The sequence below is a fragment of the Mobula birostris genome, chromosome 10 (assembly GCF_030028105.1).
Source record: "Mobula birostris isolate sMobBir1 chromosome 10, sMobBir1.hap1, whole genome shotgun sequence".
In the NCBI taxonomy this organism is placed as follows: Eukaryota; Metazoa; Chordata; class Chondrichthyes; order Myliobatiformes; family Myliobatidae; genus Mobula; species Mobula birostris.
The window spans coordinates 136,724,613-136,868,791 of record NC_092379.1 but is presented as its reverse complement, the minus strand read 5'-3'; the positions used below and the strand labels follow the sequence as shown (position 1 = coordinate 136,868,791).

At 42.5% G+C, this 144,179-nt stretch overlaps 1 protein-coding gene across 1 annotated transcript; it reads left to right on the top strand.

Annotated features, from left to right (window-relative positions):
* The first annotated feature begins 42,700 nt into the window (after positions 1-42,700).
* Positions 42,701-137,136, top strand: LOC140204364 (uncharacterized). The gene is given in 14 exon segments (XM_072271041.1): positions 42,701-42,981; positions 82,148-82,224; positions 95,322-95,484; positions 105,027-105,159; positions 108,223-108,381; positions 109,578-109,646; positions 114,163-114,354; positions 121,039-121,138; positions 123,249-124,829; positions 126,563-126,744; positions 127,291-127,408; positions 130,086-130,088; positions 134,887-134,924; positions 134,926-137,136. Coding segments are annotated over 14 exon segments (2,982 nt in total). The 5' UTR covers positions 42,701-42,943; the 3' UTR covers positions 135,055-137,136.
* Positions 137,137-144,179: the final 7,043 nt, after the last annotated feature.

Genomic DNA, 144,179 nt, shown 5'->3' with positions numbered 1-144,179 from the left:
TATTGACAATTACATCCTCCAAATCTTCATTTTCATTGTAACATTCAAGATGATTGTCGATACCTTCAAATTCTTTGTAGTTCCTAACTCGTTGAAGTTGTGAAATCATTTCATTTTCACACCCAGCTGTTTCTGGCATCTCCAAGTCTGAATGCTTCAAACCACAGTGAGGAAAAGAGTTTAAAATTATCTTACCACTTATTTCTCACTGACTATCTGTGATAAAAATAAGTGCTTTTTGAATGGAAACACACACAACTGGTGCTGTTTAAAAACTGTTCAGTCTAAGCTTGATGTAGCATTAACGGCCACACGGATCTCATAGTACATCATGATGTTCTTTATCAACCATAGCTCTGCATTCAATACTATCATCCCCTCAAAACTAATCAATAAACTTCAAGGCTTTGGCTTCAGCACCTCCTTGTGCAATTGGATCTTCGATTTCTTCACTTGCAGACCCCATCAGTTCTGATTGGCAACAACATCTCCCCTACAATCTCCATCAGCACAGGTGTACCACAGGGTTCTGTGCTTAGCCCCCTGCTCTATTTGCTTTACATTTATGACTGTGTGGCTAAGCACAGGTCAAATGCCATATTTAAATTCGCTGATGACACCACTGTCATTGGCCAAGTCAAAGGTGGTGATGAATCAGCATATAGGAGGGTGATAGAAAATCTGGCTGAGTGGTGCCACAACAACAATCTCTCACTCAATGTCAACGAGACCAAGGAGCTGGTTATTGACTTCAGGAGGAGGAAACCAGAAGTCCATGATCCAGTCCTCAACGGAGGATCAGAGGTAAAGACAATCAGCAACTTTAAATTCCTCAACACACATCAGAGTTGCTGGTGAACGCAGCAGGCCAGGCAGCATCTGTAGGAAGAGGTGCAGTCAACGTTTCAGGCCGAGACCCTTCGTCAGGACTAACTGAAGGAAGAGTGAGTAAGGGATTTGAAAGTTGGAGGGGAAGGGGGAGGGGGAGATCCAAAATGATAGGAGAAGACAGGAGGGGGAGGGATGGAGCCAAGAGCTGGACAGGTGATTGGCAAAAGGGATACGAGAGGATCATGGGACAGGAGGTCCGGGAAGAAAGACAAGGGGGGCGGGACCCAGAGGATGGGCAAGGGGTATATTCAGAGGGACAGAGGGAGAGAAAGGAGAGTGAGAGAAAGAATGTGTGCATAAAAATAAGTAACAGATGGGGTACGAGGGGGAGGGGGGGCCTTAGCGGAAGTTAGAGAAGTCGATGTTCATGCCATCAGGTTGGAGGCTACCCAGACGGAATATAAGGTGTTGTTCCTCCAACCTGAGTGTGGCTTCATCTTTACAGTAGAGGAGGCCGTGGACAGACACGTCAGAACGGGAATGGGACGCGGAACCAAAATGTGTGGCCACTGGGAGATCCCACTTAACCTTCCTTCACTCTTCCTTCAGTTAGTCCTGATGAAGGGTCTCAGCCTGAAACGTCCACTGCACCTCTTCCTACAGATGCTGCCTGGCCTGCTGCGTTCACCAGCAACTTTGATGTGTGTTGCTTGAATTTCCAGCATCTGCAGAATTCCTGTTGTTTGACTTTAAATTCCTCGGTGTTATCATTTCAGAGAAGCTGTCCAGGACACAGCACGTCCTTAGAAGTTTGCAAAGGTTCAGAATGACATCTAAAACTTCCGATAATGGCTGCCCACTCCCTCCCCACAACCATTCCCATTTCCCTCTCTCACCTTATCTCCCTACCTGCTCATCGCCTCCCTCTGGTGCTCCTCCCCGCTTCACTTTCTTCTATGGCCTTCTCTTCTCTCCTATCAGATTCTCTCTTTTCCAGCCCTTTATCTCTTTCACCAATCAATTTCCCAGCTCTTTACTTCAGCTCTCCCCTCCTCCCAGTTTCACATATCACCTACTACCCTGTATTTCTTCCTCCCCTCCCCCACCATCTTATTCTGACCTCATCTTTTTTTTCTCCAGTTCTGAAGAAGGGTCTCTGCCTGAAACGTCGACTGTTAACTCCTTTCCATAGATGCAGCCTGGCCTGCTGAGTTCCTCCAACATTTTCTGTGTGTTGCCAGGGCTTTATCTGTGATGGACTGGGCCGGATCCACTGCATTTTGTAGGATTTTCCATTCAAAGAATCTGGTGTTTCCATACCAGGCTGTGATGCAGCCAGTCAATATACTCTCCCCTACACATCAATAGAAGCCTGTCAAAGTTTTAGATGTCATGCTGAATCTTCACAAACTCGTAAGGAAGTGCTGTGCTTTCTTTGTAATTGCTGTTATGTGCTGGGCCCAGTACAGCTCCTCCGAGATGATAACACCAAGGGATTTGAAGTTGCGGACCCCGCCATCTTTGTTCCTCTGATGCGGACAGGCTTATTGATTTCTGGTTTCAATTATCAGTTCCTTGGTCTTGCTGACATGGAGCAAGGGGTTGTTTTCATGGCACCACTCAGACACATTTTCAATCTCTCTCCTATGTGCTGATTCATCACCAGCTTTGATTTGGTCTACAGCAGTGATGTCATCAGCAAACCTGATTATGGCATTGGAGCTGTGCTTAGCCACACAATCATAATTGTAAAGTGAGCAGAGCAGGGGCTAAGAACACGTCCTCGTGGCAGCGATAAGAAGAGAGCGTGTCCTGAGTGATGGGGGCCCTTAATGATGAATACTGCCTTTTTGAAGCATCATCTTTTGAAGATACTCTCAGTACTATGGAGGCTCTTTCTGAGTTTACAGCCCTCTGTAGCTTTTTCTGATCCTGTGTGGAGACCCCTCCATATTAGACATGAAAGGCTCGGTGGCCTCTTATGATCACGAGTTACAATAGTTTCCTGCACATGACGTCACCTTCCAGTGATCCACTCTCCACACAGACACTCCCCTGAAATCACTGTTTTCCATATACGTGATTAAAAGGCAGCTGAAAGATCGTAAGAATTCAATGTAAGCCTAGACTCAGCAGATAACTGCATGTTACAAAGAAGGCTCCATACTGAAATACAGGTCAAGTAGTCAGCAAGCTACCAGCTCTGGCAACGTTCACTTCCACACACTGAACGTGTTTGTACTCTGCCCTGTGTGTATTATTTTGACCCCAGAGGCAGCTGAAAGGATTAGTTATTCCCTCACATAAGGCTGTGCCAATACTTCCAACTCAGAACCAGAATCAAGTTTAATATCACTGGCATATGTCGTGAAATTTGTTATTATGTGGCAGCAGTACTTTGCAATACACAATAATAAAAACTGTGAATTATTGTAAGAAATATATATATACACACTTATTAGATAAGTAGTGCAAAAAGAAAATAATAAAACAGTGAGGTACTGTTTATGGGTTCAATATCCATTCAGAAATCAGATGACAGAGGGGAAGAAGCTGTTCCTAAATCATTGAGTGTGTGCCTTCAGGCTTCTGTACCTGCCCCCGATGGTCACAATAGGAAGAGGGCTTTTTCTGGGTGATGGGGGGTCCTTAATAGACAACAGGCTGGTACTAGTTTTCTGCCAAAGCAGCCCCTCTTTTGGTTGGTAGATTCAGCGGTATATTCTTGATTAATTCTGCGAACTAATGTACAGTGCATAGGAATTGTGTAACTATCTGGTAAGAATGGAAGGGTATAATAAGAGGGTAAGATATAGATGTGGAATTAAGCCATTGGCCTTTCGAGTCTGCTCCACAATTCATCTAATATTCAGTTGAATTTATCTAATATTCAGTAGCTGATCTTTGTAAATCCACTGGGGAGGCTGGAGGCCCAACGTCTGCAAGTTCACCATTCCACTGAAGATCGGAGGCTGAGAGGTGGCCTGTCCTGGGGTTCAAGTTCAAAATAAGTTCATTATCAAAGTGCATATATGTCACCATATAAGATACTGAGATTCATTTTCTTGTGGGCATACTCAAAAAATCCAAAAACCACAATAGCATCAATGAAAAGCCACACCAACACGGAGGACAACCAGTGTGCAAAGGACAACAAACTCTGCAAATAAAAATAAACAAATAATAATAATAAATAAATAAGCCATAACTATTGAGAACGAGATGAAGAGTCCTTGAAAATGAGTCCATGGGTTGTGGGAACAATATAGCGCAGAGTCAAGCGAAGTTGAGTGAAGTTATCCCCACTGGTTCAAGAGCCTGATGGTTGAGGAGTAATAACTGTTCCTGAACCTGGTGGTGTGAGTCCTGAGACTCCTGTACCCCCTACCTGATAGCAGCAGTGAGAAGAGAGCATGGCCTGGATGGTGGGGATCCCTGATAATTGATGCGTCAATGCTCCGCGTAGATGTGTTCCATGCTGGGGAAGGCTTTACCATGATGGACTTGGCAGTGTCCATTACTTTTTGTTGGATTTTCCATTCAAGAGCATTGGTGTTTCCACATCAGGCTGTGATGCAGCCTGTCAATATACTCTCTACCACGTATCTATAGGAGTTCGTCAAAGTTGATGGGCGATGGATTGATAGATGGTCCTTCTCTCAATTCCCCTGTCTCTGCCATGTCTGCTCTCAGCATGAGGCTTTTCACTCCAGAATTAAGGTGATGTCCTCCTTCTTCAAAGAAAGGGACTTTCCTTCCTCCACCATCAATGCTGCACTCAACAGCATCTCTTCTATTTCATGCACGTTTGCTCTCACCCCCTCCTCCTGCCACCCCACCAGCCTCCATGTCCAGCTCATAATTCAGCATAACTTCTGCCAGCTCCAACAGGATTCCACCACCAAGCACATCATTCCCTCCCTCCCCCACCCACTTAATGCTTTCCGCAGGGATCGCTGCCTATGCGACTCCCTTGTCCATTCGTCCCTCCCCACTGATCTCCCTCCTGGCACTTATCCTTGTAAGCGGAACAAGTGCTAAGCCTGCCCTTACACCTTTTCCCCCACTACCATTCAGGGCCCTGAATAGTCCTTCCAGATAGGGCGACACTTCACCTGTGAGTCTCTTGGGGTTATCTACCATATCCGGTGCTCCCGGTGTGGTCTTCTGTATGTCAGTGAGACCTGGCATAGACGGGGAGACCGCTTTGCTGAGCACCTACACTCCGTCCACCAGAAAAAGCAGGATCTCCTAGTGGTCACCCATTTTAATTCCACTTCCCATTCCCATTCTGACATGTCAGTCCATAGCCTCCTCGATTGTCACAATGAAGCGACACCTTATATTCCATCCGGGTAGCCTCCAACCTGATGGCATACACATTGATTCCTCGATCTTCCAGTAATGACTGCCTCCCCTCTCTCCCTCATCATTTCCCTCTCTCACCTTATCTCCTTACCTGCCCATCACCTCCCTCTGATTGTCCTCCCCCTTCCCCCCTTCCATGGTCTTCTGTCCTCACCTATCAGGTTCTCCCTCCTCCAGCCCTTTATCTCTTTCACCAATCAACTTCCCAGCTCTTTACTTCACCCATCCAACTCTCCTGGTTTCACTTATCACCTACCACCTTGCACCTCTTCCTCTCCTCCCCCTGTCTTCCTGCTCTGACCTTTCATCTTTCTTTCCAGTCCTGATGAAGGATCTCCACCCGAAACATTGACTGTTTTCTCTTTTCCATCGATGCTGCCTGGCTTGCTGAGTTCCTCCAGTATTTTGTATGTGTTGCTTGGATTTTCAGCATCCGCAGATTTTCTCTTATTTGTGACAGATAAAGCCCTCCCCACTATTGAGCACATAAAGTGTTCTCACAGGAAAGCAGCGTCCATCATCAAGGAACATACATCAAAGTTGCTGGTGAACGCAGCAGGCCAGGCAGCATCTCTAGGAAGAGGTACAGGCGACGTTTCAGGCTGAGACCCTTCGTCAGGACTAACTGAAGGAAGAACTAGTAAGAGATTTGAAAGTGGGACGGGGAGGGGGAGATCCAAAATGATAGGAGAAGACAGGAGGGGGAGGGATGGAGCCAAGAGCTGGAAAGTTGGTTGGCAAAAGGGATATGAGAGGATCATGGGACAGGAAGCCCAGGGAGAAAGAAAAGGTGGAGGGGGGAAAAACCCAGAGGATGGGCAAGGGGTATAGTGAGAGGGACAGAGGGAGAAAAAGGAGAGAGAGAAAAAAAAATGTGTGTATATAAATAAATAACGAATGGGGTACGAGGGGGAGGAGGGGCATTAGCGGAAGTTTGAAAAGTCAATGTTCATGCCATCAGGTTGGAGGCTACCCAGACGGAATATAAGGGAACCCTCGCCGCCCAGGTCACGCTCTCTTCTTGCGGCTGCCATCGGAAAGAAGCTACAGGAGCCTCAGGACTCACACCACCAGGTTCAAGAACACTTATTACCCCTCAACCATCAGGCTCCTGAACCAAAGAAGATAACTACACTCGACTTCACTCGTCCCATCACTCAACTGTTCCCACAACCCAAGGACTCACTTTCAAAGATTTTTCATCGAATTTTCTCAATGATAATTGCTTATTTATTTATTTATTTATTGTTATTTCTTTCCTTTTGTATTTGCACAGTTTGTTGTCTTTTGCACACTAGATGAATGCCCAGGTTGGAATGGTCTTTCATTGATTCTATTGTGGTTATTATTCTATAGATTTATTGAGAATGCCTGCAAGAAAATAAATCTCAGGGTTGTCTATGGTGACATATGTGTACCTTGGTAATAAATTTACTTTAAACTTTGATTTAAGAGACCCTTGATAGGCACATGGATGTGAGAAAAATGGAGGATTATGGGCTGTGTAGGAGGGAGGGGTTAGATTGATCATTGAGGAGATTTATATAGGCTAGCACAGCATAGAGGGCCAAAGGGCCAATACTGTACCACACTGTTCTATGTTCCATGAACTCAATCATTTTCACCTTATAACTCATAATTTAGGCTAAATACCAATCAAGTCACCAAAGAAACACATTCAGTTTTTCACTATTCCATTTTACTAACAGCGGAAGGGAAATACTGATACACATCACTATGGATTCTGACAAAATGTTGTAGACCAAAACACAGACTTTACTTTCTCTCAACAAATGCTGTGACTTTCTAGCACTTTCACTTTTTAGTTCAGATTCCAGCATCTGCAGCTTTGTTTTTTGTATATTTCCATTCCACAATAACCATTAACCCATGCTGTATATTCCAAATGTCTTTATTAATTAGAAACATGATTAACTACATCTGAATTCTTAATCAGTGAAGTGTGTTTTTGGCAAATTCATTGTGTCATTTGAGAGTGTTTATTTGCCTTGAACTTGCTTTTGTTTGCCCTTATGTTTGCTAATCTCTTTATTGATTACTCTAAGTGCTAGTGAGGTAATTCTTTTCACTATAGAGAGCTATCTTGGCAGGAGTTGACAGACATTATGAATTGCAATTGGACTTTTGACTATGCTGACATTTCCGGGTTTGTAATATTTAATGCTGCCACTCAATTTCTGTTGTAATCATTGCAGAGTCTTTTTTTTTGATGGGTTAGCTCTTACATCACTTTATTTTCATTTCCACTTTCATCAAAGCTAAACAGGCCAACTTCTCTTTATAAAGCTGGGACAATGGCTGAAAGCACTTCACAGCAAAAGAAAGCGAACAAAATGAACACTAAACTGATCATGAAAGGTTCTGTGGATGCTGGAAATTCTGATCAACACATATGAAATGCTGGAGGAACTCAGCAGGCCAGTCAGCATCTACTATATGGAGAGGAATATACAGCTGACATTACGGGTCAAGCCCTGATGAATTCTTTCAGCATTTTGCTCAGGACACCAAAAACTAAAGAAGAGAATGTTGGGAGAGAGGATCAACTGTTTGATCCGAGAGCTGGATTTTTAAGGAGAATCCTAGTGGAAGAACTTGAAAAACAAGGATTTGAGGACCTGAGTCATAGGGAAAGGTCGAATAGATTAGGACTATATTCCCTGGAGTGCAGGAGAATAAGGGAGATTTGATATACAAAATTATGAGGGGCATAGATGGGATTAATTCAGGCAGGTTTTTTTTCCACTGAGGTTGGGTGAAACTAGAACTGCAAGTCATAGGTTAAGGGTGAAAGGTGAACTATTTAAAGGAAACTTCCTCACTCAGAGGTTAATACGGGTGTGGAATCAGCTGCCAGTGGAAGTGATGGATGTTGGTTGGATTGCAACATTGAAGAGAAGTTTGGATAGATACATGGATGGGAGGGGTATGGTCCAGGTGCAGGTTGGAATTAAGTACAATAACAGCTCAGCACGGACTAGATGGGCAAAAGTGCCTATTTCCGTGCTGTTGTGCAGAGATTTTAGATCTTACTCTTTCTTAATCTTAAAAGAAAGGGTGAAAGGAGTGAAGTCTAGGCTGCTAAAGGCAAGTTATGATTTATTTATTCATTTTTATTTATTTAGTGATGGATCGCGGAGAAGGCCTTCCTGACTAATTGAGCCACATCACCCCAGCAACCCCAACAACCCCGGTTAACCCTAACCTAATCACAGGACAATTTACAATGACCATTTAACTTTTGGACTGTGGAAGTAAACCGGAGCACCCGGGGAAAAGCCGGGCATTCCACAGAGAGGACGTACAGAGACTCCTTACAGAATGGCACCAGAATTGAACTCCAAACTCTGGATCGCCCAGAGCTGTAATAGCATTGTGCTAACCACCACGCTACCGTGGGGTGACGAGGAGGGCAGTGGGAAGATGGAACTGGAATTGGAATTAGTTTAATGTTGACACAGTGAAAATTTGTTCACACAAATCAAATCATTACATTGTGTGTTGAGGTAGAATAAGGTTAACCAAGGAGTAGTGATTTGGACATCTCAGGTTGAAGAAGGGTGTAGAAATAAGGAGGTGTGAAGCCATTTGGACAGGATCTATAACTTTGAGGCACTGATTCAAGATTCAAAGTACATTTATTATCGAAGTGTGTATACAGAATACAATTCTGAGGTTCGTCCTCCTGCAGGCAGCCATGAAACAAAAATTATGGAACCCGTTCAAGGAAAACGTCAAACGCACAACATGCAAAAATAAATTGGGCAAACAGCAGAAAGCAAGTGGACGACACTTAGAAAATGAAATATCAGAACAGGAGTCTAGTAGTATTCAGTTTAGTTCAGTTCAGCGTCATGCTGCTAGCCCACTGCAGGCCACAGGGCAAAGCATTCTTCACTGAAGTGCTCCAGACTGCATTGATAAAAATGCTCAAAATCACCCAAAGAGAGAGTAACCAGAATCCAGGAATACATGCAACATGAACCCCAAAGACCCCCAAAACAAATCCACAGACTGGTAAACACAAAATAATCTGCAGATGCTGTGATCAAAGCAACACCTTCAGTACGCTGCATGAACTCAGCAGGTTGGGCAGCATCAGTTAGAAATGATGAGTCGACGTTTCGGGCCGGAACCCTTCATCAGGACCGAAATGTTGACTCATCAGTTCTAACTGATGCTGCCCGACCTGCTGAGTTCATCCAGCGTACTAAAAGTATTCCACAGACTGGGATACAATTTTAGGTCAGGGAGAGGAAGGGTAGGAGCCAGAATTCTATGGTAGACCTTTAGAAAAATAGAGGATGAAAAGTTTGAGGTGTTCCTTGTTGGCTGTGAAAGCATGATTGGAACTTTAAGGCTGCCTCCTCAAGTTCAGAATCATGTGATTGACTTCCCTCTGAGGTTGCACTGTAACACTTGTAATGCTCTCTGAGTTTGAGAGCCTGTGCAGTTTCACACACACATAGTTACACGAGGATGCTGGACAGTTCAAATCGGTAACTTGCAGAAGCAAGTTATCAAAACAGTAGAGGAGGAAAGCCTGGAGTTTGAACAGAGAGCTGAGATTTCACACAGTTTGGCTCAATTTGAGCCGCACCCAGGCTGTGAGTAATTATAATAACTTGATTTTACCTGTTTGACTGAATGGGAGGGATTTGGAGGGATATGGCTTGCAGAAACAGGAATATAGCCTGCTCCTATGCTGTACAGTTCTACATTCAGTAGCCACTTTATTAGGCACCTCCTGTATCCAATAAAATGGCCACTGAGTGTATGTTCATTATCTTCTGCAGCTTCAGCCCCTCTTCTTCAAGGTTTGACATGTGCACTCAGAGATGCTCTTCTGCACACCACTGTTGTAATATGTGGTTATTTGAGTTACTTTCGCCTTTCTGTCAGCTTAAGCCAGTCTGGCCATTCTTCTCTGACCTCTCTCATTAACAAGCTGTTCTCACCCACAGACCTGCCACAAATGTAAATCATTGTCACTCACCAGAGTTCTTCAGCAAGACTTTAGTGCAGTTTCATATTAGTTTCCACAATACCTCAGTGGCCACTTTATTAGGTACAGGAGTGGAACTTCATTGTGGTCTTCCATTGCAGACCATCACCTTCCTGTCAGCTTGAACCAGTCTGACCATTCTCCTCTGACCTCCCTCATTAACAAGGTGTTTTCACCCACAGAACTGCCACTGACTGGATGTTTTTCCTTTGTTTTATTCCCATCGTTCTCTGTAATCTCCAGAGACTGTTGTGTGTGAAAATCCCACAGATCAGCAGTTTCTGAGATACTCAAACCATCCCATCTGGCACCAACAGTCATTCTACGGTCAAAGTCACTGAGATCACATTTCCTCCCCATTCTGATGTTTGGTCTGAACAGCAACCGAATCTCTTGACCACGTCTGCATGCTTTTATGCATTTAGTTGCTGCTACATGGTTGGCTGGTTAGATATTTGTATGATATCATTAGATGAACAGGTGTACCTAATAAAGTGGCCACAGAGTGTATGTTCTATGTTCCCAGCTTTTCCAGCTGCCTTGCCTAGAGCAGAGGGTTAACAAAGGCTCTACTCCTGATGAGCCAGTGTGTAAACTCTCAGTCTAGGTCTGTTATAGGCAATCATCATCATCATCATTATGCCGTGTCATATGGCATTTTGGGTTGGGACACTGAGTTATAGGGACGTAGAAAAATGAGGGAAGATCTTGGGGAGATCTTAGACAGATATACAGAAGTATGATGGGTATCCTTCATTTGTTATGTGCCATGTCGTATGACATGGTCTATGACCGTTCTGGGCAAACTTTTCTGCAGAACTGGTTTGTCATTGCCTTCTTCTGTGCAGTGTCTTTACAAGACGGGTGACCCCAGCCATTATGAATACTTTGGAGATTGTCTGTCTGGCGTCAGTGTTGCATAACCAGGACTTGTGATATGCACCAGCTGCCCATATGACCATCCAGCACCTGATCCCATGGCTTCACGTGACCCTGATCAGGGGGCGGGGGGGGGGGGTGGCGATAAGCAGGTGTTACACCTTGGCAAAGGGTGACCTGCAGGCTAGCAGAGGGAAGGAGCACCTTACGCCTCCTTTGATAGAGACATAACTCCACCCGGCCACCCATCTTGGATAATATGCCCAGAGATACCATCAGCATCCACCTCACATTCTGGTGTTAAATGTACGGTATATTGGTAAATAAATTGATTTATTATTGTCTCCTATACTTTGTTTTAGCCTGCTATCCATGCAGGTCATTTCATTACATAGTGCATTGAGGTATTGTGAGGAAAAATAATAACAGAATGCAGAATAAAGTGGCTATATTTCATGAGGAGCTTGAGGAGATTTGGTATGTCACCAAAAACACTCGAAAATTTCTACGGATGTACCATGGAGAGCACTCTAACTGGCTACATCACTGTCTGGTATGGGGGTGAGGACGACTACTGCAGTCCATCAAAATAAGCAGCAGGAAGTTGTAAACTTAGTAAGCTCCATCATGAGCACTAGCCTCCCTAGTATCCAAGATATCTTCAAGGAGCGAGCCTCAAAAAGGCAACATCTATTATTAAGGACTCCCATCACCCGTCTCTCATTGTTACCATCAGGAAGGACGTACAGAAGCCTGAAGGGACATTGTCAACAATCCAGTAACTGCTTCTTCCCTTCTGCCATACAATTTCAGACTGGACATTGAAACCATGAGCACCACCTCACTACGTATTTTTTATTTCTAGCTTTGCACCACTTATTTAATTTTAACTGTTTTATAAAATAGTTAAAATATTTCGTTTATTCACATTTTTCCTCTGTTATTATGTATAGCATTGTACTGCAGCCTCAAAGTCAACAATTATCACAATGTATGCCGGGATGTTAAACCTGATTCTGAACAGTGTTACAAATACAGAGAAAGGGGCAGTGCAGGTGCACAATACAGTGCAAGATACTAATAAGTTAGATTTGAGTTCAAAAGCCCATTTTATTGTACAAGAGGTCTGTTCAATAATCCCACAACATCAAGATAGATGATGTCCTTGGGTCAAGAGATGCATAGCATTTGTATCTTCTGTCCATTTGTAGCGGGGAGAAGAGAGAATGACAGGGGTGAGTGGGTTCTTTGGCTGCGTTACTAAGGCAGCAACAAGTGTAGACAAAGTCCATGGAGGGGCGGCTGGTTTTTGTGATGTGCAGAGCTGTGTCCACAACTCGACCAGCCACAGAACTCCAGGTCACAAATTAATTAAATTTGGTGCAAAAGACCCAGAGAAAAAAAAACAAATAATGTTTCTTGGTTTGATATCAAGAATGCGCACATTAGAATGGTATTCCGACTATTTAGGTCAGCTGTATTTCAGAAGCCACATTAAAGAGAGGAGATGGAAGTGTTTGCCCAAAGTTACACAGCAAGGAGATGAAACAGCAATTCTTCATTCAGATTACAACGGGCAAATCTGCAAATGAATGCAGCTACATCAACAGAAAAAGGCAAATTTTGATCAAATGCTTCCTGCATGACTTAGTCAGTATGTGTTCGGGAATTAAACTGAGCTCCTTTCTCAAAGGGCAGGCACAGGCAGGGTGGGTAAAAAAGTCTCCTCCTTTGTCCCTAGAATATTTTACACTATCATTTTTCATCTCAACCTGAGCCAGAGGAAATCGATTTTGAAACAGCTCCAGCCAGGGGACTCCAGGCAATCTTGGCATTCAGCATCTACAGATAAATACCGCTTGAGTAAAACAAATCCTTACTTTCTTTCCAACAATGTCCGTAACCTGGTTCCAGTGAACATTAGTAGGGAAGTTCCCAAAATCTAAGCATTTTAATGTGTTTGCTGAGTTCATAGCGTCTTTTCATGGCCCATGTTCCTTCCATTCCTCCAAGCTGGCCACTGACAACAAGTTATTTGTTGGGAGACCTTGATAAAAAAAAATTGGCAGTTTTTTTCTCAAGAACCAGATGGTATAGCGGGGGAGTGTAGGACCAGAGAGGTCCTTGCTGCCCAGAAAATAAAGACATCCCTTTAGGACAGAGTTGAAGAGGAATTTTTTCAGGCAGAGGGTGGTGAATCTACAGAATTTATTGCCACAGATGGCTGTGGAGGTCAAGTCATTGTGTATATTTGAACTGGAGGTTGATAGGTGTTCTTGATTAGTAAGGATAAGGGAAAAAGGCAGGAGAATGGGCTGAGGGAGATAATAAAACAGCCACGATTGAATGGCAGAGCAGACTCGATAGGCTGAATGCCCTAATTCTGCTGCTATGTCTTATCATCTTATGGTCATAGCTACCAACCTATAGCCAGAGGCAAAGCTTATTAAAGCAAGAAGAAATGGATGATTCACATTGAGGCTTCCAGCCAATATGTGTTCCTTATTCATTGACTACTGCTCAGCCTTCAATGCTAAGCTACCAAATAAGCTCATCTCTAACCTCCTACACCTTGCGCTTGTAGCCCCCATCTACACTAACTTCTAGGCTACTTGACTGACAGACCTCAGTTGGATAAAATTGGTCATAAAGTTTCATCCACCCTGACCACTTACACTGATTCTCCCCAGGGTTGTGTGCCCAGTCCAACGTTCTACTCCCTATATGGCCATAACTGTGTGGTCTGTTCCACCACTGGCTTAGTCTCAAAGTTCACCGATCACCCTACTGTTCACCGATCAGCCGGATCAACCACAATGGGACGGAGTACATGAAAGAGCTTGTGAACTTAGTCTCATGGTGCTAGAATAACAACCTCATCGTCAAGGACCACACCACCAACCAGGCCGTGCTCGCTCCACGCTGCTGCCATCAGGAAGGAGATACAGGAGCCTCAGGATCCACACCACCAACTTCAGGAACCATTATCATCCCTTAACTATCAGGCTCTTGAACCAAATCGGATAACTTCACTCACCCCAACACTAAACTGTTCCCATAACCTATGAACTTACTTACAAGGACTTTTCATCTCATGTTCTTGATATTTATTGTTTATTTGTATTTACTGTGAATGCCCACAAGAAAATGAATCTCAGGGATGTATGTGGTGACATATATGTACTTAGATAATAAATTTACTTTGAACCTAGTCTTTATTGTCAATAAGGCTCAAGAGATGATTGGCGACCTAAGAAAAGAGGAGGGTGAACTCCACCCTAGTCTCATCAATGCAGGGTTAGTAAGCTAGTGAAGTCATGTCATTCAACAAGGTAAAGACTATTACAGACATCCCACCTCTCCCGGAAGTTCTGGGAGTCTCCCACACATTGATAGTAGCTCCCTGATGCCCGCAAATTATATACAATATCACGGAAATCAATTTTTTTGAGAGCGAGCGCAAGAAAGCAAGAGAGAGCACAAGAGCGACCACGAGAGAGAGAGCGCGAGAGCGAGAGAGAGAGAAAGACAGAGAGAGAGAAAGAGAGAGAGAGGGAGAGCGCGAGAGCGAGAGAGAGAGAAAGACAGAGAGAGAGAAAGAGAGAGAGAGAAAGAGAGAGAGAGGGAGAGCACGAGAGCGAGAGAGAGAGAAGAAAGGGAGAGAGAGGGAGAGCGCGAGAGCAAGAGAGAAAGAGAGAGAGGGAGAGCGCAAGAGCGTGCGAGAGAGAGCACGCGCCATGGCAGAGTGTTCCAAAAAAAGAAAATATAAAAAGTACATCACCACAGACTACACTAAAGTGTACCCCTGCCTAATAGGGGTCAAAAATAATGACAGTGTTGCTTGCTGCACTGTTTGCAACAGTGACTTTTCTATTGCCCATGGTGAGTTAAGACTGTAAAAGACATGTTGAGGTGAGTTTAACAGGTGTCATTCGTTCATTAGTATAGCTAACGTTATTTAAACTAGCTGGATAGCTGCTCAGGAGCTACTCTATTGCAGACATCTCACCTCTCCCGGAAGTTCCGGGAGTCTCCCGCAAATTGGTGGTGCTACCTCCCTGAAATGAGTTTTTGCAGGGTGGGATGTCTGCTATTACGACAAGCAGCATAGCTGAGATCAACAAAATCATGATCACATGATCTTTTTTTTTTTGCTGCCCTTTGTAGTTTTGGTCCCTGACCTATAGGAAGGATATCAAAAAACATTGAAAGAATACAAAGAAAATTTACAAGGATCAAATCAAGTCAAATTGAGTTTAATTATCATTCAAACCATACATAGATACAGCTGAACGAGACAATGTTCCTCTGCGGCCAAGATGCAAAACAGTCCAAATAACAAGCAAACATTCAAAAATAGCAAGTAACATAATTTGAAATATTGAGAAAGAAGCATATTCATTAAAAAAAACATATGTAGCCCAAGACCTTGGGTGACAATGTCCAGCAATCAATGTTACAGTTTCCCGGCAGTGTACAAATGCACACAATCCAGCCTGTTATTCCACCGCTCGAACACAGGAGGGCAGCACCAATGGGCAAGGCCAGGCCCCAGCTGAACTCAACCACACTGTAGCGCTTCCACATCTCTCACCTGGTCTGCAGTAGCAGGCAAGCCCAAGGCTTGACGCCCAGTTCTCACTACAATTGAGGCTACACAGCTCCCATATTGACTGTTCCTCCACCAGACAAGGGCACAGATCTGTGGCAGTTTACATTATCACTGTCCAACAGAGTCTTGCGATCGCAAATGAAGCGTCTGAGGCAATCTCCCACGGTTATACTGCACCAACTCTGATCTTCCGAGTAGCGGGCAGTAACACGGTCTGCAACCAGGTCAGCTCCCCCGAACCCAAACCGGCTCCTCTGACACATCAGCATGCTCCTCTGATATCTCGGCTCCTCCGATATCCCAACGTGCTCCTCCAATATCCCAATGTGCTCCTCTGATATTCCAACAGGCTCCTCCGATATCCAAACGTGCTCCTCCGATATCCCAACAGGCTCCTCCAATATCCCAATGTGCTCCTCCAATATCCAAACGGGCCCCTGCAATATCCCAACATGCTTCTCCAATTTCCCAAAGTGCTCCTCTGATATCCCAACAGGCCCCTCCGATATCCCAACGTGCTCCTCCGATATCCCAACGGGCCCCTCCGATATCCAAACGTGCTCCTCCAATATCCAAACGTACTCATCCAATATCCAAACGTTCTCCTCTGATATCCCAACAGGCTCCTCCGATATCCCACGTACTCCTCCAATATCCCAACATGCTCCTCCGATATTCCAACAGGCTCCTCCGATATCCCAACAGGCTCCTCCAATATCCCAACATACTCCTCCGATATCTAGACGTGCTCCTCCAATATCCAAACGTGCTCCTCCGATATCCCAACGGGCCCCTCCGATATCCCAACGGGCTCCTCCAATATCACGACTGGCTCCTCCAATATCCCGACCAGTTCCTCCGCTATCCCAACCAGTTCCTCTGATATCCCGACGGGCTCCTCTGACATCCAGACCGGTTCCTCTGATATCGCAACCAGTGCCTTCAACACCTTGGCTGACCCCTTCAACATCTCGGCTGACTCCTTCGACAACTTAGCCGGCTCCGCCACCGACACTAGTCCAGCTACTCCGATCAATGAGCAGCTCTCTGATGGAGCAGTTCTGCACTACCCGACGTCCTTGGAGTAGAATTGTCTTTGGATCATAAAGCACAAATTTTACAAAGGGAAAAACGCCTTTGGTTGGCCTTCATGAGGCTGCCGCGTTCGCACGTGCCGCCATCTTACTGGAAGTCATGCATAATGGACGTTGCCAAATCTTAAAGTCTTGAATGATAGGGAAAGGTTGAATAGATTAGGACTTTATTCCCGGAGTGTAGGAGAATGAAGAAAGATTTGACAGAAACATACGAAATTATGAGGGGCATAGATAGTGTATGTGTAAGATGGGTTTTCCCAGTGGGGTTGGGTGAGACTAGAACTAAAGGTCATACTGTAGGTTAAGAGTGAAAGGTGAAATAGAGAACATGAGGAAGATTTTGTTCACTCAGAGGGTGGTTTCAGTTTGGATGGAGATGCCAGCAGGAGTGGTGGATGTAGGTTTAAGAGAAGTTTGGACAGGTACATGGATGGGAGGGGTGAGGTCCAGGTGTGGGTTAATGGGACAGATCCTGTAAAGACAGTAGAGAAATAAGTGGGGTGAGTAAAATCATTAACTTGCTCATCCCCAGTCACCCATTGAAAGTGGTGGTGAGCATCCTTCTTGAACCACTGCAGTCCCTGAGATGTGGGTAGACCCACAATGCCGTTTGGGAGTGAGTTCCAGAATTTTGACCCAGTTTGAAATAAATTACAATAGGGGACACAAGGATGAACTGTGACTGTCATGATTTGCTGGAATGGAGAAGAAGAATTGATGGGCCAAATGAGCTAATTCCACTCCTGTGTCTTGTTGCCTAATATTATACTCTTCTTATCCACAACAGAAATGTGACCTTTAAATATATAGCTTTTTATACTGAGTTATTTTTAAATGCAATATTGTGCAAAATAAGTCAATACTGGATTGACTTTTGTATTTCATTGCAATTCATTTGATATTGTTAAAGGTGAAAATCTGGGGTGAAAGGTTAGAGCAAAGGTCAGAATGTAGTGTCATGTTCTAATGAAGAAGTTTCTCGGGAGATTATTCTTCAGTGAGTTTAATTGATTGTTCATTGGCACTTAGTTGGCTGGCAGCAATGGGTAAATAGATACAATAGGTAATTTGTCTTGTGTCATCATTTACAATGTTTACTTGCCATGAGAAATTGCGGTATTGGGAAACTTGGAAATTGGGCTCAGTTCTGTAAAATATCCCCAATAAAATAAAAAAAATTAGAGTTATCACTATTCCATCAAAGGTTATGATGAGAAGGTGGGGGAGTGGGACTAAATGGGAGAATGGATCAGCTCATGATAAAATGGCGGAGCAGACTCAATGGGCCAAATGGCTGACTTCTGCTCCTTATGGTCTGTTCCGTCTCACTGTGTTATAAGTCAGAGTGACTAGCAGGTCTGTTGATAATAATAGTGAGCTCACAGACATAAGTCCACCTCTTCAGGATTGAAGTTTATTCATCATGTGTATATCAAAACATACAGTGGAATGTGTCGTTTGTGTTAACAACCAACACACCTGAGGGTGTGCTGGGGCAGCCCACAAGTGTCAGCACACATTCTGGCACCAACATACCATACCCACAATGCTCGGCAGAAAAACACAGAGCACAACAAGCAGCAGAATGACAACAGCAGAAACAAGCTCCATTCCTCCCTCTTCACCATGACCACATAGAGTGTTTTAACCCCAGGACAGGCCTCCAGCATCCAGAGGACTCAGGCTCAGGCCTGCAGACAGCGGGCTTCGATCTCCCCAGTGGGCTTGTTGTGATTCGCAGACTCGGCTCCAGTCAATGGGCCTCAGCTACCAGACTTCTGATTCGACCTTGATCCACAGCATTGGTGTCAGGACATGCTGATCACCAAACACTAGGCCTCAAGCTCTGGACTCAGTGATGATAGGACCCCTAACAGTAGGCCTCAAAACTCTGGTTTCACTGGTTTCATGGAACTGGCCGCTCCTGCCCCCAACCTCAACTACAAAGGCAAATTACAGTTCTTGGAAGTTCATTCCAATCCAAAGGAAAAGGACAGACAGAAATTAGAGGACTATGATGATCTCGTATAATTCAATGCATCATGCAGTCAATGAAATGCATGTCTTTAGAAGGGTAGTTACTGCAATTGACAAACAACAACTTCCCGAAAAAAGCTGTGAGATAATAATTAGTCCACCTGCTACTTGAGTCATGTTTGGAGAGGGATGAATATTGGTCAGAACGTCAGGATGAACATTTCTATTTTTTGACCTCATGGTGTCATGGGATGGCTCCAATCAACCTATAGACAGGACGGTGAGTTAAGGAATGGCAAGGGTAAAAGGACCCTAATGGCAGTTGTATACGCCTCCACACAGCAGGCGGGATGTGGATTACAAATTATAGCAGGTGATAGAACAGGCATGTCAGAAAGGCAATGTCATGTTAATCATTGGGGATTTTGATATGAAAGTGGATTGGGAAAACCAGGTCAGTACTGGACCTCAAGAGAGAGAACTTGTAGAATGTCTAAGGGATTGCTTTTTAGAACAACTTGTTGTTGAGCCCACTAGGGAATCGGCTGTACTGGATCGTGTGTTGTGCAAGGATCCAGCGGTGATAAGAGAGCTTAAGGTTAAGGAATCCTTAGGGAACAGTGATCACAATATGATCAAGTTCACATTGAAATTTGAGAGGGAAAAAATAAAATCCAACGTGTTGGTGGAATAGAGGAAATTACAATGGCATGAGAGGGGAACTGGCTGAAGTTGACTGGAAAGGGACATTTGCAGGAAAGACAGCAAAGCAGCAATGGCTGGGGTTTCTGTGAAAAATGAGGGAAGTGCAAGACAGATATATTCCAAATAAGAAGAAATTTTCAAAGGGAAGAAAGACACTACCATGGCTAACAAGTGGAGTCAGAGCCAAAGTAAAAGCAAAAGAGAGGACATACAAGGAAGCCAGAGCTTGTGGGAAGATAGAGGATTGGGAAGCTTTTAAAAACTTGCAGAAGGAAACTAAGAAGGTTATTCGGAAGGAAAAGATGAATTATGAGAGGAAGCTGGCGACTAATATCAAAGAAGATACTAAAAGCTTTTTTAAGTATTTATAGGGTAAAAGAGAGTAGCTATATGACCAATACAAAATGATGCTGGAGATAATGTAATGAGAGATGCAGAAATGGCAAAGGAACTGAATGCGTATTTTGTATCAGTCTTCACAGTAGAAGAAGTCTGCAGTATACCGGACACTCAAGAGAGTCAGGGAAGTGAAGTTTCTGCAGTAAAAATTACGACTGAGAAGGTGCTCAGGAAGCTTAATGGTCTGAGGGTGGATAAATCTCCTGGCCCTGATGGAATACATCCTTGGGTTCTGAAGGAAGTAGCTGGAGAGGTTGCAGAGGCATTAACGATGATCTTTCAAGAATCGATAGATTCTGGCTTTGTACCGGATGACTGGAAAATTGCAAATGTTACTCTGCTATTTAAGAAGGGTGGGAGGCAGCAGAAAGGAAACTATAGACCTGTTAGCCTGACATCAGTGGTTGGGAAGTTGTTGGAATCGATTGTTAGGGATGAGATTACGGAGTACCTGGAGGCACCTGACAAGATGGGCCAAAACCAGCATGATTTCTTGAAAGGAAAATCCTGCCTGACAAACCTACTGCAATTCTTTGATGAAATTACAAGCAGGGTAGACAAAGGAGATGCAGTAGATGTGGTGTACTTGATTCTCAGAAGGCCTTTGACAAGGTGCCGCACATGAGGCTGCTTAGCAAGATAAGAGCCCATGGAATTACAGGAAAGTTACTATCATGGGTGGAGCATTGGCTGGTTGACAGAAAACAGAGAGTGGGAATAAAGGGATCCTATTCTGGCTGGCTGCCGATTACCAGTGGAGTTCCACAGGGGTCGGTGTTGGGATCGCTGCTTTTTACGATGTATGTCAATGTTTTGGACTACAGTATTAATGGATTTGTGGCTAAATTTCCCGATGATACAAAGCTAAGTGGAGGAGCGGGTAGTGTTGAGGAAACAGAGAGCCTGCAGAGAGACCTCGATAGTTTAGGGGAATGGGCAAAGAAGTGGCAAATGAAATACAGTTTGGAAAGTGTATGGTCATGCACTTTGGTGGAAGAAATAAACGGGCAGATTATTATTTAGATGGGGAGAGAATTCAACATGCAGAGATGCAAAGAGACTTGGGAGTCCTTGTGCAAGATACTCTAAAGATTAACTTCCAGGTTGAGTCGGTTGTGAAGAAGGCGAATGCAAGGTTAACCTCTTCCTAGAGATGCTGCCTGGCCTGCTGCGTTCACCAGCAACTTTTATGTGTGTTGAATGTAAAGTTGGCATTCATTCCTAGAGGTATAGAATATAAGAGCAGGGATGTGATGTTGAGGCTCTATAAGGCACTCGTGAGACCACACTTGGAGTACTGTGTGCAGTTTTGGGTTCCTTATATTAGAAAGGATATACTGACATTGGAGAGGGTTCAGTGAAGATTCATGAGAATGAAAGGGTTACTGTATGAGAACATCTGGCAGCTCTTGGGCTGTATTCCCTGGAGTTCAGGAGAATGAGGGGGGATCTCAGAGAAACATTCCGAATGTTAAAAGGCCTGAACAGATTAGATATGGCAAAGCTATTTCCCATGGTAAGGGATTCTAGAAGAAGAGGGCATGACTTCAGGATTAAAGGACGTCCTTTTAGAACTGAGATGCGGAGAAATTACTTTAATCAGAGGGTGGTAAATCTGTGGAATTTGTTGCCACGAGCATCTGTGGAGGCCAAGCCATTGGGTGTTATTTAAGGCAGAGGTAGATAGGTTCTTGATTAGCCAGGGCATCAAAGGGTATGGAGTGAAAGCAGGGGAGTGGGGATGTCTGGAAGAATCAGATCAGTCCATGGTTGAATGGCAGAGCAGACTTGATGGGCTGAATGGCCTCCACATCTTATGGTCTTATGGTCTAGGACCTAAGCCGAACAGTGTATCCAAAATAGCATTCCTCGTGTTCATCAATGTAATCCAACCCCAAAATAAAACTGGACAAAGGTGAGGTATACATTTTCATCCAAGTACATTTCTTTGGATTGAACAATGATTCCATGAGGCAAGTGCTACCCCGATCTCTATGGTGACCATCTGATGAGCTATAGTTGCATTGTGGGTAAGTTGCTGGTCCTGTGTCAGAGATCTAGGCCATTGATACAGAGACAGGAGTGTGACTTTCACTATTTCATGTCAGCAATTATAAATAATAAAATCAATATGGAATTTAAAGAAAAGATCATTCATGGTGACCAATGTTATATATAACAAAAATAAACCCTCTGCTTTACCATCAATCTTTAGGAAACAAAATTCATTGCAATGCAGACAAAATGCTGGAGGAGCTCAGCAGGCCAGGCTACACCTATGGAAATGAACAAACAATTGATGTTTGGGGCTGAGACCCTTCTTCAAAATTCACTGCTTGCATTTGTTCTATTTGTCACTCTGTTGTTCAGGGACATTTAAGGACAGACAATAAATTCTGTCATGTGTAAATGAATAAATATGGCAAATTATAAAAATGTTATTGGCAACATGAGTCTAACCCCAATTGTGTACTCATCAAACCACACATTTATTCAGCACAGAAACAGGCCTTTTGGCCCATCACTTCTGTGCCAACTTTTCTGTGGTAGTGTGGGACCGAAGGCTCCTCCCTGATGGCAGCAGCCAAAGAGAGCATGGCCTGGATGGCAAGCCATCAAAATACCTCACTCAAAGGACATCTTCCTTAAATGGCCCGCACATTCATTCAAGTAAAGCAAGTAACTGTCACATTTGAATTAAGTTGCATTAGTAAGCAATGTAATTTAAAAAATTATGGAATTAGCCTTTTGAGATGCTTTTGTTTCGATGAAGTATCATGAATATTAGCTCAAACAGGAGACGTCCTGCATTTCGAGTAACAGGAAGCATTCATCTTCCTGCTGATAATTCCACATGTTTACACACAGTTGATAGACGGCTTCCTTTCATTAGCTTAATGAGTAGCTTCTCTGTGCTGTCGCTACAGACCCTCCTATGAACAATGGAATATTAAAAACAGTTCAACATTCTAACGAGAGCCACATCCATATTAAACTGAGAGATCATAAAAGTAACACTATAAATTAGATCATCTGCTTCTTTTATCCAGTTTCTACTTCGTATTATTTTCTAGAACTCACACAAAATTAACATTTCAAAGTAATATGGGAAACTAACATCTTAATATATTTATCTTTGTTTTACGGCTGAATTGCAAGGGAGAATTAAGGTAAATTTATTATCACAGTACATACATGTCACCATATACAACCCAGAGATTAATTTCTTGCAGGTATACTCAGCAAATCTATAGAATAGTAACTATAATAGGTTCAGTGAAAGATCAATCAGAGTGCAGAAGACAACAAACTGCGGAAAATGCAAATATAAATAAATAGCAATAAATAACGAGAACATGAACGTGAAGCCACTTCAGCTGAAGACTAATTCTCTCCATGGGGTACAGTCCTCTATGGTTACATCGCATTTGGTACTGTTTAGGTGAGGCCACACTTAGACCATAAAAATTATAAGACACCGGAGCAGAAGAAGGCCATTTGACCTATCGAGTCAGCTCCACCATCATGGCTGGTTTAATGTTCCTCTCAACCCCATTCTCCTGCCTTTTCCCTGTGACCATGACACCCTGACTAATTAAGAATCTATCAACCTCTACTTTAAATATACCAAATGACTTAGGCCTCCACCATCATCTGTGGCCATGAAGTCCACAGATTCACTGTTCTCTGGTTAGCACAATGCTTTACAGTATCAGCAACTTGGGTTCAATTCCCACCCTGCCTATAAGGAGCTTGTACATTCTCCCCATAATCATGTGGGTTTCCTCCAGGTGTTCCAGTTTCCTCCCACATTCCAAAGTTGTACCGATTAGTAGGTCAGTTGGTCATTGTAAATTGTCCCATGATTGGGCAGGGTTAGATTGGGGGTTGCTGGACAGCAAATCTCGAAAGACCAGAAGGGCCTACTTGGTGCTATATCTCTAAATAAACAAACAAACAAACAGGCCTCCACAGCCAACTATGACAATGAATTCCACAACACACTCTGGCTAAACAAATTCTTCCTCACACCTGTTCTAAAGGGACACCCTTCTATTCTGAGGTTGGGTCCTCTGGTCCTAGACTCCCCCACTACAGGAAACATTCTCTTCACATCCACTCTATCTGGATGTTTCAATAATCGCTAGGTTTCACTGAGATCCCCACCCCTATTTTTCTAAAGTCCAGAGCCATCAACCACTCCTCATCTGTTAACCCTTCCTTTCCTGGGATCATTCTGGTGAACTTCCTCTGGAACTTCTCCAATGCCGGCACATCCTTTCTTAGATAAGGGGCACAAAATGACTCACAATACTCCAAGTGTGGTCTGGCCAATCCTTGTAAAACCTCACCTATGTATGAAGTGTTGTTTTAGCCTCACTTGGAGTATGTTTTATTCTTACAGTTTTAGTTACAGTTTGGTTTAATTGAGCTACAGTTCTAGTCACCCTGCTATAGGAAAGATGCTATTGAGGTGGAAGGAGTGCAGAGATTATATAGTACATAGTCGTTGCCAGGATTCAAGGGATTGAGTCTTGGAGAGAGGATCACCACGTTGGGACGTCATTCACTGGCGTGTAGGAAAATGAAGGGTGGTCTTAATAGAGTTATATAAAACCATGAGAACCATAGATACAGTAAATGCATGCAGTGTTTTTCCCACAGTTGGGTATTGAAAAAGTAGAAGATCTGAACTTAGGTGAGAAAGGAGAGATTTAATAGGAATCTGAGGGGCAATTTTTTAATCAGCAAAATGGCCAATATATGGAATATGCTGCCAGAGGAAACCGTTGAGGCAGATACAGTACTGTGCAAAAGTCTTAGGCGCATGTGTATAGCTAAGGTGCCTAAGACTTTTGCACAGTACTGAACATTAACAACATTTAAAAGCTACTTTGACAGGTACATGGGTAGGGAAGGTTTTCAGTGATATGGGCCAAACGTAGACAAACAGATCCTGCTTAGGTGGAAATCTTGGTTGGCATGGACCGGATAGGCCGAGCAGCCTGTTTCTGTGCTATATGACTCTATGCCACTATGCCTCCAATATTTGGTTTCAGAAGCGATCAGTCGGTTGATATGGATAATTAACCTTTAAACAGTTAACACGTGTTTGTGATCCACGATGTGTCACCACAAGAAGAGAAAGAAAGTACAAACCTGCATTCTCTGAAGTAACTTTGAAACTGTCCTGGACACCTTACAATCAGTGAAGTACCTTTGGGGTAAAGTCATAGTTGAGAGGAAGTTTAGCAGCATAATACTAAAGTAACATTGACACGGACAACCACAGGATCCCAGTAAAACCCAACAATAGAATCATCGTATCTTTTGGCCCATCTCATCCATGCAAACACCAATACCCATCTAGGCTAATCCCATTTACCTGCCCTTATCCCTCTGCATATTTCTTATCCAAGTACCAGCCGAAACACCTGCCTTCACCACATCCTCTGGCAGCTCCTTCCAGATGCTCATCACTTTCTGCATGAAAAATTACTCTCAAATCTCATTTGAGTTATTTGAATTATTCATAGAACACTACAGCACAGAAAGAAGCCTTTCAGCCCATCTAGTCTGCACCGTACCAGTAATCCGCCCAGTCCCATTAACCTGCACCCAGAACATAGCCCTCGGTAGCCATATCATCCATGTAACTATCCAAATTTCTCTTAAGTATGGAAATTAAGTCCACATCCATCAGTTGTGGTGGAAGCTTATTCCACGTTCTCACCACCCTCTGTGAGAGGAGTTTCCTGTTCTCCTTAAACATTTCACCTTTCACCCTTAACCGATGACCTCTGGATGTTTCACCCAACCTCAGTGGAAAAAGCCAGCTTGTGTGTACTCTCACTATACCCCTCATAATTTTGTATACCTCTATCAAATCTCCTCTCAAACTTTCACATTCTAGGGAATAAAGTTCTATCTTTTTCAATCTTTCCCTATAATAGACCTATAATAGATATAGACTTTCACCCCAAGGTCCCTCTGAATGTTAGTAAATTTGCATCTGATTGGTTGGAAACACTGATTGTTCAATATCAGGCTCACTCATTAGTGTGGGATGTGAGTTAGGGTCCAGAGTACCAATGGGCTGTGTGACCAGATCCAGGGATCTGGAGTGCAGCTAAGGCTGGGGTCTGGACTGAGAGCTAGGTGTGCTGCCAGACACCAGTGGTCACAAACACATCTACAGGAGGTACTGCCACAAAAAGGCAACGTCTATCATCAAAGGTCCCCAACATCTGGGCTATGCCATCATCCCACAGCTATCAGGCAGGAGTTACAGCAGCTGGAAGTCCCACACCACCGGGTTCAAGAACATCTAGTAAAGGCATCCGAGACCATGGATCTGTGCCTGGAAAGTCTTCACTCTCCAGGGCACAGGCCTGGGCAAGGTTGTATTGAAGACCAGCAGCTGCCCGTGCTGCAAGTCTCCCCTCTCCATGACACCAATGTTGTCCAAGGGAAGGGCATTAGGACCCATACAGCTTGGCACCAGCGTCATCGCAGAGCAATGTGTGATTAAGTGCCTTGCTCAAGGACACAACACGTGGCCTCGGCTGGGGCTCGAACTCACGACCTTCAGGTCGCTAGTCCAATGCCTTAACCACTTGGCCACGTGCCCACAAGAACATCTAGTTCCCTTCAATCATTCATTACTGGAACCAGCCGACACATCCCTAATCATGACCTCAATATGGCAGCACTTCGACCACTTTGAACTGCAATGGACTTTGATTTTTTTTAAGTTCTACTGGTGTTCTTTCTTGTAAACTTCTGTATAATCTATGTTTAATTTATGTTTTTTTAATTTAAGTAGAGTAATGGAGAGCAATGCACTGTATCGTAATTTAATCAGGATATCTAATTATTATTATGGTCCTGCTATGGGGGCTTTCTAAATGCAAACTGGCTGCTAATTTTATTTATTTATTTAAAGATACAGCACAGGCAGGCCCTCCTGGCCAACCAAACTGCTTCCACCTATTTAATCCGAGCCCAATCACAGGACAATTTACAATGTCCAATTAACCTGCTAACCAGCATGTACAAAATGCTGGAGGGACTCAGCAGGTCAGGCAGCATCTATGGAAAAGAGTAAACAGTGCTTGGATTTCCAGCATATGCAGATTTTCTCTTGTTTGTGATTGGAAACCTACTAACCAGTACGTCTTTGGACTGTGGGAGGAAACCAGAGCACCTGGAGGAAACCCACACAGTCATGGGGAGAAATTTCCCACATTACAACTGGATCCATACTTTAACAATAGTAATCATCCGTAAAATCCTTTTAGACATCATGAGTTCAGAAATGGAAAAGAAAAGATTGTTTTTCTGTATCACTTATCAGAGGATTATGTTTTCCTCAAGGCCCTACAGCGCCAGAGACTCCAATTGGTTAGTAACTATCTTTTGACACGCCGATATCCATCTCACGGTAATAGAATGTTGCTGAATTTCAAGAACTGGATATTTTGTAAAGATAAAGGTATTTATCACACGTACACTGAAATATTGAAACATGCAGTGAAATACATCATTTTGCGTCAACAGCCACCGCCGTCCGAGGATTGTGATGGGTGCAGGATGCAAGTAGTATACCATGCTTCTGACACCAACATAGCATGGCCATAATTTACCAGCCGTATGTCTTTGGAATGTTTGCGTGGAAAGAAAAAGGAGAGTTTCCTGGTTTGCAACACACAAAAATGCTGGAGGAACTCAGCAGGCCAGGCAGCATCTATGGAAAGAAGTACAGTCAACATTTCAGGCTGAAAGCCGACTGTAAATTTTTTCCATTGATGCTGCCTGGCCTGCTGAGTTTCTCCAGCATTTTGTGTGTGTAGCATGGACTTCCAGCACCTGCAGATTTTCTCTTGTTTGGAGTTCCCTCATGTGGTCATGAAGACAGCATACAAACTCCTTACAGACGGTGATGGGAACTGGACCCCAATCGCCAGTGCTATGAAGCATTACTCTTACAGCTTTGTTACCATGCTGTCTCCAGCGCGGGGGGGGGGGTGGGGGGAATGGACTGTAGAAACAGGTTTCTGTCAGTGACAGTATGTATCAAGATGTCTGTATGAGGAGCCACTTTGATATGTGGTCACTTAGAAAATTACAGCACCAATAGTAGCTCATATAGTAGTCGAAACTTCTCCGAGTTGGGTCGTCACCTTGTCGAGGTGGAGAGGCAGGTGAGTGCCTGAGATCCCAAGAGTGTCTGGAGCTTAGTTGCTGGTAGGGTTACGGAGCTTGATGGTAAGGTCAAGGGGGAGGTTCCAGACAAAGAACAATACAACCAAAGCCCCAATGGTGGAGCTGGTGGAATATGATGACAAATCACTACGGCACTGAAGGTGGAGGAAGGCTGTAGCAGGGAAGGGCCCCCAGTCATTGTGCACTCCGCCTCTGGACCCTGACCCTGATCTGTCAAGGACCGTGTGGTACCTCCCCATGCAACAGCCTCCCCATGTTAAAACAAACTCACACCCAGGCATTTTCCATTAAGGGAAGGCAGCACAGTAGCCTAGCGAGTGGTTAGCACAAGGCTTTACTATACAGGCGACTCGAGTTCAATGCCTGCTGTTGCCTGTAAGGTGTTTGTACGTTCTCCCCTTCACTGCATGGCTTTCCATCGGGTGCTCCGGTTTCTTCCCACAGTCTAAGGATATACCAGTTGGTAGGTTCATTGGACATTGTAAATTAGACCATAAGACATAGGAGCAGAAGTAGGCCATTTGGCCCATCAAGTCTGCTCCGCCATTCAATCATGGCTGATCCGTTTTTTAATCTGCTCCTCAACCCCGGTTCCCAGCCTTCTCCCCGTAACCTTTGATGCCATGTCCAATCAAGAGACTGTCAATCTCTGCCTTAAATACACCCAATGACTTGGCCTCCACAGCTGCATGAGGCCACAAATTCCATAAATTCACCACCCTTTGGCTAAAGAAGTTTCTCTGCATTTTTGTTTTGAAAGGACGTCCCTCTATCCTGAGGCTGTGCCCTCTTGTCCTTGACTCTCCCACCAGGAGAAACATCTTTTCCACATCTACTCTGTCTAAGACTTTCAACATTCAAAAGGTTTCAATGAGATCCCCCCCTCATCCTTCTGAATTTCAGCAAGTACAGACCCTCATATTTTCCTCATATGATAACCCTTTAATTCCTGGAATCATCCTTGTGAACCACCTCTGGACCCTTTCCAATGCCAGTACATTTTTTCTAAGATGAGGGGCCCAAAACTGTTCACAGTACTCAAGGTGAGGACTCACCAGTGCTTTATAAAGCCTCAGCATCATGTCCTTCCTCTTGTATTCTAGACCTTGAAATGAATGCTAACATGGCATTTGCCTTCTTCACCACCGACTCGACCGGCAAGTTAACCTTCAGAGTGTTCTGCACAAGGACTCCCATGTCCCTTTGCATCTCAGATTCCTGGATTTTCTCCCCATTTAGAAAATAGTCTGCACATTTATTTCTACTACCAAAGTGCATGACCATGCATTTTCTAACATTGTATTTATTTGCCACTTTTTTTAATCCATTTTCCTAATCTGTCTAAATCCTTCTGCATCCTACTTGTTTCTCCAACACTACCTGCCCTTCCACCAATCTTCCTATCTGCAAACTTGGCAACAAAGCCATCTATTCCATCATCTAAATCATTTATATACAGCATAAAAAGAAGTTGTCCCAACACCGACCCCTGCGGAACACCACTAGTCACTGGCAGCCAAGCAAAAAATGATCCTTTTGTTCCCACTCGCTGCCTCCTACCAATCAACCAATGCTCTAACCATATTAGTAACTTTCCTGTTATGCCATGGGCTATCCCATAATAAGGCTAGGGTTAAATCAGGGGATTGTTCAAAGGGCTGAAAGTGCCTATTCTGTGCTGTATCTCAAATTTTAAAAATCTCTTGGGAGAACATTGTACTTGACCTGAGTAGTCACACTACTACTAGTAATGTATAAATGATATGAACGTCTTTGCTGGTTCCAGTGAACAAAGTGTGACTGTTCTGAGTGGGAATGCTGTGCATTAAATGACCTGAAGAAGCAAATCTATATGTCCCTTTGTTTTCTCCACAGACATCCAGAAAGAGGATGATTGATAACATCAGGATTGACTTACCAGTGGATCTAACTAGTTTAAAGTCAATATAACAGCCATTCATAACTAATTCAATTGTAAATTAGTAGATAATAAGCTTCAAGAAATAATTAACCTGCCTCGTCAACATGTATATAAGCAGATTTTCACCATTGAGTATCCACTAACAATGTAAATGTGGCTGAGATTAATGTGCCCTGGATCAATTAATGTCAGTAATAAAACCATCAACCAAAAAGAAGAAATTCTGGAAAATAAAACACTGCTTTGTAAATCTTAAACTCCTCCATAGAGGTGCTTTAAATCATACTGCAACAAAATCACTTTGTATGCACTGAATATTCTGGCATACCTCAATATTTTTTCTGCTCAGGAAGTGGCAGACTAAGTACAGTACATACTGAGGAAGTCGGAAATGAACCAAAATTCCATCCATCCCACCAAACTCACAGGCCTTCAGTCTGGGAAAGCACAATTCTTTCCAAGGAATATTGAAGCAAAGGTAGAACAGGGAACATGCACTCAGTAGTCACTTTATTAGGTATGTCAAGAGATTGCTGTGTGTAAAGATCCCAGAAGGTCAGCAATTTCTGAGATACACAAACCACCCCATCTGGCACCAACAATCATTTCATGGTCAAAGTCACTTCGATCACATTTCTTCCCAATTCTGTTATACAGAAATTTTATTTCCCTCACCACCAGGTTCAGAAAGAATTATTACCCCTCAACCATCAGGCTCCTGAACCGGTACGGAGAACTTCACTCACGGCAACTCTGAACTGATTCCACAACATATGGACTCAATTTCAAGGGCTCTACAACTCATGTTCTTAGCTTGCTTTATTTATTTGTTTGTTTATTTATTCATTTGTTTGTTTTTTTACACAGTTTGCATAATGGTCATTTGTCAGTCTCTGTTTCTGTGCATTTTCTCACTGATTCTATTGTAATTCCTTGTTCTACTGTGAATGCCTGCAAGCAAGTAAATCTCAGGGTAGTACATGCTGAAATTTTTATACTTCCATAATAAATCGGAAACTTTTATACAAAGGTATGTGCCTAAAATGAAGAAAGAGCAGTAGATGTAGTGTATATGGATTTCAGCAAAGCACTTGATAAGATACCCCATGCAAGGCTTATTGAGAAAGTAAGGAGTCATGGGATCCAAGGGGACATTGCTTTGTGGATCCAGAACTGGCTTACCCGCAGAAGGCCAAGAGTGGTTGTAGACAGGTCATATTTTGCACGAAGGCTGGTGTGCCTCAGGGATCTGTTCTGGGACCCCTACTCTTTGTGATTTTTATAAGTGACCTGGATGAGGAAGTGGAGGGATGGGTTAGTAAGTTTGCTTATGACACAAAGGTTGGGAGTGTTGTGGATAGTGTGGAGGTCTGTCAGAGGTTACAACGGGACATTGACAGTTTGCAAAACTGGGATGAGTAGTGGCAGATGGAGTTCAACGCAGTAAGTGTGAAGTTGTTCATTTTGGTATGTGAAATATGATGGCAGAATATCATATTAATGGTAAGTCTCTTGGCAGTGTGGAGGTTTAGAGGGATCTTGGGGTCTGAGTCCATAGGACACTCAAAGCAGCTGCTCAGGTTGACTCTGTGGTTAAGAAGGCATATGGTGCATTGGCCTTCATCAATCGTGGAATTGAATTTAGGAGCAGAGAGGTAATGTTGCTGCTATATAGTACCCTGGTCACACCCCACTTGGAGTACTGTGCTCAGTTCTGGTCGCCTTACTACAGGAAGGATATGGAAACCATAGAAAGGGTGCAGAGGAGATTTACAAGGATGTTGCCTGGATTGGGGAGCATGCCTTATGAAAACAGGTTGAGTGAACTCGGCCTTTTCTCCTTGGAGCAATGGAGGATGAGAGGTGACCTGATAGATGTGTATAAGATGATGAAAGGCATTGATCGTGTGGATAGTCAGAGGCTTTTTCCCAGGGCTGAAATGGCTGCCACAAGAGGGCACAGGTTTAAGGTGCTTGGGAGTAGGTACAGAGGAGATGTCCGGGGTAAGCCTTTTACACAGAGAGTGGTGAGTGCGTGGAATGGGCTGCCGGCAACAGTAGATACAATAGGGTCTTTTAAGAGACTTTTGGATAGGTACATGGAGCTCAAAAAAATAGAGTGCCATGGGTAACCCTAGTAATTTCTAAGGTAGGGACAGGTTCAGCACAACTTCGTGGGCCAAAGGGCCTGTATTTTGCTGTAGGTTTTCTATGTTTCTATGTTTCTATGCAAAATGGGCTGCCGGGGTTGTGGTGGAAACACACAATAAAGCATTAAAGAGTATTTTAGAAGGTACATAGATATGTATGAATGTGCACCCTCTGCCTGGGTGAAGTGGTCCTGATGAAGGGTCTCAGCCCAAAATATTGACTGTTAATTTCTCTCCATAGATGCTGCCTATCCTGCTGAGTTTCTCCAGTGTTTGTGTAATGTGGGTCATGTACAGGGCGGAAAGATTTAGTATAATTCAGCAGCAACACGCAAAGGAGATGGAGAAACTCAGCAGGTTAGGCAGAATCCATGGAGAGAAATGAACAGCTGACACTTCTTACGCTTGAAGGCCTCCTCAACCCAGTCTTCCAAAGGCACTAACAAGAGAAAATCTGGAGATGCTGGAAATGCAAGCAATGCACACAAAATACCGGAGGAACTCAGCAAGCCAGGCAGCATCTATGGAAAAGAGTGAACAGTCGACATTGGGCCAAGACCCATCCTCATGAAAGGTCTTGGCCTGAAACGTCAACTGTTCTCTCTTTTCCATAGATGCTGCCTAGCCTCTGAGTTCCTCCAGTATTTTGACTATATTGCTTCCCAAGGCACTGTCAGTTCTACCTTGACCACCTGCTTCGAGGTTTCTGACAGAACGGTTATGTCACAAAGAAATTCCAGTTTGTCCAGCCTCTCCTGATTGCTCATTCCCTCTAATCCAGGCAGCATCCTGGTGAACCTCTTCTGCATCCTCTCCAAAGCCTCCACATCCTTCCTGTAAAGGGGGTGACCAGAACTGTAAGAGGGCATGGATGAGATTTATTGGTTGCAGGGGTGAAATGTTTGAGCTGTGGAGGATGGCCTGGAGGGACTGGCCTGCTTTCTCTGGAGCAGAGGAATGCTGAGTTGAGTTTTGAAGGAGGTTGCCTGGTCCATTCAGCCCTCTCCACACACTCTTCCATTACCCTCCATGGTCCTCCAATCACCTCCTGTCTTCTCGTTCATCTCTCTCCCACTCCTCTTTACACTGATTGCCTTCCCTCTCCACTCCTGGTCCTGACAGAGGGCTTCAACCTAAAGTGTCAACAATCCCCTCTCCCCCCGCCCCCCCACCCACAGATGTTGCTCAACCTACTGAGTTCCTCCAGGAGATTGTTGCTGTAGAATTTTTGCAAAACTTTACAATTTTCAACACATCCCCAGTTTTGGGGCTTCTTAACTAAGAAAGTATCTCGGAAGGAACCAGGGGAATTTCATGAGAATGATCCCAGGAATGAAAAGGTTAACATATGAGAGGTGTTTGATGGCTCTGAAGCTATAGTCACTGGAGTTCAAATGAATGAGGGAGGTCTCATTGAAAGCTATTGAAAATTGAAAGATCTAGATTGAGTGGATGTGGAGAGGATGTTTCTAATACTGGGGGAGTCTAGCACCAGAGGGCACAGACTCAGAATACAAGGACATCCCTTTACTTCAGAGATAAGGAGGAATTTTTTTAGGCAGAAGGTGCTGAATCTGTAGAGGCCAATTTATTAGTTATATTTAAAGTGGAGGTTGATCGGTTCTTGATTAGTAAGGGTATCAATGGGGAGAAGGCAGGAGAATGGGGTTGAGAGGGATAATAAATCAGCCATGATTGAACAGTGGAGCAGACTTGATGGGCTGAATGGCCTTATTCTGCTTCTGTATCTTATGGTAACTTTTTCGTGGTGAGTGTTCCTTATTTCCATGGTTTTGCATATGAAGGCGTATTTCTTAACATGACAGCAGAATGAATATTTAACATTAACTTTAAGCTTATGTGTCCTTATTTCACCCTCCCAAAACATCAACTGCTATAAACATCTTGAACAACTCACTTACTTCATCCATTAATCCTTTATATATAATTAAACAAAGTTCATTCTTTACAATACCATGCCTGCTAATTTGAGAGTATGATTGTTTTTATCAGCAGAGCGCAGAGTAGGCCATTCTGCCCTTTGAGCCATGCTACCCCAGCAACCCCCAACAAACCTGATTAATCCTAAACTAATCATGGGACAATTTACAATAACCTATTAACATACCCAGTACGTCTTTGGACTGTGGGAGGAAACTGGAGCACCCAGGGAAAATCTCATGCATTCTATGGGGAGGACGTACAGAAACTCCTTACAGAACAGTGCTGGAATTTGACTCCACACTCTGGAATGCCCCAAACTGTAATAGTGTTGCACTAACCACTATGCTACCATGGATTGCGGTGAAGTTAGACTGCAATCCCACCAAAACCACTTTATCCTTCCTCAGGTGCACTGTATATTGTTAGTTGATGGTTTGAAATTGAGTTTATTGTGTTAAAAGATTAAGAGATTAGAGATTATTTTATTTGTCACATTGGAGGCGGATACAATAGGGTCTTTTACAATAGGGCGTGGAAGGCTATGAACGACATGAAGGAAATCTGGAAGTCGAACCTGACCAGAGGGCTTAAAAAGAGGATCTTCATAGCAGTCACAGAGTCCATTCTCACATACGGATGCAAGATGTGGACACTCACCAAGACTATGCGAAAGTTTCTAGATGGTTGCTATACACAAATGCTCCGGATGGCTCTTGACGTGAGTTGGCAACAGCACATGATGAACGTCGAGCTCTATAACAACCTACCGATGCTCACCTCTAAAATCGAGGTGAGAAGACTGCAACTAACAGGGCACTGTCTACGCCACCCCGAGCTACCTGCCAGCCTTGTCATTATATGGGAGCCCAAGCATGGGAGGATGAACCCTGGGCGTCCTCCCAAGACTATGGTCAATACTCTCCTAGAAGGCAGCGGCACAGCTAATGTAAATGAACTGAACACTCACTGATGAGGGAGAGGGAGAAGTGGAAAGTCTGTCATTGTGTCTGATGCTGGCCCCCTAGGCCTGAGTTGATGTAGTAGTTTTGAGAGACCTTTGGATAGGTACATGGAGCTTAGAAAAATAGAGGGCTATAGGTAAGCCTAGTAATTTCTAAGATAGGGACATGTTCAGCACAACTTTGTGGGCCGAAGACCCTGTGTTGTGCTGTAGGTTTGCTATGTTTCTATGTTTACATCAAAGCAGTCAGTGAAATCCGACATTTTTGCATCAATGACCAACAAGGTCTGAGCGTGTGTAAAGGGGGCAGACTGCAAACGTTGTCATGCTTCCAGTGCCAACATTGCACACCCACAACTTACTAGCCCTAACCTGAACCATTTGTCTTTACAATGTGGGAGGAAATTGGAACATTTAGGGAAAACCTATGCGGTCAAGTGGAGAACATTTAAACACCTTACAGACAGTGGAGGATTCAAACCCAGACCACTGATCACTGGTGCCTTAGATCAGAGATGCAATGGATTTTCTATAGTCAGAGGGTGGTGGATCTGTGGAATTCATTGCCACAGATGGCTGTGGAGACCAAGTCGCAGGGTACATTTAAAGCGGAGATTGATAGGTTCTTGATATGTCAAGGTGTCAAAGGTTACGGGGAGAAGGCAGGAGAATGGAGTTGAGAAGGGTAATAAGTCAGCCATGATGGTATAGTAGAGCAGACTTGATGGGCTGAATGGCCTATTTCTGCTCCTATGCCTTTTGGTTTTGCTAACTGCTTGGATACTTTTCCTCAAAAACCTCACCTTTTGCCCAACCCTCTTCCTTTCTGGTTTGTCTAAGTTATTAATTATTCATTCTTGCTGCAGATGACCCTTACACCCCTAATGGATACACGATCCTGATCATTTTTGCATCAGACGTATTGGAGTCACAACCCTCCATTCTGCCTGACAGATTGAAGACATTATGCTGAAGGGATTATTTTTCAGCCTTTGCAATGGGTTTCTGGCTGTCCTCCCATCTGCCACTTAATGTGAACACTTACTGTCAGTGGCCACTTTATTAGGCACCTCCTGTACCCAATAAAGTGGCCACTGAGTGTACGTTCATGATCTTCTGCTGCTCTAGCCCCTCCACTTCAATGTCCAATGTGTTGTGCATTCAGAGATGCTCTTCCGCACACCACTGTTGTAACACGTGGTTATTTTAGTTTCTGTCACCTTCCAATCATCTTGATCCAGTCTGACAATTCTCCTCTGATCTCTTTCATTAACAAGGCATTTTAACCCAAGGAACTGCCACTCACTGGATGTTTTGTGATTCACACCATTCTCTGTAAAATCTAGAGACAGCTGTGTGTGAAAATCCCAGGAGATTAGCAGTTGCTGAGATGACCAAACTACCCCGTCTGACACCAGCAATTATTCCACAGTCAAAGTCACTTAGATCAGATTTCTTCCCCATTCTGATGTTTGGTCTGAACAACAACTGAATCTCTTGGCCATGTCTGCATGCTTTTATGCGTTGAGTTGCTGCCACATGATTGGCTGATTTTTGATATTTGCAGGGATGTGCAGGTGTACAGCTGTACCTAATAAAGTGGCCACGGAGTGTAAAATATTGTGGCCTAATTCATGGCAAACCTTTCTGCCATTTTCTCCTGTGTTCAGTCCCTTGGGTTGTGCTGGGACAAGGTTCAAAATATCCTTAGGCTTGACACTTAATTTTGATTTGCTCTATCGTTCTGGCCTGTAACATCCATTATAAACTGCAACAATTTTCTGAAAACTCTGCTATCCTCGGTGTCTGGAACTTGTGCATTTCCCTTTTTTTTTGATGGAGCCATTATGTGAAATGCAATGCAATAAGATCATGGAGTTGTACAGAAAAGATACCGACTGTTTTAGCTCAGCATATCCTTGCAGAAAATTATACCTACCCAGAGCTATACGCAGGATGTTGGAGGTATTCAGTATGTCAGGCAGCATCTGTGGAAGAAATAGAGAGAGAGAGAGAGAAATAAAGAGAGAGAGAGAGAGAGAGAGAGAGAGAGAAAGAGAGAGAGAGAGCCGAAGTCTTTGCACAGTGCTGTAAGCTGCTTTTTATATCATTTCCTGTGTGGGTTAATTTTGATTTGACTTGAAGTACATGGTGGAAAGCCAGCCATCTCTATCTTCGCTTTATTTCACCATTGAAACAGCAGCATCTGTGAGTCCTAAGTTTTTGTTAATATGGATGAACATTCAGTACATACAGTACTGGGCAAAAATCTTGGGCGCCCTAGTCATATACATATGCCCAAGTGTTTTGCACAGTGTTGTATATGTAAGGTCAATTAGATAGATTTTTGCATAGCAGGGTAATTAAGGCTTATGGGGTAAAGACCATAAGACTATAAGATATAGGAGCAGAAATAGGCCATTTGGCCCATCGAGTCTGCTCTGCCATTTCATCGTGGCTGATCCAATTTTCCTCTCAGCCCCAATCTCCTACCTTCTCCCCATATCCTTTGCTGCCCTGGCCAATCAAGTATCTATCAAACTCTGCCTCCACAGCTGCTTGTGCCAAAGAATTCCACAGATTCACCACTCTCTGGCTAAAGAAATTCCTCCTCATCTCCATTCTAAAAGGCCGCCCCTCTATTTTGAGGCAGTGTCCTCTGGTCTTAGACTCTCCCACCATAGGAAACACCCTTTCGCATCCACTCTCTCAAGGCCTTTCACCATTTGATAGATTTCAATGGGGTCACCTTCCTTCTTCTGAATACTAGTGAATACAGGCCCACCCAAAACCATTAAATGCTCTTCATGTTTGATGAAGACCATAAATAAAGTTCTTCAGTAAGAGCTTAGATTAGTGGCCAGTGCGAACATCAGAAGCTTTGAGAGGAGGGGACTTCAATCAAGTCCACTGCCTAAGGATAAAAGGCAGCAACGGGTCACTACAGCAAAAAAGAGCCTTGAGCAGTGGCCTATCCGTGTTTGGGATTAATTAGCAAAAGCAAGTTAAAGGAAGGCGGGGCAAGCACAGGGGCCATCGTCTGAGTGGTCATAGTTAAAGCTCTTCAAGGCTTCAGCGGCTTTGGTCAGAGAAAGCAAAGGAAAGAAAAGATCAAGTTTTTTCATTCTCCTCTTTATATCTGCTCAGCTAGGACAGTAGAGATGCCAGGCAGGATAGTGGAGTGCTCCACTTGCAGGATGTGGGAAGGCAGGAGGACCTCCAGTGTCCCTGACGGCTACACCAGCGAGAAGGACATCCAGCTGCAGCTTCTAACAAACCATGTTAAGGACTTGGAGCTGAAACTGAATGAACTCCAGATCACTGGGGAGGCTGAGAGGGTGATAGATAGGACATACAGGGAGGTCACAGGAAACTGAGTGATGGTCAAGAAGAGGAAAGGGGTTAAGAAGCCAGTGTGGAGAACCCCTGTGGCCATCCCACTCAAGAACAGGTAAATTACTTTGGATACTGTTGGGGTGGGAGGGTTGACCTAACAGAGGAAAGTCACAGTGGTAAGGTCTCTGGCATTGAGTCTACCTCTGTGACTCTCTGTGACTCAAGAGGGAAAGGGGGAGAGGAGGCACACCGTGGTGATAGGGGATTTGTTAGGGGAATGGACAGGAGGTTCTGTGGACAAGAATGAGATTCCCAATTGGTATGTTGCCTCCTGGGTGCCAGGGCCCAGGACATCTGGGATCTAGTCCTCAGCATTCTTAAGTGGGAGGGTGAACAGCCAGAACTCGTGGTCCATGTAGGTACCAATGACATGGGTAGAATGAGTGATGAGGTTCTGCATAGAGAGTTCAAGGAGTTAGGTGCTAAGTTAAAGGTCAGGGCAACCAGGGTTATGACCTCAGGATTGCTACTCATGCCACATGCTAGTGAGGCCAGAAGTAGGAAGATTATACAGTTTAATACGTGGCTAAGGAGTCATGTAGGAGGAAAGGCATAAGATTTTTGGATAGTTGGGCTCTCTTCCAAGGAAGGTGGGGCCTGTACAGAAGGAGTGGTTTGCTCCTGAACTGGAGGGGGACTAATATCCTAGCGGGAAGGTTTGTTAATGCTGTACAGCGGGGTTTAAACTATCGTTGCAGAGGGATGTGTGTACGTAATAAAGAACTTCAATTCCCAGTGTGCAATGTTAGTGGTTCACCCAAAGTGGAAGTGACGTTGGTGAACTGGGAGCACGCGCTGAAGTGTGAGGCTGGAAGCCATGACTGTCTCCTATTAATAAGTGTGTTAGAGTTAAAGAACAAACGTAGCAGTAGGGAAGGGAGCATCTGTGGAAAGATCAAAAGGGTCGGTGCCACAGGTCTTCCATTTGAGGAGTTGTGCCTCTTACTCATTCTGTGGCCTCTGCCTCATCTCCTGGGTGAACCCATATTTTACAAACACAAAAGATTCTGCAGTTGCTGGAAATCCAGAGCAACTCACACAAAATGCTGGAGGAACTCAGCAGATCAGGCAGCATATTTGTAGAGGAATAAACAGTCGATGTCTTGGACAGAGACCCTTCATCAGCATGTGCTGATATGCTTCTTATCCTCAAAGGTTTTTCACAGTAGGATGGTGAAAAAAAGCAACCAGAATACTTTCTGTACTTTGTTGCACTCCTAACCTTAAAAAAGAGAACATATGTTGCCTGTTGCAGGTGGATTAATAATCAGATGCCATAGATTTATAGATTTAAATTAGTTATCAAAGAAGACCATAAGACATAGAAGCAGAATTAGGCCACTTGTCCCATCAAGTCTACTCCATCATTCAATCATGGCAAGATAATTTTTTTCTCCATCCTCTGCCCCACTCACTGGCCTCCTCCCCGTAACCTTTGATGCCATGGCTAATCAAGAACCTATCAATCTCCACCTTAACTCAATGACCTTGTGTACACAGCTGCCTCTGGTAACAAATTCCACAAATTCACCACCCTCTAACTAAAGAAATTTCTCCACATCTCTGTTTTAATGGATGCCCCTCTATCCTGAGTCTGTGCCCTCTTGTTCTAGACTCCCCCACCATGGGAAAAATCCTTTCCACATCTATTCTGTCTAGGACTTTCAACATTCCAAAGATTTCAATGAGATTCTCCCTCATCCTTCTAAATTCCAGAAAGTACAGGCCCAGAGACATCAAATATTCCTCATATGATAATTCCTCATATGATAACTTTCCATTCAAAGGCATTGGTGTTCATTGATAAGGTGAATAGCCAATGTCTTTTTTTCCCCTAAAATGGGGCTGTTCATAGCCAGAGGGCATAGTTTAATGTGAAGGGGGTTGGGGAAAAGATTTAAAGGGGACTTCAGGGGCAGGTTTTTTTGTAAATGGATTAAGGTGACGGAAGAAGTGGTAGAGGTGGGTAGAATTAAGACATTTAAATGACATTTGGACGGATACACAGATAGGAAAGATTCAGAAGGAAATGGGACAAACCCAGGCAAATGGGACTGGCTCAATTGGGCAACTTTGTCTCTTTGCCATTCCACTGTCAGGCTGAAGGTACCACAGTACAAGAACAAGGACTTTTCGGCTGGGTAACAGCTTCTCCACCCAGGCTGTGAGACTTCTGAACACTCTGTTACCACCCAGTATACGTTCTTTGTGACAGCACAGTAAGTTCAAAGTAAATTTATGATCAAAGTACATATATGTTACCATATACAACCCTGAGATTCATTGTCTTGAATACTCAATAAATCCATCATAGAGTAACAATCATAACAGAAACAATGAAAGACCCCACCAGCCTGGGCGTTCAACCGTGTGCAAAGAACAACAAACTGTATAAATACAAAAAGAAAGAAATAATCATAATAAATAAATCGGCATGACCTGAGTGGTGGGGGTCCCTGATAATGAGGCATTATACTGTTGTTTATTTAACTGTATACAATATTGTACATGTACTTTATGCCAACTTGTGTATCTACAGAACACTCCTTATTTATCTGCTAATATTATTTCAATAATATTAACAGATAAATGTTAATACTATCTTATTGGTCGTATGGGATGTATGTATACTGAGTTTTGCACCTTGCTCTCAGAGGAATGTAGTTTCATTTAGCTGTATACATGCGTATGGCTGAATGACAATAAACTTGAACTTGGTCTACACAGAAAGGCTGGGTCGAGGGGCTTGATTCTTTGCTGAGTAGCTCTATGACTCTCGGGAGTTATCAGGGCATGGACCAATAGCTTTTTCTTAGTGAGAACTGCTTTGAAAACAGCACTAAAGCCCCACCACCCTTGACCAGAGTGCACTCATTTGAAAGTTGTTGGGAGCTGATTATGTGAGGTTTTTTTTATAATGGATAGTTGGACAGGACCTGAAGAGGTCGCAAACACAAGAGATTCTGCAGATGCCAGAAATCCAGAGCAACACATACAAAATGCTGGAGCACCTCAGCAGGTCTAGCAGCGTCTGTACCTACCTACTGCCTACTATGCTGTCGGCATTTAGGGCAGCAATGAAAGTCCTCCATCTCTGGTGATGTTCAAGAGTTTCTTCATCATATCAGTAGTTTGGTCTTCACTACTGTCAGTCATGCAAGTTCCGGGTGGAGACTCAGGAGACTCCAATACAGGAGGAATCTTCATTGTTGTTTCCATAATAGTTTTGTTTGACTAGTCAGGGTTGTTAGTCTTGAGCTGAAGCCTCAAGCCTGTAGGACTGGCGGAACACTCTTAGTCTGGCCTCTACCCTTAACTTGTTTGGCATGTGTTACCCCAGCAAGAGCCAAAGCATAAAGCTCTGACTCCAGCTAATATAGCTCTCAGGGTCATTGAGGCACATAGGCCTCCAAACCAGGACAAGGTTGTGGTCCTCTTGGAGAAGGCAGCGTCTATGGAGTGGATTAAAAAGGTCAGCACATTGTGCCGAGACTCGTCCTTTGGAGAAGTTGAAGTAATGAGACTAAAATGTAAGTAATCTAAAGAGCTTGCACAGGCAAAGTGCTTAACCAAACATTGACAGGAAATACTAAATGCAATTAAAGAAAGATCTTATGCAGACTTTTAAAATGGGAATGAAGCTAGGAATGGCAGTTTTAAGCCCAGCGAGTGACAAACCCATCCTCGGCAAAAACACATCATTTCCACATTTAATCAAGTACATCATTTTGCAAAGCAGAACTCGATGGGCCGAATGGCCCCATTCTGCCCCTATATCTTATTCCCTTAAGAGTAACACACACAAAATACTGGAGGAACTCAGCAGGTCAGGCAGCATCTATGGAGTGCATTAAACAGTCAAGGTTTCTGGCTCAGACCTACCATCAGGACTGGAAAAGTTACATTCGTGAGACTAAAGTGCAAGTAATCTGTCCTGATGAAGGGTCTCAGCCTGAAATGTTGACTGTTTATCCACTTCTATAGAGGTTACCTAATCTGCTAAATTCCTCCAGCATTTTGTGCCTGTGCTTCTGGATTGCCAGCATCTGCAGAATCTCTTGTCGTTATCATTTCCTCAATGCATTTTCCCCCCTTTTAGCAAGCAAGGGAAGTTATTGACTGTATTGATAAAAAAAAACACAAAGTCAAGCTACATATTTGGCCTGTTAGATATCATGGGCTTGGAGAGTAGAGTCGCTGGGGAGGAGGTCGGGTCCCTCGGGAGTAGTGGCAGTGTTTACATGTGCAGAATATTTTGGAGGCTGCAGCGATCCGGCGAAGGGGGCCCTCTTATTCGTGTCTTTCTTGAGAGTGAACAGTGCCTAGAGTTGGCTTGTGATCAGACACATTGTGGATTCGGGGTGTGGGGCCAGTTTACTCAAGACAGAACCGCTGACCGGGAATCATGTCTTGGAGAGCGTGAGTGGGGAATGCGCTCTCTCTGACCAGTGATGGCGGGGCTTTATTGCTGTCTTCGAGGCGGTTCGAGGTAAGAAAAAAAGTTGTTTTATTTTCTTAAAGAGGTTGAAAACGTTGTTTATATTGTGCGGGAACAGAAGGTTTCTCCGCAATTCCGCGTGAGTTACAGATACCCAGTAACCAAGTACAATTTAGTAGGAGGGGACGGACTTTTACAGCACGGAAGATTTCTCTGAACAATGAACTTATTGAAAGAAATATTTCTGGTTGAAATGAAAAATTTTCTTTTTGGGGATGGTTTTGGGTCATGACAGTGAAATCTGAGTTTATTTTGCCTCTGCTTTACCGGGAAGGCGATGGGAAGTGTCGGCGTTACTTTAAAAGCGGCCATAGTATTCAGACAGTAACAACGAGTGTCCCGCTCTCTGGGAATCCTTTATCACCAGCCTCTCGCTGGTCTCGCACTTTCTGAAGTTTAAATCAGTAACTCATTATGGACACTGACTTGGATGTGGAACGTGAATCACTTTCGAGACACCTCTTGTCCTACAGCCCGTCTCGCTGACTACAATAATAAAGCGAAGCATTCTCCTAGTGAACAGCGAATTTTTACAGGATAATGATTCACAGAGGGAAGTTTTCGCTGCATATTTTTTGGTGGCGGGAGAGATAACATTGATTTTAATAAGAACAACCAGCCCCGCAGAGACGATAAACTGCCCGCTCAGATAGAATGCAAAAGCCAAGAATCCTGTTTTATTATTAATTAGGAGGATTTTAAAACGAGAACGCTGGTCCCCAGTTATCGATTCACTGGACAATTAAGAGTTGCACCCTCTGGAAGTGATGACTTTACAAGCCGAGTACTGACCCAGGGTTATCAAGCACCCTGAAAGAGAAGGAGCGTGTGAGGTCGCTGACTTCGTGCTGGTTGCAAAGGATGAGAAATGCCCAGACCATCCGGCTAACTATGCCAATAGATAATAGTTGAAACCCAAGTCAACTGTTCCTGCCGCCTTCCGATCTCACTGGTTATCCCGAATGCCTCTGGAATCTCCCCTCTCAAAGTGTCATATAGACTGTAAAAACATAGGAGCAGAGTTAGGCCATTCGGCCCATTGAGCCTGTGCCCGCATTCGATCATGGATCCCTCTCGTGCATTCATGTTCTTTATTCTTTATGTTTCTTACAGAAAGTTGGACAGGTACACGGACCACTTGGGCTGTGGTCCAAGTGCAGGTAGATGGGACTAGGCAGAATAATAGTTTGGCATGGACTCGATGGGCCAAAGGGTCTGTTTCTGTTCACTCCCTGACTATGTATTTCTAAGCGATTTTCCTAGCCTCAGTTCACCGTGGATTCTGTTTAAACTTCTCCCTGCCCCAGTACACCTACTTACTGCTTACTGCCCAATATACCAACTGGTGTTTTGAGCAGCTATGGAGGTTCTCCAACATAGCTCTCCAGATCATTGAGTCATCGAGGCATGCAAGCCTTCAGACCCACTGACAAGTTTGGTGTCTTCTTGGAGGTGCCTCAGTACAGTGGCCAACCTAATCAAAGACACCACCCACCTCAGATTTCTCTCTTCTCCCCTCAGGCAGAGGATACAAAAGCCTGAAAGCACCTATCACCAGGCTCGAGGACAGCTTCTACCTGGCTGTCGTAAGGCTAGTGAATGGTTCCCAAGTATCATAAGATAGATTCTTGACCCCACAATGTATCTTGTTAGAACCTTGCACCTTATTGTTTATCTGCTCTGCGTTTTCTAGGTTAGTTTCCCTTCTACTGCCTCAATGTACTGTTATAATGAAATAATCTGTATGGATAGCATGCAACACCAAGGTTTCACTGTCCCTTGGTCCATGTGACAATAATGAACCAATTTACCACAAAGCACATTGCAGTCAATGAAGTATGCAGAACTGGGGCGGCCCAATGCTTTACAGGAACAACCTCCTGGGATTCGGTTCCCTGCACTGCCTTCAAGGAGTTTATATGTTCTCCCCATGATCATGTGGGTTTCCTCCGGGTACTCTGGTTTCCTCCCACAATCCAAAGACCTACCGGTTGGAGGTTAATTGATCATTGTAATTGGTCCTGCGATTTGGCTAGGGTTGCTGGGCTGCAAACCTTGAAGTGCTAGAAGGGCCTGTTCTGTGCTATATCTCAATAAGTCAGTAAATAGATAATTTAGCTGATGATACCTAATTCATTCTGCCTGCACAGTGTTCCTATCCCCTCACTGCCTGCATATTCACATGCCTATTTAAGATCCCCTTAAATACCTCTATTGTATCTGCCTCTCCGGCAGCACTTTCCAAGCTCTTACCACTCTGTATAAAACAAAACTTGCCCTCACAAATCTCTTTTGAACTTACCCCCTCTCACCTTAGGTATATACCCTCTAGTTTTAGACATCTTGACCCTGGGGAAAAGATACCAACTGTCTTCGCTGTCTGTGAATCCAATAACTTTATATAATTTTTGTCAGCAAGTTGACAAGGTCCATGTGCGAGCCGCAGACCCTGCTATATGTGGGGCAGGAGGGAGTTAATGAGTGGGCAGACATCACGTGAAGTAAGTCCTGTGTGTCTTTGGCCAGCTTTTTGCTTGGTCTATACATCCTCCCCTTAACTTCAGAGTGTCAGTGCCTTCCCGATGCCTCTTCTCCATTTTGAATGATCACAGACCGGGGGCTCATGTGAGTCAGTATGGATGTTGTATTTATTTCAAGAAAACCTTTGAGAAAATCATAGAACAGAAGATTCAAACATTCAACAGTTCATTTATTATCGAAGTACGTATGCAGAATACAACTTTGAGATGATTCTTCTCCAGATAGCCACGAAACAAAAACAAGATCAGAACTATAGTTTACATGCTAATTGTTAAAAAAAATCTTCATAAAAAGGCTTTGAGTAAAAGCAGACTCCTGAAAGAACATCATTAGTTTCACTAACCCTCCCCGCTTGACCCTGAAGAGAGAGACTGAGCTCCAGACAGTTCTTTAGACTATTAAAATTCCTCACCAGAACTTCAGTACAATCTTGTTCACTTCGGTTTATCTGGTGGCCAGATGAGTTTCCGTGGAGTGGCTTAGATCTGTTTTCTTATTGGGACAAGGAGCTTCCCAAAGTCAACCCAAGAACACAGAGCATCTCCAACTGACAGCAGACTGACCCTGGAGCAGAGCGCATGACCTGCCTGTTGGGAGTCAGGCATGTAACTGCTTGAATTACCAGCTTTCTGCTAATTAGTTTGCAATGAACAAACATTTCTTGCCACCAGCACTGAACAGCTGGTGTCCCCTTCCTGGAACCTTCCTGCTGGTTTAATATGAGCAGAATTTCAAAATAAAGATGCTACATTTTGTTAGCTTTATACAGTGTTTAGTCTGAATCAGGATCCGGTTTAATATCACTGACATATGTCATAAAATTTGTTTTGTAGCAGCAGTACATCGCAATACAATATAATAAAAATTATAAAGTACAGTAATATATAAAATTAAGTAAGTAGTGAAAAAAGAACAAAAAACATGGTCCATGGGTTCATTGGTCATTCAGAAATCTGATGGCGGAGGAGGAGAAGTTCCTGAAACATTGAATGCATCTTCAGTCTCCTGTACTGCCTCGTTGATGGTAATAATGAGAAGAGGATGAGTCGTGGGTGATGAGATCCTTAATGATGGATGCTGCCTTTTTGAAGCATCATCTTTTGAAGATGCCCTGGATGCTGGGGAGGCCAGTGTCCATGATGGAGATGGCAGAGTTTACAACTTTCTGCAGTTCTTTCTGATCCTGTGCAGTGGCCTCTCCATACCAGATGGTGATGTAGCAAGTTAGAATGCTCTCCACAGTCTGGTTAACGATGATGGAGTGAGAGGAAGCATTAAATCTTAATAATAAATGAGACACAGGCAAAGATAATCTTCAAGATTTAATCGTTAACTTACAAAGTATCTCATCTACAACCAATCCCACTGAATTAAAAAGATTGAGGTCATATAAATTTATCAGAAATGCGTTCAACAGGGAGTGGAGAAAGTTCACTGTGAACACTATTAATAGGGCCAGTTGTGAAGTTAGGAACTGTGTACTTACTTACTGCCTGTTAACGCCGCTGGTATTTAGAGCAGCAATGAAGGTCCTCCATCTCTGGTGATGTTCAAGGCTTCCTTAATCATGTCAATAACTTCCTCTTGGTTTTCACTACTGTCAGTCATGCAAGTCCCTCGTGGAGACTCAGGAATACCTTCGCACTCAGATGTAGAAGGATCCTTCTTTGCTGTTTCTGTAACAATTTTGTTTTACCAGTCAATGTTGTTAGCCCTGAGCTGAACCCCTGAACCTGGAGGCCCAGTGGACCACTCTTAGTCTGGTCTCTACCCTTTGACCTGTTTGGCATGGGTGACCCTACCAAGAGCCAAAGCTTAAAGTCCTGACTCCAGTCAACATAGCTCTCTGGGTCATTGAGGCTTGCAAGCCTCTAAACCACAACAAGGTTGTGGTCCTCTTGGAGGAATTCAATGTTTAGTGGGCACCTTAAATATTGTCATAAATGTTTGCTGGCTGCATGTGAGATGGATCATAGGAAAAGTGGATTTTCTATTTGTGAGTGGATAACTCCGTTCACCACAACACTCTTGATTCAATGATCCATGGACTCACTTTTAAAGACCCTACAACTCATGTTCTCAGTATTTATTGCTTATTTATTTATTTATTATTATTGTTGTATTTTTTATTTTTCTCAGCTGAAGCTGGTAGACCTGAGGTACAGACTCAGCCAAGCACACTCATTTCTCAATCACTGTGAACTTTCAGATTAATCTAGTGGTGCATAACTATTGCTGTGTAGGCCTAATTGTTTAATACTACTATGTAGTGACTTTCGGATAATGCCAGTTGTAGATATTACTATTGGGACAATGTAAACCCTGTTCATATTCCATAGTCTTTCAATTTCCTCTTTTAATTCAGCATATTTCTAGTGATTTTCACTTATTTCTGTATGTCACGTGTGTTTGGAATGGCTACATCCATTAAGTAAGTTGTTCTTGCTTGTTAATCTGTAATATTATATCCAGATGGTTATTAAAAATCAAGGGTTCGCAAACTTTTTTATGCCATGGACCAATACCATTAGCAAAGGGTCCATAGACCTCCTGTTGTAGATTGTCCTATCTGTAATAGTGGATCAGTCGTAATATAATTTGTATGACTCTGACTCTAAAACTGGATCAGGCTTGCATTCATAGTCGAGTATGGTTTCTTTTACAAGTTTGAATTTTAAAGCATGATTTTAATGAATGAAGTTTGTTACTTGATTATGCCTGTGTAAGTAATCAGATGAAGTTAAACTGCTGCAGGGTCCTGTAATGTGTTGGATTGTTTCTGGTTTCTCTTCATATTTTCTGCATTTGTTGTCTGATGTTGTTGGCATTTTGTTATGTATTTTTGATCATTTTTTGTGTGAACCACCTGGTCCTGTATTGCCACAAGGAACCCCCTCAGTTTCTGGGAAGAGTTCTACAACTTTGAGCAGATGTTTGACACTTACTTGTCGACCTCTAGTCTCCTCAGATCGTGGGGATGTCTTCCATGTGGATTCATGCTTTTCCACTGGGTAACTTTTTCTTCTGTAGTGATAATTTCTTCATTTTTCTGGGTTGTGCTTTCTTTTAAGTTTAATGGTATGTTTTTTTTATGAGAATTGCATATGCTTGTGTGGAATGCTGCATCCTGTTTTTATTGATGAAAATATATCTGATTCTGATATCCTTAGAAGTTTTATATGACTGTGTGTCAATTTTTTTATGTTTGTTATTCCCTTTCCCCCTTCAGTCTTAGGTAATGTTAATCTAAATGCATTTGAATGTACATAATGTTCTCTGAAATTTGTCGTTTCAGTTCTTATTTTTCTTTGTGAATTTTCCAAATCAGTTTCAGACCAAGATATTATGCCAAAGGACTATGTTAATATGGGAAAAGCGAGTGTTGCCTTTCTTATATTCTAACCATTGAGCTCTGTTTGGCAGATATTCTTAAGCCTTGAAGTAAATTCTGTCAAACTTTTTCCCTTATCACACTATGATCTATTTTCTACCTTGTTCATATCCCAGATACTTATATGTTTTATATTCATCCACTGGTTGTAATGCATCCTTCTGCTCTGTTTTATGTTCTACTAGCTCTGTTGCACTTTTCTTTGTATTTAACGTTCTGCACTTATCTAGTCCAAAGTTCAAGTTTATATCTTTAGAAAATAGTTCTACTATTTGAATTAATTGTTTTAGCTTTACTGATGAAGGAGCATACAATTTCAAATCACCCATGTATAGAAGGTATATCAAGGACTAATTTGTTTGTGTGTCTCTGATTCGATCCCTATTTTCATCTGATTCTGTAAACTAGAGAGAGAGTTTAAAGCTAGACAAAAGCACAATGTGCTCAGAGAGTCACTCTGGAAAATGCCTCAGTTTATTTTGATAATGGTGTTTTTTTTGGTTTTTTTTTGGAAAGGGTGATTATATTACTCCAATGCAATGCCATAGGAACTTCACAAGTATTGGGTGTAGTTTATAGATACAGTATTCAGAACTTCTATTAACCATTATTATTACTATTATTACTGTTGTTATTTTCTTTATTTTTGTATTTGCACAGCTTGTTGTCTTTTGCATATTGTTTGTCTGCATTTATTATGTGCGCTTATTCATTGATTCTTTTGTGTTTCTTTGTATCTACTGCGAATGCCACAAGAAAATGAACCTCAGGGTAGTATATGGTGGCATTCTAAGTCTGCTTTGAACTCTGAACTTGAGCATGAGAGCTACAGATACCATTGTTGGGCTTCTGGTCTAACCCACTGCAATGACAGATGTTTTTATCTCTTGATTAACACCGATGTGGATTTGAGATAGCGACTTGACTTTGCCTTTTTCCCACCGTGGAGAAATCTTGTTCATATAAACACAGTGAATGTTAGCTAAGAACTTCAGGTTAATTGATAAATTTCACAAGAATGCTTCTATGTTGCTCTTTCCTTGGCTTTACATCTCGAAGATGGAGACCAGGATAAGTCACGCAAAATTCTAGTGGAACACAGCAGGTCAGGCTTCGTCAATGGAAAGGAATAAACGGTCGACATTTCAGGCCAAAACCCTTCATCATAACTCATTGCAGGGTCTTGGCCCAAAATGTCAACTGTTCATTCCTCTCCATAGATGCTGCCTGAACTGCCGAGTTCCTCCAGCATTTTAAATGTGCTGCTCTGGATTTCCAGCATCTGCAAAATCTCTTGTGTTCTGGAATAATTCATCTTGCTTTCATACATTCATCAGAATGAAGGGTTCATTTCTTGGCACCTACCAGGTTAAATTGTAACACCTACTCCTTCCCACATCTTCTGCCCTATATGTGGTACACCGATTGACCACAAGACATCGGAGGAGAATTCGGTCATTTGGCCCATCGAGCCTGCTCTGCTATTTGATCATGGCTGATTTACTTACCCTGTCAACCGCATATTCCAGTCTTCTCCACATAAACTTTGACACCCTAACTAATCAAGAATCTATCAATTTCCGCTTTAAATTCATCCAATACATCCTACACAGCCATCTGTGGCAATGAATTTCATAGATTCGCCACCTTCTGTCTATAGAAATTCTATAATGGGCATTGGATTTATTGGGTATGTCTGGTGTCATCTGTCTATTTTGCTGATAAATTAACTTTTGAACTGTATTTAAAAATGCAAACGCAAGGAAATCTGCAGATGCTGGAATTTCAAGCAAAACTGACGAAGGGTCTCAGCCTGAAACATCGACTGTACCTCTTCCTAGAGATGCTGCCTGGCCTGCTGTGTTCACCAGCAGCTTTTATGTGTGTTTTTTGAACTGTATGAAGCTTTTAAGCGGCTTTTAATGCTTCTCTTCCCAATTTGTTTATTATAAATGATAAAACAAAATTTCAGGTTATCTTGCCAGATATCAGAATATGCTGGACAGCAGACGGACTGCTGAGGTCCAGACATAGAATGATCCATTTCCGGGGACGTCATAAAGGAGACACAAAGGAGACTGCAGATGCTGAAATCTGGAACAATGCGCACAACGTACTGGTGGGACTCAGCAGCTTACGCAGCATCTATGGACGGGAATGAATTATAACGTTTCGGGGCAAGACTCGGCTCCTATTAAATACACATTTCCCGTAATTCCTCATTAATCCCATATATTTGGATAAGGCAGAATAACAGTTTGGCTCAGATTCGATGGGCCGAAGGGCCTGTTTCTGTGCTGCAGTGATCTGTGACTCTTGAAGTGTCTTGACCCAAAACATTGACTGTTCATTCCCCTCCATAAATGCTGCCTGACGTGCTGAGTTCTTCCAGAGTTTTGTGTGTTACTTAGAGGAGGTTGAAGTACCTGTGAAAAGGACCAAACACACCTCCAAAGCATTTATTGAAACTTTTTTTAACCTTCTCCCAGTGACCACATGAGCTTCCCCTGGGTGCTCCAGTTTCCTCCTACATCCCAAAAACTTGTGGACCAAACGGGCTGCTTCTGTGCCATGTCTCTCTGATTACGACCCAGTCCATCACAGGGAAAGCCCTTCCCACCATTGAGCACATCTACATGAAGTGCTGTCGTAGGAAAGCAGCATCCATCATCAGGGACCCCCACCACTCAGGACCTGCTACTGTCATCAGGAAGAACATACAGGAGCCTCAGGACTCACACCACCAGGTTCAGGAACAGTTACTACCTCTCAACCATCAGGCTCTTGAACTAAAGGGGATAACTTCACTCAATTTCACTTGCCCCATCACTGAAATGTTCCCACAACCAACTGACTCACTTTCAAGGGCTCTTCATCTCACTTTCTCAATATTCTTTGTTTATTTATTTATTAGTGTTTATTTCTTTTTGTATCTGCACATTTTGTTGGCTTCTGCACTCTCGTTGAACACCCTAGTTTGTGTGGTCTTTCATTCATTCTGTTATGGTTCTTTTTCTGTAGATTTATTGAGTATGCCCACAAGGAAATGAGTAACAGGGTTGTATTTCGTGACATACTGTATATGTACTTTGATAATAAATTTACTTTGAACTTTGAATGTTGTACTTTAATTTCCAAATATAATTAAATTTACTTTGTTACACTTATTGGGATTGAATCATTTTATATAATTTATATAATCACGCTCAAAGCCCAGTTGAAGATATATTTTTAACTGATATAAACTGAAAAATCACACTCAAAGCTCAGCTGAAAATATATTTTTTAAATTATGTTTTTGCCAATAGAACTCCTTCACAATAATACACATAAGCCATGCAAAGTTTACGGCTTTCATTCATATTGCTAGCAAAATGCTGCATTAGGCAAGTAATAAATCCTAGTCCCTTGTGGGATACCCTGCTCAGTGGCAGGCTGGTGGTAAATTTGAAAAAACATAACATGTTGAATGTACATATGTAATTATAACCAATTTCAATTCAGTTGCACTTTGTGGGGCTTATAAATTTATTCAGAATTTGATTGAATTTTTATGTAATAAAATAGCTCATTTAATAAAAATAAATTAAAAATTAAAAAAAATACAAACCCAGTGCCTGTCCAGACACCGATCACTTTCAATGAATCTTCATCTCATGTTTTTGATATTTATTGCTTTTATTACTATTATTATTTCTTTTTTTCTTTTAATTTTTGTATTTGCACAATTTGCTGTCTTTTGCATTGGTTGTTTGTCCATTATGTTGGGGAGGTTTTTCATTGATTCGATTGTGTTTCTTGTATCTACTGTGAATGCCCGCAAGAAAATAAACCTTGGTGTTGTATTTTGTGACATATATGCACTTTGATAATAATTCACTTTGAACTTTGAACCTTGAATACGTAAGGCAACTGACCAGCACTGCTTGTAAATATAAATGACCAGATGAAGTTTAAAATCATGCGGGCAGAGTATTCCTGAGGATTTTACCGTAATCCTTACTGTGCTTGGAAAGCCTACTCTTAGACAGTGCGCCGATTCCTAGAAATGGCTTAAAGACTTGAGTGCTTGGTGCCAACCTGTGCCTGTAGTATAAACAGGGAGTTGCACTTTTCTACTTTATTTGAAAGCTGTCATAGTTCAATTGTGCTTGAGATATTGATGTACAAGAATTGTAATAACTCCGGTACTGAGCTAACTTAAATTTCCCATATTTGGGGTTGGAATAGTTGTGGTGGTTTTCCCCCGTAGCTGAGTGCAGGAGTTGAAATATTATATTGCAGTTGTACAAGATGTTGGTGAGACTGAACTTAGAGTGGTTGCCCCGTTATAGGAAAGAATTATTTTATTATTTATTTATTTAGAGATCCAGCACAGTAAATGGCCTTTCAGGTCCAATGAGCCCATGCCTCTAGTTACACCCATATGACTAATTAACCTACTAACCTGTACGTCTGAAGGATTATAGACAGGGTGGCTGCATACCGTCTTTTTCCAGGAAGAGGCACTAAAAACTGGAAGGCAGAGGTTTTAATTGAGAGAGGAAAGATCTAAAAGGGACCAGAGATGCAACTTCTTCATTCAGAGGGAGGTGAGTACTGTATGTGGAATGAGCTGCCAGAGAAGGTGATTAAGGCAGGTACAATAATAACATTGGAAAGACGTTACATGAGGAGGACGAATTTAATGGGATATGGTACAAATGCAGGCGAAGAGATAATTTCAAACAAGGTTGAAGCAACATCAGATGCATGATAACTCTGGCAGGGCTTGGAAAGCATTACTTCCTACAAAGCAAAACCCAACATCGTGAATGGCAGCGATGCTACACTACCAGCTGAGCTCAATGCCTTCTATGCCCACTTTCAAAGGGAGGACACAACTACAGCTGTGAAGATCCCTGCTGCACCTGATGACCCTGTGATCTCTGTCTCAGAGGCTGATGTTAGGCTGTCTTTAAAGAGAGTGAACCTTCACAAGGCGAAAAGTCCCGGTGGAGTACCTGGTAAGGCTCTGAAAACCTGTGCCAACCAACTGGCAGGAGTATTCAAGGACATTTTCAACCTCCCACTGCTACCGGGGGAAGTTCCCACTTGATTCAAAAAGGCAACAATTATACCAGTGCCTAAGAAGAATAATGTGAGCTGCCTTAATGATTATTGCCCAGTAGCACTCACATCAACCCTAATAAAATGCTTTGAGAGGTTGGTCATGACTAGACTGAACTCCTGCCTCAGCAAGGACCTGGACTCATTGCAATTTGCCTATCGCCACGATATGTCAACAACAGATGCAATCTCAGTGGCTCTTCACACGGCCTTAGACCACCTGGACAACACAAACACCTATGTCAGGATGTTGTTCATCGACTAGCTCAGCATTTAATACCATCACTCCCACAATCCTGATTGAGAAGTTGCAGAACCTGGGCCTCTGTCCCTCCCTTTGACAGGCTGCATCACTGTCTGGTATGGAGGGGCTACTGCACAGGACCAAAAGAAGCTGCAGAGGATTGCAAATTTAGTCACCTCCATCTTGGGTACTAGCTTACAAAGTATCCAGGACATCTTCAAGGAGCGGTGTCTCAAAAAGGCAGCGTCCATTATTAAGGTCCTCCAGCACCCAGGGCATGCCCTTTACATCACTGTTACCATCAGGTAGGAGGTACAGAAGCCTGAAAGCTCACACTCCGCGATTCAGGAACAGTTTCTTCCACTATGCCATCTGATTCCTAAATGGACATTGAACACTTGGACACTACCTCACTTTTTTTTGATATATAGTATTTCTGTTTTTTGCACTATTTTTAATCTACTCAATATATGTATACTGTATAAAGTATACTTAATAAGGTTTACTTATTTTTTTTCTTCTATTTTATGTATTGCATTGAACTGCTGCTGCTAAGTTAACAAATTTCACGTCGCATGCCGGTGATAATCAACCTGATTCTGATTGTGATTCTGATTCTGATTCTGAAATGGGACTAGCTTGGTGGGCACCATGGATGGCATGGACATGTTGGGCTGAAGGGCTTTTCCACTGCTGTGTTTTATGATGACTCTCTAGTTGTAATAACGTCACGAATGCTGTGGCTAGGTTATCCTTGGTGAATTAACTAGCATGTAGTTCCGAGGAAGTCTTTCCAAGTTGCTTTCTATATTTCTCTGCCTGATATGCTTTCATTTGGCTAACCTCTCTAATCTGCCCCTGAGAAATTCCTTCACAGGAATTCCATTTACATTCATTCTATCCTCCCAAACATTTTCCAGAGATCAGGGTATTCAACCTGGTGTTCACTGACCCCTTGGTTAGTGGTAGGGGTCCATGGCATAAAAGAGGTTGGGAACCCCTGGGTCAGACACACTCATCAATTTCACATGCCAGATGTCCCCTTACATCCCGCCTCAATCAGATTCTTGTGACATTACCGATGAGACAACCAGGCTCCCTGTCTAGGTACCTCCTTAGTTTTGACAAGCATTCAAGCCTGAAGGGTATTATTAATGGATAGACCTACAACACCAGGGTCATAAACAGTTATTACCCCTCAACCATCAGGTTCTTGAACCACGGGGCATAACATCACTCACCCTAACACTGAGATGTTCCCACAGCCTATGAACTCACTTTCAAGCACTCTTCATCTCAAGTTCTCAATGTTTATTGCTTATTTACTTATTATTGTTTTTTTGTTTATTTCTTTTTGTATTTACAGTTTGTTGTCCTTTGCATGTTGGCTGTCCGTCTTGTGTGCGGTTTTTCACTGATTCTATTGTTCCCTTGTATTTACTGTGAATGCCCGCAAGAAAATGAATCTCAGGGTTGTATATGGTGATTTATATGCACTTTGATAATAAATTTACTTTGAACTTTCAACATTGAGTCTCCATTCCTCTAATGTCCAGTGTTGTACCTGATATCACCTTCTCTCCCATGTTTTAATGTTGGAGTCAGTTTAAGCAAACCCAGACATTTAGATTATGTTGCAACAAAACTTCAATTAATTATTTCAATATCCAACCTCACAGTGAAGTTCACAAAACATGCTTTTACTTTTTCTAAATACTGGAGCTTGCTGAGGTAATCTCTGCGTTGGAATTTCCCTTTTCTCTGCACAACATTTCAGAAGTCAGCCAAGGGTAAACCAGCTGTATTCTATTACACATTTATAAACATTTGATGTACTCAGACACAGTGTAAAATAAAATAAAGATGTCTACATAGTATATATCTACAAACACATACATACTATGTGCATACCCACACAGACACACATAAATACTCACGTATGCATATTCACACAAACACATGGCAACACAGCAGCGTCGCGGTTAATGCAATGCTTTACAATGCCAGGGATTACAATCGGGGTCCAATTCTTGCCGCTGTAAGGAGTTTGCACTTTCTCCCCATGACCACGTGGGTTTCCTCTGGCTGATCTGGTTTCCACCCACATTCCAAAGATGTGCAAGTTAGGGTTAGTAAGGTGTGGGCACCAGAAGAACGGCGATACTTGTGGGCTGGCCCCAGCACATTCTCTCTCTCTCTCTCTCTCTCTCTCTCTCACACACACACAATGCAGGAAAATGTGTCAGAATATAAAAAGTAGTGGATACAGCCCAGCCAGTCCATCTCAGGTAAAGCCCACCCCACCCACCATAGAGAACATCTACACAGAGTGCTGTCTCAGGAAAGCAGGACGCCTACCAACCAGGTCATGCTGTCTCCTCGCTGCTGCCATCAAGAAGAAGACAATGGAGCCACAGGACTCACACCACCAGGTTCAGAAACAGTTACTATCCCCCAGCCATCAGGCTCTTGAACCAGAGCGGATAACTTCACTCAGTGTCATTCAGCACAACACTGAATTGTTCACACAACCAATGGACTCACTTTCAAAGGCTCTTCATCTCATGATCTCACTATTTATTGCTTATTATTTATTATTTTTTCTTTTGCATTTGCATTTTGTTGCCTGTCCACCTTGTGTGCAGTTTTTCATTGATTCGATTGTGTTTCTTTGCATTAACTGTGAATGCCCGCAAGAAAGTGAATCTCAGTGTTACATATGGTGACATACAAGTACCTTAATAAGTTTACTTTGAACTTTGTACATGCTCAACCATGTAATATTGAGATTTCCCCCCTCTGCCAGAGGATTGTGAATTTTTGGAATTCCCTACTCCAAAGAACTGTGGAGGAGGAGTCAGTGAATGGATTTAATGACTCAGAACGATATTTCCATATCAGAGCAATTAAGATTTATGGGCATCAAAGAGGAAAATGGGATCAACAACAATGTTCAGATAAACCACAATAAACATTCAAAGTTCAAAGTAAATTTATTATCAAAGTACATATATATCACCATGTAGTATATGTCAAAATACAAAGAAACACAATAGAGTCAATGAAAAAACGCACGTAACGAGACAAATAACCAATATGCAAAAGACAATGAACTGTGCAAATACAAAAACAACTAAATAATTAAATAATAACAATGTTGATAATAATAATTATTATAATAAGCAACAAGTATTGAGAACCTGAGATGAGGAATCCTTAAAAGTGTGCATGGGTTGTGGGATCAGGTCAGTGATGGATTGAGTGAAGTTGAGTAATGTTGTCCCCTCTGTTAAAGAGCCTGGTGATTGAAGGGTGAAAACGGCTCTTGCAGTGGGACAGCATGACCAAATCGTTTGGCTTGTGTTCCTCTGTCTGTACTGTACATACAAAGACACGGTGCTATATTACAATAGGGATTAAACTTCATCAGTAATCTGCTGCCTGTAGAGGTGACCTGAGATCTTAAAAGACTCTTTATGAACGTGATTTTCTTCCTTCCTCAAAATTATTGTGCACAGAGACAATGAAACATTCAAAGCAAAACTACTGCCGACAGTGAAACGTTCAGTTCAGAATCAGGTTTAGTATCACCGACATATATCGTGAAATTTGCTGTTTTGCAGCAGCAGTACATTGCAATATAGAGTTAATATATTAAAAATAAGTTAAATAGTGCAAAAAGAGGGGAAATAGTGAGATGGTGTTCAAGGGTTTATTGTCTGTTCAGAAATCTGATGTTGGAGGAAAGACACAGTTCCTGTCCTGTTGAGTGTGTGTTTTCAGGCTTCTGTGCCTCCTCCTTGAGGTTAGCAATGAGAAGAGGGCATGTCCTGGGTGATTGGCATCCTTAATGATGTATTCCGCCCTTTTGAGGCATCACCTTTTAAAGGTGACCTGGCTGAGGAGGCAAGTGCCCATGATGGATCATGATACGAACAGAGGATATAGGAACAGAATTAGGCTATTTGGTCCATCAAGTCTGCTCTATAATTTCATCATGGCTGATCCAATTTTCTAATCAGCCCCAATCTCCTGCCTTCTCCATGTATCCCTTCATGCCCTGACCAATCAAAGACATATCAAGCTCTGCCTTAAAAATTAAAGACTTGGCTTCTACAGCTGCCTGTGGCAGTGAATTCCACAGATTCACTACTCTTTGCCTAAATAAATTCTTCCTCATCTCCGTTTTGAAAGGACTCCCCTCTATTTGAGGCTCCCTCCATTGGAAACATCCCTTCCACATCCACTCTGTCAAGGTATTTACCAATCAACAGGTCAGCTCTCATTCTTCTAGATTCCAGCGAATACAGGACCCAAGCCATCAATCAGCCTTCATATGACAAACCGTTTAATCCTGCAATCATTTTCGTGAACTTCCTTTAAACTCTCTCCAATCTCAGCACATCCTTTCTAAGATAAGAGGACCAAACTGCACACACTATTCTGAGTAGGGCCTCACCAGTGCTTTATGAAGTCTCAACCTTACATCCTTGCTTTTATATTTTAGTCCTCCTGAAATGAATGCTAACGTCACATTTGCCTTCCCCCTCACCCCACCACAGACTCAACCTGGAAATGAACCTTCAGGGATTCCTGCAGAAGGACTCGTAAATCTCTTTGCACCTCAGATTACTGTACTTTTTCTCCATTTAGAAAATAGTCAACCTTTTCATTTCTTTGCCAAGGTGCATGACCATACATTTCCCGAAACTGTATTTCATCTGCCACTTCTTTACCATTCTCCTAATCTAAGTCCTTCTATAGCTTCCCTTTTTCTCAAAACTACCTGCCTCTCCACCTATCTTTGTATTGACTGCAAACTTCACAGCAAAGCCTTCAATTTCACCATCGAAATCATTGACCTATAACGTAAAACGAACCAGTCCCAAGACAGACCCTTGTAGACTACCACTAGTCACTGGCAGCCAACCAGAAAAGGCTTCCTTTATTCCCACTCTTTGCCTCCTGCCAATCAGCTACTGCTTTATCCATGCTAGAATCTTTGCTGTAATGCCATGCGCTCGTAGCTTGTTAAGCACCCTCATGTGTGGCACCTTGTCAAAGGCCTTCTGAAAATCCAAGTACACAACATCAGCAGATTCTCCTTTGTTTATTGTGTTTGTTATTTTTTTGAAGGATTCCAACAGATTTGTCAAGCAAGATTTTCCCTTGCGGAAAACATGGTGACAATGGCCTATTTTATCATGCGCCTCCAAGTACCCTGAAACCTCATTCTTAACAATCAACTCCAACATCTTCCCAACCACTGAGGTCAGACTAACTGGCCTTTCTTCTGCCTTTCTTCCTTCTTGAAGTGTAAAGTGACATTTGCAATTTTCCAATATTTCAGAACCATTCGAGAATCTGGTGATCCTTGTAAGATCATTACTAATGCCTCCATTATCTCTTCAGCAACCTCTTTCAGAACCCTGGGGCGTACACCATCTGGTCCAGGTGACTTATCTACCTTCAGACTTTTCAGTTTCCCAAGAACCTTCTCTCTAGTAATGGTAATTTCACACACTTCATGACTCCTGACACCTGGACCTTCCACCATACTGTTGGTGTCTTCCACAGTGAACACTGATGCAAAATACTTATTCAGTTCATCCCCTATTACTACCTCTGATGTTCTTGATTAGTCAGACCATCAAAGATTACAGGGAGAAGGCGGGAGAATGGAGTTGAGAGGGATAATAAGTCAGCTATGATGGAATGGCAGAGCAGTCTCCATAGGCTGAATTGCTTAATTCTGCTCCTATGTCTTATGGTCTTATTTTCTTAATTCCAGAGGACATAAGTGAACCTGTTGAGTTTCAGATGACAAAGTAACTGCTTGATAATTGTCCTTTCTGACAGCAACTACCTGTATTTATACAGCGCAATTAACCATCCTTAGGTACAATTAAGATGGTCTCAGTGTCAGCTGTGGTCGGCTGCTTCCAAGGCATCGGCAATTTAATGGTGCCTGGAGGTTTATGGCAGGGAGTTTCTCCCTTTTGCCGCCTGCTATCGCAGATGTGGGAGTCGATCGACTCAGGGACTTTGAGACTTTTTTTACTGTGCCCATGGTTTGTTCTTCATCAAATTATGGTATTGCTTTGCACTGCTGTAACTATATGTTATAATTATGTGGTTCTGTCAGTGTTAGTCTTTGGTTTGTCCTGTTTTCTGTGATATCACTCCAGAGAAACATTCTATCATTTCTTAATGCATGTATGCATTTCTAAATGACAATAAAAGAGGACTGAGTGTTCTCATAATCTAAATTAGAAAAAACTCTACAAACTGGATATTGAGATTGGAGGTTAAGGACATTGGTTTTAATGAGCGTTATAAAGGAGCCCTTTTCACGCCTTGTTTGTGCGACGTCAGAGCTGTGTGTCAGACATGGCTAGAAGCAGCACTGTATTGGTTCTCTTCCTATTTACCCTGTATACTTCAGACTTTAGATATAACACTGAGTCATGTCATCTGCAGAAATTCTCTGATGACTCAGCAATAGTTAGGAGTATAAAGGGAGAATGGGAGGATAAATACAGGGTCCTAGTGGAGGACTTTGTCAAATGGTGCAAACTGAATCATCTGCAGCTTATCATCAGTAAGACAAAGGAGATGGTGATGGACCTTAGGAAAACTAAGCCTGCACAGCTCCCTGTTACTATTGATGGTGAGGACCTACAAGTACCTGGGAGGGGAAAAGAATGACAGTCTTGAGTGGAGCACCAACACAGAGGCTGTGTACAAGAAGGGCCAGAGTCGCCTCTACTTCCTGAGGAGACTGATGTTCTTTGGAGTATGCAGGCCTCTCCTTCACATGTTCTACCAGTCTGTTGTCACCAGTACAGTCTTCTATATGGTGGTGTGCTGGGGCAATGACATTAACACAGGTGATGCCAACAGGCTCAATAAACTGATTAGAAAGGCTGGTTGTTATAGGAGTCAAACTGGACACATTGGAGGCTCTGGTAGAATAAAGGACCCTACAGAAAATCCTGGCAATTCTGGATGGTGTTTCTCACCCTTTGCATGCCACCTGGGCTGAGCAGAGGAGCACTTTTAGTAACAGACTGAGACAACCGCGCTGCTCCAGAGAGTGCTACATAAGATCATTCTTATCCTCAGCCATTCAGCTCTATAATGAGTCAACCTATCTTGTGGCACAGAGGGTGGCATTTTTTGCCACTTCCATAGCATTTGAACGTTTTTTACGAGGCTGGGTTGCTAGCTCGACACAGATGGAAAGTGTGCAAGGAGCCAGCCGAATTTGAATTCTGGATCATTCGCCTTGAAGTCCGGTGCTGATGCCACTACACTACCAGCCAGCCAAATGTTTTAAATTCAGCTGAATTTAAATTTCCAAGCGATGACAAATGAGAATTGAATGTATATTGCCGGCTACTCGATCATTACCCTATTACCATAGCCACAACTTATACCCAGCAGGAGGCATAGTCCCGAGCCTGGCCAAGATTTAAATTAACGGGGAGTAACACACACAAAATGCTGCAGGAACTCAGCAGGTCAGGCAGCATCTTTGGAAATGAATAAACTGTTGACATTTCAGGCCAAGTCACTTCATTGGGGCTGGAAAGGAATGAGGAAGAAGCCAGAACAAGAGGAGAGAAGGGGAAGGAGTTCAAGGTGGATGGTGATAGGTGAGGCCAGGTGAGGAGGAAAGTAGGTGGCGGGGGGAAGGGGGAATGAAGTGAGAAGCTGGGAGGTGATAAGTCGAAGAGAGAAAAGGCTGAAGAAGAAGAAATCTGATGGAGAAAAGAGAGTGTACTCTGGGAGAAAGGGAAGGCGGAGGGGCACCAGAGGTAGACAATAAGCAGTTGAGGAGAAGAGAAAGGGTAAGAGGGGAGCCAGAATGGGAAATGGAAAAAGAGAGGAGGAGGAGGGTGGAGAAATTACAGAATGTTAGAAAAATTAATGTACATTCTATCGGGCTGGAGGCTACCCAGAAGGAATATGTGGTATTTCTCCTCCAATCTGAGAGTGGCCTTACTGTAGCAATTGAAGACAATCCATGGACAGACATGTAACAGTAATGAGGAATAGAATCAACATGATTGGCAGCCGAGGCACTGAGTGAATATGGAACACCCAGACACTCATCGTGTTAAGACTTCATATTGCATCACAAAATCAGCAATAAAGTAATTTATTTGAATTGAGATTGCAAGCTCTGTTACTGCCAAATAATGAATCTTGTTCACACCTTCTTATCATTTAGCACAGAACTGCTGTTATTGATGGCTTACTGAGTCCACTTCTTGCCTGGATCCACAATCTACTTCTAGATGAAGTAGGCTTCATTGTTAAAGTGTGTTTTCTTAATAAAATTAATTAACAAAAGAAGCAGTTATCGCTGGAAAGGAGGTCTCCCACAATATAGCTATGTTTATTTTGGTACTGTTTTGTTCCTTTTTCACGATGTAATAATTCAAAAAAGAATGTTGAAAGATTGGTAATAGATTTTGTTATGAACAAAAACAATTAGCAGATCAAACCATGACGTATTTAGTCTCCAAACTGGATTTTTTTCTCATTGCTATTTAATGGAGAATATATTCTACCATATATTTATTTCTAATTGGACAAGGTGTAAGTTTAAGGTGATTGGAGGAAGTATAGTTCAAAGTAAATTTATTATCAAAATACATTTATGTCACCACGTGCGACCCTGTGATTCATTCTCTTGCAGTTGTGAATCCGAACTCTGCAAGTGAGGAGTGGATGTCAGAGATATGTTCTTACACAGAGAGTGGTGTGTGCGTGGAACACCCTGCTGGGGATGGTGGTAGAGGCACATAGCTTAGGGACATTTAAGTTCTCTATAATGGGTCTATTATGAAGGTACAGCATTGACAAAGCCAAGGGAATGACCCTTGAGAGCACATTGTGAAAGATGATAGACTCTGCTGTTATAAGACCATTAATGGCAGATGCATTGTGCGCATTTAAGAAAATCTTCAATAGTCACATGGACGATAGGAAAATGAAGGGTTACGCGGGAGGGAAGAGTTAGGCTGATCTTTTTTTTAAATTAATTTTTGTATTCATTTCTACAGTGAAACTACAGAGAGAAAGCCCGACAACAAAATGGAGATATATACAGTGCAAAGCAAGTCCAATATTTTATTCATAACAATAAGAAAAAGCACCCAAAAGAGAATTACGTAAAATTAATAAGACTGATCTTAGAGTAGGTTAAAAGGTCGGCACAACTTTGTGGGCTGAAGGGCCTGTATGGTTCTGTAATATTTTATGTACTTCATGGCAATGCAAGGGTTAAGCTAGAACAACAGAAGAAAACAATAATGGTAAAGCAAGCTCCTTTCCTCTCACACACTTACCCAATCACTCACACATACAGTCTTCCAAACTCAGAGTTACTACTCACAGACGTCAGACGTCTGACTTCCCCAGTGGACTTGCATAATGAGGGCTCGATGTCGGGCATCAACTTCCAGACTTCCCATCAACATTTGGGCATCAGTATCCAGTACTGACCTCAGCACTCCCCGATGACAGGACCACTAACTCAGACCTTGAATTCTGGACTCCCCGATTTACATATCTAAGTCCTTCGTGCCTCCTGCCCAATCCTAGGACCTGCCAACATGGGAGGACTCACTACCCTGGGAGGCCTGCAGCCCTTTTCCTCACCGGTCTTTGTCCACAGCACATTGTTTTTGTTCTTGATTCCTCGTCACTGGAAGATAGGGTGTGCACAATGACCCTCAGACCAATGACCAGACCAAAACCCTCAGGCCTGAAGACTCTGAGATTCCCTGACCCTGAGAAAAGGCTGTGTACAATGACCCTCAGGCCTGAAGACTGATCTACTTTTCAATTACATTGTGATTAACTTCCCTGCTCCATTTTATACTCTTTGTTCGACATCTCATGATACTTTTATGTAAAATGAAACATCATTCTTAGCCTTAAAAGCACTAATCTTCCTGCAGTATCTCCAGTTCTTTACAGAATGAGAATGCAAGATACCTATTACTCTTAGCAACACACAACATAAAATGCTGGAAACGTCTTGGGCTGAGACCCTTCCTCAGGACTAAAACATCAGCTGTTTACTCTTTTCCCCTGCTGAGTTCTTCCAGCACTTTGTGTGTGTTGCTCTGGATTTCTAAATCGTGGGCATGATACGTTGGCACCTGAAGCATGGCGACACTTAGACCATAAGACACAGGAGTGGAATTAGGCCATTCAGCCCATCGGGTTCATTCTGCCATTCCATTGTGTCCAAACTTGCGGGCTGCCCCCAAGCACAATCCTCGAAAAGCATCGCTGATTGACGCAAAAATGACACCTTTCACTGTATGTTTTTTTGTTTCAGTATGCATGTGAGAAAATAAGTCAATCTTTAATCTTTGATTAGTCTAATTAAGCATCATTAGTTTAATTAATTTGGCCAAATGTCGTGTGCCGAAGGGGCTATTCCTGTGCTGTACTGTTCTATGTTCTATAACTCTGTTCTGCTTGCAGAGAAGATTATCACTTAACCTCTAGTATATTCACAGCCACCAAAGTCCAGGACATAATGCCTATCTAATTAGCAAAAGCAATTCCATTGACTAGAAAGAAGAGATTGTATTTCTCCAGCACCTGTCACATCCCCCAAAGTACCTGACATCCAATTCTGCATTCTTCTGAAGTGTGCACAGTGTTCTAATATGGAAAATATTATTCCTGCTCGGCAAACTCCCACAGACAATGTGATGCAACCAGGAGGATTGGTTCTGCTTATCTTGAGATAGCTATTGGCCAAATTGCAGGGGATATGTGATTTCAAGATACTTTTATGGAGTAGCAGTTAGTGCGACGTGATTACAGTTCGGGGCACCAGAGTTCAGAGTTCAGTTCCAGCACCGTCTGTAAGGAGTAGTACGTCCTTCCTGTGAGCACGTGGGTTTCCTCCAGGTAATCCAATTTCCTCCCACAGTCCAAAGGCAAACCGGTTAGTATATTGAATGGTTATTGTAAATCATCCGGTGACGAGACCAGGATGAAATCAATGGGCTAATGGGTGGTACAGCTCATTGGGCCAGAGAGCCTGTTCCACAGTGTGTCTCTAAATAAATAAATGTAACAAATTGGGGTCCGCTTTAACAAGCACCTCCACTCCATCCGCCAAAAGCGGAACTTCCCGATGGCCAAACATTTTAATTCCCATTCCCATTCCTGGTTTGACATGTCGGTCCTTGGCTTCCTCTTCTGCCAAGATGAGGCCACTGTTGGAGTGAAGATGCAAATCCTAATATTCCGTCTAGGTAGCCTCCAACCTGATGGCATGAATATTGATTTCTACTTCCAGTAAAAAAAATTCCCTCCCCCACCCCTCTTCCCCTTTTCTTCACTGTTGCCTATAACCTCTTCTCATCTGCCTATCTCCTCCCCTGGGTCCCCTCCTCCTTTCCTTTCTCCTATGGTCCACTCTCCTCTCCTGTCAGATTCCTTCCTCTCTAGCCTTTACCTTTCTCACCCACCTGGCTTCACCTGTCACCTTCTAGCTATCCTCCTTCCACTCCCCCGCCCCCCAACTTTTTCATTCTGGCGTTTTCCCCCTTCCTTCTCAGTCCTGAAGAAGTGTCTCAGACCGAAACGTTGACTGTTTATTAATTTCCACAGATGCTGCCTGACCTGATGAGATCTTCCAGCATTTTGTGTGTGAGACTGAGAATGTAGCTGGCACCATGAAAAGTTAGTTGCAATGTTTGGTACAATTGGTATTTCAGTTCTGGTCACCTCACTATAGGAAGGATGTGGAAACATTGGAAAGGGTACAGAGGAGATCTACCAGGATGCTGCCTGGTTTAGAGAGTATGCATTATGATCAGAGATTAAGGGAGCTAGGGCTTTACTCTCTAAAGAGAAGGAGGATGAGAGGAGACATGATAGAGGTATACAAGATATTAAGAGGAATAGATAGAGTGGATAGCCAGCGCCTCTTCCCCAGGGCACCACTGCTCAATACAAGAGGACATGGCTTTAAGGTAAGGGGTGGGAAGTTCAAGGGGGATATTAGAGGAAGGTTTTTTACTCAGAGAGTGGTAGGTGTGTGGAATGCACTGCCTGAGTCAGTGGTGGAGGCAGATACACTAGTGAAATTTAAATGACTACAAGACAGGTATATGGAGGAATTTACGGTGGAGGGGTTATATGGGAGGCAGGGTTTAAGGGTCGGCACAACATTGTGGGCCGAAGGGCCTGTACTGTGCTGTACTATTCTATGTTCTATTACAAACATGACTCTATTTCAGTCAGTACATTTGGCAGTGAAGAGATATGACACATTCTGAGGTTATGAGAGATGCAGAAAGAAATGATACAGATTTATTTGCCATAATGTCATACATTTTGAGACCAACAGTGGTGGGCAGGGGGAATGTGGAAGGCAAGGAAGAGGGAGTTCCTGAGCCTCAGAACATTAAGTATTTGTTGTCCTGAAATTAATTTTGGAAAATGTCTGTGCTTTTTGATTCATAAGCACAGCATGGGCGGAGCTCAATTAGTAAATGTTTTTATGTATTCGTCATAAACCTCAGAAGCTATGAAAGACAGTAATTAGATGCTGCCCGACCTGCTGAGTTCCTCTGGCACTTTATATGTAATGTTTTCCAGCATCTGCACAACCCCTTGTGTTCAAAACAATAGATATATTTCACAATAGTATCAATATGTGAAGGAAATTATCATGAGTGCCCGAACATTTTCAGAGAATTCCTTGGAATCAGGAAGTATGTTGTACTAACAAAGAATCCCCAAGAGTGCATCATAACTTATAAATGAATCCGAAGACCATATGGGTACTTACAGGGATTCCTGGGGCAATAAAAAATTTGCAAAGATCCCCAGAGGTATAAGATAAGACATAGGTGTGGAATTAAGCCACTCAGCCCTTCAAGTCTGCTCTGCCATTCTATCACGGCTAATCTATTACCCTTTTCTTGTCTTCTCCCTGTAAACTTTGATGCCCAACTAACAAAGAACCCATCAACCTCCGCTTTAAATATGCCTAATAACTTGGCCTGCACAGCTGTCTGTGGCAATGAAGTCCACAGATTCAACACCCTCTGGTTAATGAAATTCCTTCTCATCTCTGTTCTAAATAAACATCTCTCTGTTCTGAGGCTGTGTCATTTGGACCTAGACTCCCCCATTATAGGAAACATCCACTCCTGATCCCCTCTATATAGGCATTTCAATATTCGATAGATTTCAATGGGATCCCCTTTCATTCTTCTAAACTCCAGCGAGTACTGGCCCAGAGCCATCAAATGGTCCTCATACTTTAACCCTTTCATTCCCAGAATTATTTTGGTGAAACTCCTCTGAACCCTCCCCAATACCAGCATATCTTTTTCATTTAAAACACAGATATCATGTATATGTGTTTTAAACAGAATTCCTGGGAATGATTCAGCTTTTCTGGCAAATTTAGGCAACCAATTTTTACAAGATTGCATAAACAGGAAAGTGAGCAATGTGCAAATAATCTTGTTGGAATGGCAATGGGGAGAAAACTTCTGCTTTAGTATATTGTGACTTCTGGCAAATGTTAGAGAAACTCAGCAGGTCAGGCAGCACCTATGGAAGAACAATTGGTATTTCAGGCCAAGACCCTTCATCAGCACTGAACAGGAAAGGGAAGAAGCTAGAATAAGAAAGTAGGTGGAGGTAAGGAGTACAAGATGGAAGGTGAGAAAGAAGGTAGGTGGGTGGGGGAGGGTTTGGTCTCCCAAACAGTATTCTAGGTGAGGCAACACTTCATCCATGAGCCTGTTGTGGTATTGTGTCCAGTGCTCCCGATGTTTCCCTCCATTGGTGAGACCTGACGCAGATTGGAGGACCGCTTTGTTGAACACCTTTGCTCTGCCCTCACAAGATAACAGGATCACCCATTTAAATTTGACTTCCTATTCCCATGTCTGTCCATGGTCTCCTCTACTGTCACAATGAGGCCAAGCTCAGGTTGGACGAACAACACTTCATTTTCCATATCGGTAGCCTCCAACCTGGTGACATGAACATCAGTTTCTCTAACCTGATTATTTTCCGTCTTCACCTTCTCTCTTTTTGTATTCCCCATTCTGGCTCTTCTTCTCACCCCTTCTATTCTGCTCATCCCTCAATCACCTCCCTCTGGTAGTCCTCCTCTTTCCCGTTCTCCCCTGATCCACTGTCCTTTCCTATCAGGTTCCTTCTTCTTTAGTCCTTTACCTCTTCCAGCTATCACCTCCTAGCTTCTCACTTCATTCCCCATCCCCACCCAGCCATGCTCCCCTTCACCTAGTCTCGCATATCATCCGGCAGCTCGTAATCCTTCCCTCTCCCCCTCCCTCACCTTTTTTATTCTGGTTTCTGCCCTTTCCTTTCTAGTTCTGATGAAGGGTCTCAGCCAGAAATACAGACTGCTTATTTTGCTGCTTGACCTGCTGAGTTCCTCCAGCATTTTGTGCATTTTGCTCTGGATTTCCAACATCTTGTGCCCCATCTAAGAAAGTTCTATTTGCCTTCATTTGTCCCATATCCCTCTAAATCTGTCCTATCCATGTACCTATCCCAGTTTCTTTAAATGTTGTAAATGCTACAATCACTTCTTCTGACAGTTCATTCCATATTCGGACCACCCTTCGGGTGAAAAAGCTGCCTCTCAGGTTCCTATTAAATCCCTTCCCTCTCACCCAAAACCTATGGCCTCTAGTTCTTGATTCCCCAATGACTGAATGTATTTACTATACCTATGCTCCTCATGGTTTTATTAAGCTCTGTAAGATCATTCCTCGTTCTCCTACACACCCCGAATAAAGTTCCAACCTGCACAACATCTCTCCATGACTCAGTCCCTTGTGTCCTAGAAACATCTTTGTTGATCTCCTTTTCACTCTTGCCAGCTTAGAGGCATTTTCAGTTCAGTGTTTAGGTGAATGAAGTTATCCACACTGTGGGTGGTGTCCTGTTGCGATTTAAATGAATCTCAGGGTTGTATATGGTGACATTATATGTGCTTTGATAATAAATTTGCATTATTGTTTTGTTTGCTTTTTGATTCTGTACAGCGAGAGCTCAGGGAAACCGGCATCAAATTCCCTGTATGTGTTCACATACTTGGCGATAATAAAGGATTCTGATTCTGATTCTGATCCTGATTCTAAATTTACTTTGAACTTTGAATCATTGGATTAGATTCTTATATGTGCAAGCCTGGATTTTTCTGTTTCTCTTTCCATGGATACTCCCTGAAGTGCTTAATGTTTACAGCATGTTCTGCTTTGGAAGAATCTGGTCATCTAAGTGGGGGATTAAAATTTTTGCCTATGTTAAATTGATTATTTCCTTTAAGGGAATCTCTGTGCATAGCAGCACGCACTGTTTTGCCAACGCTCACAACTTGTAGGTTATTTGGAAGTATCCTTGAGTCAAATGGGAAATTTAAAGCCTTACTTTACTGTTTAAATTTCTTGTGCAAAGCGCACGTGCTAAATAAACGTAGCTTACTTGTCACCGGTGAATAGCAATGTGAAGTCAGTAATGATTGAGTTTCTTAGTTGCAGAAAGTGTTGTTTTCCCCAAGTTAAGCATCACTTCTTTCTAAGTCATGCACAGCCTGAACATTGGCTTCTCCTTCAAAGTTCAAAATAAAACTTATTACCAAAGTGCATGTAGTACTGTGCAAAAGTCTTAGGCACACTTATGTAGCTCAGGTGCCCAAGACTATTGTACAGTACTCTATTTGTCAACATGGAGCAGAGAGTGAGTTTGTAAATCTGGCGGGAATAAAAGATGGTGGGAATGGGAATGGTGAGGGTACAGCGCCATGGGAGGGGTATGGGAAAGATGGCAGAGAAGGAGTGCCAGGGCAGGGGGCTGGCGTGGGTGCAGACACACCCAACATTGAGACACCGAGCAAGGTCATTTGATTCCAAACAACTGGTTTATTGATCATTTCAGAAAGCGTCTCTGGTGCTTCCCATATATATGTGCCTAAGACTTTTGCATAGTACTGTATTAAAGTTTATTTGATTTGATCTTTAAAGTAAACCAAGCCCGGAATATTTTCACAGTGATGATAGATTAACTCTCTCCAAATGTAAAATCTACTCATAACCATTCCTGCACGTATCATCGTTATTGTCTCACTGAGAGATGGCAGGCTGAGAAAGTTGTGCTGGGCAGTAACACATTGATGTCAGTGTCAGCAACATTTGTGCACATAGATGCCGAACTAGGCTATTCGGCTCATTGAGTCTGCTCCGCCATTCAATCATGGCTGACTTATTATCCCTCTCAACCCCATTCTCCTGCCTTCTCCCCATAACCATTGATGCCCTGACTAATCAAGAACCTATCAACCTCAACTTTAAATTAACCCAATGACCTGGCCTTCACAGACAATCCATAGAGCTTAATAACTTTATAATTGCCTCTAAATGGATTTACTCTGCTTAGCTAAGCCTTTGATCAAACAATATCTCAGTCTATATTCATTTAACTCACCTTTTCAATCACCTTACAGTGGCTGAGTTGAACATCAAGTGATAGATCCACTTGGAATGTAGATTATCAGTATATGATGTCCTCTGATTCTATTGATTGTAAATCTGTCTTGTTCTGCCTAGTGATCAATACCACATTATTTCAGCGTGGTTACAGAGCAGATGGTGCAGTGGTTAAATTACAGGCCTAGTAACTAAAGACATGGACCATTAATTCAGAGACAAGAGTTCAAATCCCACTGTGGTAGCCAGGCAATCTAAACCTAACTACTTAAATAAATCATTAAAATGATCTCTGCCAAGATAACAATGAAGAATTCAGATGAAGATTTATTTATCGAAACACACAGTGAAATGTAACATTGGTGTTAGCAACCCACGCACCCAATGATGTGATGGGGGTGAGGAGCAGCCCATAAGGATCATCACACACTCCGTCACCAACGACGCATGGCCACAATTCAGGCAGCAGCAACGCCAACAACAGCACCCTTGCCAGCCCCTCCCACCCACTCACTTACACACAGTGTGAGTGTGTGCATGAAGGCGTGGACAGGAAGGAGAGGGTGGCATGGTAGTGTGGTGGTTGGCGTAACTCTAATACAGCAGCAGCTGTAAGATCGATCGGTGTTCAATTCCTCCCACTGCCTCTATGGAGTTTATACATTCTCCCCATGATCATCTCATTTCCTCAGTGTGCTCCGGTTTCCGCCCACATTTCCAAGGACATGCAGTCAGGGTTAGTGCTATGTTGGCACCGGAAGTATGGCAACACTTGCGGTTGCTCCCCAGACAACCCTCGCTGATTTGATTTGCCGCAATTTCACTGTATGTTTTCATGTTTCAATTATAGAACATGGAACAGTACAGCATAGGAAGAGGTCCTTCAGCCCACAATGTTGTGCTGAACCAGCTAAGAAGTAAATTAAAATTATTTCTGTCAAATAAAACTAACCTTTATTCATTTTTGAAAACTGAACACAATAAAGAAAAAAAGTTATCAGTGTGAAAAATAATATTCCCCCAACCCACTATTGAAACTTAAAAGGAAACAGAAATATAATAAGAGTAAAAGTTTCACAGTCCAAGGAGCAAGGAGCACCACAATTCTGATTGGTGATAAATTTTTCCATGATTAAAAACCAAATGTATGTTATCTTGCCACAGTTCTACTGCTGAGGGCAGTAACTTGAGGCTAATTAATTGCAGTGGGAATTTCTCCTGAGAATGAGAGTCTATGTTAAGAACAATGATGCCCTGAATCAAGAGGCTTAGAAGGTCTAACAGTATCTGGAATTCAATAGAAATTTCAGAAGACTCATTTATATCTTTATTTTGCTAACATCCCTCATTTCAGAGAGTTGAGGGGTGATCTTTCTGGTGGGCTATTTTCCTGATTGGAAGAGTCATTCATTCTTATATCATTCTACCATTCACCTGATGATAAACAAGCCCAGATGTTCTGATGGAATGTGCAAAGCTTTTATTCCCTCATTCTCCTACGCTCCAATGAAAAGAGACCCAACCTGAGAAATCTCACTTCATAATTCAATCCTTCAAGTCCTGGAAATGTCCTCGTAATATCTCCTCTGCACTCTTTCCAGCTTCTTCTCCCACTTCGAAAGTACATTTATTATCAAAGTATGTACACATTGTTCACCCTTGAGATTTGTCTCCTTACTGACTGCCACAAAACAAAGAAACCCAATAGAACCCATTAAAAAAAGACCATTGAATACCCAACGTGCTGAAAAGAAAAGACAAATTGTGCAAGCAACAAAAGTGAGCAACCAACTGAAATTTAGGAAAGTGAGTCTACAGCCACGAAGCAGTCATCACTGCGGCCATTCCAGTCGCCCGTTAGTTGTAGGCCACTGCCTCAGTTCGGCGCAGAGATGATAAACCTCACGGAGCTTCCTACAGTGAGTGAGTCTAGGACCAGAGGACACAGCCTCAGAATAGAAAGGCATCGCTTTAGAACAGAGAGGAGGAGGAGGAGGAATTTATTTAGCCAGGGGATGATGATCTATGAAATTGCCACCATGGCTGCGGAGGTCGAGTCATTGGGTATAGTTAAAGTGGAGCTTGATCAGTTCTTGTTTAGTAAGGATGTCAAAAGTTATGGGGAGAAGCCATGAGAATAAGGTTGAGATAGATAATAAATCAGACATGACTGAATGACATTTGATGGGTTGAATTACCTAATTCTGCTCCTATGTTTTATGGTCTTATGATCTTCCAACATCCTAGGGATCAACAGAACCAATCACATAAAATTCAGTCATTCGTTATGTGCCATGTTGTATGACATGGGTGATAATGGTCTTTCCATGATCATGATTGTTCTTGGCAAATTTGTCTACAGAAGTGGTTTGCCATTGTCTTCTTCTGGCAGTGCCTTTACAAGACAGGTGAGCCCAGCCATTATCAATACTCTTCAGAGATTGTCTGCCCAGCGTCGGTGGTCACATAACCAGGAACTGTGATACGCACCAGCTGCTCAGATGACCATCCACCAGCTGCTCCGATGACTTCGTGACCCTGAGCAGGTGTTACACCTTGCCCAAGGGTGATCTGCAGGCTAGCAGAGGGAAGGAGCACATTACATTTACTTTGGTAGAGATGTAGCTCCACCCTGCCACACTAATCACATATAAGCTGTGGCTAAAAATGCAGGTTATTCTTTCCATCTCCAGTACAGAAAATTTCAAGAAGTTTCATATCATATATCAGCGATAATAAATCTGATTCTAAAAAATCGAGTATTCCATCTGGATAGCCAACAACACCTTATATTCTGGCTGGGCAGCCTCCACCTGATGGTACCAACATTAATTTCTTGAACTAACGGAAATGCCATCCCCGCCCGCACTCTCTCCTTCACCATTCTCCATCCCCTGGTAGCAGCAGAGATACCGAGAAGCAGATTGGGAGGCAGATTTTGGAAAGGTGCAAAAATAACAGGGTTGTTATCATGGGTGACTTTAACTTCCCTAATATTGATTGGCACCTGATTAGTTCCAATGGTTTAGATGGGGCAGAGTTTGTCAAGAGTATCCAGGATGGATTCCTGTCACAGGATGTTGACAGGCCGACTAGGGAGAATGCCATACTAGATCTAGTACTAGGTAATGAACCGGGTCAGGTCACAGATCTCTCAGTGGGTGAGCATCTGGGGGACAGTGACCACCGCTCCCTGGCCTTCAGCATTTATCATGGAAAAGAATAGAATCAAAGAGGACAGGAAAATTTTTAATTGGGGAAGGGCAACTTATGAGTCTATAAGGCTAGAACTTGCAGGTGTGAAGTGGGATGATGTTTTTGCCGGGAAATGTGCTATGGACATGTGGTCGATGTTTAGGGATCTCTTGCAGGATGTTAGGGATGAATTTGTCCGGGTGAGGAAGATGAAGAATGGTAGGGTGAAGGAACCATGGGTGACAAGTGAGGTGGAAAACCTAGTCAGGTGGAAGAAGGCAGCATACATGAGGTTTAGGAAGCAAGGATCAGATGGGTCTATTGAGTAATTTAGGGTAGCAAGAAAGGAGCTTAAGAAGGGGCTGAGAAGAGCAAGAAGGTGGCATGAAAAGGTCTTGGCGAGTAGGGTAAAGGAAAACCCCAAGGCATTCTTCGATTATGTGAAGAACAAAAGGATGACAGGAGTGAAGGTAAGATCGATTAGAGATAAAGGTGGGAAGATGTGCCTGGAGGTTGTGGAAGTGAGCGAGGTCCTCAATGAATACTTCTCTTTGTTACTCACCAGTGAGAGGGAACTTGATGACGGTGAGGACAATATGAGTGAGGTTGATGTTCTGGAACATGTTGATATTAAGGGAGAGGAGGTGTTGGAGTTGTTAAAATACATTAGGACGGATAAATCCCCGGGGCCTGATGGAATATTCCCCAGGCTGCTCCACGAGGCGAGGGAAGAGATTGCTGAGCCTCCGGCTAGAATCTTTATGTCCTCGTTGTCTACGGGAATGGTACCAGAGGATTGGAGGGAGGCAAATGTTGTCCCCTTGTTCAAAAAAGGTAGAAGGGATAGTCCGGGTAATTATAAACCAGTGAGTCTGTGGTGGGAAAGCTGTTGGAAAAGATTCTTAGAGATAGGATCTATGTGCATTTAGAGAATCATGGTCTGATCAGGGACAGTCAGCATGGCTTTGTGAAGGGCAGATCATGTCTAACAAGCCTGATAGAGTTCTTTGAGGAGGTGACCAGGCATATAGATGAGGGTAGTGCAGTGGATGTGATCTATATGGATTTTAGTAAGGCATTTGACAAGGTTCCACATGGTAGGCTTATTCAGAAAGTCAGAAGGCATGGGATCCAGGGACGTTTGGCCAGGTGGATTCAGGATTAGCTTGCCTGCAGAAGGCAGAGGGTTGTGGTGGAGGGAGTACATTCGGATTGGAGGGTTGTGACTAGTGGTGTCCCACAAGGATCAGTTCTGGGACCTCTACTTTTCATGATTTTTATTAACGACCTGGATGTGGGTGTAGAAGGGTGGGTTGGCAAGTCTGCAGACGACACAAAGGTTGGTGGTGTTGTAGATAGTGTAGAGGATTGTCAAAGATTGCAGAGAGACATTGATAGGTTGCAGAAGTGGGCTGAGAAGTGGCAGATGGAGTTCAACCTGGAGAAGTGTGAGGTGGTACACTTTGGAAGGACAAACTCCAAGGCAGAGTACAAAGTAAATGGCAGGATACTTTGTAGTGTGGAGGAGCAGAGGGATCTTGGGGTACATGTCCACAGATCCCTGAAAGTTGCCTCACAGGTGGATAGGTTAGTTAAGAAAGCTTATGGGGTGTTAGCTTTCATAAGTCGAGGGACAGAGTTTAAGTTTCACAAAGTAATGATGCAGCTCTATAAAACTCTGGTTAGGCTACACTTGGAGTATTGTGTCCAGTTCTGGTTGCCTCACTGTAAGAAGGATGTAGAAGTATTGGAAAGGGTACGGAAGAGATTTACCAGGATGCTGCCTGGTTTAGAGAGTATGGATTATGATCAGAGATTAAGGGAGCTTGGGCTTTACTCTTTGGAGTGAAGGAGGATGAGAGGAGACATGATATTAAGAGGAATAGATAGAGTGGATAGCCAGCGCCTCTTCCCCAGGGCATCACTGCTCAATACAAGGGGAAATGGCTTTAAGGTAAGGGGTGGGAAGTTCAAGGGGGATATTAGAGGAAGGTTTTTTACTGAGAGAGTGTTGGTACGTGGAATACACTGCTTGAGTCAGTGGTGGAGGCAGATACACTAGTGAAATTTAAGAGACTACTAGACAGGTATATGGAGGAATTTAAGGTGGGGGGTTATGTGGGAGGCAGGGTTTGAGGGTCGGCACAGCAATGTGGTCCGAAGGGGCTGTACTGTGCTGTACTATTCCATGTTCTATGTTCTATCCCCTTTTCCCTCTCTCACCTCATCTCCTTGCCTGCCCATCAACTCCCTCTGGTATTCCCCCCCTTTCTTTCTTCCATGGCCTCTCCTATTAGATTTCCCCTTCTCCAGCCCTGTATCTCTTTCACCAATCAACTTCCCAGCTGTTTGCTTCACCCCTCCTCGCAGTTTCACCTATCACCTTGTGTTTCTCCCTCCCCTCCCTCCACCTTTTAACTCTACTCCTCATTTTTCTTTCTCCGGTCCTACTGAAGGATCTCAGCCCGAAACGTCAACTGTACGCTTTTCCACAGATGCTGTCTGGCCTGCTGAGTTCCTCCAGTAATTTATATGGATAAGTCTCTATAAGCTTTGCGCATCTGGACACTGCAATTTTTTCCCCATTATTCTTTACAAAACTGCTCAAGCTCTGTTAGATTGCATGGGGATCATGATTGAACAGCCCTTTTCAAGACCAGCCACAAACTGTCAATTGGATTGAGCTTTGGACTTTGACTTGGCCAGTCTAGGACATTAACTTTGTTGTTTTTAAACCATTCCTGTGTAGCTTTGGCTTTACGCTTGGGGTCATTGTCTTGCTGGAAAACAAATCTTCTCCGAAGTTGCAGTTTTCTTGCAGACTGCATCAGGTTTTCCTTCAGGATTTCCCTGTATTTTGCTGCATTCATTTTACTCTCTACCTTCACAAGCCTTCCAGGGCCTGCTGCAGTGAAGCATCCCCACATCATGATGCAGCCACCACCATGCTTCATGGAAGGGATGGTGTGTTTTTGATGATGTGTAACGTTTGGCTTACATCAAGCATAGCATTTAGTCTGATGGCTAAAAAGCTCAATTTTGGTTTCATCTGACCATAGAACCTCCTTCCAGCTGACTTCAGTTTCCCACATGCCTTCTGGCAAACTCTAGCTAAGATTTCATGTGGGTGTTTTTCAATAGTAGCTTTGCTACTCTCCCATAAAGCTGTGTCTGGTGAAGCACTCAGGCAACAGTTGTTGTATGTACAGTCTCTCTCATCTCAGCCACTGAAGCTTGTAACTCCTCCAGAGCTGTCATAGGTCACTTGTTGGCCTTCCTCTTTCGACCGCTTCTCACACGTTCACTTCAGTGTTTGAGGACAGCCTGCTCTGGGCAGAATTACAGCTGTGTCATATTCTTTCCATTTCTTGATAATTGATTTAACTCTACTCCAATGGATATTTACTGACTTGGAAATTTTCTTGTATTCATCTTCTGACTTGTGCTTTTCAATAATCTTTTCATGGAATTGCTTGGAGTGTTTTTTTGATTTCAAGGTGTAGTTTTCGGCAAGATACTGACTCACCAACAAATGGACCTCCCAGATTCACCTTGACAGCACACAGGTGACCTCCATTTAACTAATTATGTGACTTCTGAAACCAATCGACTGCACAAGTGGTGATTATGTGTGTCAAATTAAAGGGGGTGAATACTTAATGCAATCAATTATTTTCTGTTTCATATTTGTAATTAATTTAGATCTGTTTTCATTTTGACACAAAAGAGACTTTTTCTGTTTAATAGTGTCAAAAAAAGCCAAATTCCCTGTGGTTCAATGTTGTAAAACAATAAAACATGAAAGCTTCCAAAGGGCTTGCAGGAACTGTGTGTATAAGTGGTGCAAGAATCGGTGAGGGGGTGGAGATACGTCTCTAACCAAGGACATGTAAAGCACTCCTTCCCTCTGCTAGCTTGCAGGTCACCCTTGGGCAAGGTGTAGCACCTACTTAGCCCCCAAGTCATGGTCACCTGAAGCCATGGGGGAAGGTGGTGGATGGTCATATGAGCAGCTGGTGCATATCACAAGTCCTGGTTATGCGGCCACTGATGCCAGGCAGACAATCTCTGAAGAGCATTGAGAATGGCTGGGTCACCCATCTTGTAAAGATACTGCCCAGAAGAAGGCAAAAGCAAACCAATTCTGAAGAAAAATTTGCCAAGATCAAACATAGTCATGGATAGAAAAAATGAATAAGACTAATAGTGTGAAGAGGGTGTTCCTCACAGGCAATGATCAGATTAAAGACAGATGAGAGACCAAGATAACCCCCATCCTACAAGATGGCACATAATGATGAGGATGAGTGCAAAAAGAGAAAAAAAAAGAAAAAGTAGCGAGGTATTTTTCATGGGTTCAATATCCATTCTGAATTCTGATGACGGAGGGGAAGAAGGTGTTCCTGAATCATTGAATGTGTGTCTGCAGGCATCTTTACCTCCTCCATAGTGACAGCAATAAGAAGAGTGCACGTCCTGGGTGATGGGGTCCTTAATGATGGTTTCACCTTTTTGAGGCATCGATCCCTGAAGATATCCTTGAAGACGTCTTGAAGATGTCTTAAAGAATATAAAGCCAAAAGAATTTATGTTAGTTCATTTGGAGGCAGGCAGTAAAACAAAAAGAGATTGCGGATGCTGAAAATGTGGACTCACATCCTCCTCCCACTGCTCTTTTATTCTGGCTTCTATCACTTCCCTTCCAGTCCTGATGAAGGATCTTTTCCTCCATGGATGCTGCCTGACCCCCTGAGTTCTTCCAGCTGTGTGTGTTGAGGAGGTAAAACAGAAAATGATGGACGATTTGTGGAGAGGGAACATCAAAGGAAAACCAGCAGATGCTAGAAGTCTAAAATAAAACAGAAGACGGTGGAAATATTGGGCAGGTCAGGTGGTGTCTGAGGAAAGAGAAACATTGTGAATGATTCAGATCAAAGACCATTCATCAATCAGAATCTGTACTGGGTGTTAAGGAATGGAATTAGTCTCTAATACATTGGGAAAAAAAATCAGGTTGGAAACTCTCCATGGACTGTCTGCTTTCTATACAGCCCAAGTTCCCAGCTCCGTGACTGCATTATCCCAAGAACACAAAAGAGACAGCATGAGGGGGAGGAGAGGCAAGTTAGATTAACACCAACCACATATCAAGTAAACCAAGTGAATATTCGATGACTAGATTTGCTGCTATGCTTAGAATTCAGCAACTTACAGTAATAGAAGTCCTTTTTTTCTGTTTGGAAGTCATGCGACGCAAAACAGCCACTAACAATCAGTGGGATATTATAAAGGTCCACAGGTCCACATTTATGTAGGAGAGACTGAAATATCTCCCAGATACACTCCTTTTGGACTGTCATTTTTCCCATGCTTTCATTAGTTAGACCATAAAACATAAAGCAGAGTTAGGCCATTGAGCCCATCGAGTCTGCTCTGCCATTCCTCATGGCTGATTTATCACCTCTCTCAACCCCATTCTCCTGCCTTCCCCCCAGAACCTTTCATGCCTTTACTAATCAAGAACCGATCAACCTTTGCTTTAATACCCAAATACAGTCGTCTGCAGCAATGGATTCCACAGATTCACCACCCTCTGGCTAAAGAAATTCCTCCTCTTCCCTATTCTAAAGTGATGTTGTTCTATTCTGAGGCTGTGCCTGCTGGTCCTAGGATCCCCCATTGTCGGAAACATCCTCTCCGTGTCCACTCTATCTGAGTCTTTCAATATTCGATAGCTTTCAATAAGATTCCGCATTCTCCCTCCACCACCCCCCCACATTCTTGTATACTCCAATGTGGACAGGCCGACAGCCATCAAACACTTCACTTAGAGTAATAGAGTCAAAGAGTAATACACCATGGAAACTGGCCCTTCGGCCCATTTCGTACACGGTCTAGTTTCATTTGCTCATGTTTGACCCAGGTTTCAAGTTCCTGGGTGTCAAGATCTCTGAGGACCTAACCTAGTCCCAACATACTGATGCAGCTATAAAGAAGGCAGGACAGTGACTATACTTCATTAGGAGTTTGAAAAGATTTGGTATGTCAACTAAAACACTCAAACACTTATTTAGATTTACCCTGGAGAGTATTCTGACAGAATGCATCACTGTCTGGTATGAGGGGGCTACTGCACAGGTCCAAAAGAAGCCGCAGAGGGTTGTAAATTTGGTCGGCTCCATCATGGGTACTAGCCTACAAAGTACCCAGGATATCTTCAAGGAGCAGTGACTCAGAAAGGCAGTGTTCATTGTTAAGGACGCTCCACCTCCAGAGCATGCCCTTTTCTCATTGTTACCATCAGCAGCCTGAAGGACACAGTCATCTTCTTCCCCTCTGCCATATGATTCCTAAATGGACATTGAACCCATGAACACTACCTTACTTTTTAAATAGATATTATTTCTGTTTTTGCATGATTTTAATCTATTCAATATATGTATACTGTAATTTATTTATTTATTATTTATATTTACTCTTTTTCTTCTATATTTTGTATTGCATTGACCTGCTGCTGCTGAGTTAACAAATTTCTCGACACCAGACAGTGATAATAAACCTGATTCTGATTCTCTAAACCTGTCCCGTCCATGCACTTATCTGAACATTTTTAAATTATTGTTAATGCAATTTGCTCAAATACTTTCTTTAGCTGCTCATTTCCTACACTATGTTCCATCTGCCACTTCTTTGCCCATTCTCCTAATCTATTTTGCAGACTCTCTGCTTCCTCAACACTACCTGCCCCTCCACGTATTTTTGTATCGTCCGCACAGTTTGCCACAAAATCATCAATTCCGTCATCCTGATCAAGTGAAGAGAAGCCAACTCTGCAGAACATCACGAGTCACCAGCATTCCATATATAGACCGCCTTCTATGTAAAGAACTCACTCCTCAGTCCCTTTTTTAATCTTTCCCCTCTCGATTTTGGTTAAACCTTCCTTTGATAAAAAGACTCACCCATTCGGTTTACAAGCACCTTAAGTAGGGCTCCTTTTCAAATCCTTCTATTGCCCTGTCCTTTCCATACTCCATAAGACCCCACTAATCATAGCCCCTTCACATTTCTCCAATCCTAGCTCTTTTGGAATTTCCTTTGCTTCACCATTGAGAATCATATCTTCAACAAAATTTAAGTCCCATCCTCAGTGCTCTCCTTATTTATAATGTCCCTTAACACTGGCCTTTTTAAATTAACTCTGGGTTAGCTGACCTTCTGTCTGGGAAATTCACCTCCATTTTATTCAGATAAGTGTAAGGGTTTGCATTTTGGGAAACTTTTAATTCTACAACTCATATAATCGGTACACCTGGGAGGTTATGTACAAGATGTTGATGAGGAATACTGTGTTCAGTTTGGTCACCCTGCTGAAGGAAAGGTGCCATTTCAGCTGAAAAGAATGCAGAAAACATTTATGAGAATATTGCCAGGATTTGAAGAGGTGTCGAGAGGATGTTTCCTACAATGTTTCTTACTGTTCATTAAATGTTTCTTATTTTTTTGCACCATTCTCTGTCAACTCTAGAGACTGTTGTGCGTGAAAATCCCAGGAAATCAGCAGTTTCTGAGATACTCAAACCGCCCAGTCTGATACCAACAATCACAGTCAAAGTCACTTAGGTCACATTTCTTCCCGGCACAGTAGTGTAGTGGTTAGCATAACACTTTACAGTACAGGTAACCTAGGATCAATTCCTGCCACTGCCTGTAAGGAGTTTGTACAATTTTCCGGTTTCCTCCCACAGTCCAAACATATATTGGTTAGTAGGTTGATTAATTATTGTAAATTGTTCCGTGATTAAGGTTAAATTGGGGGTTGCTGGGCAGCATGACTCGAAGGGTCTATTTCATGCTTTATCTCATTAAATAAATAAATACATGATATTTGGTCTGAACAACAACTGAACCTCTTGACCACGTCTACATGCTTTTATGCATTGAGTTGATGCCACATGATTGGCTGATTAGATATTTGCATTAACAAGTAGGTGCACCAGTGTACCTAATAAATTGGCCACTGAGTGTATGTGCAAGTTATCTCCATTGGTTTTATCTGTGTTATTGAATAGGCTGGCAGAATCTGTAATTTGAGGTTTATAATTATATGGAATGACTTAATTCTAACTTTCTCTCCCCCTGCCTATATCACAGAGACCATATCATGGCTACGGCATTGCCGGACACAAGACAGACATCAGAGGTGGAAGAATTGAATGATGAATATTCAGGTAAACATTTTGATGAGACCCATTTAACATACTTCTGCAGGTTGAAAGAGCTTGATATTGAGATTAGTTTGATAGTTTCTTGTCGCTGGGTAAGATGATGTTCTGATATCATTAGCAATAGGAGATTAGATACAATACCACACAGTTCTCACAAAACTAGAATTGGACTGCCACAGTGTTCACCATATTCCTTTATCTCGATGGTCATTAGTGTTGAGATTTGGAGTCTGTTGTTATGTTCATTAGAATATCAGAAATCAAAATCGTCTTCTTTACGAAAAATGACATGTTCTAAACATCTCAAACTTAAGAGCTGATTATTGACTACAGAAGGAATAAGTTGGGGGTCCATAAGCCACTAAAAATTTTGACAAACATTATTTCATTGGTTAGTAGTTTGCACAGGCTCAATGGAGTGAAGGGCTCGTTCCTATGTTGTATCTCCCTCTGACCCTATGACTCTATCAACAGTAGGCCCAGGCATCTCCACGCTGTACTGGTAGTCAAAGGTGGTGTTCCTATCCCACTCAGTTAGTCACGCCCACACGGGAGAAGCTCACGTACTGTACAAGCAGGGCTATCAAAGTTTCACACACAACACACTGGAGGAACTCAGCAGGTCGGACAGCATCCATGGAAACGATCAGTCAACATTTCCATGGATGCTGCCCGACCTGCTGAGTTCCTCCAGCATGTTGTGTGTGCTGCTTTGACCCCAGCTTCTGCAGAGTGTTTTGTGTTATCAATAAAGTTTAGTTGAGTGTCCTGCATGCTGGTGTTCTGGTATGCTCTGCTCTATCCTTCCAAAATGAATACAACGTGCTGTCAGAAGTGGTTGATCATTGATGAATTGGTCTACAGACCAAGTGAGATCCCCAAAAAGAAAGAATTTACAGTAAGACTGTTCTTGTTTGTATATATCCACGAAAAATATCCAGAGACTTATTAACCTAAACTGTCTATGCTAGTTTGCTATCTATACGCACCATGAGGCATGAGCTGGGAAAGGGGCAGGGTTGCGAGGCTACACCCTCAAGGTACAACCAAAAGTGGATACATTGTAATAATCGGTGGGCCAGTAGCCTGGGGTAGTGCACAGAGACACAGCCACAGCAGAGAAGTCAGTCAAACACTCAGGGAGAGAAAAGGAGACATTTGTAATCCAAATAAATAAAACAATAAATAAATAAACAGGAAAGTGGAGCAAATACCTGCAGTCCCTAGATCTACTTACCTAATAAAGCCCCCTGACACATTTGATTTCTCTAAACCACGGGACCTCGAGACATTTAGGGTTGCAAGCTATCTCACTCGGGCTTCAGATGAGCTTTAAGTAAGCACATTGATCTACCTTGTGGGTGACAAAGCAGATGACATCATGGGTGGATTCGGACTGACAGATGCTCAGAAAAAGGAGTACGAAACAGTGGAGAATAACTTCAAAGAATATTTCACAGGAAAATGAAATGTGATGTATGAGAGTGCAAAGTTCAACTCCAGAAAACAGGAGCCAGGTGAAAGCGTAAAGGACTTCATCACAGCATTGTATGTGTTGTCAGGCAACTGTGCATATCGAAATCTGAGAGATGAGCTCATCAGAGACAGGATTGTTGCCAGGCTACTAGACACCAAATTGTCAGAGGGACTTCAGTTGCAGGCAAATCTCAGAGAAAACTATTACTATGATCAGGCAGGGTGAGAATGTTCATCAGCAACAGGCAGAACTCAGGCATAAAAATGATTCTAGAGTAGGTTATATGGTTGGCACAGCATTGTGGGCCAAAGGACCTGTAATGTGCTATAGATTTTCTATGTTATATGTTCTAAAGCTAGAAGCTGTACAAAAAGAAGGCAACAAGCAAGGTGCAGTCAGAAAGAGGTGACGGTAGAACTCAGCTCAAACAAAACAGACAAGCGAAACAAACAGCAGGCAAAATGTCCAGCTGAAGGAGATACTGCAAGTCTCCATTCCACATTACAAAGTTCTGTCCAGCAATAGAAGTGAAATCCTACCAATGCAATAGAATTGGCCAAAAAAGAGCTGGTGTCACACAAAAACAGCTCTTTAGGAGGTCAAAGAACACCATGATTCAGGCGGAGAGAGCTTTCCTTGGAGCTCCAGATTCAAATAGACAAGATTGGTGTACTAAGGGTTCAGTTACAAAATGAGGCAGTGACCTTCAAAATAGACACTGGGGCAGGGAAATGGACATTGATGTTTCAGGTTGAGACCCTTCACCTGGACTGCTGAGGTGTGGTAGCAAGTCTGTGTGAGCATATGGTTGAAAAATCAGAGAGCAGAAGAGATCAATGAGGGGGAGCAGTGACAGAGGGTCTCGCTGAACTCCTGTTGAAGAGAGCATCAAAAGACACTTTTCAGCGTCATCAGAGACCCAGCTTTGTTCCGTGAGCAGAAATTTTAACTACTGGAGACTTTTGGGAATCCCTTTGAAAGCCAAAAATCAGGTCTGCTCCAAAAATGTGTCCCAATCCTGACTTTAAAGACCAACAGTAAGACACTCCCAATAACAACTTCTTTCTGGGCAGAAGCTTTGAAAAACTTTAGTGCTGGAGGAGCCATCTATCAGGAACTTGGATGGTTTTGTACAAAACCTATTTAAAGTGAGATTTCATACAGAGAGCAGATAAGAATCAAACATGACCCCAACTGTACTGCCCACCTATCCTCCTCCATTGTACTCCAATTTACTCTGATGTAAAGTACTAGCTGCAAGTTTTCACAAGGATACATGAAAATGGGAACAGGAGCAGGTCACCTCACCTTTCAACCCTGTCTTGCCTTTCAATATGATCATTATTTGTTGTAATGCACTGTGTTGTATGACGTGGGCGATTATAGTCCTTCTATGACCATGATTGTTCTTGGCAAATTTTTCTACAGAAGTGGTTTGCTATTGCCTTCTTCTGGGCAATGTCTTTACAAGATGTGTGACCCCAGCCATTACCAATACTATTCAGAGATGGTCTACCTGGTGTCAGTGGTTACATAATCAAGACTTGTGATACGTTTCAGTAAGATTATCCCTCATTCTGAACTCAAAACCAAACTGTTCAACATCTTTTAAAGATAAAGATGAGCTTGATTTGTCACATACACTACATTGAAACAGAATGAACTGCACGGTTTTGCATCAATGACCCACACAGTCCGAGGGGCAGCCCGCACTTCGGGCACCAACCTAGCATGCCCACAACTTACTAACTCTAAGCTGTACACTTTTAGAATGTGAGAGGAAACTGGAGCACCCGGAGGAAACCCATGCCCTCACAGGGAGAACGTTCAAACTCCTTACAGGCAGAGGCAGGAAAATGAACCCCAATCTTCCAACTGCTGGTGCTGGAAGGCATCACACTAACTGCTATGCTACCATACTTCCCATGACGCTACCTTGCCATCCACAACTAATGCTCTCATCCCAGAAATTTCCTCCTCAGGTCGAACAGTAAGACATGGAGCAGAGTACCCAGCTGAAACAGAAGTTTAGTAAAACATGTTCGTCCCTTCACTGAACATACTCATGAGCGTATGACCTACCTGGGTGATGGCTGAGTGGAACTCATGCCAAAGAAAACAACCACTCACGCAAACAATTTGAATTTTAATTAAACTTTTTTAATAGATTTGCAGCTTTATGTGAGCTATGAAGCAACCACGTGTTTGTATTTGGTGAATCCTGATGAAAAATCTTGGCCCAAAACATCGACTGTTTATTCCTTTCCATAGATGCTGCCTGCCCCACTGAGTTCCTCCAGCATTTTGTGTGTGTTCCTCTGGATTTCCAGCATCTCCAGACTCTCTTGTGTTTATGTGTTCGTATTTGGCAATTTTCTGAGTAAAATGTTGTGTGCTATTAGGACAAGATGTTTCTTCAAGCTAATTACAAATGAAAATCAATACAATTAGCAATGCAGTGTTGGTATGAGATATCTCAAGCACAAAGATGAAAAGACTTTGCTGACTAGTACAATAGTGCAACATGTTACAAATAACCAGATTAGATTCTGTCTAAACTCAATATCAGCCTTCTGCAAGAGAATTTCTCTTTTCCAACGTAATGGAACGGCTCTTTGATGTAACATCCCAAATTGGTTCCTGACACCCACGGAATCTGACTCAGAGCAGCAGGGCACTTTTCAGTGCCTACTGATGGGTCTCAGCCCGAAAAATCCACTGGACTCTTTTCCATAGATGCTTCCTGGCCTGCAGAGTTCCTCCAGCATTTTGTGTGTGTTGCTTAGATTTCCAGCATCTGCAGATTTTCTCCTGTTTGTGATAAGACCATAAGACCTAGGAGAAGATTTAGGCGATTTAGCCCATTGAGTCTGCTCCACTATTCCATCCTGGCTGGTTTATTATCTCTCTCAACCCTTCTAACCTCTCAAATCTTCTAACCATTCTATCCATTCTGGTACCTTTCCCATAATACCATGGGCTTTTAATTTGTTAAGCAGTCTCATATGTGGAACCTCGTCTAAGGCCTCTGAAAATCCAACTAAACATTCACTGACTCTCCTTTGTCCATCCTGCCTACTACTTCCTCAAAGAATTTCAACAGATTTGTCAGGCAAGATGTAGCCTTTAGAAAACCATGCTGATTTTATTTTATTTTATCATGTGCTTCCAAGTACCCTGAACCCCATTTTGAGTAATGCTCTTCTATTCTGAAATTGTGCCCTCTAGTCCTAGACTGTTTCAATATAGGAAACATCCTTTCAACATCCATTCTACCTAGGCCTTTCAATAGGTTTCAGTGAGATCTCCCCTCTCATTCTTCTAAAGTCCAGAGCCATCAAATGTTTCCTCACATGTTAACCCTTTCATTCCCAGGATCATTCTGGTGCATCTCCTCTGGACTCTGTCCAATTCCAGCACATCCTTTCTTAGATAAGGGGTCCAAAACTGCTCACAATACTCCAAATTTGTTCTGACCAAAGCTTTATAAAAACTCAGTCTACACACACATCAACAGAATAAAAACTGGAACTATTGAAACTGATCTGATGATTTGTTTTAGGATTAGATCTGCTGACAGTCAAAATGTAACCTTTATTTTGGTAACTGAAGCTCTTGGCTGTTCTGAACTGGGAGGACTGAGTCAAGCAACGATCAATATAACAATGACTCATGGGATTAGTCTTGCTGGTTCACTTTTCAAGCCTTTTATTTTGCTGCAGCTCTTTGACTGTAGCTCACAGTTAGAAGAATCTCCTGTGATGGGTGAAACTCTCCAGCATTCGTTGATTCCATACGTGCTGACACAACATGAGTTCAAATGGGCGGTGCAGTGGCAAAACTGTTAGGGTAATGCTTTACAGTGCCTGCAACCAGGGTTCAATTCCACCACTGTCTCTAAGGAGTTTGGGTCCGTTCTCCCCGCGATCGCCTGGATTTCCTCTGGTTTTCTCCCACGTCCTAAAGATGTGCATGTTAGGGTTAGTAAGTTGTGGGCATGCTATGCTGGTGCCAAAAGCATGGTGACACTCGTGAGCTGCCTCCAGTACACTCTCAAATTGTGTTGGCCATTGACACAAACAACCCATTTTGCTGTATGTCTCAGTGTACGTGTGACAAATAAAGCTGATCTTTTATCTTAAACACGAGAAATTCTGCAGATGCTGGCAATCCAAAGCTACACACACAAAATACTGGAGGAGCTCAGCAGTCAGTCAGCATCTATGGAAATGAATAAACAGTCAGCATTTCAGGCTGAGACCTGAAGCCTGTCCTGAAGAAGGGTGTCAGCCCAAGACTTTGTTCATTTATTTCCACAGATGTTACCTGACCTGCTGAATTCCTCCAGCATTTTGTTTGTGGAATCTTTTCTCTTTACTGGGTTTTGTATGCTCAACAGATTTGGTTGAATTCATTCATTTACACGCAATTAATTCATCTCCATGTACTCTCTACTGAAACCTACTGCATAATGTGTAATCTAAAAAGGGATCAAGGTTGCAATGCAAGATATGTTCTTCAATAAAAGAATACATTCTCTGCCTCACTCTGAGGCTTCTTATTCCACGATCATTGCACTATTTGTATTGGCCTTAGATCAAAATGATCTTACAGTCTCTGTACAGCATCTTTAACCGAGATATCTTCCACCCTGCAGAGGGTGAGAAGATTTGCCAGTAGGCCACATACTTCTAGGTACGAAACCACCAAGAAGGTTGCTGTAATGCCCTTTCATAACACCATAAGACATAAGAGCAAAATTAGGCCATTCAGCCCATTGAGTCTGCTCTGCCATCCCATCATGAGGACCTCCACTGGTCGAGGTCTGACATGGATGTTTTGTCCTAGCTGTCTACGTGATACGATATGGAGAGCAAGCTGTTGTCCATGCAGCAGGCACCCCCTCTCCATGCAGCTGATATATCCAATGGAGCATCAGAGACACCAGTTGCAGTTTGGCACCAGCAGTGTCACAGCGGTCGTCAGTCAGAGTTGAACTGAACGTAGGACTGCCTTAGGGACTCCCGTTCTGGATGTTTCCTCGGGTTTTACTCCTCTAGCCTTCTCGATAAGTGGATATAGCCGCAAGTCAGGTTTGAGATCAGAGTTTTCCTTCTGCTAGATGAGTTGCAACCACGGCTGATGAGCCCCATCTGCCCAAGTCCCATCATGGTTTTTTATTATCTCTCTCAACCCCATTCTCCTGCCTTCACGCTGTAAAATTTTGACAGCCTCACTAACCAAGAACTGATCAACCCCTGCTTTGAATATATCCAATATTTTGGCCTCTACAGCTATCTGCAGCAATGGTTCAGCACCTTCTGATTGAAGAAATTCATTCTTATCTCTGTCCCTCTTTTTTCGGCGGGAGGAGAAGATGGCGGCGCGATGCAGCGCACGCAGCCACTCTGAAATGATATCGTATTTGTGAAGTAGGATGCCGTGCACAATCCTGATTTGATGGAGACAGCCGTGAGAAGCACAGAGGAACATCTGGAGAAATTTCTGAAATGTCTGCTTCGCTGCCACTGCTACTGTGCAATCGAGAATCTCTGGAGGGGAAGGCCCCAAATCCTTGGCTTTGCCTATTGCCTGTTGCCGAGGCCGGGCTCGAAGCGCTCGGCAGAGATGGTGCTCGGTGCTAGAGGGCTGGTCGGAGGCTTGAAGCTTTCAGACGGACTCAAGAGTCGGCTGTGGTCGGGTGCTTCCAGGGTGCTGCATCAGCAAATTTGCAGAGCTGGAAGCTCATGGCAGGAAGAGTTTTTCTTCTTTCTACCGTCTTCATGAGATGATGGGACTTTCGAGAAACTTTGAGACTTTTTTCTACCATGCCCACGATCTGTTCTTTATCAAATTACGGTATTGCTTTGCACTGTTGTAACTATATGTTATAATTATGTAGTTTTTGTCAGTTTTTCAGTCTTGGTTTGTCTTGTGTTTCTGTGATATCATTCTGGAGGATCATTGTATCATTTCTTAATGCATGCATTACTAAATGACAATAAAAGAGGACTGCGTGTCCTCATAATCTAATCTAATCTGAGTCTGTTCCCTCTGATCCTAGATGCACTTACTATAGGAAAGATCTTCTCCACATCCCCTCTAACCAGGCCTGTCACAGTTTTCCATCCTTCAGGATATTATTTGATTAAGAAGACATAGCCTTGGTTCTGATATAGCAGCTGCATGGTTCTGAAACTCCACCGCTCGGGATGAGGGTCCCAATTACAGCTTGTTGTCCTCTTCCCATTCGGCAAAGATGGTACAGTAGCACAGTGATAAGCTCGAGCTCAATTACTTTACAGTGCCCACTGCCAGATTGTGGTTCAATTCCTGCCTCTGTCTGTAAGGAGTTTCTACGTTCTCTCTGTGACCACACGTATTTCCTCCAGGTGGTTTAGTTTCCAAAGGTGTACAGGTTAGGGTTGATAATTTGTGGACATGCTATATTGGCGCTGGAATATGTTGACTCTTGAGTGCTGCTCCCAGCGCATGTTGGGACTGTGTCGGTTGTTGACGTAAGTTTATGCATTTCACTGTATTTTTCAATGTTTCAATGTACATGTAACAAATAAAACTTATCTTTATCACTCCCTTGAAAACTGTGACAGCCTCCAGTATCACAGTGTTACACATGATCTCACATTACTCTAATGGCTCCCCTCCCCCAGTTCCTCTGACTTTGAGAGATCACAGCTGCCGACATAAATCAGCCTTTTAGAAAGCCCATGTGTGGAGCGAGCTTTCATCTCTTTTACAAATATCTTCATCCGCCCTCACCTCTCTGTCACTTTTACTCCCAAAGAAGGATCATGGTATTTAGGGCTTTTATCATGAGTAATAATCTCTGTAGTTGAACTGTTCACAAGGAAACCCTCTGCTTCAGTAACTCTGCTATCCTCCAGAACATTGATTGATTCAGATTGATTCTTAGAACCCCAAACTTTGAATTCCATTCCTTGACAATTTCATCTTTCTTTTCTCTTAGACACACACTTTGAATAATCTACTTGTCACCTGTATAAATATCTCCTCATGTGGTTCAGATGTAACCAGTTAGTGCATCTGTGGAGCGTTTCAACACCTTCTACTCTGATGAGTGTATTAGACAAATAGTGCCTGTAAATTGTGCCTGAAATGCTTCACATAGATATCAAAGGCATCTAAATCAGATTTCATTAAATGATGCTGGTGGAGAAGATTAGATAAGGATTAAAGATGAATTCTCTGTGTTGTCAGACAAAAGTCTCAAAATTAAATGGGTTATCCCAAGAAGTGTCAAACAAACCACTTATGTTTGATCCAATGCAGAAGATCACTGGTTTTAATCTTTCATGGCCAGCTTCAAACAACAACCACATAAGCTACAAGAGAAGTCGAGAACTTTATGAGGTTTCTCCAACATGGCTCTGGCAAGACACAGTGACATTTTGCAGGCAGCTAACAAAACTACTGACTATTTTACTAAATATACTTTTTCTGGACTATAATCACTGCAATCTGAAGTGTGTAATTTCCCATTGAGAGTCGTGCTTTTGAACAGTTTGAACGATCTGGTGTTCTTGCGGCGTCCTGAAGGATTCGGCGAACTGGACTCTCGAGAATGTAGGTTTGGCTGTGGTAGTCATTGCGGGAGTGGACTGCAGGCCAGATTGAAACTTCAGGTTGGATTGAAACTTTGGGCTGGAGTGAAGCGGCAGGGCCTGGGCCTGAGAGTGAGAAAGGAACCAACGTTTAGCTGATTTAAGTGCCGATCCAGATTAAGAAGATTCAGGGTCCAGCCCCAGGGTGGAGGACGAACTGGTGTTCAGCTCGTTACTCCACATCAGCCAGGATCACCTGGCTTTCCCTGTCTCAGCGCTGAACTGACTCAGAATCAGAATCAGGTTTATCATCACCGGCATGTGTCGTGAAATTTGTTAACTTAGCAGCAGCAGTCCAATGCAATACATAATATAGAAGAAGAAAAAAGTAAAAATAAATAAATAAGTAAATCAATTACAGTGTATGTATATTGAATAGATCAACAGTTGTGCAAAAACAGAAATAATATATATTAAAAAAGTGAGGTAGTGTTCATGGGTTCAATGTCCATTTCGGAATTGGATGGCAGAGGGGAAGAAGCTGTTCCTGAATCCCTGAGTGTGTGCCTTCAGGTTTCTGTACCTCCTGCCTGATGGTAACAATGAGAAAAAGGCATGCCCTGGGTGCTGGAGATCCTTAATAGTTGACACTGCCTTTCTGAGATACCACTCCTTGAAGATGTCCTGGGTATTTTGTAGGCTAGTACCCAAGATGAAGCTGACTAAATTTATGACCCTATCTAGCTTCTTTTGGTCCTATGCAGTAGGCCTCCCATACCAGAGAGTGATGCAGCCTGTCAGAATGCTCTCCACAGTACATCACAGTACAGAAATCTTTGAAGGTTTTTGTTGACATACCAAATCTCTTCAAACTGCTAATGAAGTATAGTCACTATTTTGCCTTCTTTATAGCTGCATCGATATGTTGGGACCAAGTTAGGTCCTCAGAGATCTTGACACCCAGGAACTTAAAACTGCTCACTCTCTCCACTTCTGATCCCTCTATGAGCATTGGTACGTGTTCCTTCATCTTATCCTTCCTAAAATCCACAATCAGCTCTTCTGTCTTACTGACGCTGAGTGCCAGGTTGTTGCTGTGACACCACTCCACTAGTTGGTATAGCTCACTCCTGTACACCCAGCAGCTGTGGCCTGGATTGGTTTCACTCACCTGAGTGCTGAACTGGCACTGGGGCAGGGATTCATGTTCAGGGACTCTACGGTTCATGTGATTAAGAAGGCATACAGTGTATTGGCCGTCATTAATCATGGAATTGAATCTAGGAGCCGAGAGGTAATGTTGCAGCTATATAGGATCCTGGTCAGACCCCACTTGGAGTACTGTGCTCAGTTCTGGTCGCCTCACTACAGGAAGGATGTGGAAGCCATAGAAAGAGTGCAGAGGAGATTTACAAGCGTGTTGCCTGGATTGGGGAGCATGCCTTATGAAAACAGGTTGAGTGAACTCGGCCTTTTCTCCTTGGAGCGATGGAGGATGAGAGGTGACCTGGTAGATATGTACAAGATGATGAGAGGCATTGATTGTGTGGATAGTCAAAGGCTTCTTCCCAGGGCTGAAATGGTTGCCACAAGAGGAAATATGTTTAAGGTGCTGGGGAGTAGGTACAGAGGAGATGTCAGGGGTAAGTTTTTCACTCAGAGAGTGGTGAGTGCGTGGAATGGGCTGCCGGCAACAGTGGTGGAGGCGGATACGATAGGGTCTTTTAAGAGACTTTTGGATAGGTACATGGAGCTTAGAAAAATAGAGGGCTATGGGTAATCCTAGTAATATCTAAGGTAGGGACATGTTCAGCACAACTTTGTGGGCCAAAGGTCCTGTATTATGCTGTAGGTTTTCTATGTTTCTATCTTATTTTTAACTTTTTTATTGCTTGCACGATTTGTTCTTTTTTCGATCATTGGGTGATTGTTGTGTGGGGTTTTCCATGGATTCTATTGTGCTTCTTTGTTTTGTGACTGCCTGCAAGAAGGTGAATGTCAAGGTTGCATATGGTATACTTACTTAGATAATAAATGAACTTTGAACTTTGAACTTTGAGTGAGGGTGCCAGAACAGACCTTGGGATAATTAACAAGTCATAGTCAAAGTGGAGGTCGTTGTCATACAGACATGTATGCACAGGTACAATGAAACACTTAACTTTAATTATATTTATTTATTTTATTTTAGCATTACAGCACGGAGTAGGCCCTTCGCCCTTTCGAGCCATGCTGCCCCAGCAACCCCCTACAAACCCGATGAACTCTAACCTAATCATGGGACAATTTACAATGACCAATTAACCTTTGGACTGTGGGAGGAAACCGGAGCTCCCGGGCAGAGAGAACTCACACAGTCCACGGGGAGGACGTACAGACACTCCTGCAGAACTGAACTCCGAAGCCCAGAACTCCTCGAGCTGTAATAGCATCGTGCTAACCAATACGATACCGTAGAGCCTCACTTTTAACAACATGAAGGACACAGAGCATCCTATAAGCGTATCCGCAAGAAAAATAGAAAATAAGTACAGTTTTTATGAGAAAGAATACAATTTAAACAAAGTCCATTTCAGTGCAAAGTGATCGAACTGTTGTACCAGTTGGCTCAAGAACTGAAGAACTGAAGGAAAGTAATTGTACTAGACCCTGATAGAGTGGGATTTAAAGCTTCTGTACCTCCTGCCCAATGGTTTCCACTGTCCAATCTTGCTTACAATCGAATTCCTGTTCTTACTTAGAGCGAGACATTTGTTTTTGTTAAAATTCTTTTCTTCTAGTTTTATTTCAATGTCTTCCTTCACCAGGCAGTCCTAAAAGCCATTGGTGTGGCACAGTAGTTTTGTGGCATCAAAGTCAATTGTATGGCCATTGCAAATGCAATGTGGGACAAAATGGGGCAGTGGAATGCTGATTGGATGAGGGCTAAGCAATCAGGAGGGATGGACGAGGGGGGGTATAAATACCACTGGACTAGACATGCCCAAGCATTATCCCTGATGAATTGGCAGAGTTTGTCATTGAAATGTTGGTTAAAATCGATACCTGTGCCCGGCTGGAAGCCCGAGAAGAGTTTATTCATCATATATACCAGGAAAGCACTAGATCCTTCTTCAGTTAATTACTTGTTCAAGGCTCAGGAATTATTAGTTTATCAGGTTCAAGAACAGCTACTTCCTGTCGACCATTCTGTTCTTGAACCAACCAGCAAAACCCTAACCATCAGTTTAGCAACACTATGACCACTTTGATCACTTTGCATTAAAAATGACTTAGTTTTATTTTTCAAATTGTACCTTCCTGTGAAAATCCTGTATACTTTATGTTTAATTTATTTTTCTCTTGTGAATGTTGTGTACCTGATGCTCTGTGCCTAAGTTTTCCATTGTACCTGCCCAGACATGTATTTGTGAATATGACAATAAACTCAATTTTGACTAAATTAGTTTAGTTTTGGGTGGCTGGGTGGTGGGGTGGAGAGGTGCTACCCCTCCCTGGACTATCAAAGGAGGTGTTAGGCTTTCCTTCCCTCTGCTAGCCTGCAGGTCACCCATAGCACCTGCTCAGCCACACCTCCTCCCCCCGATCAGGGTCACGTGAAGCCATCAGAGCAGGTGGTCGTATGAGCAGCTGGTGCATGTCACGTCCTGGTTACGTGACCGCTGACACCAGTCCGACAATCTCTGAAGAGTATTGATAATGGCTGGGGACACCCATCTTGTAAAGACACTGCCCAGAAGAAGACAATGGCAAACTACTTCTGTAGAAAACTTTGCCAAGAACAATCATGGTTCTGAGTCCATAATGGCCCACATCATATGAAATGGCACAACATCTTGGGCTGAGGGTCTTTTCCTGAGCTGTGCTGTACTGTTCCCTGTCTGAGGCCGACCAGGGAGCCCATATAGTGAATCCAGTTTTCCTGTATTTGTCTGACTAAACTACCCCATACCCACGCCTGAATGTCTACCCGAGCCCGAACCCATCCTACCAAATGCTGAATGTCTTATCACTCTAAGGGTTGAATTTGTTTTCAACAGGTAAGAAGAAATCAAAGTTTAAAACTTTCAAAAACTTTTTTGCCAAGAAGAAAAGGAAAGTGACAGCAGCACCCAAAAGAGAAAACAATCTGAAGCCAAGCCAGTCAAGTACGGACATCAGCACAGCTGAACCTTCTGAAGCACAGCCGGACTCTGAGACAGGGTAAGAGTTCTTAGGGATCTAGCAAAACGGGGCACTAACTTCCAAAAGCGTACCAGGGCCAAACCTTCAATCCCACTGTTAGCACACTCTTGAAAAGACCCCTCATAAGCGAAAAGATGAACTTGATCTCCCAATCTACCTCATTGCCTTTGCACTGGGACAGTTCCACTCTTGCTCACTGGGGTGTGAGGCCCGCTGATTACGCTCACCTGGTTTAGCCTGGCTGTTTAGTCAACCAGGGTGTGGCCGCTGTCACATGCAACCAGCTACCTGGAGCCACAGATGAGAACTGAGTGTCTGGTGGGGACCAAAGGTGAGTGAGCTGCCCTGAAATACACTTTACAAGTCCCTTCACAAGAGGTGCTACCCCTCCCTGGACACTCTTTACACCCTATATGTGGCAATAATAAACCAGAATCTCCGGAGGGGAAGGCCCTGAGTCCTCATCTTTGCTTGTTGCTCAGCGGCCGGGGCGGGGTCAAAGCGCTCGGGAGAGATGGTGCTCGGTGCTCAGTGTCAGAGGGCTGGTCGGAGGCTCAAAGTTTTCGGACGGACTCAGTGTCGGCTACGGTCGGGTGCTTCCAATGCATCGGCAAGTTTGCGGCGCTTGGAGTTCATGGCAGGGAGAGTTTCTCCCTTCTACCGTCTGTGTGAGATGATGGGGTAATCGGGACTTGAGACCTTTTTTTACCAGGCCCTTGGTCTGCTCTTTATCAAATTACGGTATTTCTTTGCCCTGTTATAACTATATGTTATAATTATGTGGTTTTGTCAGTTTTAGTCTTGGTTTGTCCTGTGTTTCTGTGATACCTTTCTAGAGGAACTTTGTGTCATTTTTCAATGCATGCATTTCTAAATGACAATAAATGAGGACTGAGTGTCTTCTTAATCTAATCTAATCTAATATCATTATCTCCTATTGGTAACATTGATGAACCTGTGGATGTGAACCCCAAGTTCTCTGTGTTCCCCCACACTTCCAAGAATCCTGACATCAACCCTGTACTCTGCCTTCAAGTTTGATCTTCCAAAGTGAATCACTTCACATTTTTCCAGATTGAAATCCATCTGCCACTTCTTATCCCAGTTCTGTATCCTTCCAATGTCCCATTTTAATCAATGACAACCTTGTACATTATCCACAACACCACCATCCTTCATGTCATCTGCAAGCTTACTCCAGTAAATCCTTTAGAATTCCATCCCTTTTCCATGTCCAGCACTGTGATTTCATTAAATTCAATATAGATTTAAGAGAATTGTATATTAATCATCAATGTTGGGTCTCATCAGCAAGAACAATGAGTCAGCATACAGAGAGGAGGTGCAGCGGCTAACGGACTGGTGCAGACCCAACAACCTGTCTCTGAATGTGAACAAAACAAAAGAGATGGTTGTTGACTTCAGGAGGACACAGAACGAGCACTCTCCACTGAACATCGACAACTCCTCCGTTGAGATCGTTAAGAGCACCAAATTTCTTGGTGTTCACCTGGTGGAGAATCTCACCTGGTCCCTCCAACACCAGCTCCATAGCAAAGAAAGCCCAGCAGTGTCTCTACTTTCTGCGAGGGCTGAGAAAAGTCCATCTCCCATTCCCCATCCTCACCACATTCTACAGAGGTTGTATTGAGAGCATCCTGAGCAGCTGCATCACGGCCTGGTTCAGAAATTGCACCACCTCAGATCGCAAGACCCTGCAGCGGATAGTGAGGTCAGCTGAGAAGATCATCGGGGTCTCTCTTCCCGCCATCACAGACATTTACACCACACGATGCATCCGTAAAGCAAACAGCATTATGAAGGACCCCACGCACCCCTCATACAAACTCTTCTCCCTCCTGCCATCTGGCAAAAGGCACGAAGCATTCGGGCTCTCACGACCAGACTATGTAGCAGTTTCTTCCCCCAAGCCATCAGACTCCTCAATACCCAGAGCCTGGACTGACACCAACCTGCTACCCTCTACTGTGCCTATTGTCTCGTTTATTATTTATTGTAATGCCTGCACTGTTTTGTGCACTTTATGCAGTCCTAGGTAGGTCTGTAGTCTAGTGTAGTTTTGTGTTGTTTTATGTAGTTCAGTGTAGTTTTTCTATTGTTCACGTAGCACCATGGTCCTGAAAAACATCTCGTTTTTCCTGTGTACTGTACCAGCAGTTATGGTCGAAATGACAATAAAAGTGGGTGGAAGCAATGAGTGCATCAGATATTTTCCTCATTATTCTATGGACCACTTAACATGACTAATGAAATATCATTAATGTTGTAAATATTGGTATATCAGATCGATAAATGACAGCTTCTTCTCCATGTCATACTGATAGATCCATTAAAAGTCCATTGTATTGAAGTTACCTGTCCCAATTCTATAAGAACAGAAGAGCATCAAACATTGTTGGTTCATTATGTGCCGTGTCATTTGATATAGGCTGTCTTGATCTTTCTATGACCATGATTGTCTGGGCAAATTTTCTAAAGAAGTGGTTTGCCATTTCCTTCTTCTGTGCAGTGTCTTTACAAGATGGATGACCCCAGCCATTATCAATACTCTTCAGAGATTGTCTGCCTGGCATCAGTGGTCACATAACCAGGACTTGTGATATGCACCAGCTGCTCATATGACCATCCACCACCTGATCCCATGGCTTCATGTGACCCTGATTTGGGGGGGGGGGGGGGGCGGTGGCTGAGCAGGTGCAACACTTGGCCAAGGGTGACCCGCAGGTTAGTGGAGGGAAGGAGTGCCTTACCTCTCCTGTGGTAGAGATGTATCTCAACCCCAGCATCCAAAACATAAAACATAGGAGCAGAATTAGGCCATTTAGTCCATCGTTTGCTTCAACATTCCATCATGGCTGATTTATTATCCCTCTGAACCTCATTCTTCTGCCTTCTCCCCATAATCTTTGACATCCTGATCAATCAAGAACCTCTCAACATCCACTTTAAACCTACCCAATGTCTTGACCTCCATAGCCAACTGTAGTGATGCATTCCACAGGTTCACCACCCTCTGGCTAAAGAAATTTTATTAATTAGTAGCATAAAAGACATGGAGAGTACTGTGAGACATTGTAGTTTCATCTGTGGCAAAATAAAGCACTGTCAATATTTGGCAAATTGAAATCAAAAATGAAGAATCTACGATTATTCAGCAGGTCAATCAGCCTCTGGGGTTGAGAAATGTGAGTTTAGTTTTTATTTATTTACTGAGATACACCACAGAAAAGGCCCTTCTGGCTATTTGAGCCACTCTGCTCAGGAACCCCTGAATGAACTCTAGCCTAATCACAGGACAATTGACAATGACCAATTAACATATCAACTGGTATGTCTTTGGACTGTGGGAGGAAGTCCACGTGGTCACTTTGAGAACATACAACTCCTTACAGGCAGCGGCAGGAATTGAACCTGGGTCGCTGGTGCTGTAAAGCGTTGTGCTAACCACCCTGCTACCGTGCTGCCCTGGTTTGAGGTTCGTGACCTTTGATCAGATCAGGTGAACCATTTCCCATGAAAGGTCATTAAACGTATGGACTTAGTTTCTCCCTTACTCTCCACTGAACTGCCCAAGCACACTTTTTCAGCTTGAGAGTCTCGGCCAGTCAGATTACTTTATGATACAAGCTCTTGCAAAATAATAATGTGGCATGGCACAGAAGACGGTTTTTGTGCTAACAGCAGTTCATTGAAAGAGCTAAGCACTTACTTCCACACCTGAAAATATGACCACTTCAAACAAGGTGAAGATCATGAAATTACCAAATGGATGAGTTTAAGATTATGATTGAAAATAGGAAGACATTTCCACTTCTAACTACGTCGAGATAGTGCAAAAAGAAAAAGAATATTAGCATGCTGTTATGGAGAAGGTGCAGTTCAGCTAGACAAACAAGATAAGGGCCATGATGAGGTAGATTGAGTTACAGAGAGTTCATCTTTATCATCCAAGACGTGTGTTCAGAAGTCTTATAACATCAGGGTAGAAGCTGTCCTTGAGCCTGATGGTGCCTGTTTGGAACGCGATTTGAAACTCAGAAGGAATAAACACAAGAGATACAGCAGATGCTGAAAGTCTGGAAAAGACTGTAAAATGTACAAAGTGCTGGAGGAATTCAGCAGCTCAGGCAGCATCTATGGAGTTGACTGTTTATTCCTCTCCATAGATGCTGCCTGACCTGCTGAGTTCCTCCAGCATTTTGAGTCTGTTATTCAGGAGAAGTCTTGTTGACCAGAGGGAGGTGAACTCAGGGAATGTTGGCGAAGAATAATTTACAGCTGTGAATTTCCTGCTGAATTCTACAGTAGTTTAGTGGAGGGTTAAACCCATACAGAGTGGGTGACCCTGTGAAATACAGCAATAATACTTCACAGACTGATGGCACATTTAAGACGTATTTCCTGCCTCTTCTCAGGAGATCACCACCTTGTGGTGGTGGGGAGGCCTGTGAGTTCCTGAGGTCCCAACAGCGACACCGTCTGTAACTTCACTCCTGGTTGGGTCAGCCATGGTGGGTGAAGGTTCCACAAAGGGACCGATCCAACCGAGACGTCAAAGATGGAGCTGGAGGAAGATGATCACAACAGCAGTGAAGGTGGAGGAAGGAAGACTGCAGCTGCGAAGGGTCCCCAGTTGTCCTGCACGCCATTCCACTGGACCCTGACCTCTGATCTGTCAAGGACAGTGTGGTGGCCACCCATGTATCAGCCTCCCCACGTTAAACCAAGTCACGCACAGGCATTCTCCATTAAAGAAATAACCCCTTGGGAGAACATCATACTCGACTTGATTGATCACACGTCTACGACTATTTTCTGTTGGGAGACCATTCGGCCTGTTCTTGAAATGTTGGTCTCAGTCCCCGTTCTTGTTCTTGGCATTGTGAGTGTCAGCTGCAGCTTGTCGATAGCATTCTTGTACCTGCGTCAGACGACAGTTTAGTTCCCGAGATTCACATCTGCAACACAGACATTACTAGCAATGCCAGCATTAGGCACGGGGCTGGAGATTGCATGTGGTGAAGAAGAGAAAATCTGTTGGACTGGTGCATTTTTCAGTGCATGAATCATAAAAGCACAATAAAAGCATAGACTATTTTCTAAATGGAGAGAAAACAGACAAAGCTGGGGTGCAAAGGGACTTGCTAGACCTTGCGCAGGATTCCCTAAAGATTAATTTGCATGTTGAGTCTGTGGTGAGGCAGGAAAATGCAATGTTAGCATTCATTTTGAGAGGACTAGAATATAAAAACAACAATGTAAATCTGATGCTTTATAAAGCACTGGTGAGGTCTTACCTGGAGTATTGTGAGCAAGTTTATTCCCCTCATCTTAGAAAGGATGTGCTGAAGCTGGAGAGGGTTCAAAGGAGTTTCATGAAAATGATTCCAGGATTGAATGGCTTGTCATATGGAGAGCGTCTGATAGCTCTGAGCCTGTACTTATTGGAATTTAGAAGAATGAGGAGTGGCCTCATTGAAACCCCTTGAATGTTGAAAGGCCTCAGTAGAGTGGATGTGGAGAGGATGTTTCCTGTGAAGGTGGAGTCCAAGACCAAAGGACACAGCTTCAGAACAGAGGGGCATCCTGTTACAACGTTGATGAGGAGGAATTTCTTTAGTTAGAGAATGATGAATCTGTGGAATTCTTTGCACAGGCAGCTGTGGAGGCTGAGTCATTGGGTATATTTAAGGCAGAGGTTGACAGATTCGTGATTAATCAGGGAATGAAGGGATACAGGGCCTATATCTTACGGTCTTACAAGATATTCTTTCTTTTCAAATGTTTTTATTATTATTATCCAAAATTATCAAGAGTACATCGAAGTAGACAACACTTACAATGTCTCAAGAAAAAAAAACTTTGTTTTAAAGATTGAAAAAATTTTGGTGACAAAAAAGAGGGAAAAACTCTACTAAAGCAAAGAAAAGTGAGAAAAAACCCCATTAGGTGTTCAACCCCGGAGCCATGCATCATACAAAAAGCTTCTAAAGATAAACATCAAACCGCCAGCAAGAAAAAAAATGTACTAAAAATTTACAATTAGATTGTGGAGGAAATCTATCAGTTAACTCAAATGAGAGTAACGAGCAAATGAACCCCATCTTTTCTCAAAATCAAACATAGGTTCAAAGGTTCGACTTCTAATTTTCTCCAAACTAAGACATAGCATCACTTGAGAGAATCATTGTGACAAAATGGGATCCGACGTATCCTTCCACTTCAACAAAATGGCCCTACTAGCTATCAATGTATCAAATGCAATAACATGTTTGTCAGACAAAAAGATACCGTGGATACTTTGAGGAATTATTCCAAAAAGCACAGTTAATTTGTTAGGTTGTAAATTAATTTTAAGTGCTTTAGAATTGTAGAAAAAACTGACTTCCAGAACTGTTCCAGTATAGAACAGAACCAAAACATGTGTGTTAGTGTAGCTGTCTCAGTTTTACATCTATCGCAGTGTAACTATCAACATTAGGGAACATTTTAGACAATATCTCCTTCATCAAATAGTAACAATGTACAATTTTAAATTGAATCAGTGAATGACTAACACAGATCGAAGAAGAGTCAACCAACTTCAGAATCCGCGTCTAGTCCTCCGTCATAAAAGTCAAATTAAGTTCCTTTTCCCAATCTTGTTTAATCTTAAATAAAGGACGCTTACAATGGGATAAGCATCCTTTATTTAAGATTAAACAAGATTGGGAAAAGGTATTCTTATAAGATAAGTGGATTCTGGTTCATTGGGCCATCAATTAATCGGGGCAGTTCCTTATTTGGGACAACACTTAAAGAACACAAATTAATTAAGAAAATAGCTGGGATTCCCTTATTTATTTGGGACACAATGTCACTTAATTGGAAACTGTTTCTAACTTGTGTCAGTTGCATGCACTTGCTACGCCGTGCTTTGAGTGAACAGTTTTTAAATAGCGTCAGTTGCATGTGTTTGTGGTCAAAAAGCAGTGATTTTTGTCACTGATAGTTGGTGAGAAATAAGCCATAAGACAATTCAAAACCATTTTGCTCACTGCAGTTTCAAGCATTCAGGCTTAGAGATGCCAGAAAAGGCCAGGAGTGAAAATGAAATGATTTTACTACTTCAACAAGTTAGGAATTACAAAGAATTTGATGGTATCAATAATCATCTTAAATGTTACAATTAAAATGAATATTTGGAGGATGCAATTGTCAACAGCATTGAATGAAGGTAGTCCATTATCTAGACTAGGTGTCTGCGCAGATTTTGTTCATTTACAATCAAAAGAACACAATGGGGATGAATTCTTCCATCAATAAGTATTAGGAACGAATATACAGTTTTCTACACTGGTACTGGTAGTGCTTTAACTTGTTCTGTATTTTCATTTAAATACTTAATTTGTTACTTGGCTTGTCTTTATGTAACTTTTTAGTTATCTCCATGGAAGTTTGGCTACTTAGGGAAGCCGCTTAATTGGGCCAAAACGTATGGCCTTGATGTGCCCAATTAAGTGGAATCCACCGTAATACAACATAAAGAGGGCAACATACAGTCCTGTGCAGAAGTCTTAGACTATATTGCTAGGGTGCTTAAGACTTTTACACAGTACTGTATATGTTAACGTGGAGCGGAGAGCAGGTTTGTAAATCTGGCAGCAGCGAAGGATGTTGGGAATGAAGAGGGTGGAGTGCCACAGGAGGAACAGAGAAGGAGTGCCAGGGGAGGGGGATGGTGCGGGTGTAGACACCAGCCCTAAGACACCAGGTAAGGTAATTAGATTGCAAACAGTTGGTTTATTGATCATTACAGAATGTCCATTTGAGGCTTCCTGCTCCCTCCCCTCTCTCTTCCTCTTTTCCTAAACATGATTCCCCTCTCCCTGCCCCTCACCAGTCTCAGTCCACAATAGACCCATATCAGAATCAGGTTTATCATCACTCACATATGTCATGAAATTTGTTTTTTTTTCACGGTAGTTGTACAGTGCAATACATAAAATTACTACAGTACTGTGCAAAAGTCTTAGGCACCCAGGCTACGTGCGTAAGACTTTTGCACAGGACTGTACTAGTGTCATGAGAAGGGGTAATCCATTGTTGGATCCTGATGTTTTTATGATCCAAAGTTCTTCAGAAGTCAAGTCAAGTCAAGTCACTTTTTATTGTCATTTCGACCATAACTGCTGGTACAGAACATAGTAAAAATGAGACAATGTTTTTCAGGACCATGGTGCTACATGAACATTACAAAAACTACACTGAACTACGTAAAACAACGCACAACTACACTAGACTACAGACCTACCCAGGAGTGCACAAAGTGCACAAAACAGTGCAGGCATTACAATAAATAATAAACAAGTCAATAGGCACAGTAGAGGGCAGTAGGTTGGTGTCAGTCCAGACTCTGGGTATTGAGGAGTCTGATGACTTGGGAGAAGCAACTGTTACACAGTCTGGTCGTGACAGCCCGAATGCTTCGGTACCTTTTGCCAGATGGCAGGAAGGAGAAGAGTTTGTATGAGGGGTACGTGGGGTCCTTCATAATGCTGTTTGCTTTACGGATGCAGCGTGTGGTGTAAATGTCTGTAATGGTGGGAAGAGAGACCCCGATGATCTTCTCAGCTGACCTCACTATCCGCTGCAGGGTCTTGCGATCTGAGATGGTGCAATGAGGATGGTTAATAAGGAGTCATAAAACGTTTTGCTTACGGCCCTTTTATTAAGTGTTACAAGAGAGGAAAGTGAATGAGAAAGTGCTGAGAAAACAAAGAGAAGAAGGCAAAGGAAAAAGTACTCGTGGTCTTCCCATACTCAGACTAGAGATAACGAAACTTTCAATGATAACGATTCACCTATAAAACAGCCAGATTCAAGTAGCATGACACCTGCAACTGTAAACTTAGAGGTTTTTAGAAAAATACAAATGCAACTGCACCATAATTACTGGAAAATTCACTGAAGAATTACCTTTATACAGATGATTGTACAAAAATACTAGCAGGCTTTGGAAAGTTGAACTACAAGAAAGATAATTCTACACCCCAGTCCAACAATATGCATGCAATATTATTCATCTAATATAACAAATGACAGTTACCAACGTTAGATTAAAAAAAAGAAATGTTTTTTAATTAGTCCATTATTGTCATGTGTACCGAGATACAGTGAAAATCTTTGCTCTGAATGCAATCTAGACAGGTAATTCCATACAGAAGTACATGGAGATAGCACAAAGGGGAAAGTAGTAACAGAATGTAAAATATAGTTACAGGGAAAGTGCAGTGCAGGTAGACAATGAGATGCGAGGGCCATGATAACGTTGACTGAGAGATCGAGTGTTCATCTTTATAACGTCATTCAAGACTTTTATAACAGCACATTGCAGCTGTCTTTGAGTTTGGTAATGTGTGCTTTCAGGCTTTTGAATCTTCTGCCTGATGGCAGTGGGGAGAAGAGAGATTGACCAGAGTTCTGACTTCAAGCATATTTGTGATTATCTATTATCTGATAAACTGTGAAGTTAAATTCATTAATATTTATTATTTCAGCTCCCAAAGTAATATCGGAAGCAGAGCTTTCTCGCATGACAGTATTTTCATCCCTGAACTATCCATCTCGGAGTCAGTGTCAGTTCGAGGAGTGTCCCAGGAAAATGTGGCTGGCAGGGTGAAAGCTTTACAGGTGAGTGTTGAGAAAGTATAGAAGACAAATTGGTCCATTATGTTATTTATTGCCAGTTTCCAATCAATTCCCAGCTAATTCTACCTCTTAGCACTTTACATCACAGTTGATTCCAGATGCTCAGGGAAGTGTGAAAAGTATCATCAGTTTTAAATGATGATTTGAGAAATTAATGGCTTAGAGTGGTCAGAGATGAATGATTGGTCGTGGGCAAGCCAAAAACAATGGGGTATAACGTTCAAAATGAAGCTGGGCTGACCTTTGTTTACTGCACAAAGATGGGGGAAATTCTAGACATCTCTGCCTCCTGAACAACGTTGGGGTCCTGAATCAACTGAAAATTTCCACAACTTGTTGGATAAAGCAATTCCATAAAACCATAAGACATAGGAGCAGAATTAGGCCCATCGAGTCTGTCTGCCATTCCATCATGGCTGTTCTATTATCCCTGTCAACTCCATTCTCCCACCTTTTCCCCATAACCTTTCACGCCCTGACTAATCAAGAAAATACTAACCTCCACTTTAACCCAATGACTTGGCCTCCACAGCTCTCTGTGCCAATGAATTCCACAGATTCACCACCCTCTGGCTAAAGGAATCCCTCTGCATCAAACTAAAATCAAACTGAGTGCAATCAAACTAAAATCAAACTGAGTGCATCAAACTAAAATCAAACTGAGTGCAATCGAGCTAAAATCAAACTGAGTGCAACACACATCAAAGTTGCTGGTGAACGCAGCAGGCCAGGCAGCATCTATAGGAAGAGGTACAGTCGACGCTTCAGGCCAAGACCCTTCGTCAGGACTAACTGAAAGAAGAGCTAGTAAGAGATTTGAAAGTGGGAGGGGGAGGGGAGGGGGAGATCCGAAATGATAGGAGAAGACAGGAGGGGGAGGGATGGAGCCAAGAGCTGGACAGCTGATTGGCAAAAGGGATATGAGAGGATCATGGGACAGGAGGCCTCGGGAGAAAGAAAAGGGAGAGGGGGGAAAAGCCCAGAGGATGGGCAAGGGGTATAGTCAGAGGGACAGAGGGAGAAAAAGGAGAGAGAGAGAAAGAATGTGTGTATATAAATAAATAACAGATTGGGTACGAGGGGGAGGTGGGGCATTAGTGGAAGTTAGAGAAGTCAATATTCATGAGTGCAATCAAACTGAGTGCAATCGAACTAAAATCAAACTGAGTGCATCAAACTAAAATCAAACTGAGTGCAATCGAACTAAAATCAAACTGAGTGCTTTGAATTGAAAATCAAACTGAGTGCATCGAACTAAAATCAAACAGAGCGCATTGAACTAAATTAAACTGAGTGCGACCGAACTAAATTAAACTGAGTGCATCGAACTAAAATCAAACTGAGTGCAATCGAGCTAAAATCAAACGTGAGTGCAGTGAACTAAAGCTGTCACTCAGTCAAGATTCAAGTACATTTATTATCAAAGAATGTAAAAATTATAAAACATTGAGATTTGTCTGCTTACAGGCAGCCACAAAGCAGGAAACCCAAAAGAGCCCAATAAAAAAATAAAGACCAACACCCAATGTGCAGAGAAAGAGAAAAAAAAACAAATCATACAAACAATAGAAACGAGCACAGCATTCCAGACCAAATTGAGTTCTTAGATCCGAATCCCCAGAGCTGCCCAAAGTAGGCCCAGATCCTCGGTCTCAGTTATCATATTAGCGGGGCAAATGGCTGCGAAGCTGGTAGACACAAAGCTCAGCAGCTGGGCAGTCTCACAACCTCAATGTCATGGAGAGGAGTGAGTATTATAGGAAAGTGAACGGAATCAGCCCAACTCTGGCCTCCGGTCCTGACAGCCTGCCTTTCCAGACTATTGGGCCGGCGTTCAAACAGCGGATCATGCCTGGCATCAGAACCCAGGCCTTGCCACTGCGAAGTGCTGTTCAGCAGCTAAAGCAGCAGACTGGTACCACATCGAGTCTAGCAAGGAGAGTGGCCTTTCCTCATGCTGTAAGTTTGATGTATGGTAACTGCTGATTATTCACCTGAATCACAATTTGAGTCCACGAGTAATATTCCGATAGTGAAATGCAGTGGTTTCTCATGTGTTTATTTATTTAGAGATACAAAGCGGAATAGGCCCTTCTGGCCCTTTGAGCCACACCACCCAGCAGCCCACCAATTTAAACCTACAGGCCAATTTACATTGACGTATTAACCTACTAACCAATATGTCTTTGGACTGTGGGAGGAAACCCAAGCACCTGGAGGAAACCCATGCATTCCATGAGGAGGATGTACAAATTCTTTACAGAGGATGCCAGAATTGAACTCCGAACTCCAACGCCCCAAGTTGTAATAGTGTCGCACTGACCACTACGCCACCGTGGCGCCCAAATATTCCTGTAAGGATGCATGGTCCAGCTGTTGCTAGTAAAAATGATCACCACAGGTGAACCAGTTGTTAACTTGAGTCCAGAGGAAGCAGAAAGGGTACAACTTTTCTGCCATTTAGATTCAAGATTCAACATTCAAGGTAGCTTGATGTCATTCTTCAATAGTCAAGAATGAATGATTCAATAGTGAAGAATGAATGATTCAATAGTGAAGAATGAATGATTCAATAGTGAAGAATTGAATGATTGTCACTCCGATCTGATGTAGCATAAAAAAAACAGAATTTTAAATAAACACAATAAATATAAATTTAAAATCAATCCTATAAAACACAGTATACAGTAACTGTTATGTACACAGACTTTATGTATGTAAAGTGACGCCAGGTGACGTGTATGTAGTGGTGGGGTAGGGTACTGGGTGGAGGTGTTGATCGGCCTGATGACTTCGGGGAAGTAACTGTTTTTGTGTCTGGTGATCCTGGTGTGGATGTTACATGTAGCCTCCTCCTTGATGGGAGTGGGACAAACAGTGCCTGAGCTGGGTGGAGAGATCTTTCATGATATTGCTGGACTTTTTCCTGTATATTTATCCTTGATGGTGGGTTGGCGGCAGCCTGGTGCCGGTGAAGCACTGGGAAATCAAGAGGACAATGGTATGAAAACTTACGTTCAGTGATTAGCCATTGCTTTCTCTCAGCTACAACTTGAACAGAACATCCGACTGTCTTCCCCCGGCATGGTGATCCCTTCCGTAAAGAACGAGGATGCGGGCACGATGTCCGAGGACGACGGGCTGCCCAGGAGTCCTCCAGAAATGTCTTCTCTTCATGCAGTCCTGAGGTGTTCAACGCCGAAGGTAGAGCAGGGTTCTCTGGTGAATGGAGAGGGTGTGAGAGGGCGGGGTGAGTCCATCAAGGCCAAACCTGTCTGCTTGCTTCATAAAGTTGCTGTGTTGATTCTTCTTGCCAGCCAAGTGAACTGGCCGTCTAGAAATGGCCAATTTTTCTTCATAAATGTTGTGTGGACCTTAGAACTTTGATCCAGTCTGTCCAGTAATCTGTGGCCTTAAAGGAACATTGGAAAAATCTCCATGTCAAACAGTCATACAACAAGGAAACTGGCCCTTTGGCCCAGCTCGTCCTTGCTAGTTGTGTTGCTCAGTGAGCTACACCCATCCACCCGCGTTTGGCCCCTTGCCCTATAAACCTCTCCTATCCTACCAGTTATCTAAGTGGCTTTTAAATGTTGCTAATGTTCCTGTCTCAAGCACTATTTCTGGCAGCTCTTTCCAAGTGCACACTACCCTTTGTGTGAGGAGGCTGCCCCAATGTCCCTGTTTAGTCTTGCACCTTCAATTATAAACCAAACCCCCCTGTTCTCGATGCATCCTCCCTGGGAAGAAGACTTTCACCTTGCCTAGGCCCCTCATGGTCATATATACCAGTATCAGGTCACCCTGCATCTCCTACATTCCAGGGAACAAACTCTTAGTCTGCACAACCTCTCCTAGTAACTCAGGCCCATAAGTCCAGGCATCATCCTGACAAATGTTCTTTACATTCTCTTAGTTCGGTAACATCTTTCCCATAACAGGGTGACGAAAATTGTACACAGTACTCCAAGTGCAGCCTCACCAACATCTTATAAGTTCACAGAAGCCTGAGAAATCTGTTTCCACTGATGGTTTTGCATGTACCTAGTTAGATACTGGCACAAGTGAATGCTCCCACTGATGGTTCTGCATGTACGTACCTAGTTAGACACTGGCACAAACAAGAGAAAATCTGCAGATTCTGGAAACCCAAGCAACAAGATGCTGGAGCAACTCAGCAAGTCAGGCAGCATCTACAGAGGGGAATAAACAGTTGAATAAATAAAGCCAAGCCTTTCTCTACATGAAATATTGACTGTTTATTCCTCTCTATAGATGCTGTCTTGCTGAGTTCCTCCGGCATTCTGTGTCTGATATTCAAGATTCCCAGCATCTGCAGAATCTCTTGTATTAGCCAACCTTTTCCCTTGATTGACTCTCTTTCTGTTTCCATCCCACAGTGTGCTGTCCTTGCTGAGCGGCACAATTCTTTAAGTTTAGGGGGAACTGAGAGTGAAGATGAAGAACTGGTGAGTATTCAACTTGTTTGATGATGGTATTTAATGTTTCTTTGTTCATTATGTACCCAGTCGTGTGACGTGGGCAATCATGGTCTTTCCATAACCATGATTGTTCTTGGCAAATTTTTCTACAGAAGTGGTTTGTCATTGCCTTCTTCTGGGCAGTGTCTTTATAAGATGGGTGACCCCAGCCATTATCAGTACTCTTCAGAGACTGTCTGCCTGGCATCAGTGGTTGCATAACCAGGACGTCTGATATGCACCGGCTGCTCATATAACCATCCATTACCTGCACCCATGGCTTCACGTGACCCCGATCGGAGGTGGGGGGGGCTACATCTTGCACAAGGGTGACCTGCAGGCTAGCAGAGGGAAGGAGCGACTTGCGTCTCATTTGGTAGAGATATATCTCCACCCCGCCACACAGATATTTAATATCGTATATATAATTCCAGACAATGATGCTGTAAGTTCAAATTATAGATGAGATGAGCACTTCAGAAGGTAATTTGACCCATTTTGTCAGTGTGGCTTCTTTTACCTCCACTATTAACCTGTCATTACAAAAACAGAAGATGCTGAAAGCACTCAGCAAGTTCTCCTCCACCCAGGCCATGCTCCCTTTTTGCTGCTGCCATCGGAAAGGAGGTCCCACACCACCAAGTTCTGGAACATTTATTCCCATAAAACCATTAGGCTCCTGATCCAACGTGATAACTTCATTCACCTTAAACTAAACTGACTCCACAGCCTATTGACTTGCTTACAAGATGTCTGCAACTCATATTCTCAGTATTATGTATTTATTGATTTATTATTATCAATATCTTGTATTTGCACAGCTTGTCTTCTTTTGCACATTGGTTGCTTGTCTTTGTTTATGTATAATTTTCATTAACTCTACGGCATTTCTTTGTTCACTGCAAGACAATGAATCTTAGGATAGTATGTGGTGAGATACACATACTTTGATAATAAATTTACTTTGAGGAGGCTACGTTGCATCTCGGCCAGGAACACCAGACTCAAAATCAGTTACTTTCCCCAAGCTGTCAGGCTGATCAACACCTCCACTACTTTATCATTTCCCGTCAGTCACCTTACGTACAGACACTCCTGTGCCTAGCATTACTTTATTGACATGCAGTCAATCTATGTATAAAGTCTTTGGCACATGCAACAAAATCTGTAAAGCAAAGATGCTTTCAACAATAATGAATTGAAAAGTTTCTAAGTATCAAAAAAACTTACTAAGCAGTAAAAATCTAAATCAAGTCAATATTTGGTGTCACCACCCTTTGCCTTTAAAACTGCATCAATTCTCTTAAGTACACTGTCGTGCAATTTTATTAAAAAAGTCAGCTGATAGGTTATTCCAAGCATCTTAGAAAACTTGCTGCAGATCTTCTGCAGACTTGCTGTCTCGTTTCCTTCTGTCTCTCTAGATAATCCAGACAGCCTCGATGATGTTGAGATCAGGGCTCTGTGGAGGCCAGACCATCTGAAACCGTATAAAAAATCTAGGGTGCCCAATACTTCTGCATAGTATTGTATATAAGCTATCTTATATTTATTTATTGTGTTTTTAGTTATTATTTTATTAATTATTGTATTTTTTGTGCTGCATCGGATCTAGAGTAACAATTATTTTGTTTTCCTTTACACTTGGGTATTGGAAATGACTTTAAATAATCTTGAATCTTGAAGGTTAGGCAGCATTTGTGCAACAAAAAGAGCATTAATTATTCAGGTCTTTATTCGAATCTTTTGACAAATGTTCAACCTCCCTCTCCCGCCGCAGATGCTACCTGATTTGTTAAGTGTTTATATTGCAACTATTAGTGTTTCATTGCCAGTAAATCACTTGGGATGTCGTGAAATTATGGATGTTACTACATACGGTACTGTGCAAAAGTATTAGGCACATATATATATAGCTAGGGTGTCTAAGATTTTATACATTACTGTGCTTGTAGAGAGGAGAGTGAGTTTGTAAATCTGGCGGGAGCAAAGGATGTTGGGAATGGTGAGGGTGGAGCGCCACAGGAAGAGTGTTGGACATGTGGCAGAGAAGGAGTGCCAAGGGCGGGGAGTGGTGTGGGTGCAGACGTACCAAGCCCTGAGACCCCAGGCAAAGTCATTTGATTCAAAATCATTGGTTTATCGATCATTGCAGAAAGTCTTTCTGGTGCTTCCCACTCCCTCCCCTCCTCTCATCCGTGATTCCCTTCCTCCTGCCCCTTCCCTCTCTCAGTCCACAATAAAGACCCATATCTTGAAATGTCATGAAATCACTCATATGTCATGATATTTGATTTTTTTTTGCGGCAGCAGTACAGTGCAATACATAAAATTATTACAGTAGTGTGCATTCAGTGGCCAGTTTGTTAGGTACAGGAGTAGAGCCCAGTGTGGTCTTCTGCTGCTCTTGCCCATCCACTTCAAAGTTTGTCATGTGCAGGGATGCTCTTCTGCATACCACTGTTGTGACACATGGTTATTTGAGCTACTGTCATGTGAAACAGTATGGCAATTCTCCTCTGACCTTCCTCATAAACAAGACAATTACACCCACAAATATGTTGCTTGCTGGATGCTTTATTGTTTCTCGCACCATTCTCTGTAAACTCTAGAAACTGTTGTGCATGAAAATCCCATGAGATCAACTGTTTCTGAGATACTCAAACCACCCCATCTGGCACCAACAATTAATCCATGATCAAAGTCACTGAGATCACATTTCTTTCCCATCCTGTTGTTTGGTCTGAATAACAACTGAACATCCTAACCATGCTTGCATGCTTTTATGCATTGAGTTGCCGCCATATGACTGGCTGTTGAGATATTTGCATTAATGAGCAGGTGTACAGGTGTACCTAGTAAAGTAGGCACTGAGTGTAGGTATAACCTCTTGCACATGTCATCCCAACGTGCTTCACTGTTAGTGGGACTCCTATAGTTGCAATAAATACAGAAAATGTTGGCAATACTCAGTGGGTCAGGTAGCATCTGGGGAGAGGGTGACAGACTGAACATTTGTCAAAAGACTCCAATAAAGATTTCTTGACCTAAACTATTATATATTCTGCCCAAGACCTCAAGAAACTTCAGAGAGTTATGGACACAGCTCAGCACGTCACAGAAACCAGCCTTCCCTGTATGGACTCTATCAAAATTTCTCGCTGCCTCAGTGAATCATTCAACATGATCATAGACCTTACCCACCCAGAGCATTCTCTCTTCTTCCCTCTCCCATCGGGCAGAGGATACAAAAGCCTGAAAGCACATTATCAGCAGGCTGAAGGAAAGCTTCTGTCCTGCTGTTATCAGACCCTTGAATAGTCCCCTAGTTACATTATCCCCAGTATTTTACACTTTCTGTCTTAAGCAGCATCTGCAGGAATGGTTACATTTCAGGTCAACAATTCCTTGTCTGAACTAGGAGTAATAAATCAGTATTGATCTCAAAGGAATGTGGAGGAGGGATGGAGAGGGTAAAAAGAAGGTGGAGCCAGTTTTCTGATGGATAAGCTGTAAATGATGTAATTTGGTTGGTTGGGGAGTAAGGAAGAGAAGACGCAATACTTCGTTCCCTAGTACACTAAAATGGACTCTTAACCTCACAATCTATCTGGTAATGACCTTGCACCTTATTGTCTGCCTGCACCGCACTTTCTCTGTAACTGTAACACTTTATTCTGTTATTGTTTTACCTTGTACTGCATCAATGCAATGTGTAATGAAAGTATCTATATTGACAAGATGGAAGACAGATTTTTCACTGTACCTTGGTACATCGGACAATAATAAACCAGTATGCCAACTTAATTTACAAATTCAGTGAAACTTCAATGTACAATATTCGACAACTGGACTGAAAAGAACAAATAAACCCACAAACATACACTGTGTCCACTTTATCAGGTACAGAAAGTATGTAGGATTCTTTATTCTTTAGTTTTCAGTTGTAGAAGTTCAAAGTACACTTATTATCAAAATCTATATACATTATACAACGTTGAGATTCACGTCATTACAGGCAGCTAGAAAACAAAGAAATCCAAAGGAATCCATAAAAAAAAGACTGTCAAACACCCACTGTGCAGAGAGATTTAAAAAATTGTGCAAGCAATGAAAGTAAGCAAATAGCATTCAGAACAAAAGTGAGTCCACAGACACGAAGCCTGGAGCAGGCCACAGCCACAGCCTCAGCCTCAGCCTCAGTTCAGTGCAGAGCCGAGTAAACATTGCAGACCCTCAGACACGGAGCCCGGAGCAGAAGATTGTACCATTGAAGTTTCAGTCAATTTGTGATAACTAATTCAAAAGGAAAAAGAGAAATGTTTCCGTGGAAGTGCAAGGGTGGGACACACCCATGAGACATATGAAGTGCACATAATAAATGACTCAGAACAATTACAGAAAAGGGATAAAATGTCTTTCAGTGACATTTGGCACAAGAGCTGTGATTTAGAATGAACTGTTGTTATAGTAGTCCAAACTTTTCTATATTCTTATTTTACAGATATCCTTGATGCCTTCTTCCAGACCCCTCTCTCCACTGGTTCTCATGACGACCAGCTGTGACTCACTTCCTGTTGACTTCAGCTCCCCAGCTAGTTCACACGTTTGTCTGAACAACACTGCAGCTAAGCACAAGATTGCTGTTAACCCTCGTAGACAGAAGATCCATAGCAAGCAGATGAAGTCGATAATTGTAAGAATGTAGTTTCCATGAACAAATGCAAAACAAAAAGCAGAAGCATGCAAGATACTTTGACATAATTATTTACATATTGCTCTGCAATCCAGACAGTGGTGCTTGATAACTCTAAATCAACATTATGAAATGCATTCAAAAAGAGAAAAAATCGAAATAGGCTTTGAAGTGTATATTTAACTGAAATAAAACAACTACAATAAGTAATAGGGTCATAGAAAAGTACAGCGCAGAAACAGGCCCTTCTAGTCCATGCTGAACATTTAAACTGGCTACTCCCTGATGCTTAATGCAAACTGTGAGGCACTCTATAATGAGCCAATTTAGAGTCATGGACTAATGCAACATGGGAACAGGCCCAACTCCTCCATGCTGATCAAGGTGCCCACCTAAGCGAGTTCTATTTGCCTCTGTATAGCCCATATCCCTCTAAACCAGGGGTTCCTAACCTGCGGTCCACGGACCCCTTGGTTAATGGTAGGGGTCCATGACATAAAAATGGTTGGGAACCCCTGCTCTAAACCTTTCCTATCTATGAACTTATCCAACTGTCTTTTAAATGTTGTTACTTAACCTGCCTCAACAACTTTCCCTGGCAGCTCGTTCCATGTACACACCACCCCCTTTCATAGGGTCATAGAAAAGTACATCACAGAAACAGGCCCTTCAGTCCATCTAGTCCATGCCAAAATCATTTAAACTGCCTACTCCCGTTGCCTGTACCAGGACAATAGCCCTCCATATCCCTACTATCCTAAACTTCCCCAAAATGTTGAAATTGAGCTTGTATGCACCACTTGCACCACAGCTCATTCCACGTTCCCACGACCCTCTGGGTGAAGAAGTTTCCCCTCGTGTTCCCCTTAAACTTTTCACCTTTTACCCTTAACCAATGACCTCTGGTTGTAGTCCCACCCAACCTCAATGGAAAAAGCCTGCTTGCATTTACTCTATCTATACCCCTCATAATTTTGTATACCTCTATCAAATCTCATCTTAATTTTTTACATTCCAAGGAATAAGGTCCTAACCTATTCAATCTTTCCTTATAACTCAGGTCTTCCAGGCCTGATGGCATCCTTGTAAATTTTCCCTGAACTCTTTCAACCTTAGTTACATCTTTCCTGTAGGTAGGTGACCAAAACTGCACACAATACTCCAAATTAAGCCTCACCAATGTCTTATACAACTTCAACCTAACATCCCATCTCCTGACTTAATACTTTGGTTTATGAGGATCAATGTGCCAAAAGCTTTCATTACAACCCGATCTACCTGTAACATACTTTCATTGAATTATTGTCCTGTATTTCCAGATCCCCTTGTTCAACCACACTCCTCAGTGTCCTACCATTCACTGTGTAAGACCTACCCTGGTTTATCCTACCAACAAAAAATGTCTTTCCCCTCTCACTTTAAACCTGTGCTAAAGTCATATAACACAGAAACAGGCCTTTCAGCCCATTTAGTCTATGCTGGACTATTATTCTGCCTAGTTCCACCTGGACCATAACCCTCCATACCCCTCCCGTCCATGTCGTTATCCAAACCTTATATGCTGCCTAGTTTTTGGTTCCGTTTCCCTGGAAAATAGGAAAACATAGTAAATTTTATCCAGGATTTAGCATTTTGTTAAATCTAAATGGGAGAACAGGAATGAAAATAATGCTTAGACTCACAGTATTTTTCATCAACTGTTCAGAATCTGTGCCCACACAGTCGGTTTCCTCGCTATGGCTCTGGTTATTTTCATAGCTGAATGTGTTTATGTGTTTAAAGTGACAGACTGTCTAGGAATTGGAACTCAGTCTTCAAGTTCAAGTTTATTGTCATTCAGCCATACACATGTATACAGTTAAATGAAACTACATTCCTCTGAGGCCAAGGTATAAAGCACGGTACATACGGTCACACAGGGGCACAGATGGTTATGATCCAGCACATGCAGACACAAAATAACAATCAGCACAAGTCCCTGAGTGACACAGCCTGAAGATTTGACTGGTTGACAAAAAGCGTGAGTGTGAGGTTCATGTTTCTGTAAGACAGTGTAATGGTACTGACACTATTATAATAAAACAAATAAGTATGTGAAGCAGCAGCAATAAAAGATGAAAAGTGGTCAGTGCAGGATGAGAGTGTGTCTGTGAGTTGGGGAGTGGCGGTGGCTTTGGGGGTGGGAAGGATGACAGGTTGGAGATGTGTGCTGGGCTGGCAGCAGGGTGTTAGCAATCTAACTGTCTAATCTTATTTCAGGAGCTAAACAAATGTTGTTAGCCATAACATCCCCCCCCCAAAAAATCACTCTTTGGTAAAATTCACTCTTTAAGATTATCAGATTGGTTTCCTACTTGTGATATGAATAATAAAGTATAATCATTGTTGTATCCACAGCAGCTGCTTCCACAGATTGTAGCTGCCACTTCCTGGCTGTAGGAACCATGGGAAACATAGAAACATAGAAAATAGTTGCAGGAGTAGGCCATTCGGCCCTTCGAGCCTGCACCGCCATTTATTATGATCATGGCTGATCATCCAACTCAGAACCCCGCCCCAGCCTTCCCTCCATACCCCCTGACCCCCGTGGCCACAAGGGCCATATCTAACTCCCTCTTAAATATAGCCAATGTACTGGCCTCAACTGCTTCCTGTGGCAGAGAATTCCACAGATTCACCACTCTCTGTGTGAAGAAGTTTTTCCTAATCTCGGTCCTAAAAGGCTTCCCCTCTATCCTCAAGCTGTGACCCCTCGTTCTGGACTTCCCCAACATCGGGAACAATCTTCCTGCATCTAGCCTGTCCAATCCCTTTAGGATTTTATACGTTTCAATCAGATCCCCCCTCAATCTTCTAAATTCCAACGAGTACAAGCCCAGTTCATCCAGTCTTTCTTCATATGAAAGTCCTGCCATCCCAGGAATCAATCTGGTGAACCTTCTTTGTACTCCCTCTATGGCAAGGATGTCTTTCCTCAGATTAGGGGACCAAAACTGCACACAATACTCCAGGTGTGGTCTCACCAAGGCCTTGTACAACTGCAGTAGTACCTCCCTGCTCCTGTACTCAAATCCTCTCGCTATAAATGCCAGCATACCATTCGCCTTTTTCACCGCCTGCTGTACCTGCATGCCCACTTTCAATGACTGGTGTATAATGACACCCAGGTCTCGTTGCACCTCCCCTTTTCCTAATCGGCCACCATTCAGATAATAATCTGTTTTCCTATTTTTGCCACCAAAGTGGATAACTTCACATTTATCCACATTAAATTGCATCTGCCATGAATTTGCCCACTCACCCAACCTATCCAAGTCACCCTGCATCCTCTTAGCATCCTCCTCACAGCCAACACCGTCACCCACCTTCGTGTCATCCGCAAACTTGGAGATGCTACATTTAATTCCCTCATCCAAGTCATTAATATATATTGTAAACAACTGGGGTCCCAGCACTGAGCCTTGCGGTACCCCACTAGTCACCCCCTGCCACTCTGAAAAGTTCCCGTTTATTCCCACTCTTTGCTTCCTGTCTGCTAACCAATTCTCCACCCACACCAATACCTTACCCCCAATACCGTGTGCTTTAAGTTTGCACACTAATCTCCTGTGTGGGACCTTGTCAAAAGCCTTTTGAAAATCCAAATATACCACATCCACTGGTTCTCCCCTATCCACTCTACTAGTTACATCCTCAAAAAATTCTATGAGATTCGTCAGACATGATTTTCCTTTCACAAATCCATGCTGACTTTGTCCGATCATTTCACCGCTTTCCAAATGTGCTGTTATCACATCCTTGATAACTGACTCCAGCAGTTTCCCCACCACCGACGTTAGGCTAACCGGTCTATAATTCCCCGGTTTCTCTCTCCCTCCTTTTTTAAAATGTGGGGTTACATTAGCCACCCTCCAATCCTCAGGAACTAGTCCAGAATCTAACGAGTTTTGAAAAATTATCACTAATGCATCCACTATTTCTTGGGCTACTTCCTTAAGCACTCTAGGATGCAGACCATCTGGCCCTGGGGATTTATCTGCCTTCAATCCCTTCAATTTACCTAACACCACTTCCCTACTAATGTGTATTTCGCTCAGTTCCTCCATCTCACTGGACCCTCTGTCCCCTACTATTTCTGGAAGATTATTTATGTCCTACTTAGTGAAGACAGAACCAAAGTAATTATTCAATTGGTCTGCCATGTCCTTGCTCCCCATAATCAATTCACCCGTTTCTGTCTGCAGGGGACCTACATTTGTCTTTACCAGTCTTTTCCTTTTTACATATCTATAAAAGCTTTTACAGTCCGTTTTTATGTTCCCTGCCAGTTTTCTCTCATAATCTTTTTTCCCCTTCCTAATTAAGCCCTTTGTCCTCCTATGCTGAACTCTGAATTTCTCCCAGTCCTCAGGTGAGCCACTTTCTCTGGCTAATTTGTATGCTTCTTCTTTGGAATTGATACTATCCCTAATTTCTCTTGGCAGCCACGGGTGCACTACCTTCCTTGATTTATTCTTTTGCCAAACTGGGATGAACAATTGTTGTAGTTCATCCATGCAACCTATAAATGCTTGCCATTGCATATCCACCCTCAATACTTTAAGTGTCATTTGCCAGTCTATCTTAGCTAATTCACGTCTCATACCTTCAAAGTTACCCCTCTTTAAGTTCAGAACCTTTGTTTCTGAATTAACTATGTCACTCTCCATCTTAATGAAGAATTCCACCATATTATGGTCACTCTTACCCAAGGGGCCTCTCACGACAAGATTGCTAATTAAATGGGCCATGAACTTAAAGACCTCTTTCTATGAGGATCACTGTAGGTTGCCATGGAGGTGAGGGAACCCATGGGGTAGAGACATGGAGTCAACAGCATAGAAAAGGGTTCTTCAGCCAAGTAGCTCATGGAACTGGAACTTGGAAATGGTTTATTATTGTCACATGTACCAAGGTACAGTGAAAACCTTGTCTTGCACATTGTTAATACAGATGAATTTATTACACAGTGCATTGAGGTAGAACAAGGTAAAACAATAACAGAACACAGAATACAGTGCAATGGCTGCAGAGAAAGTGAGGCGTCCCTGGTATGTGTGGTGGAATGGAGGGAGGGTGGGTAGAATAATAAAAGGAACTAATGTTGGATTAGTGTAAAGGATGGTGGATGGGCTCAGCATAGACTTGCTGGACCTCCTTGCTGTATGTCTCATGGCTCTATTTGGAGAAGGTTCTCCACACTAGTTCCAGAATGAGCAGGTCAACATGCACTGAACCAGGAGGCAGAACAATAGGAGTTCTTGTATAGTTCCATTACTAAGATCAATGATTCTAAGCCAGTGTCCTTTCATGACTGCCATCAAACGTACTGAGTTGTGGCAAGGTAATATAGCGATTAGCATAACGCCAATATAGCGCCGGCAGTCCAGGTTCAATTCTGCCACTGTCTCTAAGGAGTTTATAAGTTCCCCTGTGACCACGTTGGTTTCCCTAGTCTCCTCCCACATTCTAGAGATGTACGCATTAGTAGGTTAAATGGTCACATGGGTGTAATAGGGTGGCCCAGGTTCATTAGGCCAGAAGAGCCTGATATCGTGTGGTATCTACAAATTAAAACATAAATAAATAACGAGAAGAAGCTGGGAGAGTTCACATCTCAGTGTAAGTCTTGTGTTGTGGTTAATGCTAGGGAACATAGTTAATCATGATCATGCCACGTAAATTGATCGGGGTGGTTGAGAAGGAGTTTGGTGTGTTACCCTTCATTAGGAGAATGAGCTCAAGAGGGATGAAGTAATGTTGAAGCTCTACAAAACCCTGGGGTTGGACCACACTTGCGAAATTGTGTTCAGTTCGGGTCGCCTCATTACAGGAAGGATGAGCAAAAATCTTAGACACACCTATATAACTAGACTTTTGCACAATACTGTATTTGTCAACGTGGAGCAGAGAGTGAGTCTGTAAATCTGGTAGGAGCAAAGAATGTTGGGAATGGCAAGGGTGGAGTGCTGCAGGAGGGGTGTGGGACAGGTGGCAGGGGAGCGCCAGGGGTAAGGGGTGACGCAGGCGCAGGCACACCCAGCCCTGAGACACCAGGCAAGGTCATTTGATTCCAAACAATATATATATATGTGCCTAAGTCTTTTGCACAGTAATGTATATGCTTTAGAGAGGTTGCAGACCAGATTTACAAGGGTGCTGTCTGGATTAGAGAATCCCAGGATGAGTAAAACAAGCTGGGGCTTTTCTCTTTGGAATGAAGATAAAGGATGAGAGGTTACTTGATAGGGGTGTACAAGATGATAAGAGGCATCGATCGAGTGGACCTTTTCTCGCAGGGTGGAAATGGCACATATGAGAAGGCATATTTTAAGGAATTTGTAGCAAAGTATAGGGGGATGTTTTTTACACAGAGAGTGGTGAGTGCCTGGAACACCCCACCAGGGATGGCAGTGGAGTCATATACATTAGGGACACTTAAGAAACTCTTAGATAGGCACATGGATGATGGAAAACTGGAGGGCTGTGGAAGTGGGAAGAGACTGATTGACCTTGGAGTAGGTCAAGGGGCTGGCATAACATCATGAGCTGAAGGGGCAGTACTGTGCTGTACTACGTTTTATATTCTATGCATTATGATGTTTTAAAAGATTTATAAACTAACTTAATATTTCAATCCCGTAGAGAGAAAAATCTGGTGGTTCGGAGGATAAAGGGAAAGGTGGAAGGAATCAGGTTGGTGCTACTGTAAATCAGCTGCCAAATGAATGTCAACAGGAAAACGGTATGTTCTTTACAACTTCAGTACAAATATCTAACGAAACAATAGACTGACTGGAGATAATTGATTAAAGAGAACTAAACTGTCAATATATTCTGATAGCCCAATTCTCCCACGTAGTAGTTAGGGTTGGTCAGTGAAAAACCCACTTAAATTCCTTGTTCCTCTCCAAAGGAAAAAAGTCACAATGAGTTGGTGAGCAGTCCGGTGAACACTCCTCGCACTGTTTGTTCTGGGATCTTTCTCTGCATGAAAGAGCTGCACAGCAGTGATCCCCACCCCTCCCCCCAGTTCATTTATCCTGTTTATTCTTTTCCTTGGATGCAGCTGTTGCAGGCAAAGCCAGTATTTGTTTTCCAAAGCATTGTAGGAAAGGAACAGAAATATAGGAGAAAAGAAAAATTCCTTTCTCTCTCTCAATGATGTCCAGCCATTCCAAAAGCCAATGAAGTCCTCTGTGAAACTGCTTTAAAGTAGATTTGGTTGATTGTGGAATGACAGAAACATAGCAATCATTGTCCATGCCACCAACGACCGAGATAAACACCAGTTCTAGCACTTCGTCAATAAGAATCCGTGAAGTTTATTGCACATCACACATTTTCTGGTACTTTGTGTCCTCACTGCCCTTTCAGGCAAAGTTCCAGATCCCCAACCCTTTAGATGAAGAAAAAAGTCAACCCTCTCTAATTCTGTTATCTTAAAACCCTTGCTTTCTAGTTATCAGCCTCTCCACTAAGGGAAATAACACCTTCCTTTTTTTTATATATAAGTTTATTCACTAACAAAAACACTAGATAATAATCAAACTATCATAACTATCTGCTGTTTCAAATTAAAATGTGATTATTATTATCTACAGTGCACTATAGTCACGAAAGTCGCACTGTTGTGGAGGGAATGTTTCCTATAGTGGGGGAGTCTAGGACCTGAGCAGAGCTGCCCTACTCTGAGAATACAAGATATCTCTTTAAAACAGAGATCAGGAGGAACTTCTTTAGCCAAAGGGTAGTGAACCTGTGGAATTAATTGCCACAGATAGCTCTGGAGACCAGGTCATTGGGTATATTTAAAGCGGAGGTTGATAGATACTTGATTAGCCAGGGTGTCAAAGTTTACGGGGAGAAGGTAGGAGAATGGGGTTGAAATGGAAAGTAAATCAGCCATAACGGAATGGGAGAGAAAAATTGATAGGCTGAATGACCTAGTTCTGCTCCTTCTGATGGTCTTATGGTCTAAATCTGCCCTCAGGCTCTTGCTCCTCAGAAAGATCAGCCTAGACTGGCCAAATTTTCTTCATGAAGAAACCTTTTCGTCCTTGTAACTCTCCGCACCCATTCTATAGTGTGACAAATGAAACTGTGCACTGTGCTTTAGCTGTGGTCTAAATAAACTTTGCCCTTTGCTAACCCTGCATTCATCCTCCCATCCCCCCTTTATACACCCAACTATTGCTGAGTCATCAGAAAATTTCTGCAGATGACATGACTCAGTGTTGTATCTAAAGACTGAGGTATACAGAGTAAACAGGGAGTCAACACAGTCCCCTGTGGGGCCCCAGTGCTGCCTATAGCCATGTCTGACACACAGCTCTGAAGCCACACAAACTGTGGTCTGCCAGTCAGGCAGGATAAATGCAAGCAGTTTTTTTCCACTAAGGTTCGCTAAGACTACAACTAGAGGTCATGGGTTAAGGGTGAAAGGTAAAATGTTTAAGGGGAACATGAGGGGGACTTTCTTCTCTCAAAAAGGTACTCAGAGTATGGAACAAGCTGCCAGTGGAAGTAGTGGATGCTGGTCTGATTTCAATATTTAAAAGAAATTTGGATAGGTACACAGATGGGAGGGGTATGGAGGGCTACGGTGCGGGTGCAGGTTGATGGGACTAGACAGATTATTAATGCAGGACAGACTATATGGGCCGAAGGGCCAGTTTCTGTGCTATAGAGTGCTGTGATTCTAAAACTAGCATTGCAATTAAAACCACATAGCAGCAATAAAACTGACTATTAGACAAGTCTGAGATTTGAAGTTTAATGTTGTTGCTCATCATTTTCATTATTGTAGAATGATATTAAATAATGCATCTCCTCTGGTTTTCCCTATGAAACAGATGCATTGGTGGATGGTGACATTGATGTTCATTTTAATAAAATGCCTTGTCCAAAGATTCTTGAAGTGAATAACGAGGAATGTGCAGAAAAAGTTCCAAACATTTCCAAAGCACTTGCCACCTCTGATAGTCACAGTGCAGAGCCTGAAGATGCATCCGATGGTGAAGTCACCAATCTGAGTACAGATACATCACCTAGCACTATAAGTCAAGAGGTACTTCCTTCAGAACCAGTCTTTCCTTCTGAAAGCATGCCTGACACTGAGAAGAATCCCATTGCTGGGCAGTTGGGACAAGAAACTGTTCTGGTTCATGAAGAGGATTCCAAGTTATCTTCAACAAAAGCCGTCATTGACATAAAGGCAAATGATGCATTGCCATCTGGTACCACACCAGTGGCTGTTGCTGATTCACTGGACTGTCTTGAGAATAGAGTTCAGGAGGCAGACAAATCCACGACTGGTGAAGGTTTCCTGTTGGGGGAGGTTGAAAGAGATTTGGTTTCCACGGGCGCAGTCACAACTCCATCTTTGAAATGCAACTTGGCTGCCCAGCTCCAGGAAGAAGGACAAGGGGGACCAATTTTAAATAAATTAAGTGCACCAGAACATAGTTTGACATCTAAACAAGCAAAGGGAGTGACACCCTCTAATGAGAAGTTGGGTTCATGTAAAGAGTGCCAAGAAGGTGTGAAAAGTAGCCTGACAGATCAGTCAGTCATGGAAGGGACAGATGTTGAGAGCTTATTAAATCACAGACCAGAACATGTTCCAAAGCCATGCAATGAGTTGACAGACAGTGTTGGCATTCTATCTGAAGATTTAGTAAAACAATCTGAGCGATCTACCTCACAATTCGCCCACAGTCAGGCACAGCCTGAGCTTTCTGTTCCAGATGAGCTGTCACAGGAACATCTCAGGCCTAGTAATCAAGGCTCCATCAAGTTCTCAATCGCATCTGCTTGGCAGAGATCCATAATGGATACCAGGAGAAAGAATGTGGACGGGAATCTTCAGACAGTGCCAAAATCGGGCTGTTGTGAAGATAGATCAGAAGGCAGTGCCAAACAAGATTCAACAGCTCAACAGATTCTTAATCTGCCACTGAAAGTGAAAGCTGATGAAAATGAACAAGCATCTATGGACAACAATCTCCTAGATATAGAACGACAAGCAGAAACTGAACAGGATACCAAGGGAAGTCCATTTGGTGTCAGGCTGAGAAGAACTTCACCTCTTTACAAATATTCAACAGAAGGTAGTATTGAACATACAACAGAGAGAAAAGACCCTGCGGGAGAGACATTGCGGTTAGCAACACAAACCCCAGCACTCCGGAAAGGAGATAGTGCCACAGGTGGGCAAGCAGGGGCCTCTTTGTCAACTGGGACTGAAAAAGATATCGGTAAAAAGGCAGCCAAATCACTGCCAGAGGATCAGAGGGCTCAGTGTCCAATGCCTGAGATACATGATTCACTGGAGACCTCGACAGAAACTGCTATGGAAGAAAAGCATCTTGTTTCTCGAGGAAATAATGAGAGAAAGAATAGTGAAACCTATGTGGAATTCGGTAAAACATCAGGTGTGGAATTTTAGTTTACTTTGACCTATGACTTGATCTATACTTTATACTTTATACTTTATTGTCGCCAAACAATTGATACTAGAACGTACAATCATCACAGCGATATTTGATTCTACGCTTCCTGCTCCCACTTCCATCAGCAGTTAACAATGATGTTGAGATGAGGTGATGGAGACTATTTCACACCATTACTAATGGTAGTAGACAACATTGTGGTAACATTACACAATTTCTCTATGGTTTTGCCAACATTATTTTCTATTATATAACTGTATATGCTCTGTTAATGAATCCTCCCCCTCCTCTTCATTTAATACTGCTACCTTAAAGAAATTTGTTCTTTTGCAAGGGCAGAATGTAAAGCATATGAGAAATATATTAAAAAATAAAATAGCGAGGTATTGTTCATGGGTTCTTTGTCCATTCAGAAATCCGATGGTGGAGTTGTTGCTAAAATGTTGAGTATGCATCTTCAGGCTCCTGTATCTCCTCCTTGATGGTAGGAATGAGAAAAAGGCATGTCCTGGGTGGTGGACAGACATCCCACCCTGCAAAAACTCATTTCAGGGAGGTAGCACCGTCAATTTGCGGGAGACTCCCGGAACTTCTGGGAGAGGTGGGATGTCTGCAATAGAGTAGCTCCTTAGCAGCTAGCCAGCTAGTTTTAATAACTTTAGCTATGCAAATGAACAAATGACACCTGTTAAACTCACCTCAACATGTCTTTTACATTTTAACCCACCATGGGCAAAAGAAAAGTCATTGTTGTAAACAGCGCAGTGAGTAACACTGTCATTATTTTTGACCCCTGTTAGGCAGGGATACACTTTAGGGTACTCTGGGGTGAAGTACATTTTATATTTCCTTTTTTTGGAACACTCTGCCATGGTGCGCTTTCTGTCTCTCGTGCTCCCTCTCACTCTCACTCTTTCTCTTACTCTCTCGCACTCGCTCGCTCTCAAAAAAATTGATTTCCGTGATATTGTATATAATTTGCGGGCATGAGGGAGTCACTGTTAATATGCAGGAGACTCCTGGAACTTCCGGGAGAGGTGGGATGTCTGGGTGGAGGTCCTCAGTGATGGGTGCCACCTTGACGCTCTCCACTTTAGCTATTCAATTTGGGATGGAGTTCCATATTCTGACCACCCTCTTGATAAGGAAACCTCCCATTATTAGTTTCCCTCACATTTTTACAATCTGTAGCTTTGGTGTCCTTACCTTATTTAACCACCTCCAGGCTGTGACCACCTCAGCCAGAGAGTGGTAAATCTGTGAAATTCATTGCCACAGACTGCTGTGGAGACCAAGTCACTCGGCAGATTTAAAGTGGAGGTTGATAGGTTCTTGATTAGCAAGGACGTCAAAGGTTACAGGAGAAAGGAGGGAAAATGGGGCTGAGAGGGGATACTAAATCAGCCATGATGGAATGGCAGAGCAGACTCGATAGGACAAATGGCCGAATTCAGCTCCTATGTTTTATGGTCTTATAGCCTCAGCTTTGGAGAAAATTGATACTTCAACAATCATGTTAACATAAAATTATTATATATGCTCCTGCATTAACTTGCAGCTATTAATTGGGCATTGAGTTCTCAAAGTTACCTTCAAGTGCCCCTGAGAGTAAAAGGAATATTTTACATAGCCTGGTGGATCTAAGCAGATGATCAGATCAGTACTTGTTTCCTTTCACTGGAAAGTGTGTTTTATTTCCCAAATCTATTACGCAGAGAGGAACGCTATTCCAGCCAAACCCGAACCAGTAGACAGTCCAAGAGTCAACGCCTCAGAGCCAGCTTGGGTCTCCTTAGCAAGACAGAAACAGAAAGGCTTTCAAGACCAGTATGCAGGGACACAGGAAAAAGCCCAGCTTCTGGGGGAGCAATCCCTGATTCAAACAGACACAAAAATGGTAACATTTATTAAATAATATTCATATTGAACACTTAATTGCAAACTCTTACCTCTTCTCGTCTGCCCATCACCTCCTTCTTCCCTTTATTCTATGTTCCACTGTCCTCTCCTATCAGATTCCTTCTTCTTCAATACTTTCCTTCTTCCACCTATCACTTCCAGGTTCTCACTTCATCCTCCCTCTCCCACCCACCCACCTTTCACGCTCATCTATTCTCACCTATCTCTTGCCAGCTTGTACTCCTTCCCCTCCCCACAACTTCTTATTCTGGCTTCTGTCTCCTTCCTTCCCAATCCTAATGAAGGGTCTCAGACCAAAATCGTGATCGTTTATTCATTTCCATGGATGTTGCCTGTCCTGCTGAGTTCCTCCAACATATTGTGTGTGTAGCTTTGATTTCCAGCATCTGCAGAATCTCTTGTGTTTGTAATTGAGAAAATGACTTGAACACCAAATCCATGCCTTTAGCAGTTACCAAACTGAATGATGTAACTCAGTTAATGTGCTATGAGTTAATTAACTTCAATTTCTTTTCTCTATAAGGAAGCGACAAAGCACCTGATGAAGAAGGTTGCAGATAAGGAGCCTCCCTCTGGCATACAGAGCAAGGAAATGAAAACAAGTGTGAAGGAGGAATACCTGTCCAGGATAACCACTCAAGGTATGGTACAAGGCCTTAGCATAGTGTTAGCGCCATTGCTTTACAGTGCCAGCCTACAAGATCAGGGCACAGTTTCCGCTGCTGTCTGCAAAGAATTTGTACATTCTTTTCATGATCAAAAGGGTTTCCTCCAAGTGCTGCAGTTTCCTCACACATTCCAAAGCCATACATAGAAACATAGAAAACCTACAGCACAATACAGGCCCTTTGGCCCACAAAGCTGTGCCAAAAATGTCCTTACCCTAGAAATTGCCTAGGGTTACCTTTAGTACTCTATTTTACTGAGCTCCATGTACCTGTCCAGGTGTCTCTTAAAAGACCCTATCATATCCGCTTCCACCACCGTCACCAGTAGCCCATTCACACACTCACCACTCCCTGCATAAAAAACTTACCCCTGATATCTCCACTGTACCTACTTCCAAGCATCTTAAAACTGTGCCCTCTCGTGCTGGCCATTTCAGCCCTGGGAAAAAGCCTCTGACTATCCACACGATGAATGCCTCTCATCATCTTAATACACCTCCATCAGGTCACTTCTCATCCTCCGTCGCTCGAAGGAAAAAAGGCCGAGTTCACTCATAGTCATAGTCATACTTTATTGATCCCGTGGGAAATTGGTTCCTGTTTTCATAAGGCATGCTCCCCAATCCAGGCAACATCCTTTTTTTTTTAATATAATTTTTATTGAATTTTCAAAATAAATACATGAAAAGATAGTATCTACCCTCCCCCCCCCCCATATATAGTCCTACCTAAAAAAGAAAGAAGAAAAAAAAGAAGAACCGCCTGGGTGTTGGAAGGTTTCCACATGCTCCATGAAATCGAAATAAATTTGGTATAATTATTCGTTACTTTCCCCAAGGGACCAAGATCTTTATCGGAGCACTTAAATATGCCATCTTATCTTTTGTAAATAAGGGTGCCAAATATTCAAAAATGTTACATATTTATCTCAAATTATAAGTAATTTTTTCGAGTGGAATAGAACTAGCTATTTCATTATTCCAACGATTCATACTTAAACACGAATCAGATTTCCAAGTAACTGCTATAGTCTTCTTAGCTACTGCCAATGCAATTTTTATAAATTCTTTCTGATATTTATTCAATTTAAGTTTCGGCTTAATCCCTTCAATATCACCTAATAGAAATAATACAGGGTTATGTGGAAGCTGAGTTCCAGTAATTTGTTCCAATAAGACTCTTAAATTTAACCAAAAGGGTTGAATTTTAAAACAAGACCAAGTAGAATGTAAGAAAGTACCAATTTCTTGATTACACCGAAAGCATTTATCGGATAGATTTGAATTTAATCTATTTATTTTTTGTGGTGTAATATATAATTGGTGTAAAAAATTATATTGTACTAATCTAAGTCGAACATTTATTGTATTTGTCATACTATCAAGACAGAGTCTTGACCAATTTGTTTCATCAATATTAATATTCAGATCTGGTTTCCATTTTTGTTTTGACTTATGGATTCCTTGTTTAATTGTCTGTTTTTGAATCAAATTTTACATACAAGAAATAAATTTTTTAATTTTCCCTTTTTGAATTAAAGTTTCAATTTCATTAGGTTTTGGCAAAAACATTGTTTGACCCAGCTTACCTTTTAAGTAAGCCCTTAATTGAAGGTAACAAAAGAAAGTGTTATTTGATATTTTATATTTATCCTTTAGTTGTTCAAATGACATCAATATACCTCGTTCATAACAATTTCCTATAAATTTAATCCCTTTTTGGTACCAATTATATAAAAGTTGATTGTCCATTGTAAAAGGAATAAGTCTGTTTTGGAACAAAGGTCTCCTTGCTAATAAAGATTTCTGTATTTCATTATCAACATTTATCTTATTCCATAGATCAATCAAATGTGTTAATATAGGAGATTCTTTCTTTTCCCGTATCCATTTAGATTCCCATTTATATATAAAATCTTCAGGTCTATTTTCTCCTATCTTGTCTAATTCTATTTTAATCCATGCTGGTTTTCGATCATCGAAAAAGGATGCAATAAATCTAAGTTGATTTGCTTTATAATAATTCTTAAAGTTTGGAAGTTGTAACCCTCCTAACTCAAATTTACATGTCAATTTTTCCAATGACATTCTTGACATTTTACCTTTCCAAAGAAATTTTCTCACACATTTATTTAACTCTTGAAAAAATTTCTGTGGCAATTGTATTGGTAATGTTTGAAACAAATACTGTAATCTAGGAAATAAGTTCATTTTTACAACATTGTCTCTACCTACTAATGTTATTGGTAGTATCATCCATTTGTCAAGATCTTCTTGAATTTTTTTCAATAGTGGTAAATAATTGAATTTATATAAATTCTTTACATCATTATCAAGTCTAATACCTAAATACTTTATACCATTTACCGGCCATCTAAATTGGGTTGCTAATCGACATTGACTATAGTCTCCTTTAGTAAGAGGTAAAATTTCACTTTTATCCCAATTTATTTTATAACCTGATGCCTTCCCATATTCATCCAATCTAGAAGATAATTTATGTAACGAATGTTGTGGGTTTGTTAAGTAAATCAAAACATCATCGGCAAAAAGATTAATTTTATATTCCTCCTGATTAACTCTAAAACCCATAACATCTGGATCAATTCTAATTAGTTCTGCTAATAGCCCTATCGCCAGTACAAATAAAGCAGGTGATAATGGACAACCTTGTCTAGTTGACCTTTTTAACTGGAATGGTGTTGAAATTTGAGAGTTTGTCACTACTTTAGCCTTAGGGTTAGAATTTAAAATTTTAATCCAATTTATAAAAGATGTTCCTAACCCATATTTTTCTAATACTTTAAATAAAAAATCCCATTCTAATCTATCAAATGCTTTTTCTGCATCCAAGGCTACTACTATACTCTTCTCGTCCCTTTTTTGTGCCAAATGAATTATACTAAGTAGCCGAGTTACATTATCTGCCAATTGTCTATTTTTAATAAATCCTGTTTGATCCATATGTATTAATTTTGGTAAGTATTTAGATAATCTATTCGATAAAATTTTTGCTATTATTTTATAATCCATATTCAATAAAGAAATAGACCTGTATGATGTTGGTTTCATAGGGTCTCTGTCTTTTTTTGGCAATACTATTACAATTGCTGTTGAAAAAGATTCTGGGAGTTTATGTGTTTTTTCTGCTTGACGTATTAGTTCCATAAAGAGAGGAAATAATAAATCTTTAAACTTTTTATAAAATTCAGGTGGAAAACCATCTTCTCCCGCAGATTTATTACTTTGAAGTGATCCTAAAGCTTCTTCAACTTCTTTTAATGTAAAAGGCATATCTAATCCCTTCTGTTCTTCCGAATTCAATTTTGGAAGAGTTACTTGTGATAAAAACTTTTCTATCTCATTAACATAATTTTGTGATTCTGATTGATATAATTCAGAATAGAAACTTGGTCTTAAAGAAGGTATGGAGGGAGAAAATCCAATAGAATTTTTTCAAAAATGGATCCCGGAAGTTTTGCAAATGAAAGAGGAGGTTCGATCAATTGAAATTGAGCGGGCACATAGAGCTCTAAGACCAAAACCACAAGATGACCAATATCCACGATCGATTTTAATAAAATTCTTAAGATTTCAAGACAAGGTAAGGATTCTACAGGCAGCTGCTCGAGCTGCCAAGGATAGAAAAGGGCCATTGATGATTCAAGGGAACAAAGTTTTTTTCTACCCTGACATAAGTTATGGACTTTTGAAGAGAAGGAAGAAATTTAATCCAGTGAAAAAAATCCTGTGGGATCATGGTTATCAATTTATATTGTGTTATCCTGCAACCTTGAAGATTTTTTGATGACTACCAGAAAGCGGAGCAGTTTGTGCAAGATTCTCTGAATATTCACCAGATACAAGAATAAATCCAGGGGAGCGAGATAGATTGAAGATGAAGACTGGGTCAAAGAATGGACTTGTTGGATTTTTGGGCGGATGAATATATAAATATATTATTAATTATACGAGGCGGGGAAGAAAGATTAAATTTGAAGAATACTAGTTGGGAATAGTAACATTAATTTTGTTTATATATATATAATTTTTTTTTGTTGCGGGGGAGCTGGAAGAAGCACTGACCAATTGCTACGCTAATCATGTGTGCAAACGTGGCTTTAGCCACGACCCGCAAAATGGAGGGGGGTAGTGTTGTGTATCTTTTCATTCACAACATTAGTGGGGGGGTATTTTGTTTTTTCTTTTTTTGCATCTTTTCTATCTTTTTCTTTCTTTTTGCCTGGAGGGTTGGGAGGGAAACACGTAGCAACATGGTGAAGTTCAAAGAGATTCCCCAAGGAACTATGAGAGTTGAGAAGATAAGTAATGTTTTAGATTGGAGTAACTTTGTTAAGAATAATGGATAATTTACTGAATTTTTTGAGTTTTAATGTTAATGGGCTTAATGGACCAGTGAAAAGAAAAAGAATCTTAACACATATTAAGAAAATGAAGATAGATTTAGCCTTTTTACAGGAAACGCATTTAACAGAAATAGAACATCAGAAACTAAAGAGAGATTGGGTGGGTAGTGTTGTTGCGGCTTCATTTAATTCAAAAGCGAGGGGAGTAGCAATTTTGATCAATAAAACATTACCAATTAGAATATAAAATGTAATAACCGATTCTGCGGGGAGATATGTGATTATACATTGCCAACTTTTCTCTGAATTATGGACATTTATGAATATTTATGCACCAAATGAAAATGATGCAAAATTCATACAAGAAGCTTTTTTGAATTTGGCGGATGAACATGAAAAAATATTAATTGGAGGAGACTTTAATTTTTGCTTAGACCCAATCTCAGATAGATCAACTAAGGCTGTTATAAAATCGAAGGTAGTAAATCTAACTTTATCTGATGAAAGATTTAAATTTGATTGATATATGGAGAAGAATCAATCCTAAAGAAAGAGACTATTTGTTCTATTCTCATAGACATAAAACTTACTCAAGGATAGATTTTTTCCTATTATCAATGCATATTCAACACAGAGTGAAAAATATGGAATATAAAGCAAGAACATTGTCAGATCATTCTCCTTTATTAATGACAATAATAATGACTGATAAGGAAGAAGTGGCTTATAGATGGAGATTTAATTCAACGTTATTAAAATGTCAAGATTTTTGTGATTTTATGAAAAAGCAGATCCAATTTTTTTTGGAAACAAATTTTCATTCAGTGGATGATAAATTTATATTATGGGATGCGATGAAAGCATATTTGAGGGGCCAGATAATAAGTTATACGTCTAAAATTAAGAAAGAATATATGGCAGAATTAGATCAATTGGAAAAAGAGATTACAAAATTAGAAAAAGAATCTCAAAGATATATGTCAGAAGAAAAACGAAGGCAACTCGTCAATAAGAAGTTACAATATAATACGTTTCAGACATATAGAATGGAAAAAAGCAATTATAAGAACTAAGCAAAGGTACTATGAGTTAGCTGAGAGAGCACATAAAATTCTTGTCTGGCAGTTGAAAACAGAACAAGCTTCCAAAACAATAAATGCAATTAGAACAAGCGCAAATAAAATATCTTATAAACCTCTTGAAAGTTTCTATTCTGAATTATACCAATCAGAATCACAAAATGATGGCAACATCCTTGTAAATCTCCTCTGCACCCTTTCTCTGGTTTCTACATCCTTCCTGAGGTCATGATCATGAGACATAAGAGCACAATTAGGCTATTCAGCCCATCGAGTCTGCTCTGCCATTCCATCATGGCGGATCCCAGATCCCACTCAATCCCATACTCCTGCTTTCATGCCATGTCCTTTGATGCCCTGACCAATCACGAAACTATCAACTTCCACCTACAATATACCCATGGACTTGGCCTCCATCACAGTCTGTGCAGAGCATTCCACAATTCTCCGGCTATAAAAATTATTTTTTACATAAGAACATAAGAAATAGGAGCAGGAGTAGGCCATTCAGCCCATTGAGCCTGCCCCACCTTTCAATAAGATCATGGCTGATCTGTCCGTAAACTCAGCTCCATCTACTTGCCTTTTCCCCATAACCCTTAATTCCCTTACTTTGTAAAAACCTATCTAACTGTTTCTTAACAGAGAGTGAAGAAGCCTCAACTGCATCCCTGGGCAGAGAATTCCACAGATTCACCACTCTCTGGGAAAAACAGTTCCTCCTCATCTCCATCCTAAATCTTCTTCCCCTGAATCTTGAGGCAATGTCCCCTAGTTCTAGTCTCACCTACCAATGGAAACAGCTTTCCTACTTCTATCTTATCTGTCCCTTTCAAAATTTTGTATGTTTCTATAAGATCCCTTTTCATTCTTCTGAACTCCAGAGAGTATAGTCCCAGGAGACTCAATCTCTCCTCATAGGTTAACCCCTTCATCCCTGGAATCAACCTGGTGAACCTCCTCTGCACTGCCTCCAAAGCCAGTATATCCTTCCTCAAGTATGGACACCAGAACTGCACGCAGTACTCCAGGTGCGGCCTCACCAGTACCCTGTATAGTTGCAGCATGACTTCCCTACTGTTGAATTAAATCCTTCTAGCAATGGCCAACATTCCATTTGCCTTCTTAATAACCTGTTGTACCTGCAAGTCAACTTTTTGTGATTCATGAACAAGCACTCCCAAGTCCTTCTGCACAACAGTATGCTGCAAACTTTCACCATTTAAGTAATAATCTGCTCTTCTATTATTCCTTCCAAAGTGGATGACCTCACATTTGCCAACGTTGTATTCCATCTGCCAGACCTTGGCCCACTCACTTAACCTATCTATATCCCTCTGCAGACTCTCCACCTCCTCCGTACAATTTGCTTTTCTACTCAGTTTAGTGTCATCAGCAAATTTTGCCACGCTACACTCAGTCCCCTCTTCCAAATCATCAATGTAAATGGTAAACAGCTGTGGGCCCAGCACCGACCCCTACGGCACCCCCACTCACCACTGACTGCCAACCGGAGAAACACCCATTTATGCCAACTCTCTACCTTCCATTTGTTAACCAATCCACTATCCATGCCAATACTCTTCCCCCGACTCCATGCATCCGTATCTTATTCATCAACCTCTTGTGCGGCACCTTATTCCTGTAGTGAGACAACCAGAACTGAGCACAGTACTCCATATGGGGTCTGACCAGGGTCCTATATAGCTGCAACATTACCTCTCGGAGGTTAGAAAATTGTGGGCATGCTAAGTTGGCACCAGAAGCATGGAGGACATTTGGGGCTGTTCCCCCTCATACCCTTGGACTGTGTTGCTCGTTGATGGAAACTACACACTTCACTGTATGTTTTGATGTACAGGTGACAATTAAAGCTGATCCTTTTTGAATGAAGTAACAATTACCCAACTTACTTCAATGCAGACTTATGAAAGCTCAAGTCTAGATTCTGGGTTTGCTTTGTTATTGAGATGATTGAGACGACTTTTTTTTTGTTCTTTCTGCAGGTTCACACCTACCGCCAAAGGCACAAGCCTGTGGAATGGGGAATGAGGGAGAAGCGGCCAATGCCCAACACAAAGCTTGCCCCACTGGCTACAGTGGAGCCTCCGTGGCTGGCTATTGCCAAGAAGAAGGCCAAGGCTTGGAGTGACATGCCACAGACTGTTCAATAAGAGCTGCTTTGAAATAGGACTTCAAAACAATATTGTCCCCCAACGCATCTCAGAGATCCATAGTGACCAGTTTGGTTGCTTTATACTGAGACTGCTGGGGAACAAACTCCAGCCAGGAAGAAATAGAAGGATACAAGAGGGTAGAAAGATATGTTGGGTAATGTTACAAAGCAGGAAACTTCTTATAGATCAATCATTATATCATACTCCCCTGCATAGGGGTATGGTAGCAAACCCCTATTTACAGGAATAGCAATCAGAGGCAGGTACTCATAACCAAAAGACATAAGTTCAAATCCCACCACGACTGGAGGGGAACTTTAGTAAATGATTCATTGCATAGATTCCCAGCTCCTAGTGGTGGACGTGAAAGCATTCAATTGTTGTGAAATCCCAACGCTGATAGCCTTGAGGTGGTCTAATCTGCTCGTCGTATATATGTGCCTCTAGACCCACTGCAGGATGTGGGATCTAAGGATGGCATTCTGAAATGGAAGTGATGTCAAGGGTAAATAGGGATGTGCAATAAAGTGCTGTCCTTGTAACTATATAAATTAATAAATAAGGTATTCAGGTCTGTTAGTATCAATGGAAATAAGTTTTGGCAGGGTATTGAACAGGTGGCCCATTTCAATTCAAAGTGTGTTGTTCTGTTCTGTGTTTTATATATACTTGCATTAATCTGTTTTAAATAGCTTAATGCCTTTGCTAAAATAACAGCAGGGAAATGAAATATTTACTAATATCACCAACAATACTATCTAGGCTAATAACTTCTTTTGTCAGTTTTTATATCTAAGCAGTTTCTAGCTTTGAAGTTAGTTTAAAACTTCTCTGTTCAAGTGATTTAAAGATGTAATTTATTGGAATGGCTGGGTAACACCACAATAAATGTTCAACAGTAAACTCAATTTGCTTCTGGAATGACGTCAAAAGAAAATGACTGAATTTCCAATCACACAAGCAGCTAGTGTTACTTGAATAAGATTTAATCTATCTTTAGCTGAAACCCAGCTGAACTATTTTTAGTTGGAACCCAAAGCATAGAACAGTACAGCATAGAAACAGACCCTTCAGCCCACAATGCTGTGCCAAGATAATTAAATGGCTATATAAGCTAATCCCTCATGACTGCACAATGCCTACATCCCACTCCGCACTTCACAAGAATCTCATAAACCTCTCTGATGTACTTGCCTCCTGGCAGAATATTCTGGGCACCCACCACTCTCTCACCTTGCACATCTCCTTTGTGCTTACCTTAACTGCATGCCCTCTAGTATTAGACATTTTGACATAAAGTTAATCTGTTATCTACTCTATCTATGACTCTCATAACCTTATAAACTTCTATCAGTTCTCCACTCATCTTCTGCTGCTCCCAGAGAGAAGAACCCAATTTTGTCCAACCTCTCCCCACAGCACATGCCCTCTAATCCAGGCAGTGTGCAGGTAAACATCTTCTGCATCTCTCCAAACCTCAGCATCCTTCCTTTAATGGGGTGACCAGAATTGAATGCAATAATCCTAGCCAGATTTTATAAAGCTGCCACATAACTTCATGAAATTTAAACTCAGTGTCTCCACTAATAAAGGCAAACATGCCATATGGTTTTCTTGCTGCGTTATCAACCTTCATTGGCCATTTCTGGGGAGCTATGGACCTGAACCCAAGTTCGCTCTGTACATTAAGACCATAAGACATAGGAGCAGAAATAAGCCATTCATTCCATCAAGTCTGCTCTGCCATTAGATCATGGTTGATTTATTATCCTTCTCAATCCCATTCACCTGCCTTCTCCTTGTAACCTTTAACCCCTAGAACCTATTAATCTCTGCTTTAAATATAGGTTTAATGCAATGGACAGATCCTTCACCTCAACAACCTATGTCTATCCTAAGGCAATACTGATGAAAAGAAAGCTCCTTTTTCAATAACTGTATTTCATTTGGCCCTTGTTTCACAGCACTGGTGAGCTGGTGGCAGAACTTGAATGGAAACACATTGGCGGGACAGAGTAAATAAAGATTTGGCCAACACCCAAATGAAGTTTTCACACTGTCGTTACTTGTTTGAGAGAATTGTAGCAGGAATTTCCACTAGTTAAAAATCTAATCATAGTAAAAATAAACATGTTTGCTCAAGAAATCCAAAACAAGTTCCACTGCCTTAGACTCTGCCAAAACTCTTGCATCTTATTCCACTTCAAATACTTAACCAATTTCCACTTAAATAATTATCAAATACTATTCAGCCATTCCCTTTGAAACATGCTTCAACAGAACCTTATGGAAAATCATTTGCCAAAAAATATAATCTCCGCATCAGAATCGGGTTTAATATCATTGTGGCACGTGGCCAAGTGGTTAAGGCATTGGACTAGCAACCTGAAGGTCATGAGTTCGAGTCCCAGCCGAGGCAACGTGTTGTGTCCTTGAGCAAGGCACTTAATCATACATTGCTCTGCGATGACACTGGTACCAAGCTGTATGGGTCCTAATGCCCTTCCCTTGGACAACATCGGTGTTGTGGAGAGGGGAGACTTGCAGCATGGGCAATTGCTGGTCATCCATACAACCTTGCCCAGGCCTGTGCCCTGGAGAGTGAAGACTTTCCAGGCACAGATCCATGGTCTCGTAAGACTAACAGATGCCTTTATTTACCATTGGCATATTTTGTGAAATTTGTTGTTTTACAGCTGCAGTTCAATGCAATGCATATAATAAAAACAATTAATTACAATAACTATATATAAAAAAGAAAATTAAATTAAATAAGTAGTGCAAAAGGAGAGGGAAAAATACTAAGGTCGTGTTTATGGGTTCATTGTCCATTTAGAAATCTGATGGTGGAGGGGAAGAAACTGTTCCTGAAACATTCAAGTAGGTGTCTTTAGGCTCCTGTTCCTCCTCCTTGATAGTAGCAATGGGAAGAGGTCTTGTCCTGGATGATGAGGTCCTTCATGTTGGATGCCACCTTTTTGAGGCACCATATTTTGAAGATGTTCTCAATGTTGAGGAGGTTAGTGCCCATGATGGAGCTGTTTGAGTCCGCAACCCTCTGCAGCTTTTTCCAGTCCTGTACAATGGTCCCTCCATACCAGATGGTGACGCAACGAGTTAGAATGGTTGCTTTCTCCACTCTACATCTGTAGGAATTTGCGAGAGTCCTTGGTAACATACAACTTCTCTTCAAACTCTTAATGACATATAGCCATTACCTTCGCAATTGCATCAATACGTTGGGCCCAGAATAGATCCTCAGAGATGTTGACATCCAGGAGCTCGAAACTGCTCACCCTTTCCACTGCTGATCCCTCGATGAGGACTGGTTAGTGTGGCCTTGACTTCCCCTTGCTGAAGTCCACAACCAATTCCTTAGTCTTACTGACATTGCTAGTTGTGATTTATAATTGTGAGAGAAAGCTGTACTCTATCTCTAGAATTTATTCCTTCAGCTACATCCTTCAACCACATCAGGGTAGTGTATCGTTATTACAGCGACATGAGTTCAATTCCCACTGTTGTCTGGAAGGAATTTTCACATTCTTCCTGTGACCCTTCCAGTTTTCTCCAGGGGCCCTGGTTTCACCTGTCTTGCCAAAGACATACAGATTAATAAGTTAAAAGGTCACATTGATATATTAGGCTGCATAGGCTTGTTGGGACTGAAGGACCTGTTTCCCTGCTGTGTTTCTAAATCAAATAAAATTATTCCATTTACAGCCTAGGCAATAATAACACTCTCACACTTTTCGTATCAGCTTGATGAAGATAGTTGTGTGGACTCAATGGGTCAGAGGCTGGTTTCTATGACTGTAAGCTCCATAACTGGCATGCAAATTGCAAAACCGGTTCTTCCTTATTAAACGCAAACAACAGGAATTCTGCAGATGCTGGAAATTCAAGCAACCCACATCAAAGTTGCTGCTGAACGCAGCAGGCCAGGCAGCATCTGTAGGAAGAGGTGCAGTCGACGTTTCAGGCCGAGACCCTTCGTCAAGACTAACTGAAGGAAGAGTGAGTAAGGGATTTGAAAGTTGGAGGGAGAGGGGGAGATCCAAAATGATAGGACAAGACAGGAGGGGGAGGGATGGAGCCAAGAGCTGGACAGGTGATAGGCAAAAGGGGATACGAGAGGATCATGGGACAGGAGGTCCAGGAAGAAAGACAAGGGGGTGGGGGGGGGACCTAGAGGATGGGCAAGGGGTATATTCAGAGGGACTGAGGGAGAAAAAGGAGAGTGAGAGAAAAAATGTGTGCATAAAAATAAGTAACAGATGGGGTACGACCCACTGTTACTTATTTTTATGCACACATTCTTTCTCTCACTCTCCTTTTTCTCCCTCTGTCCCTCAGAATATACCTCTTGCCCATCCTCTGGGTCCCCCCCCCCTTGTCTTTCTTCCCGGACCTCCTGTCCCATGATCCTCTCGTATCCCCTTTTGCCTATCACCTGTCCAGCTCTTGGCTCTATCCCTCCCCCTCCTGTCTTCTCCTATCATTTTGGATCTCCCCCTCCCCCTCCAACTTTCAAATCCCTTACTCACTCTTCCTTCAGTTAGTCCTGACGAAGGGTCTCGGCCTGAAACGTCGACTGCACCTCTTCCTACAGATGCTGTCTGGCCTGCTGCGTTCACCAGCAACTTTGATGTGTGTTGCTCTTCCTTATTAAAAACTGTTCAGCACGGACTAGATGGGCTGTAGGGCCTGTCTCTGCGCTGTAGTGGTCTGTGACTCTGAGAACAGCACAGTACAGGCCCTTTGACCCACGATAATGTGCCGATCTTTTAACTTACTCCAAAATCAATCGAACCCTTCCCTGCCACATAGCCTTCCATTTCTTTATTATCCATGCACCTGTCTGAGAGTTTCCTAAATTTCCCTAACGTACCTGCCTGTATCACTACCCTTGGCACTGCGTTCCACGTATCTACCATGCTCTGTGTAATAAAACCTACCTCTGACATCCACCCTATACTTTCCTCTTATGTTAATGTTATAAAGACAAGAGATTCTGCCGACACTGAAGATCCAGAGCAACACACACAAAATGCCAAGACTGAAACACGTCCTGATGGAGGGTCTCAGCCCAAAATGTCAACTGGTTATTTCCCACTGCAGACGCTGCCTGGCTGCTGGAGTTCCTCCAGCAATTTAAGTGTGTTGCTCTACCTTAAAGTTCTGCCTACTTGTGCTAGTTATCTCCGCCCTGGGAAAGAGTCTCTGGCTGTCCACTCGATCCATGCCTCTTTTACAACTGGAGCAATGCACCCCACCTCCTCCTTCACACCAAAGTGAAAAGGCGCAGCTCGCTCAACCTTTCCTCATAAGACTTGTAATTCACCTTGTTGACTGTTCTCAGCAATGCTTGAAGAAACCGGGAGCTTGAATGCACCCGGGACGGATAATTCAGGTGATACGTCAAGCCAGGTAGTTGGATTGACTCAGAGGATTTGGCTCTTACTTTGAAGCTGGGTCCGTTCCATATTCACACTGTCAACACATGGTCAGGGTGTGGTCAAACTCACCTCATGTTCAAAGTAAATTTATTATCTAAGTATATATATATATATATATATATATGTCATCAGATAGAACCCTGAGATTCATTTTCTTGTGGGCATTCACAGTAAATACAAAAAACACAATAGAAACAGTGAAAAACCATACACGACAAAATGGACAAACAACCAATGTGCAAAAAAAAACAAACTCTGCAAGGCCAAAAAAAAAAATAAGCAATAAACATGAGAACATGAGATGAAGAGTCCATGGGTTGTGGGAGAGGTTCAGTTTTGAGATGATTGACGTTATCCCCGGCAGTTCTAGAGCCTGATGATTGAGGATACACTTGCAGTTAAAGACACTTAAAGGGCTTCATTACCCAAAAAATAGTGATGATACCATGAACAAAGTCTATATAAAAAAATAGTAAGACAGTAAGGGCTGGTGTTTCAATCAGCTCTTGAGAAAAATGAAGCTAAAGTTTCATGTATGAACAGTTGCTTGAAAGCTCAAAGTCAGTTAGTAAAGACATTGTCTCATAGTACCGAGGACACAGGCTCAGTTGGACTCCATCTGTGGAGTTTGCACCTTCTTGCTGTGAGCACGTGGGTTTTCCCAGCTCTCGTTTCCTCCCACATCCCAAAGATGTGCTGGTTAGTAGGCTTAATGGCCTCTGTAATTTGTCCTTATTTCCCAGGAGAGTGGGGAGCCCTGCAGGGAATGTCGGGACAATGTGAAAAATGGGACGAATGCAGGATTACTGTAAAGGAGTGGTTGATGGTTAGTGTGGAGTTGATGAGCCAAATGGTCTGCTCTTGAACAACATCTTCCTATGACTTTAACTCTCTACAGGTCTGTTGTTGACCAAGAGGAATGGCTAGCAACATTGGTGATTTAAACTGCCACTGAAATTGGTTAAGTATATTCCGACAGCCTCAGACCCCAGCGCACACTTAGCTTGTGTTGGTTGATAACACAAATGACACATTTCACTCTGCATTTCAGTGTACATGTGATAAATAAATGAATCTGAAACTGCAACAATGCAAGGTAGCTATGTAGTGTAGGGGTTAGCACAATGCTATTACAGCTTGGGGTGTTGGAGTTCAGAGTTCAAATCCAGGGCTGCCTGTAAAGTGTTTGTATGTTCTCCCTGTGACCCCGTGGGTTTCTTCCAGCTGGTTCGGTTTTCTCCCACGGTCCAAAGATGTACTGGTTAGTAGGTTAATTGGTCATTGTAAGTTGTCCTGTTTTTGCCACCCATTTCAATTCTACTTCTCATTCCTGTTCCGGTGTGTTAGTCCATGTCCTCCTTTACTGCTGCGATGAGGCCACACTCAGGTTGGAGGAACAACACATTATATTTCTTCTGAGTAGCCGCCAACCTGATGGCATGAACATCAATTTCTCAAACTTCTAGTAATTGCCCCTTCCTCTCCTTCATCATTTCCCATTCTTGTTTCCCTCTCTCAGCCTATCTCATTACCTGCCCATCACCTCCCTCTGGTACTCCTCCTTCCTTTTCCTCCATGGCTTTCTATCCTCTCATGTCAGATTCCCCCTCCTCCAGCCCTTTATCTCTTTCACCAATCAACCTTTCTGCTATTTATTTCAACCTCTCCCCCTCTCCCAGTTTCACCTATCACCTACCACCCTTGTACTTCTTCTTCCCCTACCCCTCCTTCTTACTCTGATTTCTCATCTTTCTTTCCAGTCCTGAGGAAAGGTCTCAGCCCAAAACGTCGGCTGTTTACTCTTTTCCATAGACGCTGCCTTGCAAGCATTTTGTGCATGTTGCTGGCTGGCTGTTGGGTGGCACAGCTTGTTGGGCTAGAAGGGCCTGTTCCATACTGTATGTCTGATAAAACATTTTCAAATGTGAAGAATTTATCAATAAGGACCAAGGTTTTCATTTGGATGACACAGTTTTGTGTCTGCTCATCATGATGTGTAAACCCTTTCCTGTTGTCTTATAACATCACAATTTCAGTTTCTTTAACTTAGATTTGATCATAAGGTTGCCAAAGGGAAAAGTTAGAAATTTACTTTGCAGTCAGAGGTTGAAGAACTTTGAAGGATTAAGGACAAGCATTTTGCTCCTTGAACCCGTTATGTGTTCAATTCAGGTCTCACTTATCAGTTTCAGCTCCCTTTGGTCTGCTGACCGGAGATGCAGAGATCTAGGAAGCTTCTATAGTTCCTGCGAACGCATAACTTTCCAAGAGTAAGAGATTCAGCGTTTTAAATAACTTTTCTTATATTTCAAAGCTAACTTTATTCATAATAATAAACAGGGACTGCTCAGACATCTGATGGCGGAGGGGAATAAGCTGTTCCTAAATCATTGAGTGTGGGTCGTCAGGCTCCCATATCTCCTTCCTGATGGTAGTAAGGAGAAGAGGGAACATCCTGGATGGTGAGAACCAGCACTTCCTGGTCAACATATTCAGTGGTGTTAACTTTAAAAGGCTGCTCCAATGCCACTCATGAACTTCTGGGGTAACCCACCCTTTCATTGTTTGAGGGGCTTTCCCACCAAGCTCAGCCCCTCTATATCCTGTAGCGGATTGAGGCCAGACTGTCGTCCTTCCCCACAGAGCCTTGGTGTTGGCTGCGCTGAGTTTCAGTGTGACCATCGGCACATCCTCCTGCAGCCTGGAGTAACTTGTGTGTGGAAAGTGCCCCTGCAGATATCACTTCCAGAGTTCTCTGAATTCAGTGTGTATCTCCTGGCTTTGATTCACATGTCACGGTGAGGATTACAGGCTGTCAGGGTGTAGGAAATGGAAACAGGATTAGAAGCAGAGTGGATAAATATTGAAAAGGGCAAAATTTGTATAAAAAGGGATTGGATGAGCTGGGATCAAACACCAAATGATCATCATTTTCAGAGTGCTGACATGACAGTACAAGTAAAAGGATCAATTTTGCCAACAGCTGGTAATTTTTTTTTGCTCCCCACTCCCCTCCTCTTTTCTTCTATTCCCCATTCTGGTCTCTTACCTCCTCCTTACCTGCCTATCACCTCCCCGATGCTTTTCCTCCTTCTCTTTCTCCCAGGGTTCACTCTCCCCTCCTATCAGATTCTTTCCTCTCCTATCCTTTACCTCCTCCATCGATCACCTCCCAGCTTTTTACCACCTCCCTCCCCCTACCCACCAGGCTTCACCTATCACCTTCTACCTTGTACTCTTTCCCCTCCACCCAACTTCTTATTCTGGCATCCTCCCCCTTCTTTTCACGTCCTGATGAAGGGCCCTGGCCCGAAACGTCTACTGCTTATTCATTTCCATAGATGCTACCTGACCTGCTAAGTTACTCCAGCGTTTTGTGTGTGTTGCTTTGGATTTCCGTCATCTGCAGAAGTTCTTGTGTTTATTACTAGTAAAAGGGTTTCTTTTCTCAGTTTAGGTTGACACAGCAGCACAGCGGTTAGTGTAAAACTGTTAGAGAGCCAGCAACCCAGATTCCATACCAGACGCTGTCTGTAAGGACTTTGTATATTCTCTCTGTGATGGTGTGTGTTTCCTCCCACATTCCAAAGGCATTCCAGAAAGAGTAAGCATGGCAGAGAGATCCTGGAATACAGGTTCATAATTCATTGAAAAGTGTATCAC